Source organism: Armigeres subalbatus, chromosome 2, assembly GCF_024139115.2.
Source record: "Armigeres subalbatus isolate Guangzhou_Male chromosome 2, GZ_Asu_2, whole genome shotgun sequence".
In the NCBI taxonomy this organism is placed as follows: Eukaryota; Metazoa; Arthropoda; class Insecta; order Diptera; family Culicidae; genus Armigeres; species Armigeres subalbatus.
In genome coordinates, this window is record NC_085140.1 from 291,719,768 (window position 1) to 291,859,287 (window position 139,520).

Here is a 139,520-nt window from a genome sequence, read left to right on the forward strand (position 1 = left end):
TGCGACCAAGGGGATCATCGTCCCTAACCGCTAATCCCAAGGCGTTAAGCGACCCGTGCCGAGGGGATGCATGGCCAGGGGGGTGAAATAATGAGCTAGGCCTTTAACGGAGCCTGTGGGGTTTACCTGGGCACCCTCCACAGTAATTGTCCCTTACCGCGTCATGCTGGGCTGTGCCGTGGTGGACCTTTTTTCACGAGCAACTCGTGGGATCAAAACGGAAAACCAAGTCAATTCTTCTTCAATTAGTGATTGTAGGTGACAACCCCTTCGCAAGAGGTGGGTTGTTCAGGTCTCCGCCTAGGAGGTCAGAGGCAATAGTCGGCAGCTCGGTGCGCAGCGCCAGCGTGGGTCACTTCACCTTCTCCCCGGCTTCCATATCTAGCGCTCTGATCATATCTGGGCGTAACTGCAAATAATGAATAATTCATATTATTCATCTTATCATTTGAGCATAATTAGTTATAGAAAACCCCCTGATAATAATAGAACAATACCTTCCAAAGCCGTAATTTCCCCTATGCATTGACATTTGTGCTGCCAAAATGAGAAATGAGCCAAGGTGAGAGATAGGACGGGCATGGTTACAGTCATTTTGGAACTCTGTCGAGATAAATGTTGGAGTTGGAACAGTATTTTCATGCTGATTCAATGCTGATTGAATAATAGAAGTAACAGACTAACAGAACAAATTTAATAGCTAAGATTTTGATTGAATAAAGAAAATTCAAGTAAAATAATAAACTGCCTGTAATATTTAGACAACATGAAAAAGACAATTGTTTAACTTGAGCAGGAGACATAGGATGCTTATGTTACCGAAGAATTTCTAACAGCTCAGCTCAGCTCAGCAAATCATCAACTCTTTAAGATTTTTGTGGTTACATTGCGTTGCATTGCATTTTGAGTATTATTTTTAAAAGTGTGCCTTTGACCTCAAGCTTTCCCTTGAAGATGCATGGCATTTCTGGAAGGATTGTCAAGAGAAACCATTCGATATTGAGATAGCTGAGTACAACGTATCGTATGCCTGTAATAGCAGACATTTTGAAGGCATTTCTTTCTGCAGATTTATCTGGTAAAGTATTCAAGCGATGTTGCTGCTATTTCCCGAAAACTTTGAATTTCCAATTATCTTGATAATCCGAAAAAAAATTCCATAATTCTTGAAATCCGAAAAAAGCTCGATAAACCCTGAAATTTCAAGGAGAGGTAACTAAAATGTAAGACAGGAACACCATCTTCGACAGCTTAGACAGTCGTACAGACTGAGCAATAATCACTTGGCATGAGACAACGGACAGGTTACATAACACCCAGGACCAGTGGAGAATTTTTCGATCACGAAAAGTTTCCTCTTTACCGGGGGAATCGAATCCATACTCACTAGCTCATGCGTCTAGACGATTGACGTCGCTAACCGCACGGCCATGAAGCCCGCAATACCTTGAAATTATTTCTAATGGCTATGCAAAACTCGAAAGTCTTATGTATCTAAAGCTCTTCAGTTTTTTACGACATTTCCAGATTTTTATGTCAGAGCTGTTCAAGTCGTCACTGGATGTATTGACAGCTATTTGGTAGGCCAACTTGCGGACAGTTGAACAACAATAACAATAACATTTTGTGTGTTTGACTGTAAGAATAGAAAAAAGTAGGCCCCCCTAGAATTATTCCTTAGTTACGCAAATGCCGGCTACGCCGGTAGTGGTTATGGACGGCACTTGGCTTGTGGAGGCGACGATCCGCAAACGCGATGGGCTTTCGGCCTTCTAGGTGGCGACGGAACAGCTGGACGCCATCATCGACTTTGCGTCATCGAAGCATAATATCAGTAAGGACCTCAAGAGGAGCTTGCTAAAACTTCGAAAGTCGGTGTTGGATGCCAAGCTGGAAAAGGCGGTCGGGACGGCCAAGTTCGAACCCGTGAAATCTGTGGAGTCAAGGTCTACCCAGACTGAGGCCCAAGAATTCGCGAATTTGGGCAAGGTCGAATCGACCGACACGGTGGTGCCAAAGTCTACCCAGACTGAGGCTCAAGTATTCGCGGGCACGTCGGGGGTGACTGCTCCAACGGAGCAGACACAAAAACGGGGGATACAGTCTCCAGGGGATCAGCTCCCTGGGGGCCGCTCCAAAACGCGGAGGGTTACTACCCCGAACAAGGGTAGAGGGGCTGGGAAGCTGAACCTCGGCCAGGTACCTCCAAACCCGGGGGAGGAAGGACCTGGAAAGGTCCGTCCACCCAGGAAAGACGGTGGTAAGCGGTTACGGAAGGCTGAGAGCTCTCAGCTGCCCCAGACCGGGGGAGACTCCCCACGCTCGCCAAGTTTTGCACCTGGTCTGCCCATCTCGCTCGCTGCGCTCCACGCCGTCTCGTACATCTTTTCAGGGTTGCTGTCCGGCATTCTTGCAACATGTCCTGCCCATCGTACCCTTCCGGCTTTAGCTACCTTCTGGATACTGGGTTCGCCGTAGAGCTGGGCGAGCTCGTGGTTCATTCTTCGTCGCCACACACCGTCTTCTTGCACACCGCCAAAGATGGTCCTAAGCACCCGTCTCTCGAATACACCGAGTGCTTGCAAGTCCTCCTCGAGCATTGTCCATGTCCCATGTCCGTATAGGAAAACCGGTCTTATTAGTGTCTTGTACATGGCACATTTGGTGCGGTGCCGAATCTTTTTTGACCGCAGTTTCTTCTGGAGCCCGTAGTAGGCCCGACTTCCACAAATGATGCGCCTTCGTATTTCACGACTAACATTGTTATCAGCCGTTAGCAAGGGTCCGAGATAGACGAATTCCTCGATCACCTCGAAGGTATCCCCGTCTATCGTAACACTGCTTCCCAGGCGGGCCTTGTCGCGCTCGGTTCCGCTCACAAGCATGTACTTTGTTTTTGGCGCATTCACCACCAGTCCAAATTTTATTGCTTCACGTTGGGCGATAGGCGGCAGTTAACGATGGTGGAGCGACGGTCGGCCAGCCTCATTGGAGTGAAAATTTTGCCCGGTTGCGGTCCAAGCGACAACGGCTGCCGCGTTGATGTTGATCGCGTCGTCGATGGTGGAGCTGCGGTAATTGTTGATAGTAAATGCAGTCATTTAAAGTAAATCGATTCTTTTGATTACCATGATACCTTGGAAAAATTTTGTTAAGCTGAGAGGATTTTTCCGAAGTGCAACAACTAGTGACCAGCACACTCTTGGAGTTCAGTAAATTCTTCTAGCAAGATTCTGAATTTGGTTATGTTCTGTTAGTGATTTCCAATGCGTACCATTGAGATAAATAACAATATAAAATTGGTCAATTGGAGAAAAACTTCGATTAGTTACGCAGAACTTCGGTTAGTTCAAAAATTTAATTGCATGGATGATATCAGTAGCAGTCAACTAAAATTTTCATTTTTGCTGTTGGGGATTGGAATTGCGCATTATCCAAGGTTAATCGGTTCTTTTTATAACCAAAATTTTATACAAGAGAATATTTATCCGAAACTATTTTTATTCAAAGTGCAAATAGGGATGGCGACAGTTCAATCAAAACGATGCCGTCAGTAGCGAAATCGCGAGGTGCGCCTTCAGCGATTTGACGGTAATTATCCTTGATTACTGACATATCAATGGTTAAAAACAGTAAAGATTGCAATTTAACCTGACAAATTGTTATTTGCAGTAGAAATAGGGTAAAGTGCCCATTAGTGGACCATCCAGACATTTTTTCATTATTACAGCAAAATGGAAACATTTTCCTATGAAATTCCATCGGGCGAACCTACCTTACAGTCCAGTCCTACCTTACATGATTTGATTACATGCATTGAAAATGCTATTGAAAGTAAAATTGGTTGATTTTTTATAATTCTATAGAAAATAAACACAAGAGTGTCCATTGTAGGAATATTTTGGGGGGACCATAATAGGGAAGAAGAACGTCCCGAAACGAAACATGAAAATCAAATGAAGTGTCGACTATAGGGAAGCAATTTCCTATTATAGACCCCCAGGGGGTCTACTATGGGGCATATTTAGTCCGACTTTACAATGTTAATTTCAATGAATAACGTCGTATATTTGAGTGGTTTATGCATGTATCGTGAAGAGGAGATGCAGAGCTTGATATTAGATAACACGCAAAATAATTATTTTAAAAATTTCCACTCCTTATGCCAGGAAGAGCAAAATTTCGCTACTAGGGGGTCCACTATTGGGCTTTTTACACTACCCAAATTAAGTTAAGCTCATTTAGAAGATTTTTCGAAAAATAAAAAAACAACAATGAAATTGAATTTTTAAGTGAAAACCCTAACAAATTAAACAAACAAAACTAAACTTCTCATATTATACAAAACTCGAGAATTTAACAATTTTGACTTAATTACATAAATATATCAGTTACTTTCAAAATGTAAATTTTTAATAGTCGTTATCCAACAAATTTCATGTTTTGAATATTGCTCGAAACCAGTGTTGTCTCAAAAGGAATCCAAAGAAAAATTTTGTAATATTCATGAATGATGGGACTTTTGCTAGGTTCTTCATTTCGCCAAACTGTTTTACGTAGTTAAGGTCACTCCTGTCCTGACAGAATCCAAGTTTCAAAGTGCTCGCGTTTTCGGGGGCACACCACTTGATACGGAGGCGGCAGACAACTGTAATTTTTGTTGATTCAGCTTTGCTGTGTCAGTTGTGCGTTGCTTCCTTACCGATTGGTGTGCCCTGAAAACGCGAGCACTTTAAAAACTTGGATTCTGTCAGAGTGACCTTAACGTCGGGCGGACGTGTCTTGTACAACCCTTATATTTTTTCTTCAGTGGCTTTACATTCCAACTGGAACTTCTGGGGCATCAAAATCCGTACACTTAAGCTCATCAGTATATGAAAATGCTTGCACAAAATTCAAATCCAAATGAAACGATTTTCATCTGTATCAATGCACAAAGGCCTCTAGTTCTGAAGTGTACAACATTTATACATTAAAAACTACGAAAAACAAGGTAAAATACTGAACCAAATCCTGAATCGCGATACGTCCACCGTGGACGGAGGATCAAAATCCGTACAGCATTTTTTTAACTAAATAATAAAAGTGAAATAGACTGTTTAACTAAACTACCACTGTAAATAGTTCAATACGCACCTTGAGAAGCGATCCCTTCGATTTAAATTCCGCTTATTTTTACTTCATGATTTGCAGGTTGTATCTAAAACACGGATACTTTTGGTGGTATAATGTTCTACACGAAAAAAATGGCGCCAGAAACTCAACGATTCGTGGGTGGTGATTAGTTTTTGATTAATTTTGTTTAAACTACAAAGCCTACTCTTCATCTTATTGATTTAAAAGCTCACTGTCAAGTATATGAACAGGATAAGATAAATTATTCACAAATTGATTACAGTAAACCCCCTTCAATTAAATAATATCTCATAAAGTGGATGGACATCGGTGCTGTACGGATTTTGGGCCCACGACATTTCCTCAGTTATTAATTAAAGCTTTTCTATATCCGCCATTGCATGAATATGTAATGTGGCTAGTACAATGGATACTCTATGCCCAAGGAGTCGAGAATGTTTCCAACCCAAAATATCCTAGACCGAACCAAGAATTGAACTCGCCATCTCGCTCAGAGACGAGCCAGCCTCGGGCTGAAAGTCTCCTTAATAAAGACAAAAAAAAAACTCGCCATCTCCGGATTGGCAATCCTACGCCGTTGCTTGCAGGGCTACTGAAGACTGGTGCCTACGGCTATCATATGCCCGGCTAGGCCAGAAGTTTTTTTAGCAAAAGTGATTGTATGAAGATTTGTGAGCTTCTTCCGACTATTCATAAAATATATCATGCATTCATATCATCCATTGAAACTGCGATTACGCAAGAAAGTCAGCTATTAGGAAGGGTATCCAATTAACCTATATGTGTATTGCGAAAAATGCATTCCGCAATCGAAACAAGAATAATGATGAAAATTCGGAAAAACGTGTTAATACAATGTGCAGCCATTTACGTTTGAGCCTAAATATATGCAATTTGATGTTCATGAAATGTTGCTACATGGTGCCGCTGAATTTCGCTAGCAAACTTTTTCTATTCTGCGGTTTCAAACAACTCAATGTATCGAATTTTGCACTGACCTTATAAACTGTTGAAAAGTAAAATTTTTGGAAAAACACCCTCCTGGAATTCACAGAGGCAGCAAAGGACACCCCAATGATGGTGCCTACGGGTGTCATATGTTTGGCTAGGCCAGGGGTTTTGAGAAAAAAGTGTTTCAATATTTGCTAATTTCTCTCATATTTTCCACTGAAATCGTCTTTGCTCGAACTATTGAAAAGTTCAATTTTTGGAAAAACACCCTTCTGGAATTCACAGAGGCAGCAAAGGACACCCCAATGATGGTGCCTACGGGTGTCATATGTTTGGCTAGGCCAGGGGTTTTGAGAAAAAAGTGTTTGAATATTTGCTAATTTTCCTCATATTTTCCACTGAAATCGTCTTTGCTCGAACTATTGAAAAGTTCAATTTTTGGAAAAACACCCTTCTGGAATTCACAGAGGCAGCAAAGGACACCCCAATGATGGTGCCTACGGGTGTCATATGTTTGGCTAGGCCAGGGGTTTTGAGAAAAAAGTGTTTGAATATTTGCTAATTTTCCTCATATTTTCCACTGAAATCGTCTTTGCTCGAACTATTGAAAAGTTCAATTTTTGGAAAAACACCCTCCTGGAATTCACAGAGGCAGCAAAGGACACCCCAATGATGGTGCCTACGGGTGTTATATGTTTGGCTAGGCCAGGAGTTTTGAGAAAAAAGTGTTTGAATATTTGCTAATTTTCCTCATATTTTCCACTGAAATCGTCTTTGCTCGAACTATTGAAAAGTTCAATTTTTGGAAAAACACCCTTCTGGAATTCACAGAGGCAGCAAAGGACACCCCAATGATGGTGCCTACGGGTGTCATATGTTTGGCTAGGCCAGGGGTTTTGAGAAAAAAGTGTTTGAATATTTGCTAATTTTCCTCATATTTTCCACTGAAATCGTCTTTGCTCGAACTATTGAAAAGTTCAATTTTTGGAAAAACACCCTCCTGGAATTCACAGAGGCAGCAAAGGACACCCCAATGATGGTGCCTACGGGTGTCATATGTTTGGCTAGGCCAGGGGTTTTGAGAAGAAGCTGTTTGAATATTTGCTAATTTTCCTCATATTTTCCACTGAAATCGTCTTTGCTCGAACTATTGAAAAGTTCAATTTTTGGAAAAACACCCTCCTGGAATTCACAGAGGCAGCAAAGGACACCCCAATGATGGTGCCTACGGGTGTCATATGTTTGGCTAGGCCAGGGGTTTTGAGAAAAAAGTGTTTGAATATTTGCTAATTTTCCTCATATTTTCCACTGAAATCGTCTTTGCTCGAACTATTGAAAAGTTCAATTTTTGGAAAAACACCCTTCTGGAATCCACAGAGGTAGCAAAGGACATCCCAATGATGGTGTCTACGGGTGTCATATGTTTGGCTAGGCCAGGGGTTTTGAGAAAAAAGTGTTTGAATATTTGCTAATTTTCCTCATATTTTCCACTGAAATCGTCTTTGCTCGAACTATTGAAAAGTTCAATTTTTGGAAAAACACCCTTCTGGAATCCACAGAGGTAGCAAAGGACATCCCAATGATGGTGTCTACGGGTGTCATATGTTTGGCTAGGCCAGGGTTTTGAGAAAAAGTGTTTGAATATTTGCTAATTTTCCTCATATTTTCCACTGAAATCGTCTTTGCTCGAACTATTGAAAAGTTCAATTTTGGAAAAACACTCTCCTGGAATTCACAGAGGCAGCAAAGGACACCCCAATGATGGTGCCTACAGGTGTCATATGTTTGGCTAGGCCAGGGGTTTTGAGAAAAAGTGTTTGAATATTTGCTAATTTTCCTCATATTTTCCACTGAAATCGTCTTTGCTCGAACTATTGAAAAGTTCAATTTTGGAAAAACACCCTCCTGGAATTCACAGAGGCAGCAAAGGACACCCCAATGATGGTGCCTACGGGTGTCATATGTTTGGCTAGGCCAGGGGTTTTGAGAAAAAGTGTTTGAATATTTGCTAATTTTCCTCATATTTTCCACTGAAATCGTCTTTGCTCGAACTATTGAAAAGTTCAATTTTTGGAAAAACACCCTCCTGGAATTCACAGAGGCAGCAAAGGACACCCCAATGATGGTGCCTACGGGGGTCGGAAGTGCGGCTTGGCCAGGGCTTTTGAGAAAAAAGTGTTTGAATATTTGCTAATTTTCCTCATATTTTCCACTGAAATCGTCTTTGCTCGAACTATTGAAAAGTTCAATTTTTGGAAAAACACCCTTCTGGAATCCACAGAGGCAGCAAAGGACATCCCAATGATGGTGTCTACGGGTGTCATATGTTTGGCTAGGCCAGGGGTTTTGAGAAAAAAGTGTTTGAATATTTGCTAATTTTCCTCATATTTTCCACTGAAATCGTCTTTGCTCGAACTATTGAAAAGTTCAATTTTTGGAAAAACACCCTCCTGGAATTCACAGAGGCAGCAAAGGACACCCCAATGATGGTGCCTACGGGTGTCATATGTTTGGCTAGGCCAGGGGTTTTGAGAAAAAAGTGTTTGAATATTTGCTAATTTTCCTCATATTTTCCACTGAAATCGTCTTTGCTCGAACTATTGAAAAGTTCAATTTTTGGAAAAACACCCTCCTGGAATTCACAGAGGCAGCAAAGGACACCCCAATGATGGTGCCTGTGGGTGTCGTATGTCTGGCTAAGCCAGGAGTTTTGAGATAGAAGTTTTTCAAAGACCACATCATTTTCTGGGCTGGGCTTTTTTTAAATATTCATTCCGTTGTGAGCTGTTGTTCCATCTTTTTTTTTTGTTAGAGCCTCTAGTTTTCCTTTTTGCTCGTTTGTTTTTCTCTGAAACAATCTGCATTTTTTTTTCTGGAGCCAATTCCAGAAAAAAACACCCTTTACAGTTCAGCAAATGTGCCTAAGAAAATCGTTTGTTCGACAATATTTTATACATAATTTTTTCACATACAAATTTTGTTTGCTCAGTGGGCCGGACCAGCCACTCTTGAACTGCTAAAAAAAAGTTGCTATGGAAAATGGAATGCTTAACGGTTTGCACTTGGTTTTATTTCTCACCTTTATTTATGCAAAGCTTTCGGGCATTCATATTCGGAAGTGTTCATTTCGGCATTACTCAAGTGTGAAATAATGAACTTCACACATCGCGATTCAGCGGCACGCGGACATTTCTTGTGCAATTCAGCGGCACATTTACTTCGCAGGGATGCCCTATCAGCATCTCGCTTGCTTGCGCTGTCGAGCAGTCTTGCTCGATGGATCGAGCAGCCTTGGGCCATCGAGCAATCTTGCTCGATGGATCGAGCAGCCTTGCTCGCGCATTTAATTGCGATGATCATATTAAATGTTCTTCCCTGGTACATGCAATTGTCTCTTGGTTTGAGTCGATTATGTATTTACATTATATACAAAGTCGATAGGGAAACATTATAGGAACTATGGGAAAGTGTTTCAAATTAATTGTATGGTCGATAATGAATGTGGTTTATTCACATTAACAACTTTATCAACCTTTCTTTACTGCAACATATCAAACAATTTGAACTCCTATATCTATACACTACATTCGCCCTCTTCTCTACGCTAAGTAAATTCCATATTAGCTCAAAGTTTATTAGTTTAGAAGAATATACATTTGGTTATATGTTACAATTAATTAATTCATTCACATTCTGCGAAAGGTAAATTGTTTTTAAATCTAGATTTCTTCTAGATCAATACAAAATAAATCCATAATATCCAAAATTTAATTTTAATTCCATCCAAATTAAATCTCTATGAAATATAAAACCAGACCAACCCAAATCTGAACGATACCAAAATTCAAATCATCGTTAAATCTATAATGAATCAGATCTTAATCAAGACAAAACCAGGCATAAGTAAAGTTAAAATCCAAACAAATTGGCATCTTGTACAATTCAAATTCAATCCAAATCAAATTAAATATAAAATATGTGATCCAATTCATTCCAAAGTTAAAATCAATTGAAATCTTATGAAATTGAAATTAAATTCAATCAAAATTATATTAAAAAAAAACAATTGCAAGTTCAATCCTGATCTAGATGAATTGCAAATATAAACAATTTAGATAATAGTGAAATTTCAGTCCATTTCATCTAGTATTCGATTCAATCAAAAGCATATCTTAATCATATTCAAAAGGATCTTGAAAGATTCAAATTAATCAAACTTCAGTCCAATACAAATCCAATCTGAGCCCAATCAAAGTAAATCCGAACCAAATTCAAATGTAATGAAAATACAGGTTAAATAATATCTAAGTTCATATCGAATTAAAATAAATTCAATTCAAAACAAAACAAATCCATTTATAATTCGATTTTAATTAAATTTGCGAACTAATTCAAATCCAATACAATGTAGTACAAATAATATTCTGACAAATACAATCCGATCTAAATCCAAATTCTATTAAGATCCTATCCAACTTAAATAAAATCCTAATAGTTTTACTTTTGGTCCAACACAAATTCAATATAAGTACAGTGTTGACCCGATTTTGTCACTCTCCGATTTTGTCTACCCCCGATTTCATCACGTCCCGATTTTGTCACCCCCAAAAATTTTTTTTTTCGTAAATAATACTAAAAACAACATTGATTTTCATGAAATAACTTTCTCCGCCTGTAGTTTATTACGAACGACTTCTGAGTACCTGGGAAATATTCTGTAAGCAATTTCGACAAGAAATAACGGGTACCGTTCACGCATTTGGCCTTTCCAAGGCATAAAATGATTCATATGTGGAATGAATTAAGAAAAAGAAAATATTTTTTTTTTCAATTTTGTCACATACCCTGTTTTATCACCCCAAAATTCACCAGGGGGTGATAAAATAGGAATTTTACTGTATAACCAAATTAAAATTTAATTTCAATCACATCTAGATCCAAATTCATTTTTGAATCACATTTAAACTAAATTCATTACAAATTAAATACAAACTCAATTAAAATCAATGAAAATTCGATCAAAATTACTCTCAAATCAAAGTCATTTTTAATCAATTAAAACAAGAACAAATTCCAATCGAAATTAAATCATTCAATCCTTATCCATACCCAACAAAATAATTCAGTTCCCGCCTGACAATCCAGTCGAAACCAGATAAAATGTAAATAAAAATTCAATTTAGACCGATTGACTTATATCCAATTCAATATAAATCCATTTTTCTTTTCCTTTTTTTTTTTCTTTTTTTAGGAGACTTGCAGCCCGAGGCTGGCTCGTCTCCGATCCATTTTTCTAATTCCATCCTAATTTTATTCTTGTCCGAGTTCAACTTGATACAAACATTGAACTCGAATCTGAATCTAATTCAAAATCTTGCTTGAACTTTATTTAATGCAAATTCAATCTAATGCAAATTTCATCAAAATCCAATCATAATCATGACCAAATCCAATCCAAATAAAATCCAATTCAAATGCAATCGAATCAAATTCAATTCCAACCCATGTTCGATTCGAATCCAATTTTCAAATTCAATCATATTCCAAGTCAAATCCGATTGCAATCCAACCTTAATCCAATCTAAATCTAGTTTAATTTAAATTTGTAATTTGTTTATTTTATTGGACACGAAAACCTATTAGTGTGACACTTTGTATCAGGTCACACTTTGTATCAAATCCAAATCCAAGTCAAATTCGATCCAATCCTGATTTAAATCCAATCCGAATTATATCTAAAACCAATCCAATTCAATCAAATTGAAATCCATACTAAATCCTATTGAATCTTATACAAATCCATTCTAAGTCCAATCCAAATCCTAACTAAATTCCAAATTCAATCCAAACCAAAACAGAACCAATTCAAATCCGATTCATATCCACTCTGATAAAATTCAAATCCATTTTACATATGATTGAAATCCAAATCCAAACCAAGCACAATCTAAATCAATTTCCAAATCCAATCCGAATGCATCAAAATCCAATCAAACCCAAATCCAAATAAAATCCTATCCAAATATAATTCAAATCCAGTTCAATTCACAATACAAGCCTAATCCAAGTCCAATGCGATCCAAGTCATACCCAATCTAAATCCAATCCAAATCTGATCCAAGCCAAGTAAAAACCTATCAATCCAAATCCGATCCAAATCGCAACTTAACCAAATGCGATTAAATTTTAATTGGAATCCAATTAAGTATAACCCAATGATCCAATGATCCAATTGTTATTAGTTATTTGAAAAAATCAAAGTCGTAGAACTCTTCAACACCTGTCATTTCATCTTATTTTATTTTATTCCAATTGAAATTCCAGTCTATTTATATCTCATACTTTTGATTATTTATTCTATAAAATTGTTATATTTTCATCCAGCGGCAATTTTATTATCATAACAGAACTCACTCGTTCGAACCTTTGTAATTGAGTCGGAGCCCACTCGTCCGTCTCATTCAATTTTTTTTTTTATCAAAATTTTGTTTTGGGACCCCCTTGTCTACACTTCATACACAGACACCTACTTGTCCTGCTTCCCATTGCCGTGTCGGAAACCACTCGTCCGAACGTTTAAATAGAGCCGGATCCCACCCGTCCGCTCTTCATTTTTTTTTCTTTTGTTTTTTTTTTTACAAAATTGTGTTGGAACCCACTCGTCCACACTATTTGCAGGTACCCACTCGTCCTGCCTTTTCATTATCGTGTCGGAACCCACTCGTCCGCACGTTTAAATAGAGCCGGATCCCACTCGTCCGCTCTTCATTTTTTTTTATCAAAATTGTGTTGGAACCCACTCGTCCACACTACTTGCAGGTACCCACTCGTCCTGCCTTTTCATTATCGTATCGGAACCCACTCGTCCGCACGTTCAAATAGAGCCGGATCCCACTCGTCCGCTCTTCATTTTTTTTCTATCAAAATTGTGTTGGAACCCACTCGTCCACACTACTTGCAGGTACCCACTCGTCCTGCTTTTTCATTATCGTATCGGAACTTACTCGTCCGAACGTTTACAATTGAGCTGGATCTCACTCGTCCGCTCTTTACTTAATACTTAATTTTCTTTTTTTTTTTGCACGCCAGGAACCTACTCGTTCTGCGTTCACAAACGTCCGAAATCAACCGTTCTCCTTTATTTCGTCACAAGCCGTTTGATACCTACCAACTTCGCCATGTCGTATCCATACAATTTTTCAACCAGACACTGCACACACAAGCGTCTACTCGCACAAAGATTCGTCAATAGACTGAGGAATTCTCACGATCTTCTTTCTGCAATGCATCCCAGCTCAAAATACTTGCTATCTCTCTTCCTCTTTCTGTTATGCTTTACAAACTCATTCTTACACTTGATAGATTCAGTCACACGAACATCATTCACATTCGTCGATTGCCTATTTCATTTCTTCTCAGTTCACATATATGCAGATCATATTAAATGTTCTTCCCTGGTACATGCAATTGTCTCTTGGTTTGAGTCGATTATGTATTTACATTATATACAAAGTCGATAGGGAAACATTATAGGCACTATGGGAAAGTGTTTCAAATTAATTGTATGGTCGATAATGAATGTGGTTTATTCACATTAACAACTTTATCAACCTTTCTTTACTGCAACATATCAAACAATTTGAACTCCTATATCTATACACTACAACTATGTTGATGATTATTATGATAGTGTAGATACCGTTGACGAAGCCATCAAGATAGCTACCGATGTGAAATTGATCCATTCTCCTGGAGGATTTCACATCAGAAATTGGGTGTCGAATTCTCCAAATTTCCTGGAAGCGATGGGAGAACAGCCGATAACCTCTACTGTGCGCTTTCATCAAGACAAGGAAACGTTGACTGAACGCGTCCTTGGAATAGTCTGGAATCCAGAGGATGAAGTTCTTTCTTTCTCCACGGCGACACGTCCTGAATATCATTTAATGCTTCATGAGGACTCTGTTCCTTCCAAAAGGATCGTTTTGAGCTCAGTAATGTCAATGTTTGACCCCCTTGGGCTATAATCACCATTCACGGTGTATGGACGAATATTGATGTTCTGATACCTGATACCTCTGAATCCCGAAAGAATTCTCTTCTGAATCCCAGAAGGGTTCTTCCATGAATCCTGGAAAGTCGCTTTTTTGAAGCCTGGAAGAAATAATCTAAAAAACCCAGGAAAGGTTCTCCTTTTAATTCTTGAAGGAATCGTTCCGAGATCTCTACAGCATGCCACAAGGGTTCCACTCGGAATTCCCGAAGGCTTCCCCTTGGAATTTTGGAAGGATGTCCCTCGGAATCTCTGAAATTTTCCCTTTGAAAACTCAAAGGGATTCCCCTCAGAACCCCTGAAGGATTGTCCTCGGATTCCCCTCGAGATTCCTCTCGAAAAGTTTTCCCTCTTAATCCTGAAAAGTTTCCTCTCGGAATCCCGAAAGGATACCACTCGAAATTCCGGAAGTATTCCCCTTGGAACCACAAAAACAATCCCCGAATTCTAGAAGAATTCCCTTCGGAAGATTCTATTCTGAATCCCGGAAGGATTCTCCTCTGTATCCTGAAAGGTAGCCTTTCGGAATCCTTGCAGGAATCTCCTCGGTACTCAGGAAGGATTATATTATAAATCCTTGAAGGAATCGTATCGAAATCGTGGAAAGAATTTCTTCAGATCCCGTTCGTGAATTATATTGCCTTACAAGGAAATAAAAACTCATTTATATAGAAAAAGAAGATGGCTAATATTGACCTTCTCCACATAATCAGAATGCATTCGATTGATTTTAATAAACCTTCTATATAAATCGGAATAATGGGTTCAACTTTCAGGTTTGGGCTCCGCATCATGTTCCGCTTTTCTTTCACAGTTCGAAAAAGAAGTGCATTCGAAGATCTTGTTATTAATGTTATTACCTAATTGTATTTTATTTTTTATATACATTAGATAAATTAAAAAGGTAATAAGCGGAAAATAGCTTGTGGAAACACGACTTGTTAGAACAGCCCCGGAGGTTTTCGGAGTAAATAATAGCCAGCGAGATGGTTTTTGCAACAACTATACTTCTTTCCATCTTGTTATATGACTTAACAACACGTTGATATGACACTTCTGGACGGCTCAATTTACGCGGAAAGCATCTTGATAGCAAAAATCAACCTTTTACGACTGCTAAAACATTCGTCTTTTGGACATGTTCACAATTTGATATTCCGAATCAGCTAGCAAATATAGCACATTTAGTTTTTGTTCCTCGATATGTAGTTTCGTCACATTTGCCCTACACACGTGGATGCATGCGATTAAAAAGAGTCTGGTTTCCGATCGACTCCACAATCAAGATAAATATATAGTTAAAACAATAATTTACATTGGTATAGTTTAAAAACAAGAATATGATTGTTCGTTTCCAATACTGATTATTCAACAATCCTTATAATCTGGTAATCTTTCGAATCTCGTCTGACGATTCCTGCGAAGGTTTTCCCTAAAATGCTAATGTTTTCTTATCTATTTAAGTGAAAATATGTTACAATAGTTCTTGTAGATTTTTACAGGTAAATGGAGTAACAAACAATCGCCCTCACTTAACGTTATTTGACTGTTTTAATTAGTTTTTGTGCTTCCTTGGTTCTGCGTGGTACTTTTTAAGCATTGTGCTACACATGAAAGTAAAATCTAAAGAGTTGTTGTGTTTTGTAGTTTTGAGTCTTTAGTGAGACTGAGTGAATTGAAAAGGTTTAGGATTGATTATTCTAGCACCACTTTCTTTGCAATTAATGGGCGGTTCATAGAATCAACTTGACAAAAGTAGTGAGTACAAGGACCAAGTGGGAGGCAAGCACCAGCGGCGCTCCGGATTTCGGAGGAACCGGTGAAGTTGACGGTCGCAGTATGTCGCCCAGGTTGGTTATAATATCCGGCAGAGGTTTGATCTTAGTATCACAGGCTGTGTTTTCAATGGCATCTTTCACGGTTGCGGTCAATATTCGGAAATTGACGTCCTTTGGGTCAAGGCTGGCGTACATGTATTGATGAAGTCGATCTGATAGGACCCACAGGTTGCTCTCGTCATCCACCTTGACGTCGTTGGGGAACACCATGTCTGTTGTGCTCATGTACACGCGTCCAACCGATTTGATAGTGTAGGCTCGGTTTGAAGTTTTCCAGCAGGTCACGGCATTCAGATTGGGCAACGCATAGAAGATCACTCCAGTTTTTTGGTCCAAGAATGCAACCCCAGCTTGGCCGTTCGGTCCACGCGATCCAAGCACCTTGAATTCTTTGTATATTTTGTCGGAGGTGGCTAGGGTTTGGTTTTGAAGAACTTTTGTAGACACAGAGAACTCATTTGTTGAACTAAGGGGATGGAAGTACATGGTTGAGAATCCATCAGACTGGGGTCTGGACAGTGCCATTCCAAAAAGTCCATCATCCCATTGGAATGATATTCCGGTAATGGTGTAGTTTCCAGACAGTGGGTCTGGATGGAAGAAGTGGTGTTGGACCCGCCAAGATTCTTGAAGCTTCCAGGAGTACACAACCAAACCGGGAGCGCCAAGGTCAGCAGCATAGGCGTACGTGTCGTCACAATTGGAATCTTCAACTGCAATGTTGGCATAGAAAGAGGCCTCCTTCACATGATCTTTCGGAAATTTGTAGCGCCTGAGAAGATTGTCATTGTGCAGATCGTACACCAATAGAGAGGTAGGCGCCAAGGACTTGGCCGAACCCAGAAGGTCTGCTATGCCGGTGTCCAGAACCCAGAGACGTCCGCAGCGATCGGCTCTTATCCGGAATGGGGAAACAATTTCCGGTGCTTCACCGTCGGTCGTTAGACGGTGAGCATTCCAGCTCGGGTACGGTCGTAGCTTAGGCGACTGGCTGCTTGTTTCTGAAATTTTCAAAATAAAGAATAAAATGGGTTTATTATTTGCTAAGATATGGAAACGATAATGGTGAAATACTGAAATAAATGTCGATTGTTACGCATAAGTAATCAAATGATCTACGATCACTATTTTCAAGATGGTAGATTTGTGGCTTCGTTGTATAATAACCTTAAAGGGACTTATGCTGGTTTTATAATGTATACAGTCAAACCTCCATGAGTCGATATTGAAGGGACCATCGACTTATAGAAATATCGAGATGTGGAAAAGAAAATCAGAAGAAAACTGGTTGAAGGGACCATCGCAGTAAGCCAGAAAATATTTTTTAATATGGCGCAATTTGCTTCCATGAGTCGATATCGAGTCATAGAACATCGACTCATGGAGGTTTGACTGTATATTACGGCTTTTAGAATTGAAATCCGAGTGTCGTTTCATTCAACATCCGTTCATTTTTAGAAAATTTCTAAATCATAATTTTTGAGATGTAAACAAACCGCAAAATATCCATCGGTGTTTTGATATCCAACGATATGAATCGATAGACCAAAACGTAATGAAGGTGCAGCGATGTTCGACAGTAAAATTCGTTGTCAAAATATATCATAAAGTTGAGATCGTACTTTATCAGAAATCTGATAACGTTTCATGAATATTCATATCGTTATTGTGATTAATTTGATGGTAAAGATGTAGCGATGTTCATCTTTCAAATACTTTGTCAAAGTATATCATTGCGTTGATATCATACTTTATATAAACTATGATAACGATTCATTAAGATTTGTATCATTTTTGTGAATAATGTAGTGTAAAGAAATACCAGCATAATTATTTAATTTTAGATAAATAACTTCGAAGAAGTTTGACGAATGGTTGGCCGGGTATTGAATCGATTTATCGTTGAGTAGTAATCGATTCAAAATTATTCGATTATCACAACGATGAATCGATTAATCGAAGTAATCGACATCTAAGCGTTGTCATAAAATCCCGATTAATCGATTAGTAACTAATTGGATACTCTCGATTCTTGTCGATTATTGAATCGATTAATCGTTGGGAAGTAATCGAACTCTTCTAGAAATATCTCTATATGCTTTCCTGGAAATTTCTCTAGAAAATTCCTCAAGGAACTGCTCCGGGAAATTTATCTTCCATGAATAATTCACGACGGAATTTTGGTGGGAATATTAGAAAAAATGTGATGATCAATGTGTGGCACCCCTGTGTGATGTAAATATCTCCTGCCATGCAACACCCCTGTACTATAGATAGTGGAATAGTGAATTTTACTATCTATACCCTGTGCCATCTGTCAGACTGGGAGTATGAGGAATATGCAGTGGCGTCGCGTAACCTCACTTTTTACCTGTGCACTGACCCAAAAAATGGAAATTTTGATATTTTGGCAGTCCAAATGGAAAATAAAATTATCAGAGTCGTTTAAACTAATCAAAATCTATTAATTCTATGCGTTTCCGCACACCATTTTCTTAAATTTAAGTCCAGTGCACAGGTAGATTGAGGTTAGGGAAAAGCCACTGGAAATATGTTAATGTTGTGTGTAGCTTTTGAGTGTGTGATTATGTTTATATTGTATGTGGATTTTGTGAGAATAATAATAACAGTTTGGGCGACGTAATTTACACCTATAAATTCAAGACAAAATTTTCAAAACGACTTATCTGCTTTTGTAAACAAAGATTCAAACGACGATTTGACGAATCTGATTGCCCTCCCACGCAAACCAACACCATCAACAGGTAGCGGAAACCTTCACCTACCTATTGATGGTGCTGGTTTGCGTGGGAGAGCTATCAGATTCGTCAAATCGTCGTTTGAATCTTTGTTTACAAAAGCAGATAAGTCGTTTTAAAAATTTTGTCTTGAATTGTTTCTGCAAATCATCCAAATACTCCGAATACTGAGGGTTCAGCATTGGCGACGAGGACGGTACTTTGAACCTGAGGTGACACAAGGTGAGAAAATTATACGATTCGAAGACATTTGCGTGATTTGTGAAAAATTGGATACATATTATTTTTGCTAACACTTTTTGCTTGAAATGTTTGTTTTAGTTTGTATTAAATAAGTGATCGGCGTTTTGCGAAGCTTGAAGAAAATAAAACTTATCGCGAAGGCGATTTTGTTATTGATCCGTCACAAATCAAGTAACAGGTACAGTCAAACCTCCATGAGTCGATGTTCTATGACTCGATATCGACTCATGGAAGCAAATTGCGCCATATTAAAAAATATTTTCTGGCTTACTGCGATGGTCCCTTCAACCAGTTTTCTTCTGATTTTCTTTTCCACATCTCGATATTTCTATAAGTCGATGGTCCCTTCAATATCGACTCATGGAGGTTTGACTGTATGTAGTTTGAAAATACGATGATATTTGAGTTCCACTATTAAAAGTGTCTAAGCAAAAGGCTTAAATGCCGTAGTAAATGTATATGGCTTGAATGCCGGTGCAAATGAATTGATGGATTTATGTTGATTAGTGGCTTAGATGCCGATGAAGATGGATTCAATTCCATTGGCTTAAATGCCGAAAAAGGCTTCAATGCCGATAGTTCGAATTATTGATTAATTAGTACATGGGAGTAAAAGCAAGAGTACTTTTACAGTGGGAAATAAACAGTTGGAAATAAAAAAATACATGTAAAGTTGTAAATATTTAACAGGACGATGGAAAAATGGGAAATCCAACAGTTTACCTATAAAGCACTGGCTCAGAATGAAATTCGAGGCCAGTGGATCCGCTGGAAGCGTAATTTCGAGTGCGTAGTTGTCGCTTGTGGAGAGAAAGATCAAACCAAATTGAAATTCTTATTACTGGCGCGGGCAGGTCCAGATGTTCAAGAAGTGTTTCAATCCATTCCAGATGCTGACGTTGATGAATCTGATGATGTTAGCCCATACAAAGTTGCATTATGCAAGCTTAATGAGTATTTTGCTCCGAAGCATCATGATTCAATGGAGCAAAATATATTTTGTACGCTCAAACCTGAAGCCGGGGAAAATCATGCGAAGTTCATGCTGCGAGCTCGTGAGCAAGCAAATAAGTGTGATTTCGATAAAACGCAGCATGGAAGTCGATCAAAAGTTTCGCGGGTACGGGATGGATGCCAAGTCGTTGGAAGTCATAGGAATGTTTGACTCTACTATTCGAATTCCCGAGAAAAATTGTCAATCGCAGTGCGATGCAAGATTTTACGTTATACACGATGGAAATCAACCGTTGTTGGGGAAAGAAACGGCCAAGGAGCTAGATATTCTACGATTAGGGTTGACGGATGAAACAAATCAAGTTGCTCAGGTACGTTGCGTATAATTTGGTTCATTAGATAGTTATTCTAATTCTAGTTTTGAATGTCCAAGATTGTAGTTAAGTCGTCTTTTCCTAAGATGAAAGGTATAAAACTTCACCTACCGATAGACAAATCCGTAACTCCTGTGGTACAGCATGCTAGGAGGCCGCCGATAGCTTTATTAGGGCGTATTGAAGAAAAGTTAGATCATCTGGAAGCTGCTGATATTATGGAAAAAGTAAATCAATACAGAGACTGGGTCTCACCGCTAGTTATCATTGTGAAAGACAGTGGTTATTTGCAAATATGCATAGATATGCGCGTTGCGAATCGTGCGATACAGCGTGAGCATCACTTGATGCCAACTATAGAAGACTTTCTTCCTCGTCTGAAGTCAGCCAATGATTTTTCTAGGCTGGACATAAAAGATGCTTTCCACCAGATCGAGTTAGATGAATTGTCTCGGCCTATAACAACTTTTATTACTCATCGGGGAATGTACAGATATAAGCGCTTGATGTTCGGAATTTCATGCGCTCCGGAGATGTTTCCAAAGATAATTGAGCAACTTTTAGCTGATTGTGAAAATTGCGTCAATTACATTGACGAAAATATAGTGTTCGGTACTGATGAGGAGGACCACAATCGGTGTCTACAGAAGGTTTTGGCTGTTCTACAAAGCCATGATGTGCTGCTTAATGATCGGAAATGTTTATTCATAGTCACTGAGTTAGAATTTCTAGGTCATCACGTTTCCAGTGAAGGAATTCGACCAGCTGAGAGTAAAGTAGAAGCACTGCAGAGTTTCAGACCACCACAAAATGTTGAGGAGTTAAGAAGTTTTTTAGGACTCGCAACATATGTTGGTAGATTCTTGCCCAATCTTGCGACTATTTCGGCGCCCCTTCGAACTCTTACTCGTAGTGGAACACCCTTCGTTTGGAATGAAGAGCAAGATACCGCATTCAAGAAATTGAAGAACATGATTGGCGATGTTAAACATTTTTTTGACAATAAATTGCATACTCGAGTTATTGCTGATGCCTCTCCTGTTGCCTTAGGAGCTGTATTAGTGCAATTCCAAAACGCGTTCGGTGATTCGAATCCTTTCATCATTTGCTATGCAAGTAGAAGCTTATCCTCTACGAACAACGTTACTGTCAAACAGAAAAAGAATCTTGCATTAGTGTGGGCCGTGGAAAGGTTTTCCATGTATTTGATTGGTCGTGTGTTCGAGCTGGAAACTGACCATAAACCTCTGGAATCACTGTTTAAGTCAAGTTCTCGGCCATGCCCTAGAATCGAAAGATGGGTTTTGCGTTTACAGTGCTTTACCTAGTGCTAGATTTATGGAGCTGGCACATGAAGGGCATCCAGGATAATCGGCATTGAAACGGAGAATGCGTGATAGGGCTTAGTGGCCTGGAATGGATAAGGCGTCCATTACCATCTGAAGCTTGGGTAGACGTCGCGATTGATTTCCTGGGACCACTGCCTTCAGGGGAATACCTGTTAGTCATAATTGACTATTACAGTCGTTATAAAGAAGTTGAGGTCATGACAAAAATAACAGGCAAGGAAACGGTTAATAAATTGCATACAATATTCAGACGATTGGGTTTTCCTCGCACAATTACACTAGATAATGCCAGGCAATTTATCAGTTTGGATTTTAGCGAATACTGTAAAACAAATGGCATTCACTTAAATTTCACAACACCGTATTGAAGTCAGCTTTGAAGCGTGATTGGCAAAAAGATCTCAACGAGTACTTTATTATGTACTATTCTACTCCACACTCCGTTACTGGTAAGACCCCAACTGAGCTTTTGTTGGGTCGTACCATTAGAACTAAGATTCCGTTCTTGAAGGAAGTTGAAACAAACCCAATAACTGAAGAGTTTCAGGGCCGCGACTGGAGTGGCAAATATCATTCAGGTCATCATGAAAATGAAAAACGGAATGCGAAGGAGTCCAATCTAAAGGAAAGAGATAAAGTTGTGATGCAAAACCTTAACCGTGGAAACAAGCTGAGCACCACGTTTGACCCAACGAAATGCACGATAGCGTCGAAATCAGGAACACGTGTTACGAATGAAATGACTGGGAAAACTTATCAACGCAACTCAGCACATTTGAAGAAGATCATCGAACCTGAAGAACAACGTCGAGTATCTATGAATTCTTCTACTTCGCAGGATATTCAACGGAGCGACGCTGTGGCCGAGACCTCCAGCAGCCGAGATCATCTGGTGATCAGCAACTGCAAAGCAACCTAGCGACCTATGAAAGGCCAAAACGTTCTAGCCGACGTCCTATGAAGTACTCCGAATATTGAAGGGTTTAACAAATGCATAAATTAGTTTTGGAAGAAATTCACAAAGGAGTGAATTCGTATGGATTTCCCGATGGACTTTATAAGAAACATTTTTCGAAGGAATTCCTAAAAGAGTTTCTGTAAAAAAAAAATCTAAAAGTAGGCGTATTTGTTCATAGAGAATTTCAAAAAAATATTGTCGAGTTTCCATAAAAAAAAAACATTGAAACAAATTCTGAAATATTTTCAGGCCGAAATATTTTAGTACGTACTGCCGAAAAAGTTTCAGGAGCAATTCCAACTCCTGAAGAACAATTTCCTTATTTTCTGAACAATTCAATGCCAGGTGCATTTTGTTCGAACAAATATTGTTTTGTTTGACCGAGCATACGTTGTACAACAAGGGATCTAGTGATTCCAGAACAATAAATCCTATTTTTAATGAAATAAGCTCTTTATTAGCTTTTAATTTTGTTGGGTCTAGTTGGGTCTTTATTGAAAATTTCCTTCTATCTCTATACATAAAAATGAAAGACACACATTTCTGACCCTTAACTGACACTGTTCGACATGAAAATTTGTATGCAAGGATGATTGGGGCAGAGGAAGGTTCTTAAGATGGTTAAGATGGTTCGAAACCTCTGCCCGTTCTAGAAAGGGGGGCTCCCCATCTAGAGGTTTCAGTTCGTCGTAAACCAAGTGGCACATTGCGTTAACCTTCCTAGTGCATTGGGGTCCATTTCGACCCAAGCACACCCAAAACACCGCTGTAACTTTGTAACGCAACGAGATAAAAATCTGAAAAATTCTGACTTTTCCTAACTTTTGGAAATAAGGATTCCCTGAGAAAATCAGCTTCCAGCGACATCTAGGAGAGGCGCCACAAAAAAAGTGACACATTGTGCATTGGGGTCCATTTGGACCCAAGATTTCATCTCGATCACAAAAACTCAAATTTCAACCGATTTTCGATCTTTAGGCACCAAACGAAAGCTGTAGGTTCCAATAACAAGCCCACGGGGTGATTCATCCAAATTGACCACTCAAGTCCCCGGGGAACCTGTGCTAAAGAGGTACTGTTTGAGCTTCTCAATTTAGCATCAAATTATCGAGTTTCGTGTTATGAAACATAAAATTGCTTGCAAATATGTGCTCTGATGATCCCAACTGTATTTGCTATATTGTATATGCCATTTCTGGGCAAATTTATCCCTCGAGCGGTCATCGGAAAGCCCTCTGGAAGATCTGGAACTTCCGTAAAATTGGCCAATTCCAAAAGTTTATCCTAGAGCTCCGCGATTTTTTCTTAATGATTCATTCTGGCAAATTGTGGGTGCAATCAATAGTTATAGCCCTCTGTGACCTACAAATGTCCCAGAAACGGTTTTCCGGAAGATCCGGAACATCCGTAAAAGGCCAATTCCAAAAGTTTATCCTAGAGCTTCGCGATTTTTTTCGTAATGATTCATTCTGGCGAATTGTGGGTGCAATCAATAGTTATAGCCCTCTGTGACCTACAAATGCCTCAGAAACGGTCCTCCGGAAGATCCGGAACATCCATAAAAGTGGCCAATTCTAAAAGTTCATCCCAGAGCTTCGCGATTTGTTGATAACCATTCATTCTGGCAAATTGTGGGTGCAATCAATAGTTAAAGCTTTCTGTGAACCCCAAATGTCTCAGAAACGGTCCTCCGGAAGATCCGGAACATCCGTAAAATGGCCAATTCTAAAAGTTCACCCTAGAGTTTCGGGATTTTTTTAAAACCATTCATTCTGGCAATCAATAGTAAATGTCTTCTATGACCTCCAAATGCCCCAGAAATGGTTCTTCGAAAAATCAGGAACATCCGTAAAAATGGACAATTTCAAAAGTTCGTCCCAGAGCTTTGTATTTTTTTCATAATAATATATTCTGGCGAATTATGGATGCAATCAATAATGAAAATCTTCTGTGACCTCCAAAATGCCAGAACATCCGTGAAAGTGGCCATTCCAAAAGTTCAACCCAGAACAGCAATTTTTTCGTAACCATCTATTCTGGTGAATTGTGGGTGCAATCAATAGTGAAAGTCTTCTGTAGTCTACAAATGTCGTAGAAACAATCCTTCGGTAGATCTGAAACATCCGTAAAAGTAGACAATTCCAAAACTTCAGCACAGTGATTTTTTTCGAAACCTTTCATTCTGGCAAATTAATAGGGAAAGTCTTCTGTGACCTCCAATTTCTTAAGAAACGGTCCTCCGGAAGATCCAGTTCATTCGTAAAAGTGCTCAACTCCAAAATAATATCTCAGAGCATCGCATTTTTTTTCGTAACTACCTATCCTGACGAATTGTGTTTGCAATCAATTATAAAAGTTTTTGGTACTGTACGGTAAAGGTACTCCGGAAGATCCGGAACACCGTGAATGTGGCCAATTCGAAAAAGAATTCACGGAGGAACTTCCGTGACACTTCGTTGAGAATTTCTGGAGGAACTTTCGGAACAAGTTCGGTGGAGCTCCCGGAGCAGCTCCCCGAGGAATTACTTGATGAACTTCTGGAGAGATTTGCGGAAGAACTCTCAGAGTTCTGAGAAGAACTTCTAGAAGAATGCCTTTAGGAACTTTCCGAGGGATTACTTGATGAACTTCCGAAGGGATTACCGGAGGAACTTCTAAACAAACTTCCGGAGGTAGTTCTTGAATAACTTCCAGAGGAGCTTCTGGAGAAGCTTCGGAGGAATTCAACGAGGAACGCCGCCACGCCGTCATCGCTGGCTAATGATGATCTGTTACGCTAACTGTTGGATTTGGCGTCTTTTACGGATGTTCCGGATTTTATGAAGGAATTTTTATTATTGATAAGAAAATTATTTTGAGCTATCAGTGGAATGTCATTACTTGTCATCAGACGAGTTTGTACAATTCCATTTGATTCCATCAATTGATTTGATTCCACTATGTGTTTTGCAGATACGTATTTCGGCCTTAACAGTAAGGCCGTCTTCAGTATCTCGTACTTGACTCGACTTTTGTTATTGTCATTGCATATCACGGAGGATTTGCTATTGATTGCGTACATAATTCATATGAATGAAAGCGAAAATTAGCTAAGCTGTGGGATGAACTTTTGGAATTGACCATTTTCACTGATATTCCTGATCTCCCGGAGGACGGTTTTGTGCACATTCAGACGTCCTAGAAAATTTCAACTAAGAGAGACTGGGTTGACTTGATCCCATTCTCTGATTTCCGATGTATCACAACCAAGAATAAATAAACATACGCGATTTCCACACAGACTCTCTAAAAATCATTGAAATTTAATTTTTACATACCTTCTCGGCTACTTCGACATAAAACATTATTTACATTTTAACCAACCACTGCCGAACAAATTACGCCGAATTTGGGCCTCTCAACCGAAAGATGGCTGTTTACAATCAACACTGCGAAACTATTGACTTTACAATGTCTCGGCATAACAACAGACAATATTTTCAAAGAACAAACATAACAAATTCAGAAATATAAATTAAAAATCAAAATTATACATCACTTTACTAAAAAATAAATAATTTAATCATACTATAGCATTACAAAAACAAACATGTATATAAACTAACGCAAAATGAACTCGCCCAAGAAATTATGACGTTTGATCGGGTCGCATAATGAACGCAAAATGAACTTTTGTTCGAGAAGACGACCCGCTCAAATGCCAAAATTCATCGGGTGAGTAAATTTGGTGAATTCCTGCACAGGTCTATGAATATGTGCTAGTTTACGTTGGTTGCCGAAATAAAATAAATAAACTAATGGGGGATCAAGTGTCGTCATATTAAGGCAATAACTTCAAATCCGAATATTCTAAAACTTTGATGGAATGTTGACATTGTCATCAGTACAGATCATTAGGCAGTAAACAAATCTTTGGGAAAGTCAAAACAAAACACGCAGGCCGCAGAATGAATAAGGTTTGTCAATCCAGAAAACAACTCACCACATAAAGGTTATTTGTCTAGAGGATCTATACTTAAAAATACTAAACTACTTTAGTTCTCGATAAAACAGGGGGTGATCAAGTCTCCCCGGGGATCATACTTTTAGCGGATGTCCCAAATTTCCCGGAAAACCGGAGCCGTTAACAATGTGAATGTTAATGTCTATAAAATCGAATGTGATTAAATTTTGGTAGGTCACAGAGGACTTTCACTATTTACTCCACATATAATTCACCATTACTACGTTAATGCTAACAAAAGTGCTCAAGTCTGGGATCAAATTTTAGGATTAACCTATTTTACGGATGTTTCGGGCTTCTTGAGGACCGTATTGTGGTCATTTCGGGCCACGATAGGCTTTCACTATTGATTGCATAATCCATTCGATGATATAAACAGTTTCGAGAATTTGTTTTGAGATGAACTTTTGGAATTGGCCACTTTTACGAATGTTTCGGATTTCCCGAAGGGCCGTTTGTGGTCATCTCAGAAGACTTAAACAATTTATTGCGTACACAATTTGCCCGTATGAATGGTTACGAATAGAATAGCAATGCTCTGGAATGATTTTGTGGTATCTGCTCCTTTCGGGAGCATTTCCGGGTCGCAGAAGACTTGTACAATTGATTCGATTCGGTTATGAATGAATTGCGAAGCTCTGAGATGTATTTTTGAAATTGGCCACTTTTACGTATGGTTGGGGGCCCTCATTAGCCGTGCGGTAAAACGCGCAGCTACAAAGCAAGACCATGCTGAGGGTGGCTGGGTTCGATTCCCGGTGCCGGTCTAGACAATTTTCGGATTGGAAATTGTATCGACTTCCCTGGGCATAAAAGTATCATCGTGTTAGCTTCATGATATACGAATGCAAAAATGGTAACCTGGCTAAGAAACCTCGCAGTTAATAACTGTGGAAGTGCTTAATGAACACTAAGCTGCGAGGCGGCTCTGTCCCAGTATGGGGATGTAATGCCAATAAGAAGAAGAAGAAGAAGACGTATGGTCCGGAACTTTCGGATGACCGTTTCGGGAGCTTTTTGGGATTACTGAAAACTTTCACTACTGATTGCATCCGTCAGGATGGATGATTACGAAATAATGCGAATCTCTGGGATCATCTTTTGGAATTGACCATTTTCACGGATGTTCCAAAAAAATTCCAAAGTTCTGGGATTAACTTTTAGATTTGGCCATTTTACGGATGTTTCGGTTCTTCCGAAGGACTATTTCAGGGACATTTTGGGTTCACAGAAGACTTTAACTGTTTGTTGCACCCACAATTTGCCAGAATGAATGGTTGTCAAGTTGCGAAGCTCTGGGATGAACTTTTGGAATTGACCATTTCAAGGATATTCCGGATCTTCCGGAGAACCATTTCTGTGGCATTTGGAGGTAACAGAAGGCTTTAACTATTGTTTGCCCCCACAATCTGCCAGAATGAATGGTTATCAAAAAATCGCGAAGCTCTGGGATGAACTTTTAGAATTGGCCACTTTTACGGATGTCCCGGATCTTCCAGAGGACCGTTTCTGGGACATTTGGAGGTCACAGAAGACTTTACCTATTGATTGCACCCACAATTTGCCAGAATGAATCATAACGAAAAAATAAGGATAAACTTTTGGAATTAGCCGTTTTACGGATGTTCCGGATCTTCCGGAGGACCGTTTCTGGGACATTTGTAGGTCACAGAGGGCTATAACTATTGATTGCACCCACAATTTGCCAGAATGAATCATTAAGAAAAAATCGCGGAGCTCTAGGATAAACTTTTGGAATTGGCCGTTTTACGGATGTTCCGGATCTTCCGGAGGACCGTTTCTGGGACATTCGTAGGTCACAGAACGCTTTAACTATTGATAGCCCCCACAATTTGCCAGAATGAATGGTTATCAAAAAATCGCGGAGCTCTGAGATGAACTTTTAGAATTGGCCAATTTTACGGAAGTTCCGGATCTTCCAGAGGGCTTTCCGATGACCGCTCGAGGGATAAATTTGCCCAGAAATGGCATATACAATATAGTAAATACAGTTGGGATCATCAGAGCACATATTTGCAAGCAATTTTATGTTTCATAACACGAAACTCGATAATTTGGTGCTAAATTGAGAAGCTCAAACAATACCTCTTTAGCACAGGTTCCCCGGGGACTAGAGTAGTCAATTTGGATGAATCACCCCGTGGGCTTGTTATTGAAACCTACAGCTTTCGTTTGGTGCCTAAAGATCGAAAATCGGATGAAATTTGAGTTTTTGTGATCGAGATGAAATCTTGGGTCCAAATGGACCCCAATGCACAATGTGTAACTTTTTTCTAATGCATTAGGAAGGTTAGGGCCCTCCTTAGCCGTGCGGCAAGACGCGCGGCTACAAAGCAAGACCATGCTGAGGGTGGCTGGGTTCGATTCCCGGTGCCGGTCTAGGCAATTTTCGGATTGGAAATTGTCTCGACTTCCTTGGGCATAAAAGTATCATCGTGTTAGCCTCATGATATACGAATGCAAAAATGGTAACTTGGCTTAGAAACTTCCATGAAGTTCCAACGATTCGAAGATTGATCTTTCAAATCATATGCAAAAAATTGTTTACACTGCCAGCACTGCCGAACTACGTGGACCAATAATTTAACCGAGTGTTATTTCAAAATTATTGATCATATAGGGCTTTGGAGTTATTCAGAATCATTTCACAAAGTAAAAATTCCGGCAACCATAGATTGTCCGGTAGTGCTGGCAGAAACATTGATTTCTTGCATATGGTTTGAACAATCAATTTTCGAAGCGTAATAATATTTTTTGTAGACCTTCTAGATACGTACTTTCTTTAGCAAAGTCTTGACGACGTGATCAACGATAAATTGAAGCCGCTAAGAGCGAAAATGTAAAAAAGTATGTTATTTCATTCTAATCTCCATATAAATTTGGAACGCGATGCGGAAAGCGAGGACGCAACCAATCGAGCCCATATTTGGCACAGTTGATTGGGGTCCCGAAACGATTAAGAAACACCTAACATAACCTAACACTTGGTTGGATGAAGTTTGCGTTTTTTCCATATAACTGCGCCCCACTCTACTACACATCTATATACATAAAAATAAATTTCTACTAAACCGATCGGCCAAAAAAAAATGCACGGAATTTTCGGGACCTGAAAAGATTCTAAAGATGGTTTGATACCCCTTCCCCTCTGTGGGGTTCCCATCCAGTATTTTGCGCTCCGTATTGACGAAGTGAGTTCCATCTACTTTGACATTCAAGAGGTAGAAAACATTGGAACTCATCTAGTATGCCGCGGCTCAATGCAAAATAACTAACAAATTGATGTCATCTATTTCTATATTTCTATCATCTAAGAAAATAGTTTGCTTTCGATGTTATTCAATATTTTCTGATCATAATTAAGAATGATTGAAATTCTCCAAATTTTAGGCTGACGATCCCGAATAAAAAATACAGTAGAATAACAATACAATTTATTGTAACACTACTGTTGATAACATTAAATTGGCAATAGATTATCTTGTAAATGAAACCATAGAAATATATTAGAATGCATTGTTATGAACCATTTACTCAAATGTAAATGAAGTTTTCGCAATAGAATGTACGGGTTGTTAAGTATCGTAACTATCAGGGTTCATAATGCTCACTCAATCTCAGGAGCACATGATTTTCCCTCACGAAAGTTTTCGGGGAGAAATCGCTTTTCGGGAAAGAAAAACAGCCTGGAGAGTGATAACAATTTTTCGCTCACTTTGATTGCCGCTAAACGTTGGTTTGCTCTTTTTCTTTCATATTCGAGTCTTTTCGTGGCATCATCAATGCAAATGGTAGTAGCTTATGTGGAACAAATAACTTAACGCTTTCATACAGATAGCGTGGTGGTGTGGCTAAAGTAAGCGCATCCCCACAGCTATTATTGTTACTATTCTGGGTTCGAATCCCGGCGCGGCCATACAATTTTGTAATTGTGCTGCGATAATTCTCGCGAAAAGTGAGTGAGAGGTGAAAGTAATGAAACGAAAAAGGATTTTCATCTAATAGGCAGGATTTTCGTTCATCTTCCAATGCTAATTCTAGAGAAAATATTGATGGGTGAAAGATGATCCTCAACATAAACAACGAAACAAGATTTTCCCTTGGCCCGAAAAACGCTTGCTTTGGTCTCATTGAAACGGAAAGTCGAAACCCTGGTAACTATACAAAATCTGAGATTTTTCCATACATTTTTTTCGTCACACAATAGAGTGTATGGTTAATATATTGTTGAAATATCCGAACAAGACTGTTCAAAATACAATGGATTGTATTGTATTTGTATAGTAAAACAATACGATTTTTAATTTCTCAGTTGTGACAGCTTTACTGTTCAACAATGCAATTTAAAGGGGAAAAAATGCATATTTGGCGCTATGAGGCAAATATTGTTATATAGTTTATATGCAATGTAAAAAAACGTTTCGAAAGTTATCAATGTATGAAACTTATGTACGAAAATGTTTAAAAAACAATTGCAAGTATAGTTACATTAGAGAAATATGTTGATGTATTGTATCCTCAGTGTTGATACAATCTGTGCAACCATCAAGAAACAATGTATCCTATTGTATACCGTACATTTTATGGTAATTCAATTGTTTACACTATTGAACCAATAGTACATTTTTATCCGGGATATTACACATCCTATTCTGCCTGATGAACCATCAATTGAACTGTAAAACAGTAAACATAGCTTTAATGCAGTGCGACGTAGAAGGAAACGATGAATATGAATAAATATTTCAAGAGCATATTTAAGTTTTGCAGTTCCAAAAACTTTAAGATAGATCCTAAACACATATCCTAAACTCAATTATTGTACCAAACAGTATTTGTCTAAGAAATGAGTTTACGTGCTTCTTTCATTTGCTTGAACAGGTTTTCATCTAATTTATTGGCACATCGATAGAGCAGTTGTCAGCTACTATTATACATTTCACTTTCATGTTTTCCTTTGTAAAAATTTATTTATAGTATAGTAGGGTTTCTTACTCCATTCCCGGCCTAACATGCATAGGACTGCATTATTCAATTGATATTTATGACAGAAAGCAACTTTTCCTGAATTTTGTGGGCTGTATAATACTGCATTGGGGTTCACTTCTGCTTAAAAAATAGCTATTCGTGCTAAATATCGTTCAAAAAAGCTTTTATTTGATTTAAATTAACGAGGTGCAGCACTCATTTCAGTCATAGCGATTTCCATTCCGGCATATCATAAAACCAGTTCCCGGCCTAAGCAAAATTTCACTCAATCTCTCAACATTTTTCTCTCATTCTCTCTCGGGACGGTAGAAAATGCGACGTAAACAAAAACATGCACGTTCCACGACAACAAGATGCCAGATGGTATTGCCTTTCCTATCAATGTTTAGACTTCTGCGAAAATTGTCAACGACTTGACTGATTTGCTCATCCTAAAAATCTGTAAAATTACTGTTGATCAGAATTGAGAAGTTGACATTCTACAAATGCGTGTCAGAATAGATTAGCTTCTAATGTTGTTGTCTGATAAGCAGAGACCCTTGCAAACCTTTTCTGATTGGCTATTACGGCGCCAAAACTATTAGCAGTAACTCACCAGCAATCAGCATTGTACTAACTAACTTTTGGTATCTTATTGTTCAACAATAGGTTTTGAATCCTGGCAATCAACTGCACTTTCGGATTGTCGCTAAGCAACGTTAAAGAATTATGTATATGCCTTCACGTTAACTGTCAGACTGAATACAATTCATTTCCATAAAGTTCTCCATATATGCTGACATTTTTTTAATGAATTTTATTTCGAACCTTTGACTTATGTCAGCCCCAGTTTGTAAAACGTTTCATTCAATCATTATGTTTGATGACTAACCTTCACCCTCGACTACCTGTAATATTTGCTTAGCACTTTGGAGAATGCAGCAATTTGACAAACGAGTCATCGGAAAAATAATCAAAACAACCCTAGAAAAATCGTAGCAATCATGCATTTAATATTGACCTGAGAGATCGTAACTGAGCAAATAATTTCAGCTCAGGAGTCTAATAAAGTGCAAAGTACTCAATATCATTCATAATCATTTTTTTTGGTTGAGAAGATATATTTACTCATCCAATTTTTTTCCAAATACCTAAAAACAATATTTTTTTCACCTTTTGAAATCGAGAAAATTATAAATAACATGATAGCGTCAACGTATTAGACAGTTTTCCTATTAAAGATGAAGGATCATCTTCATTCTCCTGGCTTTTTGGCAGCACGGTGCGGCTAAAAGTTTTTGGACCGAGGTGATTTTTTGTTCGATTTGAGAATATATTTTTAAATGTGTTCTAATTATGTTTATATAAGTTCTAGTGATACGTTCTAGTGATTAGATTGAAGTGCGTGTGTTAAGCATTATGGTGTAGTGATTAAAAGCTTGAAGCAATGATTGTAACGAGCACTAGGACGATTTTCAGGTAGGTGTTTATTTGATGATACCTTTTTGTTAAAGTGCAAAGAATCACTCCGGCTCAGTGGTTTGGCATCGGAGAGCGAGATTTTGAAATCTACATTTTTATTTTCTACAATTGGATCAATATTGAGTATTGTGAAAAATAAATGGGAGACTTTTTAAAAATTATCAATCATAAACCTACGGCTTCCAAACAGTATAAATTATTAGTTTTCTGTGCAGTGAGCCAGGAACCGGGTCCATAGGCCCAAGTAGTGATTTACCCTAGTTATTGTATGTAAGCACACCGGAAAACATTTTGGCTTGGCAGACATGCCACTAGATTCCACTTGAAAGCATTTGAATAAATTTGTTGAATTTATTGCCCCTTCCTTTGTGAGAAGTTGTTCAATCAACCGTTTAATGCTTGGCGGTTCGTTGGAAAAATCTATCCAACTTTGACCGGCGTGAGCTAGAGGTCAACTAAATTTATGTGCAGACATTTTCCCATAATTTGTTTGAAAGGTATCGAGAGATATCATAAAAATCCAAATAAATTATTAACCCTCTAGGACTCGCACCATTGTAAAAAGTACAACAATAGTGAAAAAAGCCGGCTTGTCGTACATACCGGAGGCGAGTCTCCATAGGGGATTCATGACTAAGCTAGTCCCGGAAGGTTAAAACAATGATTTCTTTTTGGGATAAGCTCCTAAAAACATTATCAATAAAGAGCAATATAAAGGAAAGGTTGATTCAGAATTCGTCAAAATTATTAGAAAACAATGTTCTGCAGCTCCTTGAGCATTACAATTCGTATGGAATCCCGCAAAACTATGAAGATTTATAAACTTTGCGCCTGTCAGTCAAATGACACTTTATTAAATCCACTATTTGTCCTAGGAGGTAATGCTTCTCTTTAATACTTGGATATGTGCGCGCTGCGTAGGGGAACTACTGGAGACACAGGAAATGTTTGCATCTTTCATGAATTACAAGTCTAATTCAGTTTAAAATATGCATTTTGTAACCGTTTGGTTACAAATTGTTATTTTTTGTTTTGCGGGAAAATATGGAGGCAATTTGGTATAAAAGAGTAGCCATTGCCAAAATTCGGCCTCTTGTTAAATCAGGCATCCGTGTGCAGTGAAAATAGTGTGTTACCCCAGCCACCCCCATTCCTAGCAGGAGCTGGATGGAACATTGGGGAAAACCGCCCAGGACCTCTTTTCAAACCTCTTTTTCTACTACTCGAACTGCCTTTCTGTTCAGCACACGGCTAAGTTCGCGAAGCCGTCAGGCTTCCGCGCCTAAACAGCAAAGGACATTATCGGATGAATCCTCAGGCCGTTAGCTTTAATCGTAAAGGAGGATTTCCCCTCTCGGCCGTCCAAAGCGGCTAAGCCACGGCCGGTCGATCGCACCTACGAGGGAAGACGCCTGCCTACATCGTCCAGCATCGCCCGCTGGTCCCGTCAGACGACGATTGTCCGCATAGCCGCCCGCCTCGCCTCGTCGGCTAGATTTCTGGCCGCACAGTTGAACTGGAGTCGCTGTGGCGGCTATTTCGACCTCGTCATCAACAGCAGCAGCGGTATGTACCGGTACAACAACTAAATTAGATCACACATAACAAATTAACACAAATTTATTACACAGAACAACACGCACACGCCACAATTAGGAACAAATAAAAGTAAAGTGAGAGTTCCCGGTGTTAGTTTTTGTTTACCGCGAAAAACCATTGATTACCCAGTAATTAGCCGACCCTGGGAATGTCGGAGAGTCTCTTGAATCTTGGTCTGGCCTATGTACTGCTAAGTGTCGATTAGTAAAAGGGGGAGTTCCTAGTTCAGTATACTGAACAGGCAGATAAGAAAAGATGCCGTTAGTTTGTTTTTCATGGAAATTAGGCAAACTAAATGAGTTCCAATGTTTTCCACCTCTTGAATGTCAAACGAGATGGATCTCAGGCCGCCATTAGCGAGCGCAAAATACTGGATACAACTAAAACACAAATTCCTTCCATAATTCGAGAACCAAATTTAGCAAGTGGACATTTTCGAAGACAAACGTACCGTACGTAACACGTTTTAAGATATAGAAGCTGATTCAAATTTTGGTGCGTGGATCAATCCGATTGAGTCTCCAAATATTTCGTAAATTAGCAAAGGTAGTCCCAGCCTCTCTGACTCGTGGTTCCATATCGATCCAAATTTTACCATCTGATGATATCATACTGTCAAGATATTGACATATGATCGTCCGGCTACTACAAAGTTTGAGGGATTATTTCCGTTGACACTCAACCATCTGGTCAAGCTGACGTTGATGGTAAGATGCGCCGTAAAAAAGCATATATGGTCAGCTCGTTGTACTTACATATATAGCGTTTCGTGATCATATGCCAAATCAGAGTCATGTAGATCCACAACAATAAACTACCAAAGCAAATGCATCCTTGCTCTACATCAGCGACTATACGAATGGAGTCAGACAAAGCTCTAACCGTATCTGAAATCCCTTGCATCTCTGGGTGCTACACATATTTTCGTGATTCAGAAATCTACAGAAATCTCTTCCGTAGTCAGTAAGTAGCAAATAAAGGGGCATTTCCAACTTGTTGACCTGCTCCAGCATTATGCGAGGTGGAGCAAAATATTGCGTAATAGTTGCTACAACATTTGCATAGACAGCATAGGTCAGCCCTGAGCACTTCCGCCGTCAGCCTATCAACCTTGATGGCCCCTTTAGATTTCATACTTCGGATGACTGCTTTTTGAAGAACACTGGCTGAGACTTGAAGAAACTGTTCAAAGTGCCAACGAACCAACATTTCAGCTGTCCAAGTCAAAAGCGGCTCTAGAGAAGTAAGTCAAACGCTGCTGGCTGCATACGGAAGAAGCAGGCGTAGGTGGACTCCCTGGTCGACGATGGGGGGAAAGCCGCCACAACCGGCGAAAATCGCCTTCTCTACGATATTTCACGACGCCTGATTGGAGCAAGGACAAATCCGTGAATGCCAGAGAAAACCACGATATGTAGTCACTCACCGATCCAACTAATCAGGTGGAACGTTGGCTCAACCAATTACAACAGCTTTTTCAAATTTTGACGACTTCCTTATCCTAATTTGAATATAGAGAACGGTTGACAATTCTCCGAAACAGCAGGTAGGATTCCGCCGCGGACGATCATGTGAGAACCATTCTATCACGCTTTGCACGCTCATTCTAGAACAGGTCAATGGATTTCAAGAGTCCCTCTAGTTGGTACTGATTGACCACGGTAAAGCCTTCGATTGCCTGAATTACGAAAAACTATGAGGCGTTCCTAGAAGTAAAGGAGTTCTAGACAAAATCCAGAATCCTACACAATGGAACCGCTGGAGTGATGCAAGTATGGGTGTATTATATCTCTGTTGCTGTTGTCCATCGTAATCGACGAAAACATGGACCGCACAATAGAGCAACCGAACGACCGCAACCCAGATGATGATACTGCTTCGCCAACGGTACAGCACTCTACCATTTAGAGTAAACTGAATGATCAGGTCGTACGCTCTCACTCATCAACATCAATAAGACCAAATCGATGGATGTGAACAACTTCAACTCTACAGAAGGTCGAACCCCAAAGCCAGTCGACATCGTGCGGATAACCAAGATCAACATAGAACATGGAGATCCAATCGGTTCAGGCAATGCAATGCACCAAACCTCGAATACGCAATTCTTACGTGAAATCTTTGATGTTATACGCCGAGATCACACAGATTTGCAGATATTTATCAACCGATGTCAACGTCCATCGGAATCCGATATCAACAGCAATTCTACAGTGTGAATGGACGTAGGCCGGCCACACACTACGTAAGAGCGTAGACAAAATCTGCAAGTAGCAGAGGCAGACCTGGGATCTCCTAGCGACGAAACCCTAACAGAGAAATAAACGAAGTCAATAGGAATCAGACTTGGACCAAAGTCAAGGATGAAGATCTTTTATGTTGTACATGTACATTAGAATGACCCAGGATAAGAAAAGTTGGCGAATTTAATCTCTGAAAATATCAGCTCAATCGCTTGTTGTACAAGCTGGCGCATTTGATTTGAAGTTTGCATGGGGGTTTCAGCCGAAATATATAAAAAAAATACTAGTTTTGTACCACCTACAAATTTGTGCGAATTGCTCAATGCTAATACTAATGCTAATTTCATAAATATGAGTCAGTTTATCCCTTATCTAATTAAGTAAGCGTTTTTTCTGAAATTTTCGTAACCTCCTCCTCTCCTTGTAAGATTTTTCCCATACAAATTAATATTTGTTGGTGTAGCATTTAGTTGAGACACCAACCTTATATGGAGCTTATATGGTTCGATGTACAATTTTCTTCATAACTTTTCAACGCAATGACCGATCGTTATAAAATTCAATAGTGATCAACAAGGCTTTGTCCCCTGTCGAATGAAACTTGTTGCGAGAAAATCGGTTAAGGATTACTATACAAAAAGTTGTCTAATGTTTTTTATAGCTTTTGTGCACACACATACACACACACATACACACACACACATACACACATACATACACACTGACAGACAGACATGTGCGCAGCTCGTCGAGCTGAGTTGATTGGTATATAATACTATGGGTCTCAGAGGCTTCTATAAAAAGTTCGTTATCGAAGTGAAATGATAGCCTTTCGGTACAACTTAGTTGTACGAGAAAGGCAAAAATCTATTAAGTAATGTGACACAATTTTCGTCATTTAAACCATCACTTCTATTTCTTCCAAGGATGCGACACTTCTGCATGGTCAAGGTCTGCCCGTCAACCGGCCTGCGTGGTAGACCATGTTAACAAAATACAAATTTTGCCCAAGGTATGCGCATAGCTCGATTTGGCATACTTCTTGCACAGGCCATGATGGTGGTGCCGCAAATCACCTAAATTCTCATGCAAGTTATGTCCCATGGTATCGCGTATGGCGCTGATCAGTAGGTAATTGTTTTGATACCTCAGCCAACCACTCATCTATGGACAGGCGGCGAGCACGGGCGATTGGTAGGTGATAAATGCAAACATTGCTCATGCAAGGTCTCTGCTAGCCGGAGTCGAGAGCTGAATAAATGATAGACTGGGGAATGGGCTGCTCCTTTTGGCTCGACAGTACAAAACCACTCCTCGCATCAGTATGGTACCCGGGCAGCCGTGCAGCAACAAACTCATTGGGGCCTGTGAGACAGTTCAGAACGGGTTTACCAGCCGGTGTGCTATGCCCATTAGTCATGCATGCAGAGTTGGAACTGCTCCATTCCATAGTAATAAGTTTAGCGGTTTGGCACACCAAAACAACCAGCACCTTGAAGGCGGTAGATTGCTACCAGTGACTGAAAGGAACCCGAGTAGAATCAACTGCTGAAATGCTGTGCATAGTGGACCATACCAATCAACTTAATCAAACTGCACCAACTTCGCGGAATGACCAACGCTGTAATCCATACTTGCTGTGAGGTTCACTTCTCTCCTCAATTTGCCAACTCATTGTGGTTTAGGAATCGTACACTTGAAAAGGAGGTTCTTCCTGGTATTGAGTTTTGCACAATAACGAGTTAAATGCATCGATTTTCATACTTTGATTCGGAACGGCTTCCGAATAGAAACAACTCAATTTGCCATCGATTTACAAGGAGTAGAACAAACTCTACCATTTACATCACCAGTGAAGTACTTTACTGCATCTGGGAAAGCCTTGAACTCCCGATCATTGCCATTGCCGCATCCAATTCCTCATCCACAACGTAGTCAAAAGGAACCACAAACCAAGGCCGGATAATCCATTCATTCTGTAGGTTCGCCGACAATTAGGCCGTTAATTGTGGGAAAAATTTAATTCGACTTGCACCAACGCGGCGTGGTGTCGGCTTCACGCAAGATGCCGTCACATCGACTACCGGCTTAGCTGGTTGGGGAAGCACGGGCGCACGCCAATCCGAAGTCGACGAACTGTAAAGTGTAAACACAGCGCTCGGAATCGGAAGGGCACATAGCCGGCGTTCAATTATTAACTTGTTCAATTTGTTCCGGAGGTGTTTTCGTAAAACGGTGGCATCAGGTGTGGGAAAATGGTTTGACTTGAAGCGATCGATCGGAATGGGCGTCATAAATAAAGCGAATTAGCAAATGAGTCCAGGGAACTCTGCGGTCAGTTAACGATAGCCGCGTTGCGATATCGATCCTTGATATGGACTGATTAATAATTAATCCGTGCCGTGAGCTTTGTTTTCCGTTGGTATAGCATATAGTTTATTGATCTATTATTGAAACGCAGCTGTATCGATTTCATAAGTGCAACGAAAAATGCGACCAGAACGGATTGATTACCAACATCCTTGCAGTAAGTTAAATGGTTATCGTGACAACAAAAGTTAAGCTGTGGAATTGGCAGTCGCCTCAATTTAATGCAGAATTGTAAAAGCACTAGGGGAACTGTACCGGTTTTGGCCATGTTCCTAATTTGGCCAATTTTGCGAATAACTCCAAAAATAAAGCAATTCGCAAGGGTTTTCTTAGTTCCAACAAGAGATATATCCCTCATGCTTCAACGCTATTTTAAACTGATTGATTATTTTAGAAAAATATGTATTTTTTAGAGTTGGCCAAACTAGGCACTAAGTTGGCCAAAACCGGTGCACTTCCCCTACTGTTTTTTTCTTGCAAATCGAATAGTATTTCTTCGTCACATTGTTTTGTAGTTGAACTGGTCTGCTAAACTGCACCAAGCGGATTTTGGACTGACTTGTTATATTTTATACGTACTAGGGAAACGGAAATCATTTCATCTCAATTCATACGTACATTTGTTCAGTTATGGGGTTGAAGAATATCCGATACGATTTGCGATCAATCAAACCTACTAAACGTAAACTTGGGCAGAAAAATTGGTAGTTTTCTATTGGTGCGATTTGGCCCCAATTGGAAATTTGAATAAAACATATGCGAATTACTTAACGCATTATTCGAAAGTAACAATCGCAATGCTTCGAAGATTTATGCTAGTTTTATAGAGGTTTTATTACGGCATATAGAAATTCTTAAAGTTTTATTTTGGTTTTATATAGTTGCCTTTTAATTAGATCCGCAAGAGTACTTGAGAACTTCGTTTTAAATTTCAATATAAAACCACAGCTCTTTAGGTTTTATAATGCTCCTGTGTTCCTCCTCAGAACTAAAAAATGGAACTGATATAAAGCCAGCAGTTAAGTTATATGTTGGTTTTGAACAAGACTTATTAAATCTATCAAGCTTTGTAGAGTCCTGTATAAAACCCACATATAACCTTTAATCCTGAAGAAGACCTGCATAGGAATACGAAGCTTTTAACTACTACTATGGACATATATTTCTATGTAGAAACCAAATTTCAAATACAGCACAAACTGTTTGACCCACGGAAGTCTTTTCATTTCGATTTCAGTCGAAAAAGAAAAAGAAACATTAGCAGTTTTTTCTATGTCGTGAATTATGTAGTGTGTGGTATGAATTGCTAGTTTATTATTCTCTTTTGGAAGTGTGTAGCAAGTGTGATATCTAATGATGTATTATCCACTTTATCGACTATACGCACCACGTGAGTCGATATACGCAAGCACCGCAACTTATTTGAATTTGAAATATGCACAAGCAGGCCATGGGCAACAACGTGACCGAAGCCTCAGTTTTTCAATCGATTACACACGGACCAGAGGTAAGTCACATTTCTTCCTCCATAAACTTTTAACAGTTCGGTTGGTCCGATTCCAATTGGTTCGGAAACGCACATGTAGGAGAACTGTTCCGATCTCCATCTCACTAACTAAACACACATTCATCTTATCGGGAAGCAAAGAAATACGGCACCAATTTCGTCGCTTTTTTGTCAACATGCGTACTTCTGCTGAAAAAAAAACACAAATCTAATACCTTTCCATTGCTCTGCTTTTAATGGGTTGAACACCGGAGCCATGAGATGAAATCCAGGAGCAGTTCCCTTCCTTATTTAAGTCGTCGAAAAAATGTTCAAACTGTATTTGCAGATGAGGGGAATGAAAATATGTATTTAATCCATACATGCTTTGCCAATTTAACACGAGTAAAACACTTTAATGGTACAAAATATACCATTCAAAAATTGTCACTATATGCTATTTAATTGAAATACCGTCATCTGGATGGAAGATGATCATTTTTAAGACAAAACATGCAATAACAATGTGTGTTTACATTTTAAATCGAAACAAATATTTTCAAAACATGTACTGCTATACGTTGCAATAATCAACAACAAGTTTTCTGAAATGCTTTCGCATTTATAAAAATAAATTAAATTATCACACATTTTTTGAGTAATCTGGTTTGGGGTGAAGTTGATCAAGACAGCTCTACTAAAATCATTATGACCTAGTAGTCAAAATACACTAGGTTATTTGTATGAATGCTGAATTTACTATGAAAAAAAGTCTACGAGTCAAAATTTGAAACGAAAATAGCGTCATTTATGACTATCTCTCTCTTCCACAAAATACAATTTCATGATTATAATCTAAAAACTCGGATTTTCTACCTAGCGGTAACATACCTTGAACGTATAATATTGACTACCGTTTCATTAAAAAAATTGAGCACTTTTGACTGACATATCAAATGATCATCTTCGCCTCAATGATTATCTCCCCCCCCCCCATTTGAAGGTACTTACTTTTAAAAGTATTTGCATGCAACACCGAGGGCTGAAAAAGTTTGTTTATGATTTTTTATATCTGTCTACGTTGTCATGTTGTCAATATATATAAAACTACCAAGCTTTTAGTTTGGCCAAGATTAAACTTGCTAGTCGTAACATGGTCTTGAGAAAGGCCAAGATAAAACCTCTAGTTGTTTAAAATGCCAAGATAGGGCCAGTTCAGGAGTAATGGTTATATAGAGGCACATTTTATGCAATCATAGTTTTATTCGAAAAAATGTCGGCGATATGAAAAAAAATAATGAATTTCATAATCGAAATTTCATGCATATTTATGTTTCACCTTTTAAACGGTAAAATTGGTCATCCTTATAAGTTTTGAGAATAACGCTTTCTTATGTTTATGTTTCTGCCTTTCTCGTACAACAAAGTTGTACCGAAAGGCTATCATTTCACTCCAAAATCGAACTTTTTATGGAAGTCTCGGAGAACCATGATGTAATATACCATATGACTCAGCTCGTCGAGCTGAACAAATGTCTGTCTGTCCGTGTGTATGTGTGTGTGTGCAAACGAAAACCGAAAAACATTAGCCACTTTTTCATATAGTAATTCTTAACCGATTTTCTCGCAACAAGTTGCATTCGACAGGGGACCAGAGTGTGAAATAATCGATTTTTTTTTGGTGAAGACCACCTTTCGTCACTTGTCAGCTCACTTCCAGGCACATTCATTTTCGGCTCTGGACTGTCGATATTCAGTTGAATATTAGTCATTGAATATTTATGCACATTCTACAAATCGATAAATTATCTGAAATCTGAACACGTTTTTATTGAGTAAAGTAATTTATCATACAAAACTGAATCCGATTTGCATCCGCGAGGCCCTTTCAACGGTAAACATCAATATAAACAATGCTTAAGTAAGCACACTCAGTGACAGTCGAATGAATGATTTGGTGCAGCAGTCGTTTGACTATGTCATTCTATGTTTTGAATAATCATGCGCTGTTTGTCAAAATTCGGACTGAAGTTGTTTCATGAAGATGAATATTTATGCTCTGCAGGGGACAAAGCCTTGTTGATCACTATTAAATTATAACGATCGACCATTGCGTTTGAAAGTTATTAAGAAAAGGGAATCGATTTATATAAGCGCCATATAAGGTTGGTGTCTTGGCTAAATGCGAGAAAGGCAGTATCACCACTCGGTGAATTAAGTTGCGTTTTTTCCATCAATGAGTACACATGTTGACAAAAAGAAGCGACGAAATTGGTTTCGTATTCTAGGAACTTTTTCCAACTAAGTGTAACTGTATTTGACCTTGAAATTTGAAATGACTCCTAATCTCTCTATTCAGCATATTTCGTTCAATTAACGTTACTACCTGATATTTAGATCGCAATCTATTCTTTTTGTTGGGTGCATCAGTTGACCAAAATAGTTTCAATTAAGAGCACAATCGCCATTCCAAAAATCAAGGTCAGAATCAATTACCCACATTTGAAAAAAGTTCATAGATTTCTTTGTTTCGCGGTAAGATGAATATATCATAGAGAAACAGACGTCTCACTTAGAACAAAATGCAATCAAAATCAGCGTCACGGAATCATTATCGCCCAATTCTAAATTCACTGTGTTTGGACAAGCGGAAACCAGATGGCGGCAGTGCGTAAACGTCAAACACAAGCAAAATCGATGGAAGCGCCATCAGTGGCCAATTAACCACCTACAAAAAATTGAATCCACCGTTAAAAAGGTAAACGATGGAACATGTGTTGAGTGAGACGTCTGTTTCTCTCAATTATAACTGGAATACCTCAGTTGTAATTTTGCACAAATTTGCAACAGATTTTACTCGAGTTTTATTTCAAAACAAAAAGATTACGTCATCAGCTACAAAATATACTGTTTCATGTTATGATGTAGAACAGTTTGACTTTCGGATTGGCCTCGAAAAATAACTTTTTTGTTTTCCTGTATAAAATATGTGCAGTTTATAACTGCTACTGAAGATGCACTCTTGATATATATATTTGACATATATAAAATGTGGAACTCGGGGAATAAATATAACCATAACTGTAACATTACTAAAGATGCCCTAAGGCAGAAAATCATAAATCAACAAAACGCACGATCTTTGATGGCTGGAAGGGTCGTTATCAATCAACTAGCCAAAAGAAATTACAGATGTATACTTTTAAGCGTAACGCATTGTAACGCTTTCCTTCTTGAACAAACTAATTTCCTTCAAATTTCCAGTGAAACAGATGCTGAACAAAACTATTTTTCTGAAGCCAATGGGGGAATTAGCAGCGGCATTGATTTTAGTTCAGAAATCAAGAAAATGTCGCTAGGAGGGTCCAAAATGTGTAGGGGTCCAAATCAAGTTGGTTACCACCCTACAACGGCATTTAGGATGGTGATCGTTCGAAAGTTCTCACACCGCAGCTCGTCGCCTGTCTTGTAGATAGGGCATATGTTCCCCTCCTTCCACTCCTCCGGTAACTGTTTTGTTTCTCAGATTCTGGCTATCAGATCAGTCTGCTTAGACGAGTGGCTCTTAATCAGGATTTACGATATTTTAGTGGGTATGGACACGGCAGGAATGTCCGTCCATCGTAGTAGGGGCTAAACCAACGAAATCAACCTCCATTTGCTAGAACTTCACTATAGCAGAACGTTTCTCCTGAGCTTGCGAACTGGTACGGATGAGTACCAGAAGTCCAAAAAATTGTCTCTTTTATTGGTTTTCGAGACTATGACGAAAAGACGAAAATGTCTTCTTTAATCCTCTACGACGTTATATGCTTTTCAGACTCATAGGAACGAAAATTTCATTTGAAATTCGCTATGATTCATTTACTGAAATTTCAACTTCACCGTTACGTTTAGTCTTAACTGTAAAATATTATAACGACATCATTACTGTTAGCACCTGTACCGGGAATGGATGTCATTATTCTACCTGCTATTAAAAAAGAGATTTGCATCGCGAAAGCAAAAAAACTTAATGGCTGCCAAATTGATTACCTTCCATCTCACACGCTAATTAAGACTTCCAGCTATCAAGTAACATTATTCCTTGGGACTCCCCGTTCCACATCATGCATAACACGATAAACGATGTACGATTTCAGTTGCGTATCGTAATAGCGTTCAAAACAAATTTAGCTGTTGTGCCGCTGTCAAACGTGCAACGGATCTTCTCTTCATAGCAGGGCAATTCCCTAACCAAATCAACTAAACGGAAAGTCGGCTCAAAAGCAGTAACATCAATAAACATCAACTACCTAGTACATGGTTTCCCAAACTGTGGGTCCCGACCCCCAGGGGGGTCGCGAGCGGATTGTTGGTGGGTCGCGTAGAACAAATATTAATTGCAGCTTGGATGCCGAACCTTTTGGTCATTTTTGTCAGGAACATAATTTCAAGTTCAAACCCCATTTTATTTTAAATATTCATCATCACACTATTTTTGAAAACATTTATGCCTTAAAGCTGTCCCCTTAATGCAGTAAAATAAAAACGCTAACATTTTGACAAACAATATCATGTTCGTCATTTTTTGCATTTGTACATGTAAGCTAACGTGAATATTTTTCATGTGGAAGAAGCCGAAACAGAAGACATTCTGTTTCAATTAATGCTTAATACTACTTGATAAAATGTATTTTTTCATAGGTGGGTCGCGAGACATATAGAATTTTGCTAGGTGGGTCGCATACCCAAAAGTTTGGGAAGCTCTGACCTAGTAGCATAAAGTACAGTTCGATTTCCACTAGAGGTGATGACTGATTGTTTAACACGGGATCTACTAAGTTGGACAAACACTGTGCGTGTTGGATAAATCAAGTACGAGTATACCTGCTTCTGTTACTTTGTTCCTAATTTGAAAAATATCTTTTAGATAATCGGATAATTTCAAAAGAGTGAACACCCTTTTCGAACAAATAACATCAGAGAAAATGTTTCTGTTGGTAGTTTTGCTCGCGTGAATCATGTCACAAAATGAGTTACTTCCTGATCTTTTTCGGAGTAGCCAGAATATCTTCGAATTGGAAGATGAGCCACCTTAGTAAATTCTAGCTCCTTGGGGTTAACGGGCTAAAAACTGTTGTTCCTGATGTCGTGCGAGCCTTATAGCTGCGATAAGGGCCAAGACTCGCGCATTCGAATATAAAGGCAAAATGTAATGAATGGTACCAAAACTAACTTTAATATTTTTTTTTCTGAAATCTTGGTAATAATTGGATACAAATTTTAACTTTGAGAATGATTTTTTGTTGTGAAGATTTTAAACCTTTTTTGACATCATAAACATTGCACAACAAATCTCAATTAGGTAAATTGTTCTGATCTCCGTCTCACTGAAAAATATTCATCTCATCGCGAAAAAAGGAATACGGCATCAATCATCGCTTCTTTTTGTTAACATGCGTGCTCAATAGACTGGCCCAGGAAACAAAAAGTTTTCTAATTCCACGGGGCACCCCCCAGGATTGTGTCTTTGGGTGAGAAAATCATTCTCTGAAAATTTCAGCCCAATCGCTTGTTGCATAAGCTGGCGCATTTGATTTGAAGTTTGTATTGAGATTTCAGCCAAAATGTATAGGAAAATACACCTCCGTCACTCATTCGATCTGGAAATGGGTTCTGATTGCTCGATTGACCTCAGAATTGCAAAAATGGCAGTTGGAACAGTACAGAACAGAACAGTTTCACAGAACATTGTATGATGATTAAATAAACTTTTATATTGGTTTCGGCTGATGCGATTCGATCAATAATGTTGGTAGTTTTGCTCGCGTGAATCATGTCACAAAATGAGTTACTTCCTGATCTTTTTCGGAGTAGCCAGAATATCTTCGAATTGGAGGACACATCGAGATACAAATTATTTATCTTCAAATATCGAGTGTGGCGCTGTAATCTGCATCAGTAATTTGACATTCGGAGCAAAAACGGCTACTTACTGTGAGCTAAAAAAAATAATTTCTAGTCACAGGTTTCGTAAATCTGACTAAACATCCCATTCGCATGTTTGGATGGTCGACTGTTCAATAAGTACCCCAGCAGCAAAATGGAACTGAAAAGCGAAAACAAAGGCAATGCGAATTAGGTGTACGTAATCTAGACAAATGCGTATCATTAGGCACGTGTAAATGAGATATAGATTGAGAGGCGTGAGAACTGGATCCAATCCAAGATAAGTGATCGACATTTGCCATCTCTAGTCAGAAATGTATGAATAAAGTAACTCTTCTACGTCAATTTAGCAGCAACTATGTTGGACATACTTACTTAGACAATATGTCTTTGATAGGCAAATGCTGTTACAATCTTACGCAGCAATCTATACATTTTGCACATGGAGGGGGTACCATTTTTAAATGCGCACACTCAAATTTTCCAACTTTCGATTCTTTGGGTAAAATTAATTGAAATTTTTTGTAGGCGTAGGTGCGAAAAGGTTCTCAAAATGGCTACGAAAGAACAGTGCGCGCGTGATGTATACTTTGACAATAAAGGTCTGTCGCATCGTTCCAACGGAAAAAAAAGTTGAGAATCACGAATTCCGCGGTGTCTGGTATCATAAAACGGTTCGAAGAACGTTTGACTGCTGATTGAAAGCAAAGAATCGGAAAAGGCCGTCAGGTTGAGAAGAACGACCACAACCGCATGATCGATTGGGGACTTTAAAAGGAAACCGAACGCCGCAGCTCGAGATGTGGTTGAAAAGTTGCATGTGAGCAAGACTTTCATGTAGGACATCAACCAAAACTCAAGCTGGACTACATCACATATGATTATCATAAGGATTCAAAAACGTCAGTGAGATAAGGTCGCGCAATGTTGGCTGCAAAACAAACCTATTGTGTGATTTGGACTACGTACGTTTAAGGTCACTCCCAAGGTCACTCCTCACGGAATCCAAGTTTCAAAGTGCTCGCGTTTTCGGGGGCACACCACTCGGTACGTGTCGAGTAGCGGACTGTATCGAGGTAGGTACGAAGTGGAATACGGAGATTCTTCTTAAATAAAACGCTTAGCTTAATTTTAACACTAGACTTACTGCTCCATTTTTTAACAAAGATTTGGTAACATTAATAACGATTATAAATTGCTCCCGATCGCGACGGTCGCTGAATGCTAACTGATCGCACACAAAGCTTTTTCTCCCAGCTTCATGCGCGCTAAAAATTCTCCTTTCTGCAAAGCTCCCTCATCCGTGCTGCCAAACAAATCGAAGTAAGCGGGTCATACATAGAACAAACAACAACAGTCAAAAGTGAAAAATTCTTCGAGCTGTCAGGACGCAGCCCGAACAATGCGGAAGCAACGCACAACTGTCATTTTTATTATTTCACGCATGCTGCGACGCAGCAAAGCCAAATCAACAAAAATGACAGTTGTGCGCCGCCTCCGCCCCCGAAAACGCGAGCACTTTGAAACTTGGATTCCGTGAGAAGTGTCCTTAGGGTGAAATCAGGAGTGATTCAGTTTCATTCTAAATTTTTGACCACTATTCTAGTTTGAATCTGGAGCAAAATAGAACAAACTCGCTGGTTTCCCCAGCAGTGTTCTATTCATGTTTTTCAAATTTTCAATAAATTTAAATCATTATGTTACTGCTAAGAAAGGCGCCGGAATTGCAAAGTGGATTGATTCGTAGATAAAATGACGCATCCATACATCCAAACAATTGAAAAATATTTGAATCTCGTGATTCAATCGTGGTTCAAATCTGCAGAAAATAGAACGGAGCGTTATACCAGTTTTATTTTTTTGACAGTTGACTGGTATAAAAACTGAATCTAGAACAGCTGCTGGGAAAATTAATGTTTCAGATTCATATTCAAACTGACAGCCCCGAACGATTTGAATCACTGCTGATTTTACTCTTAGAGTTCACGACGAGAAACAAAATAGGATCACAGTAAGCCGTGCCCGGAAGTTGTACGACCAAAAGCTAACAAACCCGAAACACTGATGCATAATGGATTACGAGACATACCAATGTGGCGGACTGAAACCAGATTCCAGGAAACCTGTATAATAATGTGACGATCTGTTATAAGATGAATAATGTCGATTTCGTGTTGGAAGATCCGAATCCCCCAAGCTCTCCGGAATAGAGTCCAATAGGAAAAAATTGGGCCATTATGAAGGAGTACCTTCAAAACCGACCAAAAAGTGATATAGAAGGTAGAATCATCGAATAAAGCATGGGTTAACGCAATGAGCTAGACTTTGCTAAGGTGGCGCAGATCAGCGCTGCGTGCCACTAGTTCTCTTTTTTACTCTTCCGTTGATCTTAAGCAACGCAAATAGTGACGTCACTATTTGCGTTGCATAAGAACAACGGGAGAGAGAAAGAGACAAATAGTGCCACGCTGCGCAGATCTGCGCCACCTTAGTAAATTCTAGCTCCTTGGGGTTAACGGGCTAAAAACTGTTGTTCCTGATGTCGTGCGAGCCTTATAGCTGCGATAAGGGCCAAGACTCGCGCATTCGAATATAAAGGCAAAATGTAATGAATGGTACCAAAACTAACTTTAATATTTTTTTTTCTGAAATCTTGGTAATAATTGGATACAAATTTTAACTTTGAGAATGATTTTTTGTTGTGAAGATTTTAAACCTTTTTTGACATCATAAACATTGCACAACAAATCTCAATTAGGTAAATTGTTCTGATCTCCGTCTCACTGAAAAATATTCATCTCATCGCGAAAAAAGGAATACGGCATCAATCATCGCTTCTTTTTGTTAACATGCGTGCTCAATAGACTGGCCCAGGAAACAAAAAGTTTTCTAATTCCACGGGGCACCCCCCAGGATTGTGTCTTTGGGTGAGAAAATCATTCTCTGAAAATTTCAGCCCAATCGCTTGTTGCATAAGCTGGCGCATTTGATTTGAAGTTTGTATTGAGATTTCAGCCAAAATGTATAGGAAAATACACCTCCGTCACTCATTCGATCTGGAAATGGGTTCTGATTGCTCGATTGACCTCAGAATTGCAAAAATGGCAGTTGGAACAGTACAGAACAGAACAGTTTCACAGAACATTGTATGATGATTAAATAAACTTTTATATTGGTTTCGGCTGATGCGATTCGATCAATAAATCCAAAAATACACAATTCAGCTCCTAATAAATCAGCCGAATACTATATAAAAGTTCATTTAATCATCATACAATGTTCAGTGAAATTGTTCTGTAGCATACCAACTGCCGTTTTTGCATTTCTGATGTCAATCGAGCAATCAGAATAAATTTCCAGATCGAATGAGTGACGGAGGTGTATTTTCCTATACATTTTGGCTGAAATCTCAATACAAACTTCAAATCAAATGCGCCAGCTTATGCAACAAGCGATTGGGCTGAAATTTTCAGAGAATGATTTTCTCACCCAAAGACACAATTCTGGGGGGTGCCCCGTGGAATTCGACAACTTTTTTTTTCTCCCCATACTAAGCTGGGCCAGTCTAGTGCTCAATGCTGAAAAAATCACAAAAATGAGTATCATGAAGTCGCGTTGTCCAACAAAATCGTCCGCATATGTCATTTTGCCGGAATGTGGTACATTTTATTTGTTCATACCTTTCAAGCAGATGCAAATGCGGCACTTACTTCATATAACCTATCTAAAGATATCAAGACAAAATTTTCAAAACGACTTATCTGCTTTTGTAAACAAAGATTCAAACGACGATTTGACGAATCTGATAGCTCTCCCATGCAAACTAACACCATCAACGGGTAACGGAAACCTTCAGCTACCTATTGATTGTGTTAGTTTGCGTGGGAAACCTATCAGATTCGTCAAATCGTCGTTTGAATCTTTGTTTACAAAAGCAGATAAGTCGTTTTGAAAATTTTATCTTGATATATTTTTTGGAACATCTAGGTAAACTACGATAAATATGTGAGAAAAGCTAAATGGTTGCTTGAGGTTACCAAATAAAACCAACTTTAATCAAATCAAGCTTTAACTTGCAATGGGTAGTATGTACTTCCTACGTGCTGTGCAAATAGATAAAGCAAGGAATGGCCAAGGAATGATTCTGGTACTGAAATTCCTTGTACAGTACGGATTTCGCAAGTAGAGCAAATATCGTAACGTTAACAGCTAAAAGGCCAAGCTGTTCAGGAGGGCAAAATTTAAAATTCAAACTATCATAACTCTGTTCGCTTTCAAGATCCCATAAAATGCGCACGCTAATAATACTTTACTTAGGGATTTCAAAATTAATATCACAAATTATTCTGCATTTCAACGAATTTCCCGATAATGCATTTGATTGTTTGATTTGCTTGTTTAATAATGCACGAGAAAAGCACAATCACTGCTAGGTGGATCAATCTGTTTTTTTTTTATCTAGTATCAATTTCAATATTTCTTCTATTCCTCAATCTCTTATTATCTTGATGGTCTCTTCAATATCGATAAGTAGAGAGTGCGGGACAATAAAGGATAGTTGCAGTTTGCACCAGAAGCAACAATCATGGTTGTAACATTCAATCCAGCTCTCGCGCTTAGGATCATAAGTGCGTAACTGTGTTGATCGATTTCTTTTCATCGATTTCTTTCATTACTCAACTGAATTTAAAAGCTACAACCATGATTGTTACTTCTGGTGTAGGCTGCAACTATCCTGTATCGCCCCGTATCAAATCTAAGCCAAACTCTTGAAATTCGCTTCATTGATAAGAAGAAAACATCGAACAGGACAACTCGATCAATGCAGTTACGTCCCTACACACTTAATTTTTTTAACCGGGATCTCAGCAAAATGTTAAAGTTTTACCGAGATTCGCACAGCCGTGCCCCAGCAAACATGTTTTTTGCCGAGATTTCTGTCAAAGTTGCTGAAAATCAGCTAACAAACGTAATTTTTGCCGGAATATCAGTTTATTTTTATTTTGCTGGCGCACGACTGTGCGGATTTTGGCCGAGCTGCATAAATTAAAACTAAGTATGTACGATCCCAACCTAGAGAAGTGTGTCTTGTCTTAATTGGCATCAAATACAACATCAGACACGGCCCATAATATTTCAGTTACATGAAAATTCGGGCCAGTATTTCCATGACTGGTTTCAATGGTTTGGCGACTCTATAGAAAGCAATCCCAAAATAACTCTTGCCGTAAGTTCAAATCCAGTCGCATATAGTTTGATCTTGATTCCCAACATGCTGCTGTAAGGAAAAATGTATAAAAGTCAGATAATTAAATTAATTGATCGGTAGCCCAAATCTAAGCCTTTTATTAGTCCAGTTTATCCAGATGATAAATTTAGTGTCACAAAAACTCGTTTTTTGAATCTTTGAACAGATTGTTTATTACTTCTGTTATCAAATTTTGCATCATCGTAAATAAAGGTCACCAATAGTGAAAGTGTTAAATCAAACCGAACATTTTTTTTCATTTCTATAATTAGAAAAACACGGATTTCCCCAACGTCCCTATATTTGGTGTCTTAAGCGAAATAAAAACATTGAATAAGTATGTGCTATCACATCATTAGTCAAGTGACCAATCATTATCACGAACTAGCGTTCATTTGTCAGAAACTGTTATTTTTATTCAATGTTTTGTGGGATCAAAATGTTTGCTTCTTTTCTTCAGTTTTAGATTATTAAGAACAATCTCACACCGCTCACTTACAAATTGGGGCCACTTCGAGATTTGACCATGAATGGTTGAAATTTTGGGAAAGCAATCTCCTGCCAAAACTAGTGCTACCTAAGCAAATTCCAGCATCTATCCAAAAAATAAGCTTTTCTTTATCTATAATGTTTAAATTCCACGTAATCGATTAAACATCTGCTGGTTTACAACCTATGCGTCCTTATCGTGGAATGGGCTGCGAAGTGATCTAACTGTGTTCATGACATCATGCCCAGATGACAGGAAAACCATCGATATTGAACTTACGTGCAATTAATAAGGCAACTTAATCATTTGAAACTGAATCTGTTCCGGAAATAGAGCTTCAACAGCATCAAGAACTCTGTAAATCGAACAGCTCCCTACCTATTGTACTCCTCGAAAACAAATAACCAATCAATCAACGTGCTCTCCAGCCACGTCGGAAAAAAGGTTAAGAGTCATTCAAGGCAATCCATTCTGCGCCACGCGGCAAACCACCGTCACCAACCAGCCGACTAACCAGTCGGTTCGTCTATTAATTGTGCTCCGATCTAACTGGTTATAGAGGTACCAAGCCAGTTCGGTGCTGTCCTTTCTGTTCGACGAGCGTTCGATAAATATTCAAGCATCGGGTTCCAACCCAAGTCATGCGTTTTGCTGCACCTACCCTGCCCAACACGTAGGCCTATATGGTAGGCCAGCTACAGAAACTTATGCAGCTGCCGCCTGCAAGCCAAGAGCTATCAATTGATATCTGTTTGCCGGTGGACGCATTGAAATGATAATGAAAATAAATCAGTGTTTGATACAATGGCGATTAGCAGTGTTGAAACAAATCGGCACCTTAGGGCCCATTCGCGAACTACTTAATGCTATAGAAACTGTATGGTGCTTGATGGTTCATAGCTATAAAATCTTCAATTTGCAAAAAGCGTAAACGAGGAAGTATGTGGGTGTACAAAATTGACAATCTTGGCGTTCGGTAATCTGTGAACGAGCCCTCATTTACTCATTAACATTCTGGACCAGTTTCATTGTGGTAAAACAGATCAATTTAAAATTATTATCGAAATCTACATTTTCAAGGTGTGTTACTGACTTAAAAGAAATTCTAATCCCATAACTGAATCGAAGTAATGGGCCAAACACAATGGATACGTTTGCGTGCGTTTTGACAGTTTTCCCATTGAAAATCTGTCAAAACGCACGCAAACGTATCCATTGTGTTTGGCCCATAAGCTGCGCGAGAGGAAAAAGCATCTTTTGCTTGACGAAATTCCATTTATAATGCCCAAAAATCAACGCTTTTCCTCAAAAAAAAATCAGAAGGGCTATGTACACGCAAAAAAAGCGTTCATGAATTCGTGAACTAACGAGTTCACGGTGTATTTTTTCGTGAACAACAGTCACGGATTCGGGAATACAATCACGTTTTCTGGAACGTTCTGGAAATCGTGACTGGTGTTCCCGAATCTATGAATTAAATCATGGTGTATTTTTGCTGGTTCACGAATTCGGGAACGCTTTTTTTGCGTGTACAAGCCACGACCGCCCATCGTAAACTACGAAAAACCTTTTGGTGCAATGATAATAATTATCAATTATCAAACTACAAATATTGTAGTGTCATGTAAATATTAGGCTTCGCTACAGACACTATCCATATGAATTTCACCTGGACCTGGACCGATACTGACGCCATTACATTTCATTTTTTTTAAACAATGCTATCATTTTCCATTAAAACTTCAACATTTCCATGGAATAATTGCATTTTGGACTTTTTTTTATCGTTTCCTTGTTATCTTTTTTAGTCCCTTCCCTCGCGTATCTTCCAAGAGCTGTCGGACATAAAATAAATTGAACATATTTTGTAACGGCCTTATTAAAAAACTAAAAATAAATATAGAGTGCATTTTAATCAACCACCACAATCGCTGCTTCTCTAACATATTAACCCGTTTCGGTCTGAGCTAGAAATCAAAATTTAAATCCCCCCTGTAGGCTCATTTTACGTCCGATTGCTATGAAATGTCCAGGGAAGAAGCGTCATCATCTCTACTTTTTGGTATTCGATTCGAATATTCGATGGTTTCAAGCAATTATCACTAGCTTCTAGGAATTCTATCAATGAAGCTCATGTTCGTTCAAAAATCGTAGGAGTTCAGTTCTATTTACGATTTTCCAGAAATCTCAAGAATCAAGAAACTTTTTCTTTCTAACTTCTAAGATTTTATGCAAACGTACGTATATTTGTGATTCCCACACATTCCAATAAACCAGGGCTGCCCAACGTACGGCCCGCGGGCCGGATGCGGCCATCGGCTCAATTTTTTGTGGCCCACGGCATGTAGGAAAAATAACCTCATGATCGGCCCGCCAGCTTTTCCACCCGACTTCAGAAGTATTTTTATTCATTATTCAATATGTAAGTTTTAAATCAAAGCTCGCGCTGCAAAACTATTCATTTGAATTTGAAAAGAAAAATAATATTTTACATAATTAGAAATAATTGCATAAGTTATCCCCAAACACAAAAGGTTGATGTGGAACATCGCGTTTTCAATAAAGATGGGTCAAAGTAGTTTATATTCACGTTGGAAAAAGGAAAACCGGTTTGCTTAATTTGTCCGGAACGTTTTGCTATATTGAAGAATATAGTCGCCTCTCCACATCTCGATATTGAAGGGACCATCGAGATAGGGAGAGATCGAGGAATGGAAAGAAAATTGAAAGAGATACTAGATCCAAAAAAGCTCGTTGCTATGAGAAAACGACAACAAAACGAATGTCATTTCTTGTTGATGATGTGTTTGTTATTGTCCAAAGATGGTCTAGTAGCCAAAAAAATGATCATATCGACATCAGGAGAGTGAATCCAGAACAAACTCTTTAAACTCGAGCAAATACGAAGTCAAAAATTGCAGTACGGGCTAGTTTAACTGTTAGTAAAATTTTGGAAAAACGGATGATTTTTTTTTCAGAACGAAGAACTTGTTAAGCAATGCATTTCGATTGTTGTTGACATCGACAAGCCTCCTTCCTGTAGCTTCAGTTTGCGCGGAACACGGTGAAGAGTAAAAGTTCTCGCAGAAGATTTGAAAGCTACATAAGGGGTCATTCAACAATGATGTAAAAGGTTTTAGATTTTGTGACACTGCATATATTAGGTATCCAAAAAAGCGTGACAGAGGCGGGATGGTGAGGCTGGAAATCTCAAAAAGTAGTGGACGTCATATTTGAATCGCCACTAACGTAAAAAAAACCGTCGCTTCATATTCTACTCTCTCAAAGGTGGCTGTCTTCATGGTCCTTTTTGAATGACAGAGGTATTGGCAGCTTAATTCACAATGCAAGAAACAACTAACGAGGAAAACCTAAGGGTTGTTAAGACCTGTGTAAAGGAACTTTTTTCTTCTTCGAAAACGTGACCTTAAGATTGATACAGCACCAGCAATTACAGGAAAGAACAATGGCGTTGTGACAATTTTGAGCAAGAAAAACGCAATCACATAGCTATGACGATATTTTCCTGCCATTCCATAACCACAAAAAAAAATCGATATCCGAATACGATCAATATTCCTCAAGTATAAGACTTTATTAACGTTGGGAAACTCATCCCCCACCAATTATAAATAATGTTGACGAAAATGAAAGCCGAATACGGAGACTTGCTGTATTTTTGCAAATTTTATTGACTAAGCTTTGGTACCATCCTTGAGAGATTTTATTCTTTTCGAAAAGAAAATAGCACTATTTCTACAAGATAAAGGAAAACCACTGGCCGAGCTGGATGATCCTGAATAGATGAGTGACTTATTGGCTTTTCTAGCAGATATCGCCAAACATCTAATGACTTGAAATCTTGTTCATTTCTCTTTCAAATGGATCCCTAATGCAACGACGAAAACAAAATATACAAAAAAGATTGTTTTAACGCAATTAAAGAAAACGAAAAAAAAAACATTATTTTGAAAATATTTTAAAAAGTTATGCACAAAATATTTTTTTGCCCGCCAGCAAGTGTGAATTCTAAAAATTGGCCCGTGGCTTGAAAAGGTTGGGCAGGCCTGCAATAAACTCTCAGAAGCTTTCAAAAATTTCACATAAGCTTGCTACCAGACATCCGCATTTGGTACAATCATCATAAACTGCTTCATATTCGCATATTTCTGCAATTGTTCTCTCATATCTTTGTTTCATTTCTCAACTTTTGGAGCACTTCTGCCTTAGAAAGGAGGTCTGCCAAAGGCTAAAAGACTACATCACATAATGTGGCTACATAATTTGTAAGTGAATCCTGGAACTATACTTTTGTTCATCTACCTTACCAAGTTATTAAAATTTCCTTTCCGTGGTAATGAGAGGATGCAGATGATTTCTCCGTCTCTAGTAGCAACAAAACTACACTCTAACATTCCTCTTCTTTCCCAACTGACTGGAGTCGATGAATTTTTAAGAGCTTTTGGATACATTGACCACCTCCGAGAGCCACCTCCATATTAAGCTTGCCTTTCAAAATCATGGAATTTTATAACACGCAAAGTGGGTTTTGAGGCAAATAGAAATTTGTTAACGAGTTTCAAACGAGGTAATGTAGCATAGCATAGCATAGCATAGCATAGCATATGTGATTGTACAAATCGTGGGTGGCTATACAATGCTCAATTGAGCAATCTACTGTATATTGTCGCAAATTGGTACTTGGGATTAGTACCTTTTCCTATACAGTAGCAGTTGTATACCTGGCCACGTCCTTACAATCACGGAAGGAAGGGAAGGAATGTTAGTTCAACATCTACTAGTGAAGATGCAGGGAACCCATACTACCTTCATAGATGTCTCGGGAAGGAAAATTTGTGTTAGTGGGAAAGGTGAATAATAGGGAGCTCTATTCGACAATATAGAGCGTTTGTCAATAACAGTATATGCTGTAAAAATAATAAAATATATTCATCAATTTACTTACGAACCGTCAACAAGGAAGGAAAAACAAAACAAAACACAAAATTTCGGCAAATCGCGCGATCGTTCTGCCGTCCGAAACAAGAGCCAACACGCACTGAACTAATTAACTTTATTACCGGCCGCGCAATGCAAAACACAAAATTTCGGCAAATCGAGCGATCGTTCTGCCGTCCGAAACAAGAGCCAACACGCACTGAACTGATTAACTTTATTACCGGCCGCGCAATCGAGTGCCTTCTTCAAATAGAATGGGCAGAAATGAATGGCGCGACGTGATACCGCGTCTCATCAATCGGATACATAGCGCACAAGATTTCAACGGTGGCCAATTTCTGAGGATTTAGCTGCTGAATTCGCTTTAAACTTTATGTCACGTTTATGGATGGATTTAGACCACGAGTTTCAAACGAGGTAATGTGTCCAAAAACTCTCAAAGGCTCATCTGATGGGCTTATCTTTCTAAATAATGAAATAATCGCAAGATAGGTTCCGTGGTCAACTAAAAATCGTTCAATTCCCTGAGAGAACCAGACTGCAGGGAACACTCCCGGCAATGGCTAAGGTTTCAAAAAGATGTCCAAATACATCTTATTGGGTTTCGGAGCTAATCGAAATTCGTCCACTTTCCTGAAAAAAACAGCTTTCGGAGAACCTTTTTGAACCACTTCCAATGCGGACAACAATTTTAAAATATCTTCTGTTGGCCTTATATCTCGTGAATTTTGATTCATCGCAAAATGGGTTTCGGAGCTAGTCGTAATTTGTTCACTTCTAGACTTGGTCAATGTGTCCAACAATTCTCAAAAACTCATTTGTTGAGCTTGTCTTTCGAAATCATGAAGTTTGACATGTCGCAATATCGGTTTCGGCGCTAATCGAAATTTGTCCACTTCCCTGATGGAACCAGATTCCCGGTTACACTTTCGGACGTGGCCAATGTGTCCAAAATCTCTCAAAAACTCATTTGTGGAGCTTGTCTTTCGAAATCATGAAGTTTGACATGTCGCAATATCGGTTTCGGCGCTAATCGAAATTTGTCCACTTCCCTGAGGGAACCAGGTTCCCGGTTACACTTCCGGACGTGGCCAATATGTTTTTTTTTTTGCGAAGTTATTATTTTAACTCCTACAGGAATCTTTTCTAGAATTCGTTCACGATTTCCCACGGGAATTCTTCCAGGAATTCCTTCGCAAGGCTCTCCTGGAATATTTTCGTGAATTCCTCCAAGAATTCTGTAGGGTATTCTTCCGCAAATTCCTTCGAAGAATTCCTCTGGAATTTTTTCCTTCAAAACTTTTTCCTCCTTCCCTATGGTATTTCTTTCGGGAAATCCTCTAGTAGTTACTAAGGAAATTTCGATGATTTCTTCGGACATAAGTGTGCTCTTCCCTAATCATGGAATCCCTTTGAAAACTCCTTCGGAAATTTCTTCAGAAATTCCAACAGGAATTCTTCCAGCAATTCCAACAGGAACTTCTCCAGGCAATCCTTCGAGAATACTTTCAGGATTTTTTTTTTCGAAAATTCTTCCAGGAATTCCAACAGGTTTTTTTTTCGAAAATTTCTTCGGGAGTTCCATCGAAAATTTCACCTGGGTTTTTTTTTATCAAAAATTCCACCAGGAATTCTTTTGGAAATTCGTCCGGTTACTTCTCCAAGAATTCCTTTGGAAATTTCTCCATGAATTCTTTCGGAAATTCTTCCAGAATTTGGGAATTCCCCCAAGAGTTCTTTTGGGGATTCTTCAGGAAGTTCCTTCGGGAGCTCCAGCAGCAAATCCTTCGGGACTACCTCCAGGAATTCCATCGGAAATTTCTCCAAGAATTCCTCCGGGAATTACTCCAGACATTTCTTCGGGCCGTGTTGAACTTAAGGCTCAAATTACCGTCATCCAGTCATTCAGAGAACTCTCACGCTCTGTTATATATAAGAGAGCGTAAGAGTAAATCGTCGATTTCCCCTCTTGGGAATAAATGTTGCAAAAGGCAGTTTTTTTGAAAACTAAAGCGAAATACAACCAAATGAAGCATCTACCGGATATAATTATGTCTTTGCTATTGGATGATGTAGTTTTTAAACAAAAATACTTCCCCCATCCAGCTGGAGCTGCTTTTCCCCTCGCTGGGTGGTTTTATTACTGGGGGATGGTACGAGCAAGTGGCTGTCTTTTTCATTAATGACTGGATGATGGTAATTTGAGCCTGTAACGTTAAAAAACACATAAATAATGCATAAAAAAATCTTTGGGTAGTCCTACGGGATAACCTCCATGAATTCCTTCCAACAACAACAATCTTCCAAGAATTCATTTAGGAATTCTTCCAGGAATTTCTACAAAAAATTTATCGGAAATTTCTTCATGAACTTCTTAAAAGTAACAGTTCAATCATTAAATTTAAAAGAAAAAGAAAATTCTTCCAGGAATACCTTCGGGAATTCTTCCAGAAATTCCTTCGGCTCCCGGACTTCCATAGGGAAGTTCTCCAGGATTTTTTCTCGAAATTTCTCCTGAAATTCCTTCAGGAACTCCTACGGGATATCCTCCGTGAATCCCCACGGGAATTGGTTCAGAAATTTCTCCAGGGGCTCCTTCGGGAATTCTTCCGGAATATCCTCTAAAAATTCCTTCGATAAATCCTCCTGGAGCTTCTTCGGGAATTGCTCAAGGAATTCCATCGAGAATTCCTCCTGGAATTCTCTCAAAAATTTTTGGATCTGGATTAGAATTGAGATTTGGATTGAATTTGGACTCGATTTTCATTGGACTCGGATTGGATTTGCAATAGATTCAGAATAAATGATGATGATGATTAGATTTGAATAAGTCATTAAATTGGCCAGATTTGTGTTGGATTGGATTTGATTTGGACTAAATTTGGATTGAATTGGGATGAGCTCTACAATACGCCAGGCATAGGTGTATCGACGCTGTAGCCAAACAGGTACCAGGTTGGTTGGATTGAAATTTGATAGGACGTGGATTTTAATTGGATTGGACTCAGATTAAATTTGGATTGGGTAAAGATTATATTTGAATGAGTGATTGAATTTGGCTAGATTTTGTTTGGATTGGGTTTGGATTACATTTGGATTGGATTTGGATTGGATTCGGATTATATTGGATTTGAATTCAGATTGAATTTGGATTGGAATAAAGATTAGATTTGAATGAGTAATTCAATTGGATTGGATTTGAATTGGATTGAACTCGAATTGGATTTTCAATGGTTTCAGATTAAATTTGCATTGGATTTGCAATAGATTTAGATTAAAATTGGATTGGATAAATTTGAATGAATTTCATTTGATTTGGCTCGATTTGGATTGGATTTGAATTGTACTTGGATTTAATTTGGATTTGATTTGGACTATTTTTTTTAATTCGATTTGGGTTGAATTGAGATAAGATTTCGATTGGACTTGGTTTTGAATAGGGACGTTGGATTGGACTTGGATTGTATTTGCATTGGTTATGGATTAGCTTTGGGCTGGATTCGGAGTGAATTTGGATTGAATTTGATTTGGATTTGGCATCAGATTAAATTTGGCTTGGATGAAGATTGAATTTAGATTGGATAAAGATTATATATGAATAAGAAATTGGATTTGGCTAGATTGGGATTTGATTGGATTTAGATGTGATTGAGCATTTTATTAAATTTGGATTTGGATGAAGTTTAATTTTTATTGGATTTGGATTTGATGAATTGTTTTTCGACTTGATTCAGACTGAGTGTTTGATTTGAGTTGGATTTGGATTGTATTAGGATTGGATTGGATTAAAATTGAATTTGGTGATCTGAAGCTTTTCTGGCATAATTGTGTTACGTTTCAAACATTTTGCCTAAATTTTTCATTAAATTTGGATTTTACGTTCATTACATTCCTGTAGAGTAGAGGAGAAGAAGAATGTAGTAGATAACATCAGGTCTATAAAGTGTCGGAAAAAATATTTACTCTACTTCATTGTGTTATTGGCATTCAGTTATTATCCAATATATAAAAAAATCTACTTTTGCAGTATAGGTATTTCGTTTAACCGTGTAGCGAGTAACCTTAGATTGTAAGATATTTTGATTCCATCCAGCAAGAAACTTTTCGGGACGATCGTGTGAGAGCGAAATGAGAATCAGTTTGCCGAGTATTGTTGCGACGAATGGTCGAGACTAGAAATCTCGGTCGGGTCACGACAGGAACTTCTGGTAGAACTTCCAGCGTCAAATATTTGATTCAGTGTTATCTGTTTAGATGTAAGCTAAATAAACGAAATAGGAGACAGTTTTCATGGTAACTTTCAGAAATTAATATTTGTCTATTGAAAACGCTTCATAGGCCAGTGTGAAGCTCTCGCGGTTGAAGATTCTTAAAAGCCTTAAATGATTAAATTGCTACGATGGTGTTTGTTATCTTAAAGACAATACCCCTTTCTTCCAATTCTGTGCCTTACTGGACTCTTCTCATATTTTTAAGATTTTTAAGATTCAAGATACTGTAAAACATTGAAATGCAATTAAAGCATAATACTTTTATTTTGATTCGAAATGAATATGGGAACAGAAAATTAAGAACGAACAGTTCCTATAAATGTTTGCATTGGAATCAATTATTTCTAACAAAAACGGTATTTCATTTACTACAATATGAAAAGATGTTGAAAAGGAGAACGTCTGGGAAAGCCTTCTTGAGTATACGAGAGGAAACGGGAAAGATTGAAAGGAGCGACTTTTCTCACCAATACATTTTAAAAATTCCCACACATCAATTTCAAAACCCTCACGAATAATTCTTCGGGAATTCCTTTAGAAATTTTGCGTTATTTCCTTGCGAAACTTTTCGGAATTTCCTCAAGAAACGGCTATCCTCAGAAAATTCTTTAAAATTCCTTCGTAAAACTCAAAGGATTATGCTGGGGATTTTTTTTTTTAATTTTATCGGAAAATTCTTCGGATATTCATCGGGAAATTTTTGATATTTTCTTGGGAAACACTTTGCAGTTTCAATGGGCAACTCTTCGTGAATTCCTTGGCAAATCACTCGGAACTCCCTCGGAAAATGCCTCGAAACTTCCACGAAAAACTATTCGGAAATTTCCTCGGGAAACGCTTCGGATATTCCCTGTGAGATTCTGTAAAATTTTGTTGAGGAATTTACGTCGGTCAACTGTTCGGATATTCCTCGTTGAACGTTTTGAAATTTTCTCGAATAAGTTTCAAAATTTCTCAAGAAACTTTTCGCAATGTCCTTGAAAAACGCTTCGAAAATTCTTCAAGCAACTCTTCGGACATTCCTTAGAAAATTCTTCAGAATTTTCTTAAGAAGCGCCTCAAACTGTCTTCGGAATTTCCTTTTGAAACTGTACTCAATTTCATCAAATACTTCCTCGGGAAACTATTTGGAAATATCTCGAGCAACGCTTTCAAAATTTCTCTGTATTTTAGAACCGGGTAAGAAACTATAAATCAGCGGCGTGAAAGATTTAGAACAGCGGCCCGCCGATGAAAAAATACTGGCCGCGGGCGGCGTAACGCCAAAAACTGTCGGCGGCGGCGACGCACATCTTCATCCAAAAAATTATAATTCTTTTTGGAAATTTCAGCTACATTTTTTGCAAAAAATCTTCCAGAAATTTCTGCGAAAATAAGTACGATTTTTTTTAGATATATCTTCAATTCTTGCGAATGCTTTCTCCAGGAGTTCATGTAGAAATAGTTAGACATTTGCTGAATTTTATTCGCAACGACATTTTGTTGCCGAGAATAATGCCCCATTTATAGAACATGGAACTTAAATAGGGGAAATGTCGGCTTCGGCAGGTTTTGTTCTATTACTGTCAGGGGGTTTTTAATTATGCTCAAATTTGGCCTAAACAATCTTTGCATATCAAAGAATATTGTGGCCAAATTTCATAAAATTTTGTCAACAAAAACGCCCCTGACAATAATAGAACAAAACCTGCCAAAGCCGTCATTTCCATTATCAAATTATTACCTAAAACTAAATCCGCACCAAATCCGAAAAATCACAAAATCCATGTAGTCGTAAAAACTCTGAATAACTAATCCCATTCAACGAATCTCTTTACCAATTCAATTCGTCGTATCTTATAATTCAATTCAAATATTTAAATCGAATATAGAAATTTCAGCACAGAACTATAAATCAATTCGTCAATATGAACCTGCCCAATGTTGATTTTGAATACAATTGGCGATTAAAAACCGATGATGTGATTCTCATTTTTAATCTCCAAATCCGATCAGAAAAACAATTTTGCAAATTCAATCACCATAATTTAACTCAGTAAACCATTTAAAAGCGTGTTTTTGAAAGTTTGTTTTAGGCAACATTTTTTTGCATGAGAAATTCCCACTTGAGAAATGTAGATACATATTGATGATCGTCGGGCTTTCTGTAACCCCAGGATATCTATCGTTAGAGTAGTAAATCTTATTCAATGTATTTCAATTGTCCAAGGAAAATATTTTTTCACAGAATATGTATGTTTCTTTCTATGGGTTTACCAAATTGATGCCTTTATTATTTGGGAGCACCTAGTTGAAAATTCAACTCAAATCCCACAGCATCGTGATCTCATTCATCAAATAAAATAAAAGAACAAACTTGTGTATCTCTTTAACTCACCGTTGATATTGATGTAAACGAGCGAAGCGGGAATTCCAGTTTTCCACCTCGGCAGTGTCAGAAACAGGCGTCTCTTGTAGACTTCCAGTCCGACCGGAATCACATTTTCCGCGACGTAATCCCCCGAGGCAATGGCATTCGCCCGCTCGGCCTCGGACGGGAATTCAAAGTCAATCTGGCTCCACTGGTAAGCCACCCGGAGGTTATCATTACCGACGGCGGGCCGGAACACCAAGATCACGCCAAACAGCACCTGCAACAGGCCCAGCACAGCCATTTTCCCTGCGAGCGAATTGATTTCGGTTTCAACTCGTACCCGCAACACCTTTCGGACAGGTTAGGCGTAGACGCGCGTAATGATTCACGTGGCTCAAGTTCGCACTCAAACGACCTGTCGAGCCGCAAACATTAGATCACTTCACCGTCACTAGATGGGTAGGTTATTATCGAACTGGCACACGCAAATTCACCGAATACACTCTGACCTGCGGCGACACCAACCCGCCAGTGCGACTGAGCCGGACGGAGAACACCAACACCCAACACACCGAATCTCACGTTCCGACCACAAAATGACTCCCCAGCTGTAGGTAACGACACTAATTGCTCACGGCTTACGTAATGAACACACTTTTCTTCGATCGTTTTCCCACGCACCGCGCTCTTGGGCCCCCCACTGAATAGCGAATCGGAAAGATTTTTGGAACCTACTTTTGCCAGAGATGCAAAAGCGCAATTCGGTCTATCGTCGCTTCCACCCCGCGTTGACTCGATGAACGATGTGCTCGCCGAGAGGCACTGAATCAAACTAACTGCGCCCGCTGGAGCACCCCTCATATGTCTCGTGAGATCGAGTCGGTAAGGCTTTCTGCTGGGGCTCCTCTAGAATGGACTGCCTAACCAAGCAGCACTATCGGCGTCGCTGTCGTCGACGTTGGATTCGCTGTGGGCTATATTGTGGGAAGGAAGAAAGGAACAAAAAGTATGCATAAGGTTAACCACTTTTTTCGCCAACTAATGATTAGGGTGGTTCAGTTTATGGTGGAATGAATGGATTGATGTTATATGAAGATTTTCCTCTACATGTGGTTCAAAAGAAGCAATCAAAGCGGGAGTCTGAATTAACTAATACTAAGATTTTTCTTTTCCAGATTTATTATCATGTTTGTTAAATACAGAATTTTCCATTAAAATTCATATTTTTCATAAAAAAAATTAGAGACGTTATAAAAGATAGGGTAAAGTGCCCAATAGTGGACCCCCAACCAATAGTGGACCCTCCTGCCATTTTTGCATTATTACAGCACAATGTAAACATTTTGCTATGAAATTCTATCGGGAGAACCTACCTTACAATCCTATGATTTGATTACATGCATTGGAAATGCTATGGAAAGTGAAATTAGATGATTTTTTACAATTCTTTAAAAAATAAACACCAGAGTGTCCATTATAGGAATATTTTGGGGGGTCCATAATAGGGAAGAAGAACGTCCCGAAACGGGACATGAAAATCAAATGAAGTGTCGACTATAGGAAAGCAATTTCCTATTATGGACCCCCAGGGGGTCTACTATAGGGCGAATTCAGTTAGATTTTAAAATGTTAATTTCAACGAATAACGCCGTGTGTTTGGGTGTTTTATGTATGTATCGTGAAGAGGGGATGCAGAGCTTGTTGTTTGATATCAAGCAGAATTAATATGTTGAAAATTTATACTCCTTATGACAAGAAGAGCAAAATTTCGCTACTAGGGGGTCCACTATTGGTCATTTTACCCTATTTAAAAATTTCTAAGGAGAATAATTTAGTACTTTTTTCTAGGCTATTTTATTACTGACCTTCCTTTCTATTTTGTATGAAAATTTCCTTTGTATCTTGTATGCGTATTTTGGTTTGTTTCTCTCTGATTTTTTAATAAAATAAAATAAAAACATATATGACTAAAACTCATTTTTCCAAGAATACTGTTGCTCGTTGTTGCTGGAAAAGACCACGCATCAATGAGTCACCCTAATGCGGCATTGCTAATTCACCATTCGGGTTTCCCGTCTGCTTTTACTGATATTTTTCTGCGTTGAATCGTTCTCTTTCAGTTTTTGGAGCTAACTCTTATGCCTGCCATATGTACCTACCTGCTATTATAAAGAGTTAAAGAAATTTAAAAGTGTCGCTAGGATAGGTTTGGATAATACTTGACTTGGAGGAGCTATTTTCAGCCACTCGTCGATCGGTTGACTAGGTTAGCAAGCAAGGTGATGAATTTTTAATTTTACTTTTATAGTCACGATTAGACACAGCTTAGCCTCCGCAGAATAAAGTTATTTATCATTCCTCGCGAGTGTTTCACGAATCATGCATCGAACAACAAGATCAAAGATCTTGGCAACCCATATGAGCGGAACAATCATGTGGCAATTTTTCTTTCATTTTAATATGGTTAGAATGCCGGGTTATAGAGTTCACATAAATTTAGTAAACTACGTGAATTTACGTCTAAACACTTCTTTAAAAACCGTTTGACTTGGTACACGTTTAATTTGTTCTCTTAAATCAATTGAATTGCATTCAGGTGTTGATTTCACTACTGAACCAGTTGTTTGAGAAATAACATAGGGGAGATCTGGGCTTTGACCGGAATGTCTGTACTCTTTCTGGTTTAACTTTTCGGAAACGGTTCTACTGTCATAAACATATATGTCTTGAGTACATTTGTGAATTTTTTCATCGATGAAATGAATAATCAGAAAAAAAAAGTAATGAACAAATCAATGCGGCGGGAAAAATCGGCCAAACAACCCCAGAGCTGGGGTAGGTTGGCCAAGTTTGTTAAAATAAATGAAATACATCAAATGCGACCCGAAGGGACTTTGACAGTTCGAGGCGAACTCACTTAGGGGCAAGCCAGAGTAAACGCGACGAGCGATGCGACGCGACTCACGTAAAAGAATAACAATAATTATCAGCAGGCTGTCAAATTGCACTGTCGCGTCGCATCGCACGTCGCGTTTACTCTGGCTTGCCCCTTACACATATCAAGCGTATGTGAGACAGTACACAGCGGCTGCTTGTTTTTCACAGAAAGTTTTCACTCATTATGAGAGTCCAATGAACCGGAAAAATCGGGACAACCGAGAAAAAGTCGGGAATTTAAAATCATTTGAATTTGAGTGAACATCGAGAAAATTTCCAAACTATTTCAACGATTGCTTCAAAAATGTTTTTTCAAATGAATTTGCAATGTATATTAGTTAATGCAAAAACATGAAAAATGATATAAAAACCCAGATTAATCCACCTAGCGTTGGTGGTGCCTTTCTCGCATTTAGTTGAGACACCAACCTTATATGGAGCTTATATGGTTCGATGAACCATTTTCTTCATAACTTTTAAACGCAATGACCGATCGTTATAAAATTCAATAGTGATCAACAAGGGTTTGTCCTCTGTCGAATGAAACGGTTAAGGATTACTATACAAAAAGATGTCTAATGTTTTTTATAGCTTTTGTGCACACACATACACACATACATACACACGGACAGACAGACATGTGCTCAGCTCGTCGAGCTGAGTCGATTGGTATATAATACTATGGTTCTCAGAGGCTTCTATAAAAATTTCGTTATCGGAGTGAAATGATAGCCTTTCGGTACAACTTAGTTGTACGAGAAAGGCAAAAAGCGATCTAGACCCCTAAAATGGTTTTTGGACCTTTCTAATATGATTTTTTCAATATGATGCATCATCGCCGCTATGTGGATAAAACTGTTTTTTTTTTTTTTTTCAATTTTTACTACCTCGAATTTTAACACGTACCGCGTACCGCAATAAACATCATCGGGTCGGCTCTAAACTTAGTTAATTACTGTATCCTGTTGATTCGTTATTGTTTCGTATACGCACTGAATTTGTTTTTCATTTTTCACCGCGTGATGTGTACTATTTTACGTTGAATTTCGCATCGTACTGAACTTTTTATCACTGTGTACCGCGTCGAATTAAAATTTTCATTGTTTTAAAGTTAATAACCGTGATAAAACCCGTAAAACATAATTTTTTATCGCAGTCCGTGGCGCGAGAAAAAGTGTTTAAACTCGTCACTGTCCGCTAATAGCACTTCACTCGGCAACCGTACCTACAACCACAAGCAGTCTGCTCCTGAAACAGTGTTCGATCTGTGCGATTATCGAAATCGAAAAGCAGAATGTCATTAGTTTGCAGTTCATGTGCCAGTGATATCGGTGAAATACAAGTGGAGTGCCAAGGCTTTTGTAAAGCTTTTTTTTTTTTTTTTTTTTTTTTTGTATCTTTATTAAAGAGACTTTCAGCCCAAGGCTGGCTCGTCTCCGCTTTTGTAAAGCTATTTTTCACCCCCGATGCTGTGGCATAGCAGCGGATATTTTCGAAGAAATCGTGAAAAATAAACAACTATTTTGGATGTGCAACTCGTGCACTAAACTTATAAAAAGCGTCTTGGGACTGAAGATGTGAAAGTTACTCGACTAGTTGCCAAAGGAAAGGACATCAGTACACTATCGTTTGTTTCCTTCATAATCGGAATGGATTTCGAACTGAAAGCGAAAGCCCTGTCCTCATCTATATGGCCTAGAGGAGTGTTATTCAAAGAGTTTGTTGACGACAGAGTTGAAGAAAATTTTTGGCGTCCGAGGCCTGCTGCGGAATTCAACAACCCACTGGATATTTCATCGGACGAAGTGTTGCTGATGGAGTAAATTTTCTTCAATATCGGCATCACTCCCCGGGATGCAAACTTGCCACAAGCCGTAAGGAAGTCCCTATCTCTCTCATCGTAGTCGAGCCTCCCCAGCCAGCGATCTTCAGTCATCCCGGCCCTACGTTTGAGTTGGGAGACGGAATCTTCCGAGCCCCCGTTACATCTACTCACCGGGTTTCGAAACAAACTTATGCTAACCGTACTGAGGAAATTTCCTTTGGCAATGCCTCCAGCTTGTCACCAGGACGCATAAGTGCCACAAGCATAGAGGAAGCTCCTAATCCACTCAATACAGTCGCGCCCTTTCTGCCTACGATCATCAGCCGTCCTGGTCCTGTGTTTGGGATTGGAGACGGGGGCTTCCGGCAAGTATCAACCATCAATGAACGCTTTTCTGTCTGAAAGTTCTCCAGTTTTTAGTGAAACCATGGAAGATTCCATTCTACCGTCGGAATTGCCGTTTAATAACACGTCTGAAATGCCAATAACCAACCGTTCACCGGGATGCACGCCTGCTACCCCAATGGAAGCCCTCAATCCGCTCATTACAGTCGAGCCAATCCTGCCAGCGCTCCGCAGTCATCCCGGTCCTGTAATTGAGTCCGGCACGGAGGGCTTCCAAGGCAGGCAAGTACAATATCGTCCCGAACAATTCTCTTCCGGTAACGTCTGTTACTTCCAGTATCCAGCCAGTTGACACTGATTCCAAGCCCGAACAGCCTGCTATATCATCCAACGTTTCTAACGATAGCCTGCTGGTTAGAGGATACGTTTCGTCCAGTGAATTACCTGCTCATCCCTTGCGCATCTACTACCAGAATGTGCGCGGGCTCCTTACTAAGGTGGACTCTTTCTTTTTGACTGCTAGTGAATGTGACTACGACGTAATTATTTTGACGGAAACTTGGCTATACGAACAAATCCTCGGCTTACAGCTATTCGGTTCTAAGTTTGCTGTTTACCGTACAGATCGTAATTCAGCTAACAGCACTAAGTCTCGCGGAGGAGGAGTTTTGATAGCAGTCTCAACACGCTGGAATAGCTACGTTGACTCTACATTGACAAGAATAGCATTGGAGCAGTTATGGATTAGAATTTCTACGACAAATCGATTGGTTAGCATAGGAGTATTATATCTACCTCCAGACCGGCGTAGCGATATCAATTGCATTCGGGATCACATGAACTCTTTAAGCTCTATTAGTTCCAACCTTGACTTCAATGACTTCGTCCTGCAACTAGGAGACTATAATCAATCGAACTTAGAATGGGTTGCATCGGACGATGGGTTTATGCATGTGAACCCCCAATCTGTTTTGTCACCCAGTAGCTCTGCATTGGTCGATGGTTTTTCGTTTAATGGCTTGACTCAACTCAATGGAGTTCCTAACAGAAATGGTCGGTTTCTGGATCTCGTCCTCGCCAACGATCCAGCTAAATCTACCAGCACCGTTTCCGAAGCCATCGAACCCCTCATCTCACTGGATGCTGACCATCCTGCTCTGGACATAGTCGTCAACCTTCCGGGCCTGTTTACGTTTGACGATGCTTCTGACGTTCACCAAATGTACGACTACCGCCGAGCTGATTATGATAGTATTTGTGATGCTATCTCATGTATTGACTGGTCACCCATCGAGCTTGACCTCTGTGTAGATGATGCTGTTAATTATTTCACTCGTCAAATTCGTCGTATAATTGCGGAGCACGTGCCCCTGTGTCGTCCGAAGCCTAAGCCTCCCTGGTCGAACAGTCGTCTGCGTCGGCTAAAGCGAAGTAGGGCAAAAGCATTGCGACAGTACTGCAAGAATCGCACGCTGATTACGAAGCAGGAGTTCAACCGTTCCAGTACTGCATATCGTGTATACAATCGATTCCTTTATCGTCGCTACGTGCTTCGAACGCAAACATCACTCCGTAGAAATCCCAAAAGTTTTTGGTCGTTCGTTAACTCCAAACGAAAGGAAGTAGGTCTGCCTTCGTGCTTGCATCTGGGAGAAGAAACCGCCAGTTCAGAGCTGGAAAAGTGTAACTTGTTCGTTCGACATTTCCTGAGTACCTTCAATGCCACCAGGGCCACCGCCGATCAAATAGCTGTTGCAAATCAGTTTACGCCTAGAAATGTTTTGGATTTACATGCGTTTATAATCGATGAGCAGACCGTTCTGTCAGCCATCAGAAAACTGAAAAGCTCGTACACTGCCGGCCCGGATGGTATTCCGTCTTCTGTGCTCAAGAATTGTTCGAACTCGCTGGCTACCCACTTAGCCAGGATTTTCACACTGTCGCTTCAGGAGGGAAAGTTTCCTGATGAATGGAAGATGTCGCACATGTTTCCCGTTTACAGAAAGGCGACAAAAGGAATGTACAAAATTACCGAGGCATCACAGCCTTATGTTCTTGCTCCAAGGTATTCGAGATCATGAATGACGTTTTATTCAGTGCCAGTAAAGCGTACATTTCTACTGCACAGCACGGCTTATATCCAAAGCGCTCTGTTGAAACGAATTTAATAGAGTTTGTTTCGCTTTGTGTTCGTACCATGGACTCCGGTGGTCAAGTTGATGCAGTTTATAGGGATTTAAAAGCAGCGTTCGACCGCGTCGACCATGGAATATTGCTTGCAAAGTTAGAACAACTTGGAGTTAGTCGTCATCTAGTGTGCTGGCTCAAATCATATTTGTCTAACCGTTTGCTTTCTGTGAAAATCGGTTCTTCACAGTCTGAATACTTCTCCAATACTTCTGGTGTACCACAAGGAAGTAATCTGGGGCCTCTCTTGTTCACGCTGTTTATCAACGAACTCTCCCGACTGCTATCTCCTGGTTGTCGTTTGTTTTATGCAGATGATGTTAACAGATGATTATCAACAGCATCGAGGATTATGAAGAACTGCAATCGCGTGTGGATAGAATGGCGAACTGGTGCTCTGCTAATCTCCTGGCGCTCAGTATTCTAAAATGTAATGCTATTTCCTTTTACCGGAAACACAAGCCGATAGCTTTTGATTATTGTATCTCTGGTACTACCCTTGAGAGAGTGAATAAGATTAAGGATTTAGGAGTCACACTGGATCAAGACATGACATTCAAGCCGCACTATAACGACATCATCGCAAAAGCTAATCGGCAACTCGGATTCATTTTCAAAATATCTGAAGACTTTCGGGACCCTCATTGCCTAAAATCTCTGTACTGCTCTCTAGTTCGTTCTATCCTTGAATGTTGTGCTGTAGCTTGGAGCCCTTATCATAGCGTCTGGATCTCAAGGCTAGAAACCGTGCAGCGTAGATTCGTGCGTTATGCACTTCGGTACCTACCATGGAGGGATCCCGCTCATCTTCCCGCATATGAGGATCGATGTAGACTACTTGGTATTGACACTCTTCAAATAAGAAGGAATAGATCGCAGGTTGCCTTCGTAGCCAAAATCGCGACTGGTGAAATTGACTCTCCGGAACTTCTCATGAGATTAAATATTAAATATATTTATTCATGCTCCGGAACGAATAATGCGTCAACGAGATTTCCTGCACCTTTCTCCACGTAATCGAATGTATGGTATGAATGAACCCTTCCGTGCTGCTGCGGCTGCTTTTAACAGCATTTATAGGCTATTTGATTATAACTTACCATTGACCACCTTTTTAAGAAGATTGTAATCGTTTAATGTATACTTGTTTAAAATTTACCATATTCATTAAGACCACTAAATGTCAGATGAATCTCTACAATAAACATAAACATAAACTTCTAACTTCCTTGAAGTCTTGAGCCAGAACAGGAAGAATTAATTCAATCGTGCTAGAAACGAGTCTATTTTTTTATTAAGTATTGGTAATTAATTTGTTTTGAATAATGATTTTGACGCCCCTCTAGTGTCCATATAGCGAATCATATTGATGTTATGAACTGAAATTCCCATAATATGAACTGAAATTATGAACTGAAATTCCCATAATACGGTTTACCTTAAATTTGCACCTTGCACCTATTCCATTACAGATCTGGTAGCGATAAATGCCGTTCAACATAGTGACTTAGTGACTAACGATGACGGAAAAAATTACCAAGTAGCGACTTTCAGAAGCAGAAAAAGAATGTTTTCAGAAATCAAGAAAAGACAAAAATTACAAAAGCATGAGGAGTACTACTGCTGGCCGTGCCTAGGGGAGGATGAAGTTGGGCAGGGGCAACCGACTTAGCGACACTTTCATAAATACCACGAAGTTGAATATTGAGGAAGGTATGGAAGCTGATCTCCCCTGGCAAAAGGAGCGTGGATTGATTTGCTCATATGCCATCACGTGCGGAAGGGTTTTCTTTCGACTAAATTTCTAATATGACATCAGCATCTAGTCGAATAGGATTTTTATTTCGCAATTCTGTTTTCTCCATGCGTTTGTCTCGTCGCAACTTACGAAGCCGCTCAAGGTTTTGCTGCGAGGGCTCAATGACATGGAGGAAAATTAGCTCATCCAGGAGTTGGAAGGTAGCGGACTCAAGCCAGTCGCGGTGCACAAAATTGCTCGTTAATTTGAACAAGACGAGAAGGTATCGCGACCAGCTTTAACTGGTCCACCTGAAGCATGGCTCCACCACCTTCAAGGACCTGAAGCTGGTTGAGATAATCAACTGGAAGCGATATAACCCAGTGCACCGCGACGTTACGCAGTGCACCAACTGCTTCAACTTCGGGCACGGAACCAGAAACTGCCGCATGCAGCCGCGCTGCAACAAGTGTGGCAACCCCATTCAACTGACGAGTGCGACAAGATGGAGGGAGCCCATCCCAAGTGCGCCAACTTTGGCGACAAACATCGGGCTACTACAAAGGGCTACTCAGGCGAGCCGAGTTCCTGAAAATCCGGGAGAAGGCTTCCATTAGGCTGCAAAACCCGTTTCGACCAAGTGTTCACTCTTGGCATGTTCATTATTTGAAATGGCTGCTAGGGTGGGCCTGGTCAACTGGAACGCTTGCTTGCTCAGGAGCAAAAGCATCGAACTGGCTGATTTCCTCGAGGACTATGAGATCGACGTGGCGTTCATCACTGAAACGCACCTTAAACCGGAGGTGAGCGTCCACATCCCGAACTTCCGTATCGTGCGACTCGACCGGCCGTCCAGGGGAGGTGGTGTGGCCATCGCACTTCGATATAACATCAACTGTCACCTGCTGGCAAGCTTCCAGCTGAGTATGATCGAGGCCATCGGTGTCAAAGTGACCACTTCCGTCGGCACAATCACGCTTATCGCGGCATACTGTCCAACGCAAGCCAAAGCCGGCGATGGATCCTCGGCTGCCCTTCGAAGGAACATCGTCAAGCTTACGCGGAGGCATGGCCAGTATATCATTTCCGGCGACCTAAATGCCAAACATCAAGCCTGGGGCAACAGTCGCGGCAATCGAAACGGAACCATCTCGAGCAACGACATGGAAGAAGGCCACTACACGATCTTGAACCCGGATTGCCCCACTCGGCTGAGTCGGTCCGGTGTTTACGCAACCCTTGACCTATACATAACCAACATGAACGACCACATCTCGCAGCCGCTCGTCTACCAGGAGCTCAGTTCGAATCACTATCCGGTGGTGGCGGAATTACCACCGAGTCGACTGGGACCGGTTCCAAAGGTGCGTGGACAAAAACGTCGACTACGAGGCGCGGCCTGAAACACCTGAAGCAGATTGCGGAATGTCACTCGCAGGCAGTTTCAGCGTACTGGACTGCCTGAGCTTAAGGCACGCTGCAACCGAATCACAAAAATTATCAAGGCCAGAATGGTGGACCTCAAAAATAACGATTTCTTGAATAAGACCAGCACTCTCCCAGATTATGTTAAGCCATTCTGGAAAATGACCAAAATACTAAAATCCAAGTCTCAGCAATTCCACCTTTGATCCCACTAGACAATAATGGCTCTAAGGATCGCTTGATAACCCCTGCAGAGAAGGGGTCGTCACTTCGTCAGCTCACACAATCTTGGGCAGAACATCGTCAGCCCACACGAAACAGCCATCAACGAGCATGCTAACAACATCCATTTGATTCCCAACGACTTCTCGGAGAAGTTGGAGATATCAGCTGGCGAATTGACGGCCTATATCAAATAATCGAGGAACATGAAGGCCCCAGACTTCGACAATATCCTGAATCTCGAGCTCAAACACATGAGTGCTCCGTTCTTTGAGCACCTCCCGCTGATCTTTGATCAGTGTCTCCACCTCAGCTACTTCCCATCGTCCTGGAAGTCAGCGAAAGTCACCACATCCAGAAGCCTGGGAACGATTCTTCCTCCCCCAAAAGATATCGTCCCATCAGCCTTCCCTCAGGATTATCCAAGCTATTCAAAAAAGCTATTCATCACCGGTTACTTGAGTCTGCTGAAAATCTCAACATCTTGCTCGAGGAACAGTTTGGTTTCCGTCGCGGTCGGTTAACCGTACACCAACTGACTCGAGTTACCAACGTCCTCAGACGGAATAAGTTTGTCTTTAAAACATCCGCCATGGCCTTACTCGGAGTTCAGTGCTAGATTTCTCTTGTTTTGGACAGAAGAACGATCGCGCGATCGGCCGAAGTATTGTGTTCTGCATTGCGCGGTGATAATAAAGTTTATCAGTTCAGTGCGAGATTTCTCGTGTTTCAGATTCTCCAGTAAGCAGAGCGATCGGCTGGTCGTCGAAATGTTGTTCTGCATTGTGCGGGTGAGTAAGTTAATCAGAAAGTGAAAATTTAGTTCGCATCCGTGTAGTGCGGTCGATAATTAAAATATTTAGCATTTTTCGATTATTTTTGTTTTAAATAAAACTACACGCTATACACGGCAGACCGTTTACCAAAACGAATCCTGCCACACTCCCTACCCCTTATATCCAACATCCCAGTTATTTCTCGTGGAAGTGCAGATAACTCGTTGGCTTCTATCAAAGCGAGTATCACGTCAACAATTTCCTACCTATTCCTTAATTGACCTGCATTCGAACACGGCCGGTGCTGGTATTGCTTATTTTTAGGTCACCAGTTCTTACACATTGAAGATGATGTTAGTCCCAAACTTTATCTATTGGTTCTCTGTGTAATTACAGCTGGCCTGGCAATAACGGAGTAGCAACCGTGGGCGGTCAATCATGCTCGTGCTCATGCTCATGCTCAAAACATCCGCCATGGCCTTACTCGATGTCGAGAAGTCCTTCAACAATGTATGGCATGATGGCCTGGTTTACAAACTACAAGCTACCTGGTGAAAATCATCAACAATTACCTGTCGGCAAGGACATTCCTGGTTTCAATCAGCGGAGCAAGTTCCAATGCGCACAACATCGTCGCAGGCGTCCCCCAGGGCAGTATCCTCGGGTCCCTGATTTTCAATCTGTTAATCTCCTACATGCCAGAACCTTCAGAAGGCGGCATTCTGTCTCTATTCGCAGATAACACCTCCATCGTCTACAACGGTAGAGTGATCAGAACGCTAGTGGCAAAACTCCAACGAGGCCTGGATGCCCTGACAGAGTAACTCACCAGCTGGAAGATCTGTATCAACGCGACGAAGACCCAGGTCATCATTTTCCCCTACTCTAAATCCCCTGAACATGTTCCGCCTGGGGACTGTAAAATCATCCTCAATGGCACGACTGTGGAATAGGCCAATGAGACCGACTACCTTGGCTTGACCCTTGACAGCAAGCTTTTATTCAGGCAACAGGTTGACAAGACGGTGACGAAGTGTAACGTTTTGTTGAAACTACTGTACCTTTTGATCAACCGTTGGTCGTCATTGTCCCTGAAAAATAATTGCTGTCTATAATCAAATCATCCTCCCTGTGATCGAATACGGCATGCCGGCCTGGGAGAGCTGCGCTAAAACCCACCACCTCAAACTTCAAAGGGGGCCAAAACAAATTCCTGAGGATGATCCTCAACACCCCTCCCAGGACAAGAATATCCGAGGTCCACCGTAAAGAAAAGTTTAGGGTCCGTTGCTTGCATTCGGATCAGGCTCCAATTAGGGCGCTAGTTCCAATCTAGGTTATCAAATTTGTAATGTAAATATTAGTGTACATAGTAGTTAGGTTATCAAATTTTAAAAACACACTAGCGCCTCCAAAAGGTCGTCATAATGTACGTTAGGCATAATGGACATTCGGCATAATTCTGTAATGGGTTACTCTTTGGGTAATTTCATGCCTAACATACTTATGCCTAACGTGATATACTCCTATTCAGTATCTTCCACTACCCCCGGACCCATAAATATGCGTTGGGTGCAGTACTCGTTGTATTAAACGATAAAATGTTTACTAAAAAGCGAAAATTGCTGATCAAGTCTCGCTTAACTTTTTAAAAGGACCTTCTTCTTCTTCTTCTTATTGTAGATCCAGTTGAAAACCGAACTGAGCTCTCGCGACAATCGCATTTTCTCTCATTTCCGTATGTCGCAACTGCATCGCGAGTAGTGCGCATCTATGTCATAGCCGTGCGCTATCATGCGCACCACTCGCGATGCAGTTGCGGCATTCGGAATTGGGGGAAAATGTGATAGTCGCGAGAGCTCAGTTCGGTTTTCAACTGGATCTACAATATTGGCATTACGTCCCCACACTGGGACAGAGCCGCCTCACAGCTTAGTGTTCATTAAGCACTTCCACAGTTATTAACTGCGAGGTTTCTAAGCCAGATTACCATTTTTGCATTCGTATATCATGAGCCTAACATGATGATACTTTTTATATTTAGTCGAGACAATTTCCAATCCGAAAATTGGCTTGAACGGCACCGGGAATCGAACCCAGCCACCCTCAGCATGGTCTTGCTTTGTAGCTGCGCGTCTAACCGCACGGCTAAGGAGGGCCCCTTTAAAAGGACCTAAGTAACATTTTTTCATGTATTAGATTAGGTATTGCAATCAACAGACCAATATGAAAGCTTTTGACTGCAGTACTCAAATTAATTCATAAAAAAATGTTAATTATGTCCTTTCAAAAAGTTTAGCGAAAAGTATTAGTTTTAATGTGCTGCTAACTTATCGCAAACGGCGAAAGGAAGGTTTGCGGAAATAATATCCAGCAGAACAGAATAAAATAGATCGAAGGCCACGAACAAACCAGCTGGCTGTATGCTTCCACTACAGCTGCAGGCTTGCAATGTTCGAAGGAACTGGGGTACACTGTCCAATGCCAACAAAGATATATTTCTTTTGCAGGTTCGTATTCAGCGTAACGCTGCCGTTGCCAACTAGGTTCTAATTGCAATATCGGACGGGATCGACGTGAATTACAGAACAGACACAAGTTGCACGTACCAGAGACAGCAGGGGTTAATAAATATCGTCATTAAATGCAGAGTGACATCACTTTTCGGATTATCAGTCAAGGTGCCCGAAACAAGCATAGTAATTAAAACCTGTTTCTACAATGCCCAACAGGCGACAAAGCAACTGCTTCGTGTTGTCGTATTGTTGTTGTTATCTGGGGAATTGGAATGAAGCATCGATCACTTGAGATTTATGAATTATTACGTAATTTGTGAGCACATGCTTGTGCAATAAGTGATGGCACCATTTAGCGTATTAAATGCCTATGGCTTGTTTACTTTACTGTATGCAAAAATATTATGCATTATTTGTCCAATCAAACAACAATTCAAATCCACCTAAAAACTCCACTCACACACAATTTGAGATTCATTGGCAACGCCGTATGCCCACTATCTACAGTGGTGGTATGACGGAGCGCGGCGCCTACTCGAAGGAAACAGGTTTCGGGTCATTGAAAACAGTCAAGCGCTCGTGAAATTAGGACTACAACACAGCGCATAGTAAAAGGGTCGGAATCGGGCGCGAATTGCTGTCGATCGATCGGTTGATCCACCCGGTTGGAGCTGCCACTACAAAGTCGGTGCGGCGCTAAATCACAAGTTGTTGAATGAACGAACGACGACGGGCTTGTTGTTCGGTTTATGCACGAAATGAACAATACATTTTCAAAGGTACTTTTTTCGAATTCTCGGGATTACCAAGGCAATAAAAATCATCATAAAATTTTGTTGCCTTCAATATCCAAAACAGCTTATTATTACCGACATTTAGAACGAATTATTTATGATTCTTGTGAAATTAGTTTTGCATGAGTCATTCCTAGTGAAGATATTTGCGAGCTTATGAGAACTGCCTTTTTGCTAGAGGGCTAGTACATCTTTTAACTTTGGTCAGCTAGGTTTTATGGTTTACAGAACCATTCACGATTAAGTACAATACTGTGGACCCTTATGCATGGAGGTAAAACCCATTGAAATTCACTCCTTAATCTACTTTCAATTAATATAAAATAGGCTCAGCACCCACAAAGGCATCACTTTTTTGTTTTTATAGAGGGATGAAGGCAAATCTGCATACAGACACCTGAAATTATCACTCAGAGAGTGGGGTTGGCGCGGAAGGCAGAAGGCCCGCCGGACTTACTAAACCCACCCAAGCAACAGAAGGTTACTTGAGTTACCCTCTCTACTAATACCCTGATTCCCCCAGGAACTGTCTCCCAGCATTACTTCTGGGGGATAGGCAGTACTTAATGTACTCGCTCATTCACGCTCACACAGGCACTCATCCCGTATGAGTCATACTATGTGAGTCTAACTTGGGGGCTCACCCTTTACGCACCACGTAAGGCATCACTTTAAAACATTCGATTGTCCTCCGAGTATTAGTTTGATTTCATTACTAAGCGATTTCAACAGCCCTCTCTGATTTTTTCATGAATATGCGCGTATAGAAAGACTGCAGTTTCTACTAAATTCATAGTAGTTCTTCGATTCTTGATCTAGTATAGGATGTTTTCCGGTGCGATGCATTCTCAACTCATGCTTACAATGTACTCAATAGTGGAGGAGAAGACCACCAGCTGTCATCGAGAGATAAAATAGAATCATTGAAATTTCACACGGTGTGGTATAGAAAATGAAGTATATTTTTATTATAAAACAAAAATTAAGGACGTTTCCCAAAAAAATCTTGGTTTACGGGGTTAGAATTTAAAAAGCACACAAAATAGACATGATATCTTGATTTTTATATTTTTTTCGAATAAGCAGTTAATGCTTAAGATTGTTGAATTTCTAACCCCACAAACTAAAAATTGTTTGACAAACAAATTTCTATAACGTTCTAGAGACATTTTAATTCTCATTTTCTATATCATGTCATGTCAAATTTCCGTGGTTCGACTTTTTCTCTAAACTTTTCCAGGTGGAAGCACTGATGAAGGAACCTTCCCCATATACTTGCCACAAAAGATACACATAAATTGTCATTCTCGCTATGGCAGGTAGGGGCACTGTTCCGATCTCCATCTCACTGAACATATATTCATCTCATCGCGAAACAAAGAAATACGGCACCAATTTCGTCGCTTCTTTTTGTCAACATGCATGCTCACTGCTGAAAAAATCATAAAAATGAGAAATAAATCAAATACCTTTCACTTGCTTTGCTTTTAATGGGATGAAAATCGGAGCCATGAGATGAAATCCAGGAGCAGTTCCCCTATCTAATTCAATTCATAACTGTGGAAATGCTACTAGAACTCAGTTGAAAGCAGGCCAAGTAAAACTTGGAATGTTGTAGACTCATTAAAATGAATAAGATTAAGAATCCGTTTTATTTTATAGTCAACTGCAAGTCTACAGTTTTCGATCGTTCCAATAGTAGAAGTATAAGTACTAGAACGCTAGTGGCGCTGTAGCTATTTCAAGTATTTTGCTTAAATATGCTTCAACAAGCTTGAAATCGCCGTGTATTACACATTGTGTTGTAGTGCATGTTTATTTTTATCACCCACTTCGGTTTGACACTTATAGAGCCGGTACTTTGGCTAGGTCCAAGTAAACTTGGTCTCGACATTAGCAATTCTATACTTTTAAACAGGGTTTGCAGAAATCGCTCTCAATAGATAACGAACAACGATAAAAGAGAGGCAAAAACTGTTCAGAATCATAACAAGCCATGATAATAAATTTATCAAACTTGTAGGGTAAATGCACCGATAGTGGCGCAATTAGTCATCACATTTCAGATTTGATTCTAATAATGTATAAATAAATCAACGTACATGCATTTTTTATGTCATATGGTAGAAGGCTTCAATACGTTTCAGAATATAACTGAACTAAACATGAAATGATGGAGAACTATCAGACCGCATCGTGCTTTCGTACTGTGCGGTTCTTTTCTCTCTTTGCGGAAGGAAGTTTTTAATACTACCCGAAGCTATTTTAATTTCAACAGTGCTTCTCAGCGCTATTTGTACCCACTGATCCCGTTACGATCTTTGCAAGGACCCGTGCCTTCGTTTTACGTTGGACCCGTTTGCGGAAGTAAATTCCGACAAGCGGTGGTAATCCTGCAGGGACACCGTTCTGGGAAAAAACTTCTTAGAAGATCACGTCTCCACGCTCAGCTATGAGCATTAATAAAAACAAGAGGAAGGGGAGTCTCTGAATTCTCCACTTCCTTCAAAGAAACAAGGTTTCAAGACCTTCCTGCCCAAGCATGGAAAAAATAGAAGGAAGCTGGAGACTTCAGATATTCCTTCTAAATCTAACGTTGACATTATTTCTTCTCCTATCTCCTACAGAATCACACGAAAGCTATTGATTGCAGTATTCAAATCAATTCATGAAAAAAATGTTACTTAGGTCCTTTTGAAAAGTTAAGCGAGCATTGCAATTCCTAAATGTGAAATTAAATTCAACTCCATTATTATTGACGACGATCTTCAGCTACTGATCCGTCTTAAAAATGTGAGGCGAAGGCAATACCAAAGAACTCGCGATCCCGCGTTGAAAGTTATTTGGCGAGATATGCAAAATGAAATTTAAAAAACGTTTCGCTATTCTGAGAAATACCAACTTTGAGAATAATGTCTCGATATTGGATCCCAGTTCGAAATTCTTTTGGAAATTAACGAAAATTCTTTTTAAAAAACCTCAAAAGCCAATTCCAGCGCTTAAAGAGGGAAATAAAATTTTATTAACAAATGGCGAAAAGGCTCAAAAACTTTCTCAGCAGTTCGAGAGTGCCCATAATTTTAGTCTAGGTCTCACTAGTCCAATTGAGGATCAGGTCACACGGAGCTTCGAAGACATTCTCGATCAAGAGAATGTTTTTGACCTTTCGTTGGGAACTAATTTGGATGAAGTAAGATCTATTCAGGGCTGGTAGCGATGAATGCCGTTCAAAATAGTGACTTTAGTGACCAACGATGACAAAAAAGTGACCAAATAGTGACTTTTCAATTGCAGAAAAAGTGACCAAATAGTGACTTTTGTATGTTGTTTTGAATCGAGTATAGAACTACAAGTTGCATTAGCATTGTTACGGTATAATTCGTAGATTGCAAACTAGTGTGTCATTTTTGAAATCCTTAAGTAGAATGCTATCAGAAATCAAGAAAAGGCAAAAACAACAAAAGCATGATAATTACTGCTACTGGCCACGCCCATCTTCATCGTAAGAAGGGAGAGGATGAAAGCAGTAGGCCAGCGTCCGCGATTCATGAGTATCACAAAATTATGTGGATGATTACAACAACATTTGTTGTTTAATATGAACTCGAAGTTACAGCTAAAGAATTATATAAATTTATCTTTCAGATTCCTAGGCTATTTGGACTCACAAAGCTTATAAATAATTGGTATGATCATTTGTTTGAAAAAATACAAAGTAATTAAAATAATGAAGAAATTTTTAAAATACGATTTTACCTGTTATTGAACTACGGTTTAATAACAAATTCAAATGAAATTCTGAGGGAAATTTTGAAAATCCAATAAAACCAAACCAAAAACTCTTTAATTTCTAAATGGCAGACTTTAGTATTAAAGTTAATTAAAAATATGTGGCCAAAAAATCTCGAGTTGAAAAATCTTTTAAATCTAATTAGCTTTTTGGTTTTGTTTTAGATTTGAGAACTCCGACCAATTCATTCACCTCCACACTAGTTTTTTGACTATCTTTTCTTAATTGTTAATAAATAGAATCACTCCCACAATTTTTTTTGACAATTATCTCGAAGTGTCGCAAGGCGGATTTAACAATCATAAACGGATTTAAGAACTATTTAACATCGACGCCCTCATTGCTCATTATTCTACGCAGACTACGTGGTTCTGGTACCAAAACTCTTTACTTGAGGTTCGCATTTCGCATTTTAACAAAATTCGTGAAAAAATGATCATAGTTGACATGAATCGGAAATAACCTCACGATTTCCACAACACACTTGGAACTTTTTGGATGCATATTTCCCTAATTCAATATATTGCTACCAGATCCACATTTGTTTTGATTGATCATGGGTAAGATGACCGTGCACTTTGTAGTTCCGTGATTGACCAGAACAATCGTAATTGCACAGGGAACCAATGGATGGAAGCATGGGATTTGCTCTCCAACCTCAATGTACGCAGTCCGAGAGCTTTTGTATTTTAAATGGTCGATAACGGCGCTGGTCACGTCCTCACGGTCTATCGAGGATGGGAAGGAATTGATGATGCAGTCACTCGCACACTGTAAGCCGAGAACGCCTCTGGACTCGCCACGATTTCATGCGGATGTTAATTGAAATCTATAGGTTTTCATAGCATAGGTTCGTCTTGGTTAACGGGTTATTGCTAATGTGGTAGTGATGGAAAGGTGGTATATGTAAATTGGACGCCAGAAACGAACTTTGTCGCTCAGATATCGAACCGCCATAACTAGTCAAGATGTAACGTAGAAGATAGAAATAGGAAGGGCCTGGGATTGGACCCACGACCTTTTGCGTAAGAAGCAGAAGTGGTAGCCATACCATGACCACCAAACCCGTTAACACATTTGATTTGGTTGATCATAATACCTAGGTACAAATGATTTTTATTTTGAACTTTTTTACAACATGCAATGCAAAAATAGTGACTTTAGTGACTTTTGGATGCAAATAGTGACTTTTTAGCTTGCTTTTTAGTGAGTAGACTCAAAATAGTGACCAAGTCACTAAAAAATGACCCGCTACCAGGCCTGTCTATTACTAGAAAATTTAAAAATATGAAAGCCCCGGGTGATGATGGTATTTTATACATACTTATCAAAAAACTTCCTGAGAGCTCTTTATCCTTTTTGGTTAATTTATTTAACAAATGTTTTCAATTGGCATACTTTCCAGATAAACGGAAAAACGTCAAAGTTGTTCCAATTTTAACTGATCCAAAATTATTTATCACATCGCTCACTGCAGGTAAACTATCAGAATTCTAAATTTGATAGATTACTGAAGAATTCTAAATCTGATAGATTAGTTGTGCATTTCTGATCTTCGTTTGTTCTCTTTCCTCTGCTCTGGCTTTCTTCCTTGCTACTTAATTTTCCTTCTCTTCCTCAAGACGCCGAAGTTCATCAAGCCGCTCTGATGCAGTCAATACCGGGTGGTATTTTCTCTTGTAATTTCTATGGTTGCTGGCCCTGCGAGGGGTAGGCGGCGTTTGAAGCAATTCGGATATGCTCATTTTACGACCTGGTAGTTCATTTCCATTTCGTTCTTGCAAAACGCTGTGACGCGTTTGGTCACTCTTATCCAGATCAGCAAAATCTTCTCCCTTCCCTTCATCAAATGCCGAGTTATCTTCAGGAGTGGAATTCAACGAGAACGATATTTCCTGGGTTTCGTAGTTTGCTTCAGCATTTTGTGAATCGAATGGCATCAGCAGCATATCGTAAAGCTGTCGAATGATAGCTTCTTCCTGAGATTCAACTAAATTACCACCGAATGCATTAATGCGCTCCCTGCCAATACAATCAATTGCAACTTGAATCGTAGCTATATGAATGATTACTGAATCATCCAGGATCACACCGTGTTCGTCAGTCTGCACGTTCAGTTCAGGCAACATCTCAGGTACTACAGGATCGTTCGCCACTTTATCATCTACTGCAAAATTATCTCCGTTCTGTGCTGCTGACCTGGCAATGCATTTTCCGTAGTCTACATTATTGGCGCCAAAAGGAAACAAAACACAAACTCTGAATCCGTTCGTGATACTAGCCCTTGTTATTCCTTTGTCCATCGCAACTTTCAGTACGGTCGGAAAGTGTTTCACTGAAAGATTCTCTCCTTCGTTTTCCATTCGCCATTCACATACAGCTCGTTTCCAGGCACTTTTGAGTGGTTTAAATATGACAACATCGGCCGGCTGCATAATTCGAGTGGTATTTGGATACAACGCAACCGAAACGATCCCTAAGTTCAAACATAGATCAGCCACCTCCGCAGCAGTATGAGATGAATGGCCGTCAACATAATACAGCACCGGAAATCAAACCTTTTACTTCTGGAGATGCGGGTAGAATACGTTCCGGATGTACAACATAAAGTTGATTCTATCCACCCATCCTTTTTCACTCTTTCCTACGCCTCAATCTCCCGGAAAATGCTGCAGGATCGCTCCAGACAAGCGCTGCATGGGAAGAACGACACTGGGAGGCACAACTGATCCATCCGCCCCAAATGTAAACATTACAGTTATGTTCGTGTGACCGTCAGCATGTTCACACTCGTACACGTTCTTGCTCCCACGACTTGCAAGTACGGCTTTCGTTTGCGGATGTAGGAAGAACGACGTTTCATCGCCGTTGTAGACTCGAGTAGGATCCAGTGCTGCTGCCATGAAGTTGTTGTCCTCCAAGTAGGATATTAAGTTTGTAAACCATCCACGAATGTCAGCCTCTTTCAGTCAGCCTTTTGCGCTGGTGGAAGAAACAGTTTCTGGAGCACGGAAGGTGATCTCGAGATGTCGACGAAGAAATCCCTTTAGCCATTTTCGGCCTACGACCGATAATAATGAATGAATAGTTTAAATTATTTCGTAGACAAAAACTTTCCTGGAGCATTGTCCGTGAACAGATTCGGTAAGGAGCTTTGTTCACAGAAGCTTTTCCCCTATACAGGAGAAGTTTTTTCACAACCGAGAACCCTTTCTTCTCCATCGCAATCAGGTACTGCATCATTTTCTGCTCATCTTTCATGCTGAAGACAGTTAGCGGCCCTTCCCGAACCTTTTTGATTCATTTCACACTGAACCGGTAGCGAACGGTAGACTGAGGGATACCGTATGTTTTGCACGCCGCATACAAAGTTTTCTGTTCGGAGGTGTCCAGCTCCATACAGCGGGAGATAGCTGTTTCATCATATTTAGGTGCAGTTTTTGCATACGCATCCATTGTCTAGTGAAATAGAAAGCAATAATTATGCATACTTTGCAATAAACCATTGTTTTTACCTTTGATTACGCCGAAAATACGAGAAAACTTTACGTGTTGTTGATTTATTTCTTGGCTGTCAGATGTAAACATTGGACTACCTCCACTATGGGATGCAATGCGTTTAAATGTGCCCATAATGGCACAACGGAAAAATTCGATTAAAAAATAGTTGAAATATGTATATATTGTTTGAAATTGGTAGAATAAGATGTTTTTCGACTAATAATACCATATTACTATTATTTATACATGTTTACGAACATTTAAACCCTTAAGAAATAAGCTGAATTGCTTGTCAAAACTTAAGATATTCGGTGGAATGCGACGAAAAATTTTCAAATCAGGTTTTACTTAGGGGGAATGACGGCTTTGGCAGGTTTTGTTGTATTATTGGCAGGGGGGTTTTTTATGACTGATTTTTTTCAAATTTGGCCTCAACATTCTTTGCATATCAAAGAATATTGTGACCAAATTTCATAAGATTCGGTCGACAAAAACCCCCCTGCCAATAATAGAACAAAACTTGCCAAAGCCGTCTGTTCCCCTACTATATTATTGTGAAATCAATAAATTTTAGCCAGTACCAGTAGAAGCATAAGTACTAGAATGCTAATGGCGCTGTAGTCATTTAAATTATTTTGCCAAATTATGCTTCAACAAGCTTCAATTGGGCATCATGTTATAGTGCATATTTCGTTTCATCATCAACATCGGTTTCACACACCGCTACTTTAGCTGCCAGGTCGAGCTAATCTAGAGGTTAGTCACATTAGCAATCTTAAACTTTTGAATCAACTTTGTTATCCGAATTTTGCGTAATAAGGGTTGAATAGGTACTTTGAATGTCAACTTGATTGTTTTGGCTTGTTGCTCTGAAGTATGAACATTGGGTTACTGTGATAAACAACATGTAAATCTTACACGTAAAGTACGATATTCAACAAAACATGTTGATCAAGATTTCAAGCGTCATTATCAATCTAACACTTATGCATCTACTGTACCACTAATCAAAATCTGGCAAAATTCTAAACTCCGTTGATTGACCAACAATGTTTCTAACCGATGTGTATCAGACAAAACAATGCAACTGCTGAGGCCTCCACGATCGGATCGTTTTGAATCCGTTTAACAAGCTCAATTTCAAAGCCCAAGTGTGAATCGTCATTCAACCAATTGAGCGCTCAATTTGCATAATTGAGCATAGCAACCTCTGTGCATTTTGTTGTATTATTGTCCCTTTTGTTCCTTCCCATGTTTCAATTCATGGCTGTGAATGTATTTTGGAGTGCTGAAATGTGAACTCTCCCACCTTGGCTGGTTCCTATATCCAGGAAAGACGTACTACACCGCTGGGTGGATTAATCAGAGCTTTGGTTAACCTCTTCTCAGAAAAACACGCAGTTACCATTATTTAACTTTTTTTTTCTAGTGTTTGACGGTTGTGGAACTTCCTCATCTTTCTAATCTCTCGGCTTGAGACATGCAAAACGCGAGTTGCATTTTTGCAGGTGGGTGGCATGACGCCATGTTTTTGCAGCCAACATCTCAGTGTAAAATTCATGATAGTATGTGTTTTGTTTACAAATATCACATTTGATTCACCTTAGGATACAGAACTGTCAGAGGGATACGGTCGCGCAATGTTGGCTGCAAAACAAACCTATTGTGTGAGATAGGGATGCCACCGGGCTGCATTTTTGCGGCCACAAACACGTCATTCGTTTCACTTTTTCCCTCTCGGCGACCGTTGTGCTGCGGTGAAAACACCAATATTGGTTATCCTAATTTGTCTTTGCGCCACTCTTATCTTTATAAATTTTTATCAGCAAGCCTCAGTGAATAAACGTAAAATTCGTGCAGAAAAAAATTAACCAGCTTCAGATTTTTTTTTACTAATTTTATTAGTTAATTACTCAATACATGCATTCATCTCTTAGACTGTGTTCCGTGTTTTCTTAACACTATCATCCTTATTTGCTATGTTCCATTTTTAGTTATTATTAATACATTTCAATTGCATCTGGCGGTTGGGATTTTTCCTCTGGTTGAATAGAACCATGTAGGAATTACAATGTTTTCAACTTGAACTAAACTTAACCTAATTTATAACTATTGGCAATCTGTATACAGACTACTTGTGACGCATAATGAGATAAATGAATATCTTTATGTGTTCTATCCCAAAGGATTATCCTTGCATATGACACGTTTCAAAATCCACCCGATGCAATTGCAGAGGAATTAATTGAATGCAATATGAATGAAGTAACTGTAGGACAAATTACCTTACTACCTAGCCGATGGACGATTTATGAGCCCCATCCATGCGATGTGAAACGGAACGTGATCGTGCTCTTCAACGCCAAGCCAAATTGTATTGAAGAGCCTTGTTTGAAAATTACGAAATTTATTTGTATAGTGTATGATTGTCTATTAAGGTGAAGGTGGGTTGAGTACCAAAACAAAGTTTTGAAAGTACAATAAATTGGTAAATTGGTACAATATACTGTAGTAGTATTGGTGTCGTATTTATAAAAAACAAAGAATATTAGTAGGGTGGTTCAAAAAACTACCCAGCTCCACCACGCTCACTCGATTCCATCGCACTCTCCGAGTGTCCTCCAAAAACCGATTTGAACAAAAACTGGTTGAACACTAGCCGACTCAAGTTTTAGCATTAGCATTAGCATTAGCATTGTTACGGTGTAATTCGTAGATTGGAAACTAGTGATACTCATGTTTTACTTTTGAGATCCTTATCTAGAATGCTATCAGAAATCATGGAGTGGAGTGGTCCTTGATTCCAGTCTTTAACAAAAATAACAAAAGCATGAGGATTACTACTCCTGGCCACGCCCATCTTCACCGTAACTAGGGAGAGGAAGGAAGTGTTGATGTGATGCTTACTTAACGAGAGGCCACCGACTTAGCGACACCCTCATAAGTACCACGGAGTTGGATAATAAGGAAGGTATTCGTTGGGTCAGGATTTGCCTGTAGCTGGCAATGTAACCGTGGTAGATCTTACCCCGTAACACACCACGTAAAGCTGTCTACCCAGCGTTACGGGTGAAGAACACTAGCCGACTCAAGTTTGTATGAAAACTAGTATGAGAAACTAAACCTTTCATTACACTGGCTACAGCGCCTCTCCTCCAAACGCTGGCGAAAAGAAAACCAACATAGCTTAAAATAACATTCCGGAGACTTCACTGAACGAAAACCGCACCGCAGGAAAGATCCATTGATTATGTAACGCAAAAAATAATCCTAATTATCATGCTAAAGATTCGCAACCTCGATTAAAATCGACTCCCAACCATTGAAACGACCATTCAATGTCCATTGTCTATGGAATTAAAGCTCTTGAATACTTCATCCAGTCATATGGTCTCCCCCCTCGCCAGCGCACAATGACGGAGTGCCACAATCAAAATAATGTAAAATTCAACCTCGCCATATCAACTGTCATACAAACCTGAAACGACCTGTGCACGGTAAGCCTCTATTCAAACCAACCCAAACCATCGGATGACACCCAAATTAATGAATCATAATCGACTGAGCGCGGCGGAGCAAAATCATTTTTTGAACCACCCTATGTATTAGTTTGCTGCTGCCGCTGCCGGTGTTTACTTTCGCTCCGCGGTCAGTTTTTAATCGTTTTTTCGGGCAAAAATAGCAGTTTATATTAAGTTTTCGGTTCAAACGAGTGACTGATTTCAAAAAGTGATGTTTAATTTGCATTCTATCAACATTTCGGGCAGCCCATGTGCGAAGTGAGTAAAAACTTGATTTTTCGATGCCCTTTGAGAAGAAGTGAAGTGCAGTGATAAGCCCACCGAATCGCAAACGGCTATTAAATTGGCACGAAACTGCTGATTTACGATAAAATTCAAGCCGAAATTCATAGGACTTTTTGAAGAAACATGTGACATGAAACACGGGAAGTGAATAAATATGCTGTGAACAGGTTAGTAATTTGAATATTATACTTTTGTTCGATGCATTCGAATTTTGGAGGGAGAGGAGTGCGGGAGGTGTGGGGTTGACCCGTGGAAGGTCCGGTGCCATATTGACTGCCATCGTGGTACTCTTCCAACTATGTCCTTAAAAAGAGGTAGAAAATGTATTTGGGCAGCAACCCAGGTTCCCATTCCAGGTCTATAATGTTATTTTTTTGCGACTGTATTCATCTGACTTTTGTCTACATGAATTAAAAAAAAAAACAGAATAATCCACCTAGCGGTGATGGTGTCTTTCTCGTGTATTATAAAACAAGAAAACACATAAGAGTAACAAGAAAATCACATAAGAGAGGTCAAAAATGGACTTTAGGGAGATAGATTCAGCTATTTCCATCAATTCACATTCAATTTCGTTCATTTGAATGCATTGCAACAGCTTCAGAAAAAAAAAAACTCGATTTAAAAAAAAAAAATTCCAAGGGGGGAAAAATGGGGAAAAAAAATAATGTTTTTCTAACAACTCCGAAATGCAATGGCCGATTGGGCCAATTTTCAATAGCAAAATGCAAATTTAGGAAGGATTCCGCGTCGAATGCAACCTGTTGCAAGCTTTTAACGCTGTAAATGTCAGACATAGGGCAATGCACTGTTAGACAAAGTTGTAACATAATGCTAGGACTCCACCACACAACACATTTTTGAGTTCAGCATCTAGAATGTCTTCTTGGCTGAATCCCAAATGATAATGAAATGATAACTTCAATCCCTGCTTCCCGGTTTGTATTGGCGAGATATAATTAGCAGCTGAACAGATTCTGTCGAAACTACAGCGTTGGTGGTATACGTTTTGAACAACACCAACAACTGCAGCATAGTGGACACTGCCCTCGTCCCGGCAACAGGCATTCCGCGGGTGAGCTGCAAGGATTCTACAATATGCATGGTCATATAGATTATTCGGAGATATCGTGTCATGTGGTTTTGCAAGCTTTGAGACAGTTCGTCGAACGACATTTCGTTGAACGACAGTTCATCAAATGCCATTTCATCGAATGACGTTTAGTTGAATTACATTTGGCCGAAAGGACATTGGTCAAATGGACATTAAGTCGAAAGGTCATTTAGTCGAATGGAAATTTAGTCGCATGTTGAAAGCGAATTTCAATACTACAGGTCGGTAATAGGAAATTTAATAAAATGGATAATTAATCAAAGGATTTTTGATTGAATTTTATAAAATAATCCAAAAGGTACAAGGATGAATTGGTTGGATGAATTCAGTGAACGTGAGGAATTTCAATCAGTAGAGGAGGAAACCAATACGGAAGTTAATGAGGATTTTTCTCCCGAGCAAAATTCTAGTCAAATCGGTCAACATTTGGGCAGTGCAACTCGTTGGCAGTTTATTTGGAAAAAAAATATATGCAGGAACATCGAAAAAAAAGTAATTTGCAGTTGAAATACACTATTTACGATGAGGAACTATGATATGATATTCATTCAATTCTTGTACAATTTGATACAGAATGTTATGGTGAAAACCGCGAGAAGATTAGAGTTCACCCGGCAACGTTATTACTGCATTTTACTCAAGTATTATTTATTATTTATTCAGACTAAGGCCGAAGTGGCCTGTGCGGTATATAAGAGTCTTCTCCATTCGGCTCGGTCCATGGCTACATGTCGCCAACCACGCAGTCTACGGAGGGTCCGCAAGTCATCTTCCACCTGATCGATCCGCCTTGCCCGCTGCGCACCTCGCCTTCTTGTGCCCGTCGGATCGTTGTCGAGAATCATTTTCACCGGGTTTCTGTCCGACATTCTGGCTACGTGCCCGGCCCACCGCAATCTTCCGATTTTCGTGGTGTGAACGATGGATGGTTCTCCCAACAGCTGATGCAACTCGTGGTTCATTCGCCTCCTCCACGTACCGTCCGCCATCTGCACCCCACCATAGATGGTACGCAGCACTTTCCTTTCGAAAACTCCAAGTGCGCGTTGGTCCTCCACGAGCATCGTCCAGGTCTCGTGTCCGTAGAGGACTACCGGTCTAATGAGCGTTTTGTAGATTGTCAGTTTGGTTTTACTGAAGTATAGTTTGAGCAAATTTCGTTCCTTGTACACTAGAAAAGTAATTAATTCACGCAAACAGCACTTTAGTAAAATATTAATAACTTTGCCGCTTGAACTCGAATCTTCCCGCAACTTTCAGCATAACATTATGTATTTAATTATACAATAACTGAATGATTATCATAGCTTTTTTAATTGTTTTTCCATATAAACTTCTAACTAAGTAGTTGATCGATTTGGCTAAAATTTTGCCCAGAGCATCAGGGCATCAAACAGAACGGAACAAGAGAGCACCCCATAAAAAAAAATAAAAAGTGTTTTTTGATCCAATTTAATAAGAACGTTCTTTTTGTGCCGACTATCGATCCAAACAGAAGCCTATGTTTCGTTTGGCAAAGAAAACATTTTTCAATCAAGTGAAAACCGGAAGAGATCCTGGGACTGAGTGAAGTCCGTTGGCCAAACTTTGGAGAACACAGAACGCCGTCGGGACAAGTTCTGCTATACTCTGGTTTACGAGGTGAACACGCTCCCCGGCATCGCGGAGTTGGCTTCCTACTAAGCGCTCAGGCACACTCTGCGCTTATGAAGTGGGAACCTATAAGTGAAAGGATAATCGTTGCCAGATTTAGAACACGGGTCCGAAACCTTACTATTCTTCTTCTTCTTATTGGCATTACATCCCCACACTGGGACAGAGCCGCCTCGCAGCTTAGTGTTCATTAAGCACTTCCACAGTTATTAACTGCGAGGTTTCTAAGCCAGGTTACCATTTTTGCATTCGTATATCATGAGGCTAGCACGATGATACTTTTATGCCCAAGGAAATCGAGACAATTTCCAATCCGAAAATTGCCTAGACCGGCACCGGGAATCGAACCCAGCCACCCTCAGCATGGTCTTGCTTTGTAGCCGCGCGTCTTACCGCACGGCTAAGGAGGGCCCATAGTAAACCTTACTATAATCCAATGTTATGCGCCAACCGATGCTGCCGATCTGTAAGACAAAAAGAACTTCTACAGTCAACTCAATGCCGTCGTAGATAGAATTCCGAAGGGTGATATCAAGATCTGTTTGGGCGACTTCAATGCGAAGATCGGATCCGACAACTCGAACCATGAGCACATTATGGGACGCCATGGTCTCGGAGAAATGAGCGAAAACGGAGAGCTGTTCGTAGAATTTTGAGGTGAAAACGACACAGTGATCGGGGGTCGCTTCGGGGGTCATCGACCGGTTCACAAGGTCACGTGGGTCTCCCGTGACAGCTTTACAGAAAATCAAATCGACCACATCTGCATCAGCCGAAAATGGAAACGGAGCCTTCTTGATGTACGGAATAAACGTAGTGCCGATATCGCGTCTGATCATCACCTCCTCATCGGCGAAATACGCCTGCGCATTGCGCGGATTCGTCGGCAGGAGGAAAGAGTTGGACGACGATTCAACACACGCCGACTGGAAGATGCCACGGTGAAACGGTCCTTCGTTGAAGAACTGGAGACGCGTGCTGCAGATATTCCGGAAGGTGGCAGCGTGGAAGACCAATGGACCGCCATCAAGAATGCCTTCATCACCACCAGCGAGAACAATCTGGGCGAACTACGCACCCAGAGAAAACAATGGATCACCGATGAGACCTGGAGAAAGATAGAGGAGCGAAGAGAAGCCAAAGCCGCGATAGAGCGATCGAAAACCAGAGGAGCCAAAGTCTTAGCCCGTCAACGATACGCGGCTCTTGAGAAGGAAGTAAAACGCTCATGTCGACGGGACAAGCGAGCGTGGGCAGACTCTCTGGCCGACGAAGGAGAGAGAGCAGCCGCAACCGGGGACATTCGCCTCCTCTACGATATCTCACGACGCTTAAGCGGGGCGAAGATGAATGCAACGATGCCTGTGAAAGACGCGAATGATCAGTTATTGACCGACCCAACTGACCAGCTGAAACGCTGGTTCGAGCACTTCGAACAACTTTTTCAAGTGCCAGCCAGACCATCACCACCTGCTCAAAGCTGACCCCATGACATCCGCTCAACTACTGCATCGTTTATTTCGTAATATCTGGGACACCGCAACTTTCCCGGTCGACTGGATGCAAGGTATCTTAGTGAAGGTGCCCAAAAAGGGTGACCTGACTGTATGCGATAACTGGCGAGGCATTATGTTGCTGTGTACCGTTCTCAAAGTTCTGTGCAAAATTATCCTAGCCCGGATTCAGGAGAAGATCGATGCGACTCTCCGGCGGCAGCAAGCCGGATTCCGTGCCGGAAGATCCTGTGTGGACCATATTGTCACGCTCCGCATCATTTTGGAGCAGGTCAACGAATTCCAAGAGTCCCTTTACTTGGTATTCATTGACTACGAAAAGGCTTTCGACCGTCTCAATCACGAGAATATGTGGGGCGCCCTGAGACGCAAGGGAGTTCCTGAGAAAATCATCGGCCTCATCGAAGCACAGTACGAGGCCTTTTCGTGTAGAGTGCTGCACAATGGGGTCCTGTCCGACCCTATCCGGGTCGTAGCTGGTGTGAGGCAAGGATGTATTCTATCACCGTTACTGTTCCTCATCGTAATCGATGAGATTCTGGTAGATGCGATTGACCGTGAACCAAACCGCGGGCTGTTATGGCAGCCTATAACCATGGAGCACCTAAACGACTTCGAATTGGCGGATGACGTTGCACTACTCGCGCAACGGCGCTCTGATATGCAGAGTAAGCTCAACGACCTTGCCGATCGCTCCTCCTCGGCAGGTTTAGTCATCAACGTCAACAAAACCAAATCGTTGGATGTAAACACGGTGACTCCCCAGCCAACCACAGATCGTATATGAAAAGACAAATTTCATCGCATATGATGCTATTTAGTATCAAAATCGTATATAAGCACTAATAAAGGTGGCCAAAATATTATAACTATCGTATCTAATACCTGAATTTGGAATATTTACGATTCATTTCGAGAAAGTCATAAATCAAAATAAACAATATCGGTTTGATCGGATTGAATCGGAAATATCGTTTATACGGACGTGCATTGTTATACAAATCGTATATTGATGAGCGTTTCACGTATATAGCTACTTACTCCTGTACGCCTGTACGCCCACTGAATATTATCGACAAATTAATTCATTTTTACTTACTTCATTGCTTTCGATATGCTTAAGCGCCGATCTATCCATAAAGTGCTATTGCGCTGCTGATTACCGTTCCGTTTCAATGCCAAAACTGCGTGTAAGAACTTGAAATACAACTAAATAAAACAATTTCGGAGGTAAACACGGTGAAATAAAACTTTGCTGTTGTTGACGTTTCAATATCGTAAATATGTGCGCAGAATCATTTGGAATGCTGCGTAATCGTTGTTATGCATGAACATTATCGAAATAGTTGCATACAGTTTTCATATGCGATTCAAGTCACGTTTATACATGTAACAACGACGTACTTAAATCGTATAAATGTTATATGTATCGTAATTTGTAATATCGAAGCTCTTGTTAGTACTAAACTTTCATCTACACTGTGATTGTCAAAATAGTTCTGCTTTTCAAGAGTTGCTTAGTAGCACCGATGATAGGGTATCGGCCTTTAGATCCAGAGGTCTAATGTTTGATACTGGGCTTGTTATATTTTTTTATGTTTACTCTTCACCAGATCGTATTAATGCTTACGAAAACTCAAGCAAGTCATTATTCAGTACGTATATGGCCTCCACTTTAGTAGGTATATGGCAGTTTGGTGCATTATATACATGATTCATTGTAGGCATATGGAAACCTATATCATTTGCAATACGTATCAAAATGTTGACTGGGTCCTTCCAGTTTCACAGTAGCCGGGCAACCAGTGGAGAATGTTGAAAGCTTCCAATATCTTGGTAGCCAAATGGCGTCAGACGGCGGTACCAAGATCGACATAGGCGCACGGATCAAGAAAGCAAGAGCTGCCTTTGCGAGTTTAAGAAATATCTGGAAAAACAGGCAGATAAGTGAACGCACCAAAATACGAATTTTCAACTCTAACGTGAAATCTGTGCTGTTATACGCTAGCGAAACATGGTGTGTATCAGTGGAGAACACTCAACGGCTGCAGGTGTTCATTAACAGATGCCTGAGGTATATAATTCGGGCCTGGTGGCCTCACAACTGGATCTCAAACAACGAGCTCCATCGTCGTTGTCACCAGAGGCCGATAACAACAGAAATTCGGGATCGGAAGTGGGGCTGGGTCGGCCACACTCTACGTAGGGGCGGAAACGAAATCTGTAAGCAAGCATTAGACTGGAACCCAGCGGGACATCGCAGCAGAGGCAGACCCAGAGGCTCATGGCGGCGAAGCCTCAATAAAGAAATAAAAGAAGTCGACCGAAATCTAACCTGGCAACAGGTTAAAGCGATAGCCGGGCATCGCTCAGGATGGAGATCTTTCAAGTCGGCCCTTTGCACCACCGGAGGTGTACAGGATCCATAAGTAAGTAAGAAAACCGGAAGTCAAAGAACGGAAGGTTTTTTTTTCAGTCATTTGCCTAAACGAAGTGAAACGATGAAGAAGCTCAGTGTATTACGTATTTACGAATTAAATTTACTCTATTTTGTTATTCAACATTGAATTTAATATTCGCAATTAAACTTTAATTTTCACTATTCAAAATGGTTACTAATTTCGGAAGAGGGTGAGCTCGATGGGGCCACTTTTGAGGACTGCTGGAATACAGTCAAAGCAGCCATTAAAGACGCAGCGGAGAACAACGTCGGGTATATGGGACGAAGTCGACGGAACGAATGGTTCGACGAAGAGTGCAGACAGATTCTGGAGGAGAAGGACACAGCGCGGGCGGTCGCGCTGCAGCAAGGTACCCGGCAGAACGTGGAACGTTATAGACGGAAGCGGAGACAGCAGACCCGCCTTTTTCAGGAGAAGAAACGCCGCCTGGAAGAAGCGGAGTGCGAGGAGATGGAACAGCTGTGCCGTTCTCAAGAAACACGCAAGTTCTATCAGAAGCTCAACGCATCCCGCAAAGGCTTCATGCCGCGAGCCGAAATGCGTCGGAATAAGGATGGGAGCACCTTGACGGACGAACGTGTGGTGATTGAAAGGTGCAAGCAGCACTACAAGGAACATTTGAATGGCGCTGAGAGTACAGGCAGTGAAAGTCAAGGCAGCGGAGGAGATGACTACGTCAGTCCAGCCCCCACCTTGAGGGAAGTTAAGGATGCCATCCAACAGCTAAAGACCAATAAAGCAGCTGGTAAGGATGGTATCGGAGCTGAGCTCATCAAGATGGAACTGAAAAAGAAAGCCACTTGCCTGCACAAACTGATAATCAGAATCTGGGAAACTGAACAGCTACCGGAGGAGTGGAAGGAAGGGGTTATATGCCCCATCTACAAGAAAGGCGACAAGCTGGAGTGTTAGAACTTTCGAGCGATCACCATCCTTAATGCCGCCTACAAAGTGATATCCCAGATCATCTTCCATCGTCTGTCACCATTAGTGAATGAGTTCGTGGGAAGTTATCAAGCCGGCTTCGTTGACGGCCGCTCGACAACGGACCAGATCTTTACTGTACGGCAGATCCTTCAAAAATGCCGTGAATACGAGGTCCCAACGCACCATCTGTTCGGTGATTTCAAGGCGGCATACGACAGTATAGACCGTGTAGAGCTATGGAAAATTATGGACGAGAACAGCTTCCCTGGAAAGCTTATCAGACTGATCAAAGCAACGATGAATGGTGTGCAAAACTGTGTGAAGATTTCGAGTGAACACTCTAGTTCGTTCGAATCGCGCCGGGGACTAAGACAAGGTGATGGACTTTCGTGCCTGTTGTTCAACATTGCGCTAGAAGATGTTATGCGGAGAGCCGGGTGTAACAGCCGGGGTACGATTTTCAACAGATCTAGTCAATTTATTTGTTTCGCGGATGACATGGACATTGTCGGCCGAACATTTGCAAAGGTGGTAGAACTGTACACCCGCCTGAAACGTGAAGCAACAAAAGTTAGACAAACTACATGCTTGTGGGCGGAACCGAGCGTGACAGGGCCCGCCTGGGAAGCAGTGTTACGATAGACGGGGATACCTTCGAGGTGGTCGAGGAATGCGTCTACCTCGGATCCTTGCTAACGGCTGACAGCAATGTTAGTCGTGAAATACGAAGGCGCATCATCTGTGGAGGTCGGGCCTACTACGGGCTCCAGAAGAAACTGCGGTCAAAAGAGATTCGCCACAGCACCAAATGTGTCATGTACAAGACGCTAATAAGACCGGTTGTCCTCTACGGACATGAAACATGGACAATGCTCGAGGAGGACTTGCAAACACTCGGAGTATTCAAGAGACGGATGCTTAGGACCATCTTTGGCGGTGTGCAAGAAGACGGTGTGTGGCGGCGAAGAATGAACCACTAGCTCGCCCAACTCTAAAGCGAGCCCAGTATCCAGAAGGTAGTTAAAGCCGGAAGGGTACGATGGGCAGGACATGTTGCAAGAATGCCGGACAGCAACCCTGCAAAGATGTTGTTCGCTTCCGATCCGGCAGGTACAAGACGGCGTGGAGCGCAGCGAGCGAGATGGGCAGACCAGGTGCAAAACATGGCGAGCGTGGGGCGTATTCGAGGATCGAGATATGCGGCCTCGAACCGTGTATTGTGGCGTCAAATTGTGGATTCAGTGTTATCTGTTTAAATAGATGTAGACTAAATAAATGAATGAATGAATTTCGGTTGTCGGCACCCCACTTTCCAAGGAATGATATCAAGACAAATCAAAGTTTATCGCTTGATTTCAGGCTATTAGCAACAATGTGAGCAAGAATAGCATTTTCGTAAACTTGATATTATGTATAAATTACTCAATTCTAATCAATTTTATAGACATTGATATTTACATAACAAATCTGATGTTTTCAGTCGTGACGCTTCCAGTTCATATTTCATGGTTTTTTAGACTACTGACAGCCAACCACTTTTGTCTAAACGCCATAAAATAAATTAAAAATTAAGTATTTATGATTAATAGAGTGAAGTAAAATGATTATTAAAAACTTTTCAATAGATAGAATAAATCAAATCTCTTCACCAGCTATCAGCTTATGCCTTTAGGTTTCCATCGGTATGCAAATATTACCATTTTATGCAATTGAACGAAAGATATTGACTGTGCGAAATGTTATCAAAATGAGAAATATCAGCTTTTTTCCATACGAGACGAGCCAACCTTGGGCTGAAAGTCTCTTTAATAAAGATATAAAAAAGAAATATAAGCTAACCTTGGATGCTCATCAGTTAGCGTGAGAGCAGTAAAAGGGTGTCCTCAAGGAGGAGGTACTATTACCTCCATTGTGGTCTTTAATCGTTAACGAACAGCTGGGCTCAAAGCTTTGAAATAATGGGCTTTTCGGATGATATAGTTATATTGGTTAGAGGAAAATATGACTGTGTTATTTCCAACCGAATGCAAATTGCCCTAAATTTCATCACATTATGGTGTGAAAAAGAAAGGAGGGTCCCGTAGCGTAGTTGGCTACACGCTCACCTTAAAATGGTCATGGATTCGATTACCAGCCCCACCACCAAACCCTCGTCAGTCGCCGGATGCGCAGTCTATACCGTGGCATATTGGGGAACGCCCTTACGATTACGGCTGCTTGATGACGACTGACAAATTGTTCTTCTCGGAGGCATTCCTCAAACGTAGTGGATGACATTCTAGTAAGACATGTCTAACAGTCAAACCGCATTGAATACTTTGAAATCAGCAACAAGCAATGTGTTCAGTCCAGGGGTCTGCGAAGCGGCCATGTTTTTGATGTCAGCATCAAAATCATCGATTAATTTAACACGAAGGCGTAATTGTAGTCATCAAAAACCTCCCATTGAAAATATGTTTCAAGTATCGTGATATTTTGGCGAAGTAGAGCGCTTGGTGCCGATCGATATATGAAAATTTATTAAAGGCATCAATATTTGTACTTGTTGAAACACACCTCGCATTCGTAGTTTCGGACAAGTTCTCCAAAAATGGTGTAAAACAATTACGTCTATTTGGAAAAAAATCAGTTCGGAATAGTGGTTTGTTTACAAAATAGAATTGTCAGTGGGAAACCCAATTTCAACCGAACAATGGGAAACTCAAAGATGTTGGCTATTGTCAAACGTAGTGGGTAGGATTGGAGGTGCCAGATACCTGGTTCAGTCACTTCAAACCTTGATTAGTCGTAGTAAAGTAAACCTGTATTGGGTTCCTGGTCATTGTGGCATTGAAGAAAATGAGCAAACTGATATGCTGGCAAAACTTGGTTCATCTCGACAATTCATAGGTCCCGAACCATTTTGTACACCTGCGTGCTGTGCTCTCTTAGAATGGAACTCAAATCTTGGTAACATTCTATAGAGGACATCTGACAAAACATCTTGATTGCGAGGCAGTCTTAAGGTCACTCCTAACGGAATCCAAGTTTCAAAGTGCTCGCGTTTTCGGGGGCACACCACTCAATACGGAAGCAAAGCACAACTGTCATTTTTATTTTTTCACGCATGCTGCGACGCAGCAAAACTAAATCAACAAAAATTTAAAAAAAAAGATCTTCACACATATACAACAGGTCTTATAATAGGCCAGTGGCCGAACCGAAGCTGTTATAGGAAATATTACTTGAAGCTGTTATAGGAAAACTTCAAGATGATGTATGCCGTTTCTGCGGCATACATGTAAGGACATCTGTTATGCCACTATCTGACAATTTATAGATAGAGATTACAGTTCTTCAGCACGGTAGTACGAAAAAATAACCAACAAGGGAAAAAACGTAACTTTTTGGAAGATCGCAATATATTTTATTTGATTTTTAAATATTATTGGCATAAGTTTTTTTCTTTCAAATGGTATACATTCCATGCTTTGTGCGACAGCATAAGTGAGAGCCATTCTCGATGCCCACTAACCCCCCCTCTTAAAGTATTACTTGATTGTGGGCTATGGGGATCAGGATTACAGTACAAAGTTTTTGCTTTAGTGCGGTGGTAAAACAGGTAGGACTTCCCAACCCCACACTACATGAGTTATCTTCTCGAGTGTCTGGTTGCAGATATCCCTCCACCCTTGCCAAAATAAATGACCCCAATCGTTTTGTGCAATATCATGCCACAACCAAACATGGCTTATTTACTCATAATTAATTGCATATTATTCGGCAACTCGGCCGTACGAAAACCATTTTTTTTGTTAAATATCTTGGCTGTGCATATGTATATGTTTCGAAATGGGCAAATTGATGAATTTCACGTGTCTTAGGAGATACTCTCTAGATAGGCGTGATAACCCCACAACAAGACCACTTAAAGGTCACGTTTGCGGAAAAGCCATCAGAATCCGAGTACCAACCTCCACTGCGGTTAGCTCTCTTTTTTGCAAATTGAATATCTTTCGGATACTTGATTTGCCCAATCTCCACATGTGCTTTACTGTTGTATATCCACAGCCAAGCGAGTGCACATTGTTTATTAAACGAGAGGATTCGAGAGCGAGCTTACGTAAAGGCAATCAAACTCATCAAATGCTTTAGCCAAGCAAGCCTTTGGCACAGCAGAGTGCGATTGAATTCGCATTCTATACCGTCCCGCCCAGTCCGTTACTGGGGGGCATAGAGTGCGCATAAAGAGCTAACCGGAGGTTGGTACTAGGATTCTGATGGCTTTTCCGCAAACGTGACCTTTAAGTGGTCTTGTTGTGTAGGGGTTATCACGCCTATCTAGAGAGTAGGAGGTTGAGGGTCGAGTCCGTCCAAGACACGTGGATTCTTTTTCGCAAATTTCATATCAATTTGTCCATTTCGAAACATATGCTGTGCATATGCACAGCCAAGATATTTAACAAAAAAATTATTTACTCATGTTGATTGTTGATGGCTTATGTTGACGACTTCAATAAGGTCTATTTGTAACAACGACCGAAATTCCTTTTGTAAGTAGCGCAAAAAAAAACACTTTCAGAGAATTCAAAAATTAACGAAACAATCAACTAATTCTTGCATTTCACACAAAGAAATCGAAGTTACCGTTACTATGTCGTTAGTGTGAAAACGCCTTCAAGCGCTTTTTCGATTGTCGCATAACATCTTTCTCTATTTGCGTTCCGCTCATTCAAATGCAAAAATGTGTTCCATCATATCACTACTGGCAGAAGCTGAGAAACATAAACCGAAAAAAAAGTTCCAAACTGGTTATTACCAGACCTTCTTCTGTTTTGCGGATATTATCCACGTTCCCAGCATAACGTTACATTTATGACACAGTCCGCAGGTATTCAGTAAGTATAGTAGGACCAGTAGAAATAGCATAATCCGAAAACGTGCCATACAGCAATATAAATACAAATACAACATGAAATTTCTCCTCATTTCACTCCATTATTCTCCCATCGATTGTCACTTATTAGCACCTACCTGGTCCGGTGAACCGGCGACTACGAAACAGATGCAAGCGCTGTTCCAAATAACTGCTAATTGAAAATGCAATAAACCATTCCAGAAACGAACACTCGTTGCAGCTAATGTTGAACAAAATGCAAACACACAATGACTGCTTCGGGCTTGCTCACTGCACCGAATCAGTTGATCACAGTCCACACGTAAGACAACTATTTACACGTTGCCTGACATACACAATCAATTATCACTCACAGTTTGAGCTCACTGTTGTCAACCAATTTATCGGAGATTTCGAATCATTACACCTAGCATAAATGTCACATAATGACTGCCGAATGAAATATTCACAGACACTATTCCCGCGGGTTTGTTTTGGTTCCGATTTTCCGGAAGTTCGACGAGGGCACCTCACTCGGTGGAAGCGCCAAACGATCTGCTTACCGTGACCATTGGACGACAAATGAAATCACTGGAATGGAAAGTATTTTGTTTTCTTCTTTCTGTGCCCGCTTCGTTCGCCGTGCGCCCCATCGATTCCCACCCACTCCATCATCTTCTCTCGAAGCTGCGCGCCGTCCATTCACCATAGGCATACATACTTCATTAGCCTATCTTCGCTCCATATTCCATGTGTCCGTGTCTGTTGGCTCTGCTCGCTCGTTGTCGTGCATCAATCGTCTGCTTGGATGGCACTGCTGGCTGCCGGTTTGGTTAGGAGTTGGTGTGATGTGCTGCGTGATCTTTCTCCCTGGTGCGTTTTTGAAGTCCAGCAGACACGCAACGCAACAGACACGCGCGCACTGTGCCGGATGGTGACGGTCTGGAGGCGTGTTTAAAAAAAATGTTTAAAACTTTAAAAGAACATTGAGGTTTTCATTAATTTAGTCACCGTTAAACCTAAGTTATTGCATGAGCATGAGCATGATTGACCGCCCACGGTTGCTACTCCGTTATTGCCAGGTCAGCTGTAATTACACAGAGAACCAACAGATGAAGTTTGGGACTAACATCATCTTCAATGTGTAAGAACTGGTGACCCAAAATAAGCAATACCAGCGCCGGCCGTGTCCGAATGCAGGTCAATTGAGGAATAGGTAGGAAATTGTTGACGTGATACTCGCTTTGATAGAAGCCGACGAGTCATCTGCACTTCCACGAGAAATCACTGGGATGTTGGATATATGGGGTAGGTATTGTGACAGGGTTCGTTTTGGTAAACGGTATGCCGTGTATAGCGTGTAGTTTGATCAATTCAAAACATAATCGAACGAACATTAATTATTTTAATTACCGACCGCACTAAGCAGAACAAAATTGTCGATGACCAGCCGATCTCTCTGCTACCCGCACAAAGTAGAACAACATTTTCGATGACCGGCCGATCGTTCTGCTTACTGACGCGAACTGAATCTTCACTTTCTAATTAATGCACTCACCCGCACAAAGCAGAACAACATTTCGATGATCGGTCGATCGTTCTGCTAACCGCACAAAGCAGAACGAATTTTGTGATGACCGGCCGATCGTTCTGCCCGCTGAATAAATCACGACTGTATGTGACCTATGAATGCTGAACATTTGTCATTCAAGCAACAAACAAACATGATCCATTTTTCACTCAATTCCGACAGAAAATTTGATACTCCTAAATACTTAAACGTCTCTGAGGCATATTTTCAAGTACAGCATTGTTATTAATAAAATCTATTCACATATCGCCGCACAAGCAGATCAAAAGCTTCTGATTCTCGCAAACAATCTGCATATATGATCTATTTTTTTACCAACCTAATAGGTACTAACATTTGAACAACCACTCTTCAAAGAATTAGCTATGCCTAAAATGCATTTTTTACTAAAAAAATTTCCATTTTGCGAGGAAGATAGTTGACAAAAGAGATAGTCAAAATCGAAGCAAAGGCCAGAATAAATATATATTGTGATCTTGGGCTGAATCTGTTATAACTGTTACTGTGAGCACTCGAAACTAGAAGGAGATACCCCTGTGCCGATAATTAAAGCCATCTAATATCTGTTTCGAATATAGGGGGAAAATGAGCTTAGAGCAAAGAATGGAGTGCTTCTGCTAGTGGAAATAGTGTTCAACGCGATTCATAACTCTATCAATCAATAATGACAAGAACGAAGACGCTATTTATGATGGTATAGTAGTGAATGTAAATTTGGAAACTATTAGCTCTCGAAGGTTGGACACGTAATTGTTAATATCGTTTTAAATTTACATTGGAAAGGTCTTGAGAGAAGTCGACCGAATAATGTGCCCGTACTAATTTTTGTTGAAGTTATGATTCTCGCGAGAGTTAGAGAGAGATACACAAACGACATCAAATATGGGTAATTTCAGGTGAACAAATAGTAATTTGTTGAAAGAACTCAATATTAAACACATTTTGAACAACTTATTTTATTTTTGTGCTGATTAGGGTAAAATGACCCATAGTATTTGGACCCTACACTACTAAAGATACACACATATTTAATGGCGAAGGTCCATAGATTTTACTTACACGCACAAAATTATTCTCCGCGCAAACTACTTATAAAATCTATATCTAAATAAATTTTAGGTGTGGACTCGAATGAGCAATTACTTTTATTTATGTGTGGGTCCATGCCGATTATTTTAGGGTGGAGCTATTGCAAAAATTTATAAAGGCGACAGATATACTATATATATAGAATTTTTTCGCAGTGAACACTCATACTTGCATTATTACAGCATCTTCTTCTTCTAATTGGCATTTCATCCCCTCACTGGGACAGAGCCGCCTCGCAGCTTAGAGTTCATTAAGCACTTCCACAGTTATTAACTGCGAGGTTTCTAAGCCAAGTTACCATTTTTGCATACGTATATCATGAGGCCAACACGATGATACTTTTATGCCCAGGGAAGTCGAGATAATTTCCAATCCGAAAATTGCCTAGACCGGCACCGGGAATCGAACCCAGTCACCCTCAGCATGGTCTTGCTTTGTAGCCGCGCGTCTTACCGCACGGCCAAGGAGGGCCCCCTAATTACAGCATAATATAAACATTTTTGTAAGTCCCAGAGGTGAGCCAGCCTAGGGCTGCAAAGAAATAAAGAATATAAAGAATATAAAGAAATAAAAAAAAAAAAAAAACATTTTTGTATGAAATTTCAAAGGGAGAACCTGCAAAAGGGGAAGTGCAAAATTCCACTACTAAGGGGTCCCCTACTGGTTATTTTACCTTTCCGTGTTAGACGAGAGTGAAGGTTTTTGTTTTAATTAACGCGCTGTTGTTGTAGAGAAACGGGAAGCACTTATGTCAATGACATTGACAGACATCATAAATATACATTAGACTGGCCCAGATTACTATGGGGAGAAAAAAATGTTGTCGAATGGCACCCCAGAATTTGATCAATTTCAGTCGTTGGCATTTGATTTAGTTTGTGATTTGCAAAATGTATGTGTCACTCATTCGAATTTTTGATTGCTATTGACCTACGCTGACTGGCATGATTAAATGAACTTTATATAATTTCTGGTTTATTTTATTTTTGATCGAATCGCATCAGCCGAAACTCTATATAAAAGTTCATTTAATCATCATGCAATGTTCTGTGAAATTGTTCTGTAGCATACCAACTGCCGGTTTTGCAATTCTGAGGTCAATCGAGCAATCAGAACCAATTTCAGATCGAATGAGTGACGGAGGTATTTTCCTATACATTTTGGCTGAAATTCTATACAAACTTCAAATCAAATGCGCCAGCTTATGCAACAAGCGATTGAGCTGAAATTTTCAGAGATTGATTTTCTCACCCAAAGACGCAATCCTGGGGGGTGCCCCGTGGAATTAGACAACTTTTTGTTTCTTGGGCCAGTCTAATATACATCTTTGCACCTAGCCCGTATTTAGTAAAATAAGTTTTGTACAAGCAAACATGGAACGGACTCACCATATTTGAAACTATCCAATCCTCCAGATTCCATCGTTTGTATCTGACTTTTGAGCCAACAGCGATTCTCCAAAATCATCTTGAAAACTGACGAAACTCAAATATATTACGTGGATAACTGTCCGGAAATCTTGAATCGTTTCTTGAATTTAGTTTTCTGTAGAAATATACATAAAGTGCGACATATAAGTAAGTATAGAATTGAAACTCTATTTTGATAAACCTAAGTTTCATTCAATTTACTTTTTGTTCAAATATTTTAATGACCACACGAAAGCTTTGCGTGCTTCACTATATGTTTATACAGCGATCTATTAGACGGAACTAAAGAAGAATCTGTATCCTTGTCCAAGAATGAACATTACTTAAGCTTTAATAGTTTGATATAACCCATTATCTCTTTTCATAACGGTTATTGATCACATATTATATATTTTAAGATTCACGGACGCATGTTTGATTATTGTTCATAATTATAGTTAAATTAAAATGTAAAGTTCATCAGAGTAAAAATTGATGAAAAATAAAAAAATAATTTCAAATTCAAATAAAAATGTTATTTTATGTAGTAGTAGTTATGTAGTATGAGCTTTAATTAATTTAAATTTAAAATTAAAGCACGATTATTACAATTTTGCTCCACAGTAAATTTACAAAACATTTCTAGCTATGATAATCAAGATTATGGTTTTCTCAAATTGCATTTGGCCGGAAATTGAAATCATAAACAGCTCTGCAAAACTTATTTGATTCTAATCGCTGAATCAAGAATTAGGCACTTTATCATAGCTTATCGGTAACAGTTGCATCACAGATTCCTTTACTGCCGTTTACTGCGTCCATATACAGATGTGCTCGACTTGCGGTTAGCGGCAGTTTGTAGATAGATTGTTTGGTCCACTCTTCATCAATGTTGGCCATAAAACAACGACTGTGAATGGACCATGCCTTTCCACATTTCTCTATGGTAAATTCAAAAATAATAATAATTCAAAGAGGACAAATTAAAGATAATAACTGAATGAGGGAAATAATTTAAAGAAATCAAACGATTTTGAGCACTAGAACAAAAAAAAAGAAATGGCAGAAAAAATAGCAAAAATTGAAAAAATAGCAAATTGAAATAAAACAAAAAAACTTCTCTGTTAGCTTCCACAAAAATCAGGACAGAAACTCTTGATCTCTTCGTCAGCATTGGATTGTTGTTCTTCAAGTTGTAACTTCCGTATCCTTTTTTACTTGGATAACCAAAAATCTAGAGGTGAAAAAATGACATAAGGAAAACCAAACCAAGTCACTGTTAAACCTAAGTTATTTATTTAAAAGTAAAACTCCTTTCAAATATTATAGGGGGAAAAGACTGTCGTCGAGAGAAAGGGTAGCTTTAGCTTTGACACACATATACATGGTTTCTACGTGTTTTTTTCTAGAATCAATTAAATTTTACAATGAATCAATCGAATTACTGACAGGGCTTAGATAAGGTTGGTATCGTTTTCAAAAAAAAAATCTTTTTCTATCTCAATCACATGTTAAATTCCGTTCACTGAATCGGAAAAGCAAAGAATCGAAACAAAATTCTTACAACAGTCAGAGTCTATTATATAGAGTTGCGCAAAGAGGATCTTCTTACAATGATTCTCTTATAATTCTGTTGGCAACTTTCATTTTTGTTCAACCCTTCAAGTGACTTGATGGGAGTGTTCACTTCTAAAGCTTTTTAATTCGATAACCTACACACTTAAATCATTTCACAGATTTCGGTGAATTTTGCTTCAATTCACCGAAATCTCAACAGCAGATTTGTTCGGTAATTATTTCACCGATTTTCTGCGGTATTTTCCTTTGTCCAACTGTCAAAATCACCAGAAAATCTGTAAATTTTTTACCGAACAATTCTGCTGTTGAGATTTCGGTGAAATTTCACAGAAATCTGCGATTTATTTTAAGTGTGTAGTCACCCACAGAGTGCAAACACGTGAGTTTCTTGTTGCTACTTTATTGGGGAATGTATTGAAGTTTTTTGAAGCTATTTCTAGATCAAATCTAATACATTTCAATTCTAATTGCGCTACTCTATATGTATATATTGTGTATCCGGAATAAATTTATACCGCTTTTTATACCGAAGTTGGATTTTTCTCCAGATACAGGCAACTTTCCCAACTTCGGAAGTAGTGCGCTGGATTCCCCTAAAGATGCGCTAAACAACGCATCCATTAGTTTGACAGATAAAACTTCGGAAGAAAGTTCGGTTCGGAAGTCCGGACTTCCGAATTCTAAGTTGGTGCTACGCCGACAATAATAGACAGTATCCACATGAAAAGAACAAAAAACAGAATTGGCATTTGTAAGGTTCCCACGCAAAGTAATGGGAGCTGTCACTTTACTTTCGGAAAAATAATCTGCTCGATTATAGACCAGTGCATGATGACGTAGGTTGACAGTTCACAGAGCTTTTTCTCCGGGACTTAGCCTCCGGCGCAGCTTCCGCTAAAATTGTTTCGTTATTTTATTCGCATGTAGATGTCCTTTGCGATTGATTTCATGCTGAATGCAAAGAATAACACTAAAATATTCGGATCACAGCAATTTTGAACTAAAAATATGAATTTTAATTTTCTCTTCATCAATTTTTCTTCTAACACCTTGTAAACAAGCTCTGTGAACTGTCAAAATAAGTGAGGTTAAGTTAGAGTTTGCATTGGTCTATTCCGTAAGTAAAAGTGACAATTTGCTCCATGCAGATCAGTTGTCAAAATTCCTCTTGGTAATATTGAACAAAATTCCGTAACCTCTCTACTTTTTAAGTCGATACCGGCCTATAGGTGTGATAACCCCTACACAACAACATCACTCAAAGAAAGGTTGCGTTTGCGGAAAAGCCATAAGACTCCGAGTACCAACCTCCACCACCGTTTAGCTCTTTTTTTGCAAATTGATCTTTCGGATGCTTGATTTATCCAATCTTCACATGGACTCTACTGTAGTATATCCACAGTCAGTTCTTTTTCGCAAATTTCATATCAATTTGTCCATATGGTAAATTGAAATCACGTCAATTTAAATGAGGATCAGTTAGCGGAGATAGAATACATCTCTGCCTTATTCCTGCAACTACTCGGATGGGGCTCAAACAAAGCTCCGATATGCGGACTGTGTACGTAAATGCTTCCTACTACGCTTCGATGAGGACGACGATTTTGTCTGAAACTTGCTTCTTAGGACGCCTCACAGATTTTCTTGGTTGAGACGATCAAAAGTTTCTTCGTAGTTGGTAAATTCCAAATAGAGGGACCCTTGTCCACAAATGATCTTTAGTGGCAAAAACCCGCCTGCTGCCGTCAGAGAGTCGTGCCTTATATTTTCCTGTAACCGATTTAGGATAACTTTGCGCAGAACTTTGAGAACGATGCACAGTAACCTGAATGCCTAGCCAGTTGTCGCACACAGTTAGTTCCCCTTTTTTCAGGACCTCCACTAAAACGTCCTGCTTCCAGTAGGACGGAAAAGTCGCGGTGGCCCAGATATTGTCGAATACCTGATGCAGCATTAGCGCAGATTGCGAGAGATCAGCTTCGAGCTGGCCGGGAGCCGAGTTAGATTACACGCTTTGAAATACTGTTTCAATCTACTGCAGTGATAGGGTTTTACAGTTGATGCTGGTAATGTGTTGAATCCTTACCCGAGCAACACAGGTCAAACAAAAATGGTTGCAGCAACTTGATTGTGACTGAATCTGGTCACATAAGAGTTGCAGTAACCTATGTTGAACATGTGTGCTGCCCTTGTCATAAGACGAGTTAATACAATCCCATTGAATTCCACCACTTAATTGTATCTTGACAGATACGTATTTCGACCTCAACAGTAAGGCCGTCTTCAGTGTCTCGTACTTGATTCGACTCGTACGATACACTGAAGACGGCCTTACTGTTGAGGTCGAAATACGTATCTGTCAAGATACAATTAAGTGGTGGAATTCAATGGGGTTGTATTAACTCGTCTTATGACCAGGGTAGAAATATTTCACAGTCAATGCAGTGAAAAACATGGATCTCAGTATAATCTGCAGTCGCCTTCTTCGCCGCCGTGGTGAGTGCGACTGGATGCAGCCGAAAAATCATTTCCAACACCGACCTTTCAATTTCGTATTCAGCCACTCACTAGTCACTCTGACATGCTGCTCAGTTCGCTCCTTACCGTATGACTGTGAGTGGCCCATTTAAACGCGTGGTGAATTTTTTCAATTTGCTGGGTGAATGTGTACATTTTGCTGTGGTAGATTTCATCTTCGCGGCGCAGTGGGTGATGTGAGTTCTGTTGTTTACTTTTCTGCCTCTCCGGGAATTTGAGGTTGATTTCAAAGCAGGAAGAAAATAAAAACATGATATAAAAAAACATCACTTTCATCCAGTGCTGCCGAAAATTTACAACCCTGCTTATGACAAGTGAAGACATTCCACTAAAGAGCTCAAAATATTTTTTTTATCATGTGTGCTGGGTAACTGCTTATGTCAAGATGTTGACGGCTGATCGAGCGTGAAAACTCGTGTTTTTCACATCCTCAGTTTCATCCTTGCTTCACTCAGGCGTCGTGAGATATTCTATTATTTATTTATATTATAACAAAGTTGTACCAGAAGGCATCCAATTATTGCACTACGGCATCAAATATCGAAGTTTCATGCATCTACAAGACATTTGGGACCAAAAACTAAATTTCGATTTTTTTCGAAATTTGATGTATCCCTATACAGGGAGATTTGCATCCCCCAGAACACTAAAATCATCAAAATTTCAAATTTTTCAAAAATTCCCCTATCACTTTGGACATCCAATTATTGCACTACGGCATCAAATATTGAAGTTTCATGCATCTACAGGACATTTGGGACCAAAAACTAAAATTCGACTCCAAAAGCCAAATTTTGATAGAAGGCTCGGAGACCCATAGTGTTATATACCAATCGACTCAGCTCGAAAAACTGAGTAAATGTCCGTCTGTGTGTGTGTGTGTGTGTGTGTGTGTGTGTGTGTGTGTGTGTGTGTGTGTGTGTGTGTGTGTGTGTGGATGTGTGTAGCCCCGGGATTTTTTTAATGTTAAACACGTTTCATATAAAAGGACTTGACCGATTTGAGTGCAACTAGTTTCATTCGACGGAGAAACTTTCCTAGTTGGACACTATTGTTTTTGTTTGTTAATTTCGGTTTGAATAATATTTCTATTTTTCTTTTAACAAATACGCTGTTTACATGCACACTTTAGGTCATTAATCAATTTAGCCTTGACGCAATCCATTACTCTCATAGTTGAGTAATTCTTAAGTAGCGTGATATAATCGCATGAAAGCTTTTAACTGCAAAAATGTAGGCAATTTACGTTGCATTTACCATACTAATTCGAATTCAACACATTGAATCGAGAAAGGCATAATCACCACTGGTGGATAAATTTGGGTTTTGCCTTTCTCGTACAACTAAGTTGTACCGAAAGGCTATCATTTCACTCCAAATTCGAACTTTTGATAGAAGTCCCGGAGACCCATGGTGTTATATACCATTCGACTCAGCTCGATGAGCTGAACAAATGTCTGTCTGTCCGTGTGTGCGTGTGTGTGTGTGTGTGTGTGTGTGTGTGTGTATGTGTGTGCGTGTGTGTGTGCACAAAATGCCATAAAAAACATTAGCCAAATTTTCACATAGAAACTCTTAACTGATTTTCTTGCAACAAGTTGCATCCGACAGAGACTAAAACGCTGTTGATCACTATTGAATTTCATAATAATTGCAAATTGCAAAAAATAGATAATATTAAAATAGTGATGAGACATAGTCACATAGAACAATAATGTGTTATGAAAAATGCCTTGCATCCTGGCTTGCTCCCATTAGGAGCATCGTACTACAGTCGCGATTCGCTGGTTGGGCCACGACCTCGGCCCAACTAACGAATTCGGTTTTTTAGTTGGGCCAACTGACAGCCATTTGAACACGTGTATTTCGACTTGAACATCACAAATGATGTCCAGTGACGCCCAATCCCGTTTTTCGTGTTTACATTGAATTTTGACGTACGGTTGCTTTTTAGTTGGGCCATGGCCCAACCAGCGGAGGCCCAACTAAAAAGTGGCCCAAGTAATAAAATCCCAACCAGCGGATCCCGACTGTATAAAGATGCTCGTGTTGCACGCATTTAGGCGTAAGTATGTTCTTCGTTCAGTTTCATAGTACTATGATATTGTCCGAAAGTCAAAATTCGAACATAGGAAATTCGAGAAACTTTTGGCAGCGCCATCTGTCGTCTACTAGTGTAAATTTTCTATCATAACATTAGACGGTGTAACTGTTTTGCCTTTCTTGTACATCATCGAGGTGTAAGCGTAACGGCTACATTTATTACCTTATTGCGCGAGAAAGGCGCCATCACCGCTAGGTGGATGATCCTGGTTTTATTTGATGAATACGCAGCTCAACAGCGTTCTCGCTGGTTCAGATAAAGGCTACTTTTCTACGCTGCCACCATTCAGAACATTCCAAGTTCTTCAACGAACGATACGTTAATCAGCCCGCAACTGAAAGTTCGAGTTTTATTCTGCTTTTTGCAGTAGAAAAGAAATTTAAAACAGTGCGCGATTGATCATTTTTTTGCTCGGTACGCAGATAGTTAGAGAGTTATATTCAGATTCTGCTTTGTGCGGCAGAAAAACAAATTCATCGGTACGGTATCGGTATTTTGTATCGTTCTGCTTTGTGCGGTCGGAAATTAGCTCGGTCAAATTATTGTGCATAAAAAAACTGGCACCATCGCATCAATTATCAGAGTAAATCCAAATCCAACGTTGCTTACTAATTAACCAACATTCCTTCCTGGGGTTTTTGTGGAGACGTAGAGGTAAACACGGCCTTCAAATAGCAAAACCATCTAGCAATATTCCTTCCATCTTCCTAACTGACTACAAGATCGTGGCCGGCGCCGTTATCAATCATTCTTTGTACAATTTCATTTATTCTGATCAATCACGGAGTAGCAACCATAGGTATGTGTAGTCAGTCAAAGCTAAGCTAAGGGGGACTTTTAGTTCCCGTTCTTTGCATTGAAGTCGCCAATGTCGACCCATTAGCATTGGCATTAAGCAATTTGCACAAATTCGTAGGTGGTACAAGCCTGGACTATTGTTTGAAAGTAGCATCACTTACAACTGTTACCATAGATATTGGTTTTGGACTAATCACTATCTCTTAGGGGCCCTCCTTAGCCGTGCGGTAAGACGCGCGGCTACAAAGCAAGACCATGCTGAGGGTGGCTGGGTTCGATTCCCGTTGCCGGTCTAGGCAATTTTCGGATTGGAAATCGTCTCGACTTCCCTGGGCATAAAAGTATCATCGTGTTAGCCTCATGATATACGAATGCAAAAATGGTAACTTGGCTTAGAAACCTCGCAGTTAATTACTGTGGAAGTGCTTAATGAACACTAAGCTGCGAGGCGGCTCTGTCCCAGTGTGGGGATGTAATGCCAATAAGAAAAAGAAGACTATCTCTTAGATGGAAGCAATGCGCACTCTCCAATAGTCTAGATCTGTCCATGCCACGTCTTTGGGAATGCTGAGGACATTTGTTGGCGCAAGTACGACTCAAACTCGCTCATTTCGTCTACGAATCGACTGGAGAGCAGAAGTGCGCGAATTAAATACTTACGTTCAGTTCTTGAAAGTTTAATTTTTTGCTTGAGTAATTTTAATTTGAAGGCAAAACTAGTGAGTGAGTTTAAAAAAATAAGTGGTGTTAAAATGTTCTGTGTTTTTCTTCATAGTTTTGTGGACCGAGGTCCAATCGATTGCATTTTCTGCTCAGATAATTTTAATAAAGTGAATAAATACAAAAAAAGGTTAAAGAGGTAAAATCTAATTTTATTGAGCAATTCCTTAAATTAAATGTGATTTCGTGTTGGACACGCAGCGCCCTGCGTTTTTTTCGTACGGCTGGATTTTCTGTCGCTAATCGGCGGTATTCATCGTCTCATCGAGATTCCGTTCGTGGTATTCTACCACGACTTCGTCCATCGACCGTCCGCGGACCGTCCGACCCGTGTGCCAGCGAAGGCATGCCTCAAGTAGGTAGCCAAACGGAAGCAAGTGAGGTCGCTAAGTCAAACGTAGCGAAAATTCCACGTCGGTCGTTAACCGACGGAAAGGTCCATTCCGTTACATTTCCGGACCAGTAATATCGAGAGTGTAGGTTCGTTAGTGTTTAGCGTGTCGTCAATTGCACGCCACGAACCTCGATCCTAACCAAAGGATAGAGGACACACCAATCCCCTTTCGGTGAACCGGATAGGTACGCGAAGCCGGGTCGCTTGGGTACGTGTGCCTATATTTGACGGAGCCTATCGTCCCGGGGAAATTCAGGCAAAGTGCCACAACACTCTCCAATCTATATCGGAAGCTTCCGTTCCAGCCGCCACTCACTCCGCACCTTTAGATCGTCCATATCGCACACGGGTAATCTCTATCGCTGCGCGCCAAATCGCAGTACGGGACCCGCCATCGTCGAGGAAACCGTCGCCATCGTAAGGACATCGAAGCCTCATCGCAACCGCCGACATCGAGTCATCGAAAATCCTGCGCAGGTACGTGAAGAGCTTTTTATTACATGGCCATGTTTGCTCTTTTCCTTTCCGTACGTTAAATACGCGTCCAATGCGAATGAATGATCTAAAATATAGTGTTTTGATTGAATTCTTTAAATTGGTTGAATTACGTTACGTTTAACGCCAGTTGGCAAATAAAGCATACTCGCTAATCAAATTAAGTTTAATTTCGTTTCCCTGCTCGTACGAGTGAACATTCCTTCTACGTTCCCTAAGTTTCGTTCGAAGAGAGAGCCAGAAGCAGTGCGTGTGTTACGACATTTTTTACATGTAAAAAGTCGGGCAAACCAAACACGACCGGTGGTGTTTCTTAGAGAGTGGCGCTTAAGCCACCGTTTTAGCTAAACTCAAGAACATTCCCTGAACGGTTACAATAGGTGCCACGGGAGGTTTGGGAATTGTGTGGAAGGTTATAATAGTAGGAATAGTTTTGGTAGAATACGAAACACAGAAAGAACATAGATAGAAATACGTAGGAAAGGAACGAGCCTGGAATTGAACCCACGACCTTCTGCTTATCAGGCTTTGCAATAACTTAGAATGCGTTCTTCCAGACATATGTATGTTCAGATTGTTAAGAAAATGTTTTTATCTAGTAAACAAAATTGAGAAAACGAAAGTTAAATCCAATCACAAGAAGAAAACACACCATAAATTCTTATTATTAAGTAAGAGTTATTAAGTAACAATTATTATATAGTTTGATAATCTGGAATCATATTTTTTACACGATCGGTTTTGTAGCTTATTTCATGCTATAAACCAAGAAATTACAATGGCACGTATTAGCTGACTGGTACATTTTGAACCAATTTCCTGTATATGATTTGTTGTGAACTTTTCAAACTACGATTATTTATCCTGAAATCATTACAACAGATGAGTATTGTATAGCGAGTGCAGTGAGTGCCTTGTGCCCAAAGAGCCGAGAATGTTTTACTAAATTCCCGGAGACGGTGTCCTGTGGCAAGCAGTTTGGAACAAACCCTTGTTCCGAGTAAATTTTGTTCTAAAATTCTACGAGAGAGAACTATATTTTTGTCATTGGCAATGTTTCAGTTTCACATTCGCTGATCAAAAGCATATCAAAACAACGTTCTCAGATGATGAATAAACTAAGGAAAGTGCAATACTCATATGACGTTGTAAAAAAAACCCAGAATAATCCACCTAGCGGTGATGGCGCCATTCTCGCGCAAAAAGCTAATAAATGTAGCCTTTACGCTTACACCTCGATGATGTACAAGAAAGGCAAAATAGTTACACCGTCTAATGTTATGATAGAAAATTTACACTAGTAGACGACAGATGGCGCTGCCAAAAGTTTCTCGAATTTCCTATGTTCGAATTTTGACTTTCGTACAATTTCATAGTACTATGAAACTGTACGAAGAGCATACTTACGCCTAAATGCGTGCAACGCGAGCATCTTTATAGTACGATGAAACTCTTAATGGGAGCAAGCCACGGATAAACTTTAAAAATATTCATAGATGCAAGGCATTTTTCATAACACATTATTGTTCAATATGACTATGTCTCATCACTATTTTAATATTATCTTTTTTTTTGCAATTTGCAATTATTATGAAATTCAATAGTGATCAACAGCGTTTTAGTTTCTGTCGGATGCAACTTGTTGCAAGAAAATCGGTTAAGAGTTTCTAAGTGAAAATTTGGCTAATGTTTTTTATGGCATTTTGTGCACACACACGCACACACGCACACACGGACAGACAGACATTTGTTCAGCTCATCGAGCTGAGTCGAATGGTATATAACACTTGGGTCTCCGGGACTTCTATCAAAAGTTCGAATTCGGAGTGAAATGATAGCCTTTCGGTACAACTTAGTTGTACGAGAAAGGCAAAAACATGCCACAGGTGTAATTACGTGAAACTTTGATAAGCGAAGGCGGAACAAATTGTAGTACAAGGACGTGTTCTCTAGTTATTTTATTAAAATAACAAAAGCACGACAGATTGTCTTGCTATTGGAAGTAAACTAGGGGAATTGATCGCCTTTTGTATTTGTATTTGAGATGGTCTATTTAGACAAATGGTCTAAATAGAAATAAAAACTTGTTACAATTTATTATTATTATTATTATTATTTAACAAACGTTTAACCCGATTTACGAAACGTATAGTTGGTTGATGTATTTGGTAAATGGAAGTTCATCATGGATAGAAGATTTGGGGGTATCATGTTCAGCAGCCACTAACTAAAATTGCTGTATTTTTTGTCCCTTGTGCTGGCTTCAGTCATAAGGACACTCCTCACGGAATCCAAGTTTCAAAATGCTCGCGTTTTCGGGGGCACACCACTAGTTACGGATACGGCGCACAACAGCATGTGTAAAATAATAAAAAATGACAGTTGTGCGTTGCTTCAGTATCTTGGATTCCGTGAGGAGTGACCTTAAGCACCACGTGACCTGATAGGGATGCCAAACAACAGATACATTTTCTAAAATTTGACGAGCGAGTGCACAGTACAATGATTTCCAGCAGCATGGATCCGAGGAATCCTTCGCAACATGAGGAATTAAGGCTAGCTGCCTCGTCATCTTTGAAATTTTCGCTGAACGTCCACCGTCTTGAAGTCCAGCATTATTCCACACACTTAAAAATGTTGTCTAGAATTTTGCCATCAATATGATATTCGAACAATATTGGAGATACGGTACGGGGAAATGTTACCACTTGGAATTTTTCCACGCTGACAGTCAGTTTTTTTCACGGTACCAGTCGGCAAATAAATTTAACGATATCTGTACTCTGTAGAACCTGACAATGGAACTTATTTTTATAAAACCTGTAGTGCAAAGATTTGTCCTCAAAGTGCCTTTGCAAAATCGATGTGCAACTTAATGCTTTTTAATGGAACCATATCTCACACTGTGTGGTCCAATGCCTCATCATCAATTGTATTTTGCATATTGAAATACTGTCACCCATACAACCATTAAACATATACATAACTGACACACTGATGGTAATATTAATATTGCTTGTTGCAAACTTCATCATGCGTTCCATGCCCATATACTATCACACGAGCATATTCATTATAGTATACATATGCTCGATCATTGAAACCACGCAACTCCATTGATGTTGATGCATGCAATGTTTATTATTGTGGTGGGTTATTCCATTTCAGATGATGATGATAGAGATCTGAAATTTGCTCTCGCATTCACCGCAAGATGATGACAATTTTCCGCACTGCATACTCTGCACAAAAAACCACCCCCTGGATGAATCATTCAAGCGAACCGTTGTTGATCATTCGGTGGAAGCACAGACAAACAGACATAACACATTCAACATTCAGCGTCGTACAACATCTGTGGTTTTCACTAAGCTGGACAAATCACGAACCAGATGGCGGTAGTCAAACGTCAAACTAGAGCAAATCCGATGCGCGCGCGTCGCGAGTAATGAATTGGCCAGTAAATCAGTAAACGATGAAAATGTCACGAGCGTTATGTCTGTTTGTCTGTGGTGGAAGCTTCGGTGGAGATTTCATGACGCACCAATAGTGAACGGAATGGACCAGGCAAGCTAAAGGAAATACAAGTTATGATTCACTTCCCAGATGGTTCGGCTGTCGTCGAAGTCTAAAGGCAAAAATGTAATTTTTGCGGTGGATATTTCACGAGCTCGATAGCTTTTGTGGTTAACAATTTATTTTTGAATAAAAATCTTTACATTACTCACCTCTGCGGCTAAAGTCGTAGACTATCAAACAATGATTCATACTACAGTATGTCCCATAAAAAATGCGAAAATCCATACCTCAGTTTCAAATAAGTTTTTTTCAGGGAAAATGAAAAAAAAACAAAATTTTATTTAGGAATTCGTTTATTAAGCTTTTCATGATTACATCACTCAATATGTCCACCATTTTTCTCGATCACTTTCTCCAAACGGGGACGGAATCGAGAGCATACCTTTTGAATGTATGAGTCAGTCATCGAGTTCCATGCCTTGGTAATTGAAGCTTTCAGGGCGCTAACACTGGGGTGAGAACGTTCACAGGCCTTAGCCTGAACATATGCCCATATTGAGTAATCCAAAGGATTCAAGTCCGGGCTGCTAGGAGGCCAAATGTCCTTTGGCCAAAATTCCATGTTTTCCTTCAGCCACGCTTGAGTCCTTTTTGAGGTATGACATGGTGCTCCGTCTTGTTGGAAAATGACGTGTTGGTGTGCTCCGAAGTTGGCTTTTATCCATGGCAGAACGTGGTCCTTCAAAATGTTCATGTAAACCTCGGTATTAACTTTTAATCCAGTTTTGATAAATACTGGAGGCATTTTCAAGCCATTGGACGCAACTGCCCCGAAAACCATGACTCCGGCCGGATGTTTGGTTGTGAACTTGAATTTCACCATCTCTGGAACATCCTCAATCTTCTTCGGCGAAATAAACCTGTCGAGTGTCGGTACGTGTGTTAGATACAGGATCGATGGTGAACATTTTCTCATCGGAGAATACGATGATGGTATGCTTCTTTTTTAATACTGACACCAAACGTTTCGAGCGCTCCAGCCGTAGTTGTTTGATTCGATCCGTTATAAGGTGGCGTTTTACTCTTGCTCTAGACGAACATTTTAAGTCATCATGGACCAACGAAGTAGTAGTTTTCGAAATATTGGCTTCGTTAGCCAATTTTCGGATCAATCTGATAGGATTTCGCCTCACTTTGTCTCTCACTGATCTGATGACCTTTGGTGTGCGAGCGGACCGTGGACGGCCACTTCCCGGCTTCCGTGGACGTAGTCCATCAAGGAGTGAACGTTGGATACGGTAAACGGTAGCCAGGTGGCATCCCACAACCGTTGCAATTTCTTTTACGGGCTTTTAGGCAAGCAGCAAACTAGTCACAACCTCCTTTATGTACATTTTTCTTAACTTTATTACTCGCGAACCACTGTTTTGTTTACAACGTCTCAGAGTATACAGAGTATACAGTCAGATGATTACACACACGCATTAAAACAGTAAAAAAAATGTTTAAAGCTACCCAAAAATAAGTATTGAAAACTTTCGCATTTTTTTATGGGACATACTGTACTTTATTCTGGAAAAGAATGCCAACTCTATTCAGTGATGGAACCCAAATCTGATGAGCGACAAAAAACGCACGTAAGAATTAAATCATCCCTCAAAATCCTGAGGAATCAACCTAGCGATGATGATACCTGTCTCGTGCATTATAGAATAAAAGGTATTTTAGCCATATTTTTGATCTGCTAGTCTGATCTGACTAGTTTTCAATAAACAGCTTTTTTGCACGAACATGGATTCCCGAAAAATTGCAATGTTTTTTTTTTTTTTTTTTAGATCTTTATTAAAGTGATTTTTTATACAATAAGTTCATCATGTATTGCCATGGTTGATCAAGGCGCACTGAGGAGTATTTCAGCCAAAAGATATTTTAGTTACTAGATAAAGATTGTCGTTGTCGTCGCTGTCCGGAACATCTTTTGCTGGCGAGGATAGGGGAGCTAAATGTCAAAGAAGGAAACTCCATACGATTTGACAGGTATGTACTAGAAATACTAGAATAAGAAATCGGCGAAGACGCCATCTTGTTTCCAATCGAACCGTCAGAAGCGGTTCCATTTCGACTTGTTTACTTTTTGCATCCATAAGAAGCAAGCAAAAAGTTCAAGTGATGCCAGAATCATTGTTACGATTTCATGCATTTTCATACGTTGCCATTTCGACAGTTTTTCACTCCGCCGGTCTCTGGTTATAGGGTTGCTAGTATGTACCACACATGTTTCGGACAGCAGAAAAAAGGGAACCGAAGCGACAATCTTTATCTAATAACTAAAATATCTTTTTTCAGCCTAAATCCTGGCCAAAAGTCAAAACACAAAATTTAGATATTTCCGTATTATATTTCGTTTTTGTACTTCGTATTTGGTATGGGATTTTTGAAACAATATTGTTTATTTACTTGTGTAATCAACGCTGGCTGTCAAAACTTCATCATAATTGAACCGTTTGTTTGAGAAACTGCATATGTAACATTTTTGGCCAAAATGAGATTTTTATATATTCTGAATCCTCTTCCAAAAATACGTATTCTGGCAAAAAATACGAAAAAAATTTGATCTGATCCCCGGGCACAGACAACAGGCATCTTACCGGTGCGCAGGCCTGTCCGGCCTCTAGAAGGGTCCAGACATGCCAGTAACACAGCTGAGCATGAGCATGAGTGAGTACGCGCAATATGAAGTTTGTATGAAAATCGATATGGTAACAGTAACTTTTGGGCAAACCGTTCCACAACGCTTCCCATTAAGCTTCAAAAACGTATTAAAATATTGGCTACATAGCAAATTTAGCAAGGAAGCAGCTCATCTTTGTTGCGTAACGATTTGATGCTCGCAAGAAAAGTTATTAAGGTTCAAATGTCATACATCAAATCGACTTCTTTTTCTTGCTGTTCGCTTCTTTTTTTTTGCGGAGAGCCTACTCATTCGCTCAGATCTGATTTTGTACAAAGTACACAAACATTTCAAAAGGTATCAAACTCTATATATTTCCACAAAATATTAACGTCCTTTTCAATACCTGTACAGCGCACAGATTATAGTGATACGCATAAACAACCTCAAACATGCATCTGAGATTGATTTGTTGTGCATCCTTCTCCTAATTACACAATTTCCTACATGCATTTTACATGAATGTAAAATTATGATGCAGTTGACTACCTTCTCAAATGTTCGTCCAGATTCAATGGATTGTTTACATGACCATATGATCGGTCTTCTCTCTGTGTACATGAAAAGTGATGCCGTTTTAGCATTACATTATTATTTTAGCATTATATTACATTATAAACATTTGAATTATGAAAGAATAAATAACCTGCGTTGCTTATGAATGCTTGCGTTTTTATAGTTCTAGCTCACATCTAATATTTAGTGTCAATATATAGCATGAAAAGCATCATTTTCATAGATTATTGCTTGATGTTTACGTACATATTCGAGAAAACAAGCATAACATATAGAACAAATCAACACGCAACACTGAACGATGATTTTCGAGTATCTGCAAAGTATAAGAGAGCGTGAGAGTAAATCGACGGTTTCCCCTCCTTGAAAAATATTTTTTCAACTTTGCAATATTTTCTGCAAAAGGCAGTTTTTTCAAATAATATTACGAAATTCATCCAAATGAAGTATCCCACGGATGTATTGAAGTCACCACTATATGTTGATGTAGTTTTAAAACAAGAGTGCTTCCCAGATTCAGCTGGGGAATGCATTTTCTCCTCAGTGGGCGGATTTTTTCCTGGGGGTGGTACAAGCACGTGGCTGTTTTCTTGTCAATGACTGGATTACGGTAATTTGGGCCTTAAGGAAATACTGAATCGTGGGAAATTCAATTTAACACGGAAAAGAATAACATCAATATCAATAATGAGCATTTTTGTTTTCTTCATAACTTTGCTTACAAAAGTCAAATCGCTTCACAACAACAACTGTCTTTCAGATTAGGAAGTGTTCTATGAAGTCGACGCGGTCATTGTACTCATAAAGTTCATGGCCACCTCACGGAACGATCTTTCACATCAATGGCGATTTCCATAGTAATTTTCATTCAAACTTCAAATGACGTGTGCACAATCAAATTACATCCAAATTAGCTAAAAATTTAGGAGGTTTATTTAAATAGCAAATGCAATCGTTTAAGCATCGGGGTGTAAAAAAGTCAAAATTTGAAACACTCTATTGGAACATCCTCACCGGCTTATCCTGGGCGATGCTGATTGTAGATCCGTCCGTAGTTAACATAACATTTTTCTGTTGAGTCCGCGTTTTTTAACGTTTTCATATGTGCGGCAAATTGAATTATTTATCACTCGCGTAACCAAATCCCGGATGTATGGCACTTGTAAAAATGCCAGCAAAAACTGCAGCAGGAAAATTCTTGCCAAAAAATCCTTCAGCAAATTTGTTTGCATGTCAAGGTTTGATAGCTTAAATTTAAATTAGCTGATATGGATACATTATAATGATTCAGTCATTTAAGCTTGAATGCTTCTGAAAAACATTGACTTCCATTTGAAGGAAACATAATATGTGTTGAAGCAAATAATATTTTTGTAACAAGAACATCTAATAAAAATAATGCAGAAACCATTCAAAACAATAACTGTCATCATTGTTGTTGATTAATTTGATCAATAAAAGAAGTGTACAAATATGTACAAAAAGACAGCTTGATGTTAAATCGTAGTGATGATAAGTTTGTAAAAACGCAATTACTTTTGCTTACCTTTTCCGTAATATGCAATTTTGCGTTCCATACATACCAGATCCAGTAGATTTATATCTGGAAACCAACCTACTAGGTATCTGCGAAAAGCTGATTTGACACGTGTCGGAGTAATTTTGATGCCTTCGTTCCTTAAAAATAGTTTCAATCCTTTTCGTACTACCAAAACGATTTCAATTTATCCAGCTCGACCATTATTCTTGACAGAGTTGTTCTCTTCAGATAAGCACCCGCCTTGATCTCTGATGCGCAGGCATTCAGTTTATTATCAGAAATCTTGAAATGTACAACGAAGATCTGGAGAGTTTTTGTTTGGCTGCGTTAAATTGACAAACGATCGTTAATTTCAATGTGCCGGAAACTCCAAATACGCTAAATTAAAAAAAAAAAATGAAAATCACTTCCGCGAGGAAAAAAAATGACGGACGGAAATTTTTCCTGTACGTTCACCTCAGACATGCCAGTAACACAGCTAAACTTAAACCACTGCAAAGCAGCTCAACTGCTGCTACAACAGTCGGTTATTGAACGCAAAGCTGATGTAGCCTTGCATACCGCATCTCTGCTGGAAACAGCAGTTGGATAGCGGACAATCTGGACCTGTGGGCGATACCCAATCCAGGAGATAATATCATCTCCTGACAATGAGTGTTTTGTCATAGCAAAGGTAAACGGAGTTTACTTTTTATAGTTGCTACAGTACTACATAGTATAGTATGGAGTATAGTTCAGTACACTAGGATAGTCAACATTCTTGCGACGAAACTAACTGGTTTAAAACCAGTGGTTGTAGCAGGTGATTTCAATGCGTGGGCAGTGAACTGGCGTTCCCGGTTCACTAACGCTAGAGGTCATATCCTGCTAGAGTCTCTAGCGATATTAAACGTAGTCCTGCTGAATAAAGGTCAAGTGCCAACGTTCAGAGGATCGAACGCTGATTTATGTATCGGTGTGACCTTCTGCACCGCGGGACGGTCGGTGGAGCCAGAACGGAGGGTTCATGAGGGGCATACTTCCAGTGACCATCAGGAAGTACGTTTTATGGACGGTTATACCCCCAAAAAAACACAAGGCGGGTCGGTGCTACTGTTCTACTGATCCAGGATGGCGCATGGAACTGTTAGAGGAGGCTCTACGATGGGAAAGTCGGACTACAGGACTAAGCGGCGAAATATTAACCGAGGTACTAACACGTGCCTGCGACATAACGATGCCAAGAAGGATCAAACCTCCAGGAAATCGACAGCTAGCGGTGACACGATCGCAGATCTCCGTAGAACCTGCCTTAGAGCTAAAAGAAGGTTGCGACGTGCTAGAACAGACGCTGAAAGTATTCCAGTCAGCAAGCAAAGCTCTGAACTACGAGTTAAATGTAGCAAGAGAGCTTGCTTTGAGCAGCTGTGCAGCTGTGCATGGCCAATGACACCCCATAGTACATGATAGTGATGGCTAGGACCAACAACACGCCCCCTGAGAGATCCCCAGAGATGTTAGCCAGAATAGTAGAAGGATTGTTTCCAAAACATGAATAATCGAACTGGCCCGTTACACCATACGAGTCAGTCGACGTGGTACCGCTAGTGACTAACGAAGAGTTTATCGTAGCTGCAAGAAAACTTTAGTTCAATAAGGCACCAGGCCTGGATGGTATTCCAAACCTGGTCCTGTAACACGCCATTCTTGCTGATCCAAATATGTTTAGGAGATGCCTCCAACGACGCCTGGGTGAAGGAAACTTCCCAGATCGTTGGAAAGGGCAGAAATTAATTCTATTGCCGAAGCCCAGCAAACCGCCTGGAGATCCATCGGCATACAAACCAATATACTTACTCGACACAGCTGGGAAGTTGCTAGAGAGAGTGATCCAAAATAGATTATCGGACTATACAGAGTGTGCTGGTGGCTTATCTAGCAACCAGTATGGTTTCCGTAAAGGCCGTTCTACCATCGAAGCAATTCGGTCGGTAACGGATACGGCAAAGGTAGCGCGTGGTTTGAATAGGCGAGGTATTAGGTACTGCGCATTGATTACACTTGATGTAAAGAATGCGTTTAACAATGCTAGCTGGGCTGACTCCCTGCATCGCTTGAGGGTTCCGGATTATCTGTGCAGGATATTTAAAAGTTATTCTCAGAATAGGCGGTCGTCAGCAGTCGATCGAAGTGTCAGCGAGTGTTCCACAAGGATCGATCCTCGGACCGGTTCTGTGGAATATCATGTACGATGGAGTATTACGCTTAAGTCTCCCGGCCGGTGTACAAATAGAAGGCTTCGCGGATGACGTTATGTTAGAGGTGAGGGTGACACTCTCGTTGAAGTCGAACTGAAGGCTTCATATGCGATTGGCAGAATCGAGGAATAGCTCAACTCTAGGAGGTTATCTCTTGCACATCACAATGACGGAGTTCGTTGTAGTGCATAACCGCCATGGGTTGCAGCAAGCGAGGATAAGAGTCAATCTGGGAGTGATGATCGACGATAAGCTCAATTTCACGAGCCATGTCGATTATGCATGCCAACGGGCATCATTGGCGATAAAGTCTTTATCACGAATGATGTCCAATAGATCAACGGAGCATAGTAAGGTGCGTAGATTGATAGTGGGTGTAGCATTGTCTATCATTCGCTACGGCGTGCCAGCATGGCTGATGTGTCTACGAGTCGCAAGCGCATATCGTACCATATCATATGAGGCGGTGTGCGTTATAGCTGGGATGATGCCGATTGACATACTCCTAGAGGAAGATGTGGAGTGCTTTAACGAAAGGGACTCGGTGCAAGTGCGACGTGTCAAGAGAGCAGCCTCGTTGCTCAAATGGCAGAGAGCATGGGACACCGCAGTCAAAGGTCGTTGGACCCACAGGCTAATTCCGGATGTGTCGAATTGGGTTAGTAGGAAGCATGGTCAGGTCAACTTCCACCTATCACAGGTGTTGTCTGAACATGGCTGCTTTAAAAAGTTCCTGCATAGGTTCGGGTTCGCTGATTCTGCGGAGTGCCCGGAATGTGTAGATGAGGTAGAATCGGTAGGTAGAGCATGTGATGTTTGCATGCTTGCGATTCAATGTTGAACGCAATGCCATGCTGTTTGTCAGCGATGAAACTACAGCGCTGGTGGCGTCTTGAACAAAACCATCAGCTGAAACTACTGTGATGCAGTGAACACCATGCTCACCTCGACAACAAAAACGTGGATCTAGGACAAAAGGTCGAAAGGACAAAATGTTGAAAGGGCAAAATGTCGAAAGGACAAAAGGGACAAAATATCTAAATTACATAATTGGTTAAAATTGAAAAGCCATAGTATTGAGAACAATACAAAGCAAAACTGTGATGTAGGTACCGTCATCGGGATATTTAACAAATGTTTTCAATTGGCATACTTCCCAGATAAATGGAAAACGCCGAAGTGGATGTATTATGATTCCAATCAAAACTTATTGATAAAGCTTTGATAATTGTGTATTTTTTAAAATTATTTTTGAACTTGTACATGGCAATTAATAAATCAAACAAAACTAACTGAATTCTGCTCTTCACAACCAGCACAGTGTTTAAAGGCTGTGAGACAAAAAATCAAAAGGACAAAACATCGAACGAAACAAATTTAAAAAAAAAATCAATTCAATACCTGATCAAAACAAAATGTTGAATAATATGTCAAGATGCTGCTGAACTAAAATCTAGTGTGCAAAGGTTCGGAAGCCTCCATGTAAGAGGCATGAAGGCCTTTTTTTCGAAAAGCTTAGTTGCTTCGTTGCAAGATCAGGGCTGGTAGCGACCAATGCCGCTCAAAATAGTGACTGTAGTGACCAAAGCTGACGAAAAAAGGGACCAAATAGTGACTTTCAGTTGCAGAAAAAGTGACCAAATAGTGACTTTCAGTTTCAGTTACGTTTGATTTGAATTCTAATTTTATTTTTTTTTTGTTAATTTTGATGAGACGAAATTTAGCGTTTTTGGGTCGAGGGAGATTTTTTTTACGTAATTTGTGGCGGATCTTTTACTCATCACTCTCTCATAACGAACTCAAAAGAGAAACGAAACTCGTGCACGCTAACTTTTACCCTCTACCCTTTACCCTTTACCTAACTTTTATACCAAGGTTTTTGTAAATAAAATAACCGAGTTCTGTTCAATAAACTCTGTTTATAAATGTCAAAAAAATACCGAGCAATCAGTAAAACGAATGTGCTTTGCTGAGCTTACGGTAATACTTTTACCGTGTTCGGGTCCAAGTAGACGCATGCATGACGCCATACTGTGTATTAATATTTTTTTCGGATTTTAAGTCGTAGTTTGTGCGCTTATTTAGATGTTCAGCAAAAAAAAAGTTTGCTGGTGGATAATCCGGTAAGTATAGAAGCAACCGAACAAAATATAAAATATATTAAACCATAACTTGAATTTTAGGAAGTTTGCTGCATCGTTGAAGTCGTTCCCGTAACGAGGATAAAGGAAATCAATATGTTGCTGCTCATCGCCAACACGCAGTCTACGGAAGGTATCGAACTGATCTTCCTCCTGCTCGATTCACATTACCCGATGCGCACCGTTGTACCCATTGGATCAAGTATCGAACGCAATGAAAAGGAACGGTGATGGTAACGGTAGGGTTTGAGCTTGAGCTTGAGCTTCATTGACTGCTCGTAGTTGCTACTCCATTATGACCAGATCAGCTGTTGCTTGGGACTAGCACACATCTTCAATGTACAAGAACTGGTGATCTCATTTGTTAGGTCATACTGGCGCCTGCCACGTCAGAATGCAAGTCAATGTAGGGAAGGGGGAGGAAATGATGATGCAATCACTCGCCCACTGCAAGCCGAATATACCTCTGCACTTGCCACGAGTTCATGCGGAGTTTGTTGGAATTTCTGGGTTAGGTTGGAGAGGCAGAGGTCCGTCTTGGTTAACGAGCTGCCAATGTGATAGATAGGAGAAGGTAACTGATGGAATTTCTAATTGGATGTAGGAAACGAGCTCTATAAGTTCATTTCCAATTCTAGCAAATTACTGTTAGAATACTCAAGTTGAAGGTATAGGAATAGTAATGGAAACGGTATGGAAGTCCATTTCCAGTTCTAGCGATTGCTAGAACATGAGAAATAAAGAGAAAGATAAAAAGAAAGAGAATGGAACGGACCTGGGATTGAATTCATGACCTCCTGCGTATGAGGCAGAAGCAGTTGCCATATGACTACCAAGCCCGCCTCGAAACATGAGAGATCACGCACTGAACTGATTATTTTTATTACCGGCCGCGCAATGCAGATCACAATATTTCGTCCGGCCGCGCGATCGTTCTGCTGTCCGAAACATGAGAGATCACGCACTGAATTCGGTGACGGTAACGGTAGGGGTTTTGCAAAAAAGGCACGTCTAATTATGCCGTTACAGTCGCCGTTCCGTTCTATACGAGGTAATATAAAAGGGAACATCTAGAATCATTCCCACCGACTTAGGCTGTGAACCATTCCACCGATTCGTTTAACCTTTAGTTAAAATTTGACAGTTCGATGGTTATTTCGCCGTGGTTAAAAATAACCCTGCTCCGGAGCATGGTTAGATTTGACAGTTCGATAGTTAAACTTTGATCGCGAGAAAATTGGCGCCAAATCCATTTCGTTCCGAATAACTATCAATCTGTCAAAACTTAAATGGGTCGGCTTCGGAGTAAAATTTTAACCACGATGGGAAAATAACCATCGAAGTGTCAAATTTTAACTAAAAGTTAAACGAATCGGTGGAATGGTTCACAGCCTTAGTCGGTTTTGTTTAAAACACTGCGGAAATAACTTTTTTAAATAAACATATTTCCGAACGAAAAAAATTTCTTTTATTTTTTCTTATCCATATGAAATACCAAAATGCAAAGTTACATTTTGCTCGGTAATATTTATTACAGAGGACTGTATTCTTTTTACAGATTATTCAGTATTTTCTTACTAAGCACTCAGTATTTTTTACACATTATTTCAGTAATATTTGACATCCCATCAAAGAGAGTGCAAACCGAGAACTCGGTAAATTTTTTAACCTTTTTACAGAGTGGCTACCGACAGCTCAGCTTTTGAGAAATCGGTAATTCGTGGGATTGAACGCTCAACCTCCTGCTCATAATGCAGAACCGTCAGGCTCGTCTTAAAATTCAAAAGTTATCAAAATTTAACGAATCTAACAAAATCTAAAAAAAAAAATCACGATTGGAATATTTTACATTTATGCTATTTCAAATGTATAAATTATTATCACAATATGGTTTGAAAAATTCCAAAATATTGAGCGAAGATGATGTTGGGAGGGAAAAACGGCTTCTATTTTCTCATGTTCTTACAGCAAAATTACTTTGGAGATCCCTTACATATTTAATGTATCGCCTTTTTAATTCGATTGCAGTACAATCATAGATGCAAATATCATTATTTCGATTTGAAAATAAATATTTTTATTTTACCAAAATATCACGCGCTGAGAATCATAACTTCGTTAATAACTCAACAGTTACAACCGTGATTGTTGAGTCTGGTGCACCCTTTATCACACCAAACCATTAAATCTTCGGCAAATTACCGCAATTCGCTACAATGATAAAAAGAAAACATCGACAAAGAGCAATGGATTAATGCAATTACGCCCCTATGATTCAAAGTAAGAGCTTTGTGATAAAACAATTTTCTGTTATAACAAAACTGATAAGCATGTTTGTTTTAGGTATGTACTAAATAACAAGGCTTTAATCAACTATTGATTTCCCTGAAGCACCAGGAAGAATATCTAACATTGAAAAGATTAATCTGAACCGCCAATAGTGCAATTGATAGGGAAGACTGGGCAGACTTGATCTACTTTTCTCATTTTCGATGTATCTCAGCTCATGCAATCTTCAAAATTGGAGAGCCTTTATTCCCTTTATATAATATCTATATCCTTTCCCGTCAAACATTGCATCTCGTTTGATTGTCTCAATCTCTTTCTCTATCTTTCAACTCTCTTTCAAGCGTCTAACTATTTTAAAAATCGAAAACAAAAGTTGAAAAAATGCTGCACGAGTGAACTAAAAAGTGACCCGCTACCAGGCCTGCAAGATGATTGGAAGCATCCTTCTACGTCTCTCGGAAGCCTCCTTCCAAGCAGCTCGGATTCTCCCCTTCAAAAGGCTCGGGGAACTCAGTTCAAGAAGCCAGGAAGACTCTTTTCAAGAGGCTCGAGAACTTCTTTCAAGAGGTTGTCAATCGGGGAAACCCACCAATCAGCATGAGACAAAATCATGAAATCACAATTAAGGGGAGGTTCCGGTAACTTTGACCCAAATTTTGGGTTTATTTTTCACAAAACTGATAAGAGTTAGAGATCTGATTTTTCTTTTGCTGAAGGTCAATCAAGTCATGCTCTACAATCTCAGTTTTGTTTCAAACGTGAAAAAAATTTGAATGACAGCCAATATGGCCGCTTCCGGCAACACCTCTGCAAAACTGCGTGAGCCACAAGCTTACCCCACAAGACCATCAGCAAATAAAAATATGCTGAAACTTCACATGCCTATCCCATTTATTCACCCTCCCAGTTTTAATTTCAAACTATTGATTTTACTTGGCTGCTAATGCACTTATTATCGACGGGCACCGGCATCAAGGCACAGGTTCCACTACACTACACAGTTCCACTACACTTACACTACACTTTACTTCATACAAATGCTTAGCTCCGAACTGACACAATCCTGTTCTTCTGTTCACTGATTTGTTGGCAGTAACTTACAAAAAATTACTAATGTACTGTGTACCACGGACCGATCGGAACTGCCTAGTCTCTTCGTCCTCGAGCTAGTTGGACCTTTGCTTCCAATAGATAGAAATTCACCACTGCACAATAAAGCTTCTCCGAAGAGCGAGAGTGATGAACAGGTACATGGAAAGATTTAGTACAGTGCGATCGAACTCCTCTGTTATCACACTGCCCAGACGAGTGGACGTGGACGAGTGGAGTGGAGGCTAACCGTCGTTTAGGTAAGATGGAACCCAAGTAACATTTTAAGTTTTAAAACGCTCTTGTAGACCATAATTTACTCTTCAAGAATGGTATGAAACCAGCATGAAACCAAAATGTTACTAGGGAATATATGTGTTGGAAGGACTGTGTAGCAGACGTAACCCTCGTAAGCCTACCTCCAAGAAGCTCGGAAGCCTTTTTTTCGAGAGGCTCGGACGCCTTCTATCAAGTGGGTCGGAAACCTTTTTTCAAGAGGCATGGAAGCCTCCTTTTGAGCAGCACGGAAACCTTCTTTCAAGAGGCTCAGAAGCCACCTTTCAAGATTCTCGTAAGCCTCGCTTGTAAGCCTCCTTTCAAGAAGCTCGGAAGCCTTTTTTAAAAGGCTTGGAAGCCTCCTTTCAAGAGGCTCGTAATCCTCCGTTTAAGAGGCTCAAAAGCCACCTTTCTAGAGGTTGTAAGCTTCCCTACAAGAGGCAAGAAGCTTGTAAGCCTCCTTTCAAGAGGCTCGGAAGCCTCCTTTCAAGTGATTCGGGAGCCACCTTTCGAGAGGCTCGTAAGTCTACTTTTAAGAGACTTGGAAGCTCAGAAGCATCTTTTTATGTGGCTCGAAAGCCGTCATTCAAGAGGTCCGGACGTTTCCCTTCAAAATGCTCGAAATTCTGTTTTACAAGAGGCTCAGACGCGCCCTTTAAATATTGCCAAAATCCTCCTTTTAAGTGGCTCTAAAGCCATTCAAGAGGCTTGCAAGCGTACTTCCAAGAGGCTCAGAAGTGTCCTTTTAAGTGGCTTGAAAACCGCAATTCAAGAGGCTCGTAAGCCTCGTAAGGGATTCGCAGCTCGGGAGCCTTTTAACAAGATGCTTGGAAGTCTACTTTCAAAAGTCTCGGAAGCCTCCTTTCGAGAGGTTCGAAAGCCTCCCTTCAAGAGGGTCGGAAGCCTTCCTTTCAAGTGGCTTGGAAGCCTACTTCCAAGAGGCTCAGAGGCATCCTTTCAAGATGCTCAGAAGCCTCCTTTTTGGTGTCTCGAAAGTCGCCTTTCACGAGGCTCGGAAGTTTTTCTTCAGGAGGCTCGGAAGCCTCTTTTCGAGTGGCGCAGAAGGCTACTTTCAAGAAGCTCGGAAGCCTCCAATAGTCATAAAAGTCCTGTAGGAAGCTTGATTAGTAACTTAATTTGCATTGAAAAAAAAATCACGGAATGATAAAAGTTTTAGCCAACTTTATAGAGAGCAATAAATCCCATTCATTTCCATGCCCATTTTTTTTGTATATCTAATGAGTTACGCATATTTACTTCAAAAGTTCGAAGGGGTACCTCTCAAGAAAAAGGTTGAGAACCGCTGATGTATAGGAAGTCGCCTTGATTAGCTGAGAAATAATTCATTATACGACACTGATTCAAAGATATCAAAACCAAAGCACGATCTAACAAGTACTAATTATTCAGCTTCATCGTCCCGAGAACTAATAAAAATCATACAATGCTCGCCCTGGCTGCTGTATATTCACTGTAAATTGGTTGAAGAACTGCTCATGAAATAAAGAAGGAGAAATCTCTGGGAAATGTAATAAGCTAGATTTTTCTTCAGAAACATGTTTTCAAACGACAACAATATTTAGTTTTTTCATGTGTACAGAATTACAGATTATTAAATTTTGGGCCTCCGACCTTTTGTCCCGTCGACCTTTTGCCCTTTCGACCTTTTGTCCGTTGACCTTTTGTCCTTCGACCTTTTGTCTTTCGACATTCTGTCCCAAAGCCCAAAAACGTCGCGGGTGAGCTGCGGTGATTTCCATATGTAGATATAGAGATCATTTATCATGTGTGTAATAACGTCGATTGAGCCCATCCCCACGCTACTTCAGGTGTCCTCAGGTGTTTGCAGATTTACGTTTACCTTTGCTCAAGAAAAAAAACACTAAGGAGATGTGCATCGATTGTTTAGAGAAAAGCATCATCACCGCTCGGTGGAATTATCTGGGGTTTCCACAATAAAAATCAATATTTTGAAACATAAAATATGGATCAATCAAAGAATAAGATTAATTATCACATAATTAGGTACGAGCTCAATTTTTTGTTATTATATTTGTTTTGAGTGCTTTTTGGCAGCTTTCTGTGAGTTCAAAAATAATGTTGATTTTATTTTCCAAATCTTAGTGAAAAATAAATGCAAATTCATCCGCAGTATATATCATTTAGTAGTAAATTTAGTCAAGATTAAGATGCCTAACTCACAATAAGTAATTTAGATAACAGGAAATAATATTTTATTAATTTCTTGAAAATGGTAAAACTGATCAATGTTACCCCGGATCACGGTACTGATGTGGTCCTGAAGTAGAAGAAAGGCAAAATTGAAATAATTTTAAATTTCTTTCGGTTTTCAAAGGCTGTCATCATCCCAGCAGAAAAATACAATCACAACTCATGATACATTTACACCACATTTCACTGTACTCTTTTTATTTCACTTCGAAGAATACTACCAATTGGTAGAATTCATTTTTTCCTCTACACAATGGATGACTGTCCATACTTAGAATGGTGATTAATAATCTGCATTAACGCACTAGTTGTGTAAGATTACGCAAAATGATTTTCTGCCAAATATTCAGAACAAAGGAAAATCGACACAAACACGATAATTGCTTTTAGTCGCTTACTCACTGGATACCATTTAGTTTGTTGCCACCACCATCGTAAGGAAGTCGTATTTAGTCGCCGGTTGTTCTCGATTATTTAACGTTAGATTAAGAGTACCATCTACCGGAGTGTAACTGTGATTTAATGTTAAATGTTCAATATGCTGTATTTATTTGCCGTGTTGCTTAGTAATTACAACGCTATTATGTTGCATAAAAACCAATGTACGAACGCCTATTGATTAAACTAAAGTATACAGACCCCATACCGAATAATGATGGATGATGCACGGAAAATAGATTGAAAATGGGAAAATGGAAATTCCAAGAGGTGAGCTGGGGAGAACGAATTGTACTTTGATTAGCTTCACAAGTGAGGATGATGCGGTGGAATAGGGTAGAATAGAAATAGGGAAATGAGACCAAACTAGAGGAACGGGCATTCGTACTTTGCTTGGGGTGAGGTGAGAAATGCTTGATTATTATCTAAAAAATCGATATTCAATTAAGACTAATATGTAATAACAATATTCGGACTGAGTCACTCACTATACAACACACCGAGTTATCTTGTATACGAAACAGGAAAAAAAAAACATTTTACTGAAATCAATCCGAGTACCCACTTCTCTTGCCATACAACAGGAGAATGAAAAACTATAAGAAAGAAAACTTGCTTGCCGACAGAGGGTGAATGTTATTAGTTATTGTAGTGGAACGAAAGGATAACTATAGGCAGCAGATGTTGATTTATAAGTTAACTAAACTTAAAACGAAACGATGCTTTTCTAGTCTTACGAACCGTTTGAGTAAACTGCACTAGAAGCCCCTTTATTCCAGGCAGGGGATGAAAAGTCCAACAGCCCATTGGTCTCGAAAAATGCAATGAGCTTCGAATATTACCAAAATCATTATTGTGAGAATGAACAAAACATCTTACATTGAAAACCTTAAATGAAGAAAAATATAACCATTTAAACCTTCTCCACCACATTGATAGAAAATTTGATAAATCTGGACCGGGCTGTGAAACCCCTGCAAAGGGTAATTTCGCCTGCCGATGGCCGAACCATCGACAAGGGACTTCTCACTCAACAAACTTAATGTGACACAAATTATTCCCGGAGAAAGCTTTGAAGTACTTCATGTGTGTATGTGTCCATATTGATCGAAACGGTGAGCGAATTTACGCTGCAGCACTTCAACGCACCCTCCTTCGTTGTGTCGCCTGCGGGATGGAGATTTGTTAAATGGTCCACAACTTGGACCGTCGACAAATGTCCATCCGCGTGCAAGGGATAAGCGAATATCCAACATCAAGTTTGTGATAACGGACAGCCGTCTCGAACTATCACCTGCCTGGCTTTGGTTGTACACGTGTAATAAATTTAAGAAATAATTCTGTCTTGCGGTCAAATAAAATTTGAACCCAAGTAGTACCGAACAGCACAAATCCTGCACAAAACGTTGCGTGAACTTCATTAGATCGCAAGGAAGTGTCGGCAAAGTTTGAGCAACATTTTTACTAATTAGGTAGTGGACAGACTATTGCCAGTATTATTAATTAAATGAAGAGATAAATTAAAATAAGAATAATTGTGAGGTACTTATCGGTTTCGGTTCGAGCACGTGTTTGCACCACTATGTGGCGCACGTTTTTTGTCTATACTTTTGCGCGCGTAATCGAGAGTCGGGTTACGAAAGGGCTTAAGTACGCGCACTCACAGAATATCTTGAAGGAGAAGAAATAAAGCAAAAGAAGAAGTAGTTGAAGTGAGTTTTGATTTGAAATTTGGTTTCTGATTTGAGGTGTTTCTTGACTAATTTCACAGGATTGGTGTTTTAAATTATCGAATTCACACATAACTACGGGAACAAGCAAATCGTATTTATTCGACGATATGGTTGGCATAGATAATCATGGGGTTCAAATTGACGGATGATATTATGGATTAATTGAATAAAAACAGATATTCAAAAAAACATTGATTAATGAGTATGTCTTCACCATTTCACCACTATTTTCATTTTCCTTGATAAACTAGAACTTGAAGCGAATCTACAGTGTTTTCCATCTGAGAAGATATCACTGAAATATAAGCCCACTAATTCAACAGTGATTGTTGTCGAACGAAAGGGGTATCCTATTTTTTCCGGTAATTCAATGGAATACATATATATGACGGGGGCAGCAGGGACTATGTCCAAGGGCTTGACGATCCCTCCCCAGGCCATCTGCGAGTTGTGGCGCCTGCCTAGGATGTGGTGGGGTTTGACAGTGGGCCCTGTTAAACCTCTATAAAAAGCTGCATGTATCCGCAAGTAGGCTCCGCCAAAGCGACCGTGTGCCGCTCAAAGCGCACAAGCCCAAGTCCTGGTGTTAGGTGGGACGCTAAACAGCCCTGACACGACGGCCCTCCGACGAGACAGGAGGTTTGCGCAGGCCCAATAAGCCGCCTTTAAAAACAACTATTACGAACGACATAGAAGATAATACGACTCGATACAATCGGCAACGACCTAGGCGACGAATAAAGGATCACGATTGGAAGCTTGGAACATGGAACTGCAAGTCGCTAGGCTTCGCAGGTTGCGACAGGATGATCTACGATGAATTACATCCCCGCAACTTCGATGTCGTAGCGCTGCAGGAAATCTGCTGGACAGGACAGAAAGTGTGGAAAAGCGGGCATCGAGCGGCTACCTTCTACCAAAGCTGTGGCACCACCAACGAGCTGGGAACCGGTTTCATAGTGCTGGGAAAGATGCGCCAACGCGTGATTGGGTGGCAGCCAATCAACGCAAGGATGTGCAAGCTGAGGATAAAAGGCCGTTTCTTCAACTATAGCATCATCAACGTGCACTGCCCACACGAAGGAGATCCGACGACGAGAAAGAAGCGTTCTATGCGCAGCTGGAGCAGACATACGATGGATGCCCACTGCGGGACGTCAAAATCGTCATCGGTGACATGAACGCTCAGGTAGGAAGGAGGAAATGTATAGACCGGTCATCGGACCGGATAGTCTGCATACCGTATCGAACGACAACGGCCAACGATGCATAAACTTTGCAGCCTCCCGCGGAATGGTAGTCCGAAGCACTTTCTTCCCCCGTAAGAATATCCACAAGGCCACATGGAAATCACCTAATCAAGTAACGGAAAACCAAATCGACCACGTTCTAATCGACGGTAAATTCTTCTCTGACATCACGAACGTACGCACTTACCGCAGTGCGAATATTGAATCCGACCACTACCTCGTCGCAGTATGTCTGCGCTCAAAACTCTCGACGGTGATCAACACGCGTCGGAGTCGTCCGCCGCGGCTTAACATTGGGCGGCTACAAGACGGTAGACTAGCCCAAGACTACGCGCAGCAACTGGAAGTGGCACTCCCAACGGAAGAGCAGCTAGGCGCAGCATCTCTTGAAGATGGCTGGAGAGATATTCGATCCGCCATTGGAAGCACCGCAACCGCTGCACTAGGCACGGTGGCTCCGGATCAGAGAAACGACTGGTATGACGGCGAATGTGAGCAGTTAGTTGAGGAGAAGAATGCAGCATGGGCGAGATTGCTGCAACACCGCACGAGGGCGAACGAGGCACGATACAAACGGGCGCGGAACAGACAAAACTCGATTTTCCGGAGGAAAAGCGCCAGCAGGAAGATCGAGACCGTGAAGAGACGGAGGAACTGTACCGCGCTAATAACGCACGAAAGTTCTATGAGAAGTTGAACCGTTCACGTAAGGGCCACGTGCCACAGCCCGATATGTGTAAGGACATAAACGGGAACCTTCTTACGAACGAGCGTGAGGTGATCCAAAGGTGGCGGCAGCACTACGAAGAGCACCTGAATGGCGATATGGCAGACAACGGTGGCGGTATGGTAACGAACCTAGGAGCACGCGCGCAGGACATGCGACTTCCGGCCCGAATCTCCAAGAAATCCAGGAGGAGATCGGCCGGCTGAAAACAACAAAGCCCCTGGAGTTGACCAACTACCAGGAGAGCTGTTTAAACATGGTGGTGAAGCACTGGCTAGAGCGCTGCACTGGGTGATTACCAAGGTTTGGGAGGATGAGGTTCTGCCGCAGGAGTGGATGGAAGGTGTCGTGTGTCCCATCTACAAAAAGGGCGATAAGCTGGATTGTAGCAACTACCGCGCAATCACATTGCTGAACGCCGCCTACAAGGTACTCTCCCAAATTTTATGTTGTCGACTAACACCAATTGCAAGAGAGTTCGTGGGGCAGTATCAGGCGGGATTTATGGGTGAACGCTCCACCACAGACCAGGTGTTCGCCATACGTCAGGTACTGCAGAAATGCCGCGAATACAACGTGCCCACACATCATCTATTTATCGACTTCAAAGCCGCATATGATACAATCGATCGGGACCAGCTATGGCAGCTAATGCACGAAACGGGTTTCCGGATAAACTGATACGGTTGATCAAGGCGACGATGGATCGGGTGATGTGCGTAGTTCGAGTTTCAGGGGCATTCTCGAGTCCCTTCGAAACCCGTAGAGGGTTACGGCAAGGTGATGGTCTTTCGTGTCTGCTATTCAACATCGCTTTGGAGGAGTAATACGAAGGGCAGGGATTGACACGAGTGGTACGATTTTCACGAAGTCCGTCCAGTTATTTGGTTTCGCTGACGACATTGATATCATGGCACGTAACTTTGAGAGGATGGAGGAAGCCTACATCAGACTGAAAAGCGAAGCTAAACGGATTGGACTAGTCATCAACACGTCGAAGACGAAGTACATGATAGGAAGAGGCTCAAGAGAGGTCAATGTGAGCCACCCACCACGAGTTTGTATCGGTGGTGACGAAATCGAGGTGGTTGAAGAATTCGTGTACTTGGGCTCACTGGTGACCGCCGATAACGATACCAGCAGAGAAATTCGGAGACGCATAGTGGCTGGAAATCGTACGTACTTTGACTCCGCAAGACGCTCCGATCGAATAGAGTTCGCCGCCGTACCAAACTGACTATCTACAAAACGCTTATACGACCGGTAGTTCTCTACGGACACGAGACCTGGACGATGCTCGTGGAGGACCAACGCGCACTGGGAGTTTTCGAAAGGAAAGTGTTGCGTACCATCTATGGTGGGTTGCAGATGGCGGACGGTACGTGGAGGAGGCGAATGAACCACGAGTTGCATCAGCTGTTGGGAGAACCATCCATCGTTCACACCGCGAAAATCGGAAGACTGCGGTGGGCCGGGCACGTAGCCAGAATGTCGGACAGTAATCCGGTGAAAATGGTTCTCGACAACGATCCGACGGGAACAAGAAGGCGAGGTGCACAGCGGGCAAGGTGGATCGATCAGGTGGAGGACGACTTGCGGACCCTCCACAGACTGCGTGGTTGGCGAAGTGCAGCCATGA

At 40.1% G+C, this 139,520-nt stretch overlaps 1 protein-coding gene and 1 pseudogene across 1 annotated transcript; both read right to left on the bottom strand.

Moving 5' to 3' along the window:
• Positions 1-15,127: 15,127 nt before the first annotated feature.
• LOC134212404 (protein yellow-like) lies at positions 15,128-103,083 on the bottom strand. Its single transcript, XM_062690232.1, has 3 exons — positions 102,585-103,083; positions 64,064-65,013; positions 15,128-16,979 (listed from the first exon to the last, which is right to left on the bottom strand). The coding sequence occupies exons 2-3, from the start codon at positions 64,338-64,340 to the stop codon at positions 15,874-15,876; spliced, it is 1,383 nt and encodes a 460-aa protein (XP_062546216.1). The 5' UTR covers positions 64,341-65,013; positions 102,585-103,083; the 3' UTR covers positions 15,128-15,873.
• Positions 84,115-86,050, bottom strand: LOC134216130 (uncharacterized; annotated as a pseudogene).
• Positions 103,084-139,520: the final 36,437 nt, after the last annotated feature.

Excerpts from the sequence above, each read along its gene's own strand:
- LOC134212404 (XM_062690232.1), bottom strand. The coding sequence starts at position 64,340 with ATGGCTGTGCTGGGCCTGTTGCAGGTGCTGTTTGGCGTGATCTTGGTG. Across the intron at positions 16,980-64,063 it reads CGTTTACATCAATATCAACG|AAACAAGCAGCCAGTCGCCT; the intron begins GTGAGTTAAAGA and ends TGAAAATTTCAG.